The sequence below is a fragment of the Pristiophorus japonicus genome, chromosome 19, assembly GCF_044704955.1.
Source record: "Pristiophorus japonicus isolate sPriJap1 chromosome 19, sPriJap1.hap1, whole genome shotgun sequence".
In the NCBI taxonomy this organism is placed as follows: Eukaryota; Metazoa; Chordata; class Chondrichthyes; family Pristiophoridae; genus Pristiophorus; species Pristiophorus japonicus.
This window is the reverse complement of record NC_091995.1, coordinates 61,263,231-61,407,409: the sequence shown is the minus strand read 5'-3', so window position 1 is coordinate 61,407,409 and position 144,179 is coordinate 61,263,231. Positions and strand designations below refer to the sequence as shown.

Here is a 144,179-nt window from a genome sequence, read left to right as displayed (position 1 = left end):
CCCCAGTAAGAACTCGCTGGAATGTCAGCAGGCTGGATGGCTGAGTGAATCTCTTCCCACACTCAGAGCAGGTGAACGGCCTCTCCCCAGTGTGACTTGGCCGATGTACTTCCAGCTCAGACGGGTAATTGAATCCCTTCCCACAGTCTCCACATTGCCACGGTTTCTCCGTGGTGCGGGTGTCCTTGTGTCTCTCCAGGTTGGTCGATCAGTTGAAACCTGGTCCACATACAGAACACGTGTACGCTTTCTCCCCGCTTTCAATGGTGCGAAGCTTTGTCAGATTGTGTAACTGGTTAAAGTTCTTTCGACAGTCAATGCACTGGAACACTCTCACTCGGGTGTGTGTGTGTCTCGGTGCTTTTCCAGTCACACTGATATTTGAAATCTGTTCCCACAGACAGAACAGACAAACTTTCCCCTTCAACATTCAAAGGCCGATGATATTCAGGGCCTGAGGAATCGAGTGATTCTGTCAGATCTTGACGTGATTTTTGTATTGAGGTTCCCGTCTGCAAATCCTCCCCTCCTGATACTGTGGAAAAGGAGTTTGCAAAAATCATTACTGCAAGTACAGGACAGAAATTCAGAACAAACAATTCTAGATTGTAATGACCATTCTTTCCTCTCTTGTTCCTCCAGAACTGTAAATCCCTGCCACATAAACTCTTCCCCGTCCCTGTCCTGAAATTCAAACACATCGCATGTCTAAAGGCAGGTTTTCCTACGCTCCCAATTATCATCACCAACTCTGGCTGGGCTCAGTTCTACACTCACTGGTTTCCCTCCCACTCCTCTCGAAGTGCTGAGTCTGGCTGGGTTCAATTCCACCATCACTGGTTCCCCTCCCGCTCCTCCCTTGAAGGTGATGACTCTGGCTGTGTTCAGTTCGACACTGAATGGTTCCGCTCCGCTCAATATGCTGACTGGGTCTGGGTTCAGTTCTAAACTCACTGGTCCCTCCCTCTCCTCCCTTGAAGGTACTAATTCTGGCTGGTTTCAGTTCTACATTCACTGGTTCCACTCCCTCTCCTCCGCAGAAAGTGCTGACTCTGGCTGGGTTCAGCTCTACAATCACTGGTTCCCCTCTCCTGAAGGTGCTGAATCTGGCTGCTTCCAGTTCTACAATAGGTTCCATTCTATACTCACTGGTATCCCTCCCTCTTCTGCCCTGAAGGTTCTGACTCTGGCTGGGTTCAGTCCTACACTCACTGGTTGCCTTCCCTCTCCTGTCCTGAAGGAGCTGACTCTGGCTGGCTTCAGTTCTACACTCACTTCTACGGTGAAAAGTGATTGATATTGTTTCTGAGACTCATTGGTAAAATGTGACGGTTTTAAGTTGCTTGGTTAAGGCGACTAAACACTTTATGTGTCACTTTCTGGTACTATGGTCATACCTGCCACTCACTCTCTGGTACTTTATGTCAGTCTGAGATTGACGGGTGTGTATAGGAAATACCTGCCACTCACTCTCTGGTCATTTTGGGAATTGTTGTTGACTATAGGATAGATAGTGTACCTGTCACTCTCTGTTACTGTGTGGCAGTATTTGATTGTCAGTTGAATGCAGAATATAGATATTTAACTCCCACTCTCTAATACAGTGTGACCAATTGAATTGATAGTTTATTTCTGGAAAAATAATTTACCCGTCACTCTCTGATAAATGTGTTAATGTGGGATTGAGGGAGAATATAGGGACGAGACAATATTGGTACTGTGCATCAGTAGTGGATTGAGAGAGAATAGAGGAAAGAAACTGCCACTCTCACTCTTTGGTACTGTGTTTCATTGTAAGATTGACTGCAGAATATGAGATAGACACTGTACCTCCCATTTATGATATTGCTATCAGTATGGATACATTTGTTAACATCGGATAGATATTGCATCTCTCAATCTCTGATACAGTGAGGCAGAGTTGGATTGTCAGTTGTGTTTTTGTTATAGATACTGTCGCTGTTATTCTCTCATTCGATGTAACAGATTCTTATGATAGGTGAGTGTTGGCTACATACTGCGTCTCTCTCTTTCTCTGACAATATGTGACAGGTGAGTGGAGGATAGATATGGCCTCTCTCATTCTCTGACACTATTTGACAGGTGAGTGGAGGATAGATACGGCCTCTCTCATTCTCTGACATTATGTGACAGGTGAGTGTTGGATAGATACTGCCTCTCTCATTCTCTGACGCTATGTGACAGATTCTGATTGACAGGTGGGTATAGGATGGACATTGCCACTTTTAATCTCGGTGCAGTGTCTGTGTGGGACTGACCGGTGATTATAGGATAGATACTGGCACTTTCACTCTCTGATCCATTGACAGGTAAATAAAGAATTAATATTATGGGTGTCTGGTATGGGATTGTGGAATTTACTCTGTATTTGTCCAGCTCTGGTATGTGAATGAGAGTTGTACTCTGTATTTCAGTTTCTGATACGAGAGTGTGGGTTTTATCCGATACCTGTCAATTTCTGGTAAATGCCTGTGGGTTTCATTCTATATCTTTCCATTCCTGGTGTGTGAGTGTTTGTTCTGTGCTGTACGTGTCCATCTCTGCTATGTGAATGTGAGCTCTACTCCATACCCGTCATTCTCCAGTATGTTAGTATTGTTTTACTCTGTACCACCAATTCCTGATAGAGTATTTGTTTTATTTTCTGTCAATTCTTATTATGGGGGTGAGTGTTTATGCTGAATCTGTCGGTCTCAATTATGTGAGTCTGAGTTTTACTCTGTATCTCTCCGTTTCTGTTATGGGAGTCTGGGTTTTATACTGAACATGTCAAGTTCTGATATGTGAGTGTGTGCCTTCCTCTATACCTGGCAGTTCCTGCTTGATTATAAGTGGGCTTTCCGTTGTACCTATCAGTTTCTGGTATGGAAGCGAGTTCTTTACTGTGTACCTGTCAATTACGGGTAAGTGAGTATGGGCATTTCACTCTATGTCCTGCTACCCTGCTCAGGCCTGAAGCGGGAATTAAACAGAAAGTTTGATTTGATTTCAAATTTCAATCGAAAAAGAGAGAAAATATCCGCGATCGGCTGAGAGAGCGCGACCAGTGCAGCAATGAAACGGATTTAAATCGAAATTGCTGCCTTCAATTCGGATGGAACTTTCTTGACAGCAAAAATCCCGGTCTTGGTGACAGAAAGAGGCCAGGTTGGGATTCTGGGGAGGGCCCGAGTTGAATTGGAATCGGAGAGTTAACGAGGAGAGAGAAACACAGAGAGGCTGGAGGGGCGGGGAGCTGACAGCAGGATGTCTCCGCCCCTCCCCTCGCTGCCTTAAAGGTGCTCTGTGTCGCTGCCTCTCATTTCTGACCCAGCTCTGACTGTCAGCGTGATTTTGCAAAGGCTCCTCCTGCCGCCGCCGCTCAAACCAAGGCTCCCAGCAAGACGAAGAATGCGGCTGCTTGCTCCAAGCCGCCGGTCCCAAGTTGGGCGAACAATTCCTCAAGATTGTGGCCGATGGCCGCGATCGCAAGGGGATGTCGCTGTACCTGATAAAGAAGGCTCTGGCGGCCAAAGGATTCGGTGTGCAGAAGCGTGAGTCCAAGCTTAGGTTCAGTATCAACAAGAATGTGACAAATGGCTCCCTGAAGCAGATCAACGGCACAGGGGCCTCGGGCTCCTTCAAGGTCTAAGATGGAAACCCCGGGGAAAGTGGGAAGTAAGATGAAGACATTTCCAAGAAATCTCAAGCCAAGAAAGCAGCAGCCAATAAACCAACCAAGGAAGCAGCAGGATATTTGCAATGGGGTTCTGCAGGGCTCAATACTGGGGTCCCTTGCTTTTTGTGCTATATATCAACGATTTAGATTTGAATATAGGGAGTATGATTAAGAAGTTTGCAGACGACACTAAATTGCCTATGTGGTTGATAATTTAGAGGAAAGTCATGGACTGTAGGAGGATATCAATCTACTGGTCAGATGGGCAGAGCAGTGGCAAATGAAATTAAATTCAGAGAAGTGTGAGGTGATGCACTTTGGGAGGTCTAATAAGGAAAGGGTATATACATTAAGCAGTAGGCCACTTAATAGTGTAGATGAACAAATGGACCTTGGAGTGCTTGTTCACAGAACCGTGAAAGTAGCAGGCCAGGTGGAAAAGCTGGTTAAGAAGTCATACGGAATGTTTGCATTTATTCGCCCAGGCATAGAATATAAGAGCAGGGAGGTTATGCTTAAATTGTATAATACTTTGGTTAGGCCACAGCTGGAGTACTGTGTGCAGTTTTGGTCACCGTATTGTAGGAAGGATGTGATTGCACGAGACAGGGTGCAGAGGAGATTTACGACGATGCAGCCTGGATTGGAGAATCTTAGATTTGAGGACAGGTTCGATAAGTTGGGTTTGTTCTCATTTGAACAGAGGAGGTTGAGAGCAGACCTCATTGAGGTGTACAAAATATTTAGGGGCCTGGAGATAGTGGATAGTGAGTGTATATTCCCATTGATGGAGGGGTCTATTACGAGGGGGCATAGTTTTAAGGTGGTTGGTGGAAGGTTTTGAGGGGTTTTGAGGGAGGGCTTCTTTACCCAAAGGGTTGTAGGGATCAGGTACTCTCTGCCTGGAAGAGTGGTGGATGATGAAACCCACACCACGTTTTCGAGATGGTTGGATGTGCAATTAAAGTGCCGTAACCTGCAAGGTTACAGACCTAGAGCTTGTAATTGGGATTAGAATGGATGACCGTTTGTTGGACGGTGCAGATATAATGGTAAGTACTGCAGGGTATAGAATACGGCAAGGGCGATCTCCTGGACTCGTTTCAATCACCTGGATGGGTCGAAGAGGAAATTTCCCACATTTTTTCTCCCTAAATTGGCCTGGGTTTGTATCTGGTATTTGCCTCTCCCAGGAAGTCACATGGCTCTGGTTGGGGTGGAGTATAGAATGTTTCAGTATAAGGTGTGTTGCAGTTGTGTGAGGCGGACTGGTTGAGCTGGGTGCTCTTTGACTTTCCGTCATTGTTCATAGGTTTATATGTAACCTTTAAGGCTGCTGACCAAGGGCCTTGTGGCTCTTTATCGGCCGGCACGGTCACAATGGGCCGAAATGGACTCCTTCTGCGCTGTAAATTTCTATGTTTTTATGTTTTAGTCAAAAATCCAGCAGCCAAGAAACCGAGCACCAAGAAGATGCCAACGGCAAAAAAAGTCAGCAAAAGTGCCAGCTGGGAAAAAGGAGGCGGCGAAGCCACCCAAGAGCTGCAAGAAAGCCACAGGCGCAAAGGCGGCCAAAAAGGTGGGGAAACCGAGGGCCAAGGCCACGCCCAAATCACCAAAGACCAAGAAAGCAGCGGCCAAAAATTAAATAAAAAGGGCAACTTGTAAACCTCTGAACCCAAAGGGTCTTCTCAGAGCCTCCCACGGCTTACAGAAAAGAGCTGATCCCGGAATCAAATGCTCCCTGTCACGGGGCTCGACTCAGACTCCAGACAGAAATCATTGGAAATGATCCCAGGATCCCTGGTGACAGAATGAAATTGGCTGCACCCAACCCTCCCCCAATGTCTGCACCCACCCCTCCCCCAGTGTCTGCACCCACCCTCTCACAGTGTCTGCACCCACCCCTCCCCCAGTGTCTGCACTCACCCCTTCCCCAGTGTCTGCACCTCCCCCTCCCCCAATGTCTGCACCCACCCCTCCCCCAGTGTCTGCACCCACCTCTCCCCTAGTGTATGCACCACCACTCTCCCAGTGTCTGCACCCACCCCTCCCCCTGTGTCAGCATCCAACCCTCCCTCTGTGTCTGCACCCACCCCTCCCCCAGTGTCTGCACCCACCCCTCCCTCGGTGTCCGCACCCACCCTCCCTCAGTGTCTGCAATAAAACACACAGAGATTGGGATTTCCGTCCCAGGCCTCACTCGAACTAGGGTTTGTGTTCGGCTCCAGTCTCAGTTGCTGCCCATTGTCATTTCACAGATTCAGGGGCACAGTCTCTGTGAGACGTTGGTACTGGCAGCGATACCCCACCTCACAACTCAAACCACAAACACCAGATTCTCCAGCCAGCACGGGCGCACACTATTGGGCCAGCCCAGGTTCGCTCTATTGCCTCAGCCCTGGCTCACCCTATCAGGCCAGCCTGAGGTCATCCTATTGGGCCAGAGCGCGCTCACCCATTCGGGCCAGCACAGCCCCCTACAAACGGCTTGGCACAAAAGGCCCTGTAACCAGCAGAGAAAATCAGCATCTCATTGATTTTATTCCCACTTTGCGCACAGCGGATGCACATCTGAATCCAACCATGTAAGCTGGAAATGTTGAACATCCTTTGCCTTTGAATATGGAAGGAGAAATATTTGTCTGTTCTGTCTGTGGGGAAATATTTTAAACATCAATGTGACTGGAAAAGCACTGACACACGCATCCGATTCAGTGTGTTCCAGTGCACTGCCTGTGGAAAGAGTTTCAACCAGTTACACAGCCTGAAAAAACATTGCACCATTCACAGCGGGGAAAAACTACACGTGTTCTATGTGTGGATGAAACTTCAACTGATTGTCCAAACTGGAGAGACACAAGGACATCCGCACCATGGAGAAACCGTGGGAATGTACGGACTATGGGAAGGGATTCAGTTCCCCGTCTGATCTAGTAATTCTTCGTTGCAGTCACACTGGGTAGAGGCCGTTCACCTGCTCTCTCCATGGGCAGGGTTTCACTCATTCATCTGATCTGCTGAAACTCCAGCGAGTTCACACTGGGAAAGTGTAGGAAGAGATTCACTCAGTCATCTGAATTGTTAGTTCACAAGTGATTGCAAGGGTTGGGTTCTACTGTTATTACTGCTGTTAATCACATCCTGACTGAATCGTAGTCATTCTGTCAGTTGGGATTTGTTTCTGATGATGTTAATAACCCCGAAAACTGGGCTGGAGTTTAATATTTTGCTATTTCAAATAACACAGTGTGTCGATATTTGATGTCTCCATGATAAGAGGAGACTAATTGATGTCCTGTTACCGACAACTCCATTCTGCACTTATTCTCCTTTCTAACTCTAGATTGTTTCAGTTCTCAGGCCTTTGGTTACTCTCAGGGACATGTCCCAGGTCCCATACCTTCCAGAATGCCTCTCTTTGCCTTGGTGTCCAGGGTAGGGATAGCTAACATGCCCGGGATCACTAAACACAAAACCCAGTCTTGTAATCACTTTCAGCGACAGGACTTAGCGCGTGCCGACAGCATCTCTCACCTTCGATGTGTGAATAGAATATCATACCTGCAAAACTGCTTTCAATTTACATTTGAATCCACTCAGTAAATGTATTTTTAAAATTATGTATAAGTAAACCTATCACGTCAAATAATTTGCAAAGGTTTACAGTCAACAAGGTGAACAATTAAAAACATGATGGCCCAATAACCCAGCTCTATATTCACAGGAGAATGTCTGTTATCTAAGACCTCGAATGTCAGTTGGTGAGATGAGAGACTGAATCTGTTTCCACACTCAGCTGCTAAATGGCTTCTCCCTGATGTGTTTCCACCGGACGCACATCTGCATCCATTCCCACTGTCCCTACATTTACAGTGTTGAGTCAGCTGGACGCACGAGTCTCACAGGCTAGACGATTGGTTGAAGCTGTATCCACACACAGAACATATGTCCTGTTTCTCCCCGTTGTGATTGGTGTTTTTCCAAAGAATGATTATAAGGTGATCCTGATGAATCCCATGAATCTCTCAAATCTTGACGTGATATTTGGTTTGATTTTCCCAACTGCAGATCCTCCCCTTCTAATACCCAGCAAGGAGGAAGAGGCGAGTGTCCGGGGTTGGAGGCCTATAAAAAGGCCGCGATTTCAGCAGTCTGGCAGTGTCAGGAAGGGGCGAGAGTCTGGGGTCAGACGCCTATAAAAAGGCCGCGAGTTCAGGAGTCGGGCAGCGTCGAGGAGGAGACGAGAGTCCGGGGTCGGAGGCCGATAAAAAGGCCGCGAGATCAGAAGTCGGGCAGCGTCGAGAAGGAGGCAAGAGTCCGGGGTCGGGGGCCTATAAAAAGGCCGTGAGTTCAGGAGTCTGGCAGCGTCGAGGAACATGCGAGAGTCCGGGGATGGAGGGATATAAAAATGCCGCGAGTTCATGAGTCGGTCAGCGTCGAGGAAGAGGCGAGAGTCGGGGGTCAGAGGTCTATGAAAAGGCCGCGAGTTCAGGAGTCGGGCAGTATCGAGGAGGAGGCGAGTGTCCGGTGTCAGACGGCTATAAAAATGCCGCGAGTTCAGGAGTCGGGCAGCGTCGACGAGGAGGCCAGTGTCCGGGGATGGAGGGCTATAAAAATGCCATGAGTTCAGGAGTCGGGGAATGTCGAGGAGGAGGAGAGAGTCCGGGGTTGGAGGGCTATATCAAGGCCGCGAGGTCAGGAGTCGGGCAGTGTCGAGGAGGAGGCGAGAGTCCGGGGTTGGAGGGCTATATAAAGGCCGCAAGGTCAGGAATCGGGCAGTGTCGAGGAGGAGGCGAGAGTCCGGGGATGGAGGGCTATATAAAGGCCGCGAGGTCAGGAGTCGGGCAGTGTCGAGGAGGCGTGGCTTGTGCAGATGCAGGGAGAAAGCAATAAAGAAGTAGAAAAAAGCGAAAGATGACGTCACAGCCAAAGGGGTAAGTAATTGGCTGGTGATTGGTAAGTAGCTTTTCTTTTTCTTTTCCTTTATCAGTAAGTAACCTTTTAACATTGTTGTTGCCAAATTAAGTTTAACTAGGGGTTAAGTCATGGCAGGAGAGCTCGGACACGTGTTATGCTACTCCTGTACAATGTGTGAAGTCAGGGACGCTTCCGGTGTCCCTGACGACGACGTGTGCAGGATGTGTATCCGCCTGCAGATCCTGACAGACCGCATTGCGGCGCTGGAGCTGCGGGTGGATGAACTCTGGAGCATGCACGATGCTGAGAATGACATGAATACCACGTTTAGCGAGTTGGTCTCACTGCAGGTAAAGGGTACACTGCCAGATAGTAAATGGGTGTCCAACAGGAAGAGCAGTGCAATGAAGATAGTGCAGGGGTCCACTGCGATCATCCCCCTGCAAAACAGATACACCCATTTGGGTACTGTTGAGGGGGATGACTCATCAGCGGAGGGCAGCAGCAGCCAAGTTCATAGCACCATGGGTGGCACTGCTGCACAGGAGGGCAGGAAAAAGAGTGGGAGAGCTATAATGATACGGGATTCGATTGTAAGGGGAATAGATAGGCGTTTCTGGGGCCAAAACCGAGACTCCAGGATGTTATGCTGCCTCCCTGGTGCAAGCGTCAAGAATGTCTCAGAGCGGGTGCAGGACATTCTGAAAAGGGAGGGTGAACAGCCTGTTGTTGTGGTGCACATAGGTACCAACGATATAGGTAACAAACGGGATGAGGGCCTATGACACGAATTTTAGGAGCTAGGAGGTAAATTAAAAGGTATGACCTCAAAATTAGTAATCTCAGGATTGCTACCAGTGCCACGTGCTAGTCAGAGTAGGAATCGCAGGATAGCTCAGATGAATACGTGGCTTGAAGAGTGTTGCAGAAGTGAGGGATTCAAATTCCTGGGGCATTGGAAACGGTTCTGGGGGATGTGAGAGCAGTACAAACCATACGGTCTGCACCTGGGCAGGACCGGAACCAATGTCATGGGGGGGGTGTTTGGGAGGATTTAAACTAATATGGCAGGGGGATGGGAACCTATGCAGGAAGGCAGAGGGAAATAAAAAGGAGAAAGAGGCAAAAGATAGAAAGGAGAATAGTAAAAGTGAAGGGCAGAGTATCCCAAGACAAAGAACAAAAAGTGCCACATTACAGCAAAATTATAAAGGGACAAGGTGTATTCAAAAGACAAGCCTGAAGGCTCTGTGCCTCAATGCGAGAAATATTCGGAATAAGATGGATGAATTAACTGCGCAGAAATCAATTAATGGATACAATGTAATTGGCGTCATGGAGACATGGCTCCAGCGTAACCAAGGCTGGGAACTCAACATCCAGGTGTATTCAACATTTAGGAAGGATAGACAGAGAGGAAAAGGAGGCGGGGTGGCGTTGCTGATTAAAGAGGAAATTAATGCAATAGTAAGGAAGGACATTGGCTTGATGATGTGGAATCGGTATGAGTGGAGCTACGGAATTCCAAACGGCAGAAAACGCTGGCGCGAGTTGCGTACAGGCCACCAAACAGTAGTAGTGAGGTTTGGGACAGCATCAAACAAGAAATAAGGGATGTGTATAATAAAGATACAGCAGTTATCATGGGCGCCTTTAATTTACATCTAGATTGGGCTAACCGAACTGGTAGCAATGCAGTAGAGGAGGATTTCCTGGAGTGTATTAGGGATGGTTTTCTTGACCGAGGAACCGACTTAAGAACTGGTCATCCTAGACTGGGTAATGTGTAATGAGAAGGGACGAATTAGCAATCTTGTTGTGCGAGGCCCCTTGGGGAAGAGTGACCATAATATGGTAGAATTCTTTATTAAATTTTAGAGTGACACAGTTAATTCAGAAACTAGGGTCCTAAACTTAAGGAAAGCTAACTTCGACGGCATGAGGTGTGAATTGGCTAGAATAGACTGGCAAACAATACTTAAAAGTTTGCCGGTGGATAGGCAATGGCAAACATGTATAGATCACATGGATGAACTTCAACAGTTGTATATCCCTGTCTGGAGTAAAAATAAAACAGGGAAGGTGCCTCAACCGTGGCTAACAAGGGAAATTAAGGATAGTGTTACATCCAAGGAAGAGGCATATAAATTGGCCAGAAAAAGCAGCAAACCTGAGGACTGGAAGAAATTTAGCATTCGGCAGAGGAGGACAAAGGGTTTAATTACGAGGGGGGAAAGAGAGTACGAGAGGAAGCTTGCCAGGAACATAAAAACTGACTGCAAAAGCTTCTATAGATATGTGAAGAGAAAAAGATTAATGAAGACAAACGTAGGTCCCTTGCAGTTGGACTCAGGTGAATTAATAATTGGGAACAAAGAAATGGCACACCAATAGAACAAATAGTTTGTTTCTGTCTTCACGAAGGAAAACACAAATGACCTTCCGGATGTACTAGGGGACCGAGGGTCTATGAGAAGGAGGAACTGAAGGATATCCTTATTAGGCAGGAAATTGTGTTGGGGAAATTGATGGAATTGAAGGCCGATAAATCCCCGGGGCCTGATTGTCTGCGTCCCAGAGTATTTAAGCAGGTGGCCCTTGAAATAGTGGATGCATTGGTGATCATTTTCCAACAGTCTATTGACTCTGGATCAGATCCTATGGACTGAAGGGTAGCTAATGTAACACCACTTTTTAAAAAAGGAGGGAGAGAGAACGGATAATTATAGACTGTTGAGCCTGACATCAATAGTGGGGAAAATGTTGGAATCAATTATTAAGGATGAAATAGCAGCGCATTTTGGAAAACGGTGACAGGATCGGTCCAAGTCAGCATCAGTTTATGAAAGGTAGGTCATGCTTGACCAATCTTCTGGAATTTTATGAGGATGTAACTAGTAGAGTGGATGTGGTGTATTTAGACTTTCAAAAGGCCTTTGACAAGGTTCCACATAAGAGATTGGTGTGTAAGATCAAGGCACATGGTATTGGGGGTACTGCCATAGATAGAGAATTGGTTGGCAGGCAGGAGGCAGTGAGTCGAGATAAACGGGTCCTTTTCCCAATGGGAGGCAGTGACTAGTGGAGTGCCGCAGGGCTCAGTGCTGCGACCCCAGCTCTTTACAATATACATCAATGATTTAGATGAAGGAATTGAGTGTAATATCTCCAAGTTTGCAAATTACATTAAACTTGGTGGCGGTGTGAGCTGTGAGGAGGATGCTAAGAGGCTGCAGGGTTATTCGGACATGTCAGGTGAGTGGGCAAACGCATGGCAGATGCAGTATAATGTGGATAAATGTGACGGAATTCTGCATTAGGATGGAGAATGAAACAGTTAATTCAGAGACCATGGTCCAGAAATTAAAGAAGGTTAACTTTGAAGGTATGAGGCGTGAATTGGCTAGGATAGATTGGCGAATGATACTGAAGGGGTTCACTGTGGATGGGCAATGGCAGACATTTAGAGACCGCATGGATGAACTACAACAATTGTACATTCCTGTCTGGCGTAAAAATAAAAAAGGGAAGGTGACTCAACCGTGGCTATCAAGGGAAATCAGGGATAGTATTAAAGCCAAGGAAGTGGCATACAAATTGGCCAAAAATAGCAGCGAACCCGAGGACTGGGAGTAATTTAGAACTCAGCAGAGGAGGACAAAGGGTTTGATTAGGGCAGGGAAAATGGAGTACGAGAAGAGGCTTGCAGGGAACATTAAGACGGATTGCAAAAGTTTCTATAGATATGTAAAGAGAAAAAGGTTAGTAAAGACAAACGTAGGTCCCCTGCAGTCAGAATCAGGGGAAGTCATAACGGGGAACAAAGAAATGGCGGACCAATTGAACAAGTACTTTGGTTCGGTATTCACTGAGGAGGACACAAACAACCTTCCGGATATAAAAGGGGTCGGAGGGTCTAGTAAGGAGGAGGAACTGAGGGAAATCCTTATTATTCGGGAAATTGTGTTGGGGAACCTGATGGGATTGAAGGCCGATAAATCCCCAGGGCCTGATGGACTGCATCCCAGAGTACTTAAGGAAGTGGCCTTGTAAATAGTGGATGCATTGACAGTCATTTTCCAACATTCCATTGACTCTGGATCAGTTCCTATGGAGTGCAGGGTAGCCAATGTAACCCCACTTTTTAAAAAAGGAGGGAGAGTGAAAACAGGGAATTATAGACCGGTCAGCCTGACATCGGTAGTGGGTAAAATGATGAAATCAATTATTAAGGATATCATAGCAGTGCATTTGGAAAGAGGTGATATGATAGGTCCAACTCAGCATGGATTTGTGAAAGGGAAATCATGCTTGACAAATCTTCTGGAATTTTTTGAGGATGTTTCCAGTCGAGTGGACAAGGGAGAACCAGTTGATGTGGCATATTTGGACTTTCAGAAGGCTTTCGACAAGGTCGCACACAAGAGATTAATGTGCAAAGTTAAAGCACATGGGATTGGGAGTAGTGTGCTGACCTGGATTGAGAACTGGTTGTCAGACAGGAAGCAAAGAGTAGGAGTAAATGGGGACTTTTCAGAATGGCAGGCAATGACTAGTGGGGTACCGCAAGGTTCTGTGCTGGGGCCCCAGCTGTTTACACTGTACATTAATGATTTAGACGAGGGGATTAAATTTAGTATCTCCAAATTTGTGGATGACACTAAGTTGGGTGGCAGTGTGAGCTGCGAGGAGGATGCTATGAGGCTGCAGAGCGACTTGGATAGGTTAGGTGAGTGGGCAAATGCATGGCAGATGAAGTATAATGTGGATAAATGTGAGGTTATCCACTTTGGTGGTAAAAACAAGGAAACAGACTATTATCTGAATGTTGACAGATTAGGAAAAGGGTAGGTGCAAAGAGACCTGGGTGTCATGGTACATCAGTCATTGAAGGTTGGCATGCAGGTACAGCAGGCGGTTAAGAAAGCAAATGGCATGTTGGCCTTCATAGCGAGGGGATTTGAGTACAGGGGCAGGGAGGTGTTGCTGCAGTTGTACAGGGCCTTGGTGAGGCCACACCTGGAGTATTGTGTACATTTTTGGTCTCCTAACCTGAGGAAGGACATTCTTGCTATTGAGGGAGTGCAGCGAAGGTTCACCAGACTGATTCCCGGGATGGCGGGACTGACCTATCAAGAAAGACTGGATCAACTGGGCTTGTATTCACTGGAGTTCAGAAGAATGAGAGGGGACCTCATAGAAACGTTTAAAATTCTGATGGGGTTAGACAGGTTAGATGCAGGAAGAATGTTCCCAATGTTGGGGAAGTCCAGAACCAGGGAAGACAGTCTAAGGATAAGGGGTAAGCCATTTAGGACCGAGATGAGGAGGAATTTCTTCACCCAGAGAGTGGTGAACCTGTGGAATTCTCTACCACAGAAAGTTGTTGAGGCCTGTTCACTGAATATATTCAAAAGGGAGTTAGATGAAGTCCTTACTACTAGGGGGATCAAGGGGTATGGTGAGAAAGCAGGAATGGGGTACTGAAGTTGCCTGTTCAGCCATGAACTCATTGAATGGCGGTGCAGGCTAGAAGAGCCGAATGGCCTACTCCTGCACCTATTTTCTATGTTTCTATGTAAAAGCACGAAGGCAGAATATTAACTAAATGGTGGCAGATTAGGAAAAGGGGAGGTGCAGCTAGACCTGGGTTCATGGTTCATCAGTCATTGAAAGTTGGCATGCGGGTACAGCAGGCATTGAAGAAGGCAAATGGCAAGTTGGCCTTCATAGCTAGGGGATTTGGGTCGAAGAGCAGGGAGGTCTTATTGCAATTATACAGGGCCTTGGTGAGGCCTCACCTGGAATATTGTGTCCAGTTTTGGTCTCCTAATCTGAGGAAGGGCGTTCTTGCTATTGAATGAGTGTAACGAATGTTCACCAGACTGATTCCAGGGATGGCTGGACTGACATATGAAGAGAGACTGGATCAACTGGGCATTTATACACTGGAGATTAGAAGGATGCCACGGGATCTCTTCGAATTTTTAAGATTCTGACGGGACTGGATAGGTTAGCTGCGGGAAGAATGTTCCCGATGTGGGGGAAGTTCAGAACCAGGGGATACAGTCTTAGGATAAGGGGTAGGCCATTTAGGATCGAGATGAGGAGAAACCTCTTCACTTAATAGGAACATAGGAACATAGGAATTAGGAACAGGAGTAGGTCATCTAGCCCGTCGAGCCTGCTCCACCATTCAATAACATCATGGCTGATCTGGTCGTGGACTCAGCTCCACTTACCCGCCTTCTACCCATAACCCTTAATTCCCTTATTGCTTAAAAATCTATCTATCTTTGACATGAAAACATACAATGAGCCAGCCTCAACTGCTTCCTTGGGCAAAGAATTCCACAGATTCACAACCCTCTGGGAGAAGAAATTCTTTATCAACTCGGTTTTAAATTGGCTCCTCCGTATTTTGAGGCTGTGCCCCCTAGTTCTAGTCTCCCCCAACAATGGAAACAACCTCTCTGCCTCTATCTTGTCTATCCCTTTCATGATTTTAAATGTTTCTCTCAGATCACCCCTCATCCTTCTGAACTCCAAGGAGTAAAGACCCAGTCTACTCAATCTTTAATCATAAGGTAACCCCCTCATTTCTCGAATCAGCCTAGTGAATCGTCTCTGTACCCCTTCCAAAGCTAGTATATCCTTCCTTAAGTAAGGTGAACAAAACTGCACGCAGTACTCCAGGTGCGGCCTCACCAATACCCTATACAGTTGCAGAAGGACATCCCTGCTTTTGTACTCCATCCCTCTTGCAATGACACTAGACACCAGGGGAGGGGGTGGGTGCAGACACTCGGGGAGGGGTGGGTCCAGATACTGGATGAGTGTGGGTGCAGCTAATGTCAGCGAGTCACAAGTGATCCTGGGATCATTTTCAATGATTTCTGAACGGAATCTGAGCCCGGCCCCGGGACAGGGATCATTTGATTCCCGGATGAGCTCTTTTCAGAGAGGTGTGGGTAGCTCTCAGAAGAGCCTTTGGGTTCAGATGTTTAGAAGTTGCCCTTTTTATTTACTTTTTCGCCGCTGCTTTCTTCGACTTTGCTGATTTGGGCGTGGCCTTGGCGATTGATTTCTCCACCTTTTTGGCCGCCTTCAACTTTGCGCCTGTGGCCTTCTTGGGGCTCTTGGGCTTCTTTGCCGATGCCTTCTTCCCAGCCGGTGCTTTCGCTGTATTTTTTTGCCGTTGGCGCCTTCTTGGTGCTCGTCTGCTTGGCTGGATATTTTTTGGCTGCTGGTTTCTTCACCTTCCTTCCCACTTTCCCCGGGGTTTCCATCTCAGCGACTTTGAAGGAGCCCGAGGCGCCCGTGGCATTGATCTGCTTCAGGGAACCATTTGTCACATTCCTCTTGATACTGAACCTGATCTGGTACCCGCACTTCTCCACATCGACTCCTTTGACCGCAAGAGCCTTCTTTATCGCAGCCAGGGACATCCCCTTGCGATCACTGCCTTCGGCCACAACCTTGAGAATCTGTTTGCCGAACTTGGGGCCGGCTGGCTTGGAGCAGGAATACACCACCTTCTTCTTGCTGGGAGCCCTGGTTTGAGCGGCGGCGGCAGGAGGAGCCATTTCCACGGCTGCAATTATCAGTCATGTCCACGACTCCATGGAAAATCTCTCTGACAGTCAGAGCTGGGTCAGAAATGAAATGAGAGGTGGCGACACAGAGCAACTTAAAGGCAGCTAGTGGACGGGGCGGAGATATCCTTCTGTCAGCTCCCCGACCCTCTGTGTTTCTGTCTCCTCACTAACTCTCCGATTCCAATGCAACTCCAGCTCTCCCGATTTCCAGACGGGCTTCTTTCTGTCCCCAAGACCGGGATGCTTGCTGTCGAGAAAGGTTCATCCGAATTGAAGGCAGCAATTTCGAATTAAACCCGTTTCATTGCTGCACTGGTCGCGTTCTCTCACCCGATCGCGGATATTTTCCATTTTTTGACTGAAATTTGAAATCAAGTCAAACTTTCTGTTTAATTCCAGCTTCAGGCCTGAGCAGGGCAGCAGGGCGATACTGTGACAGGGAAATCTTAGAATTTTACACAAGAAGGACTCTGAAATCCGGCGATGAGAGCGGACACACAAATACAGTGATATTAGTCTAACACGCCCGCCCCTTTAACACACTCTCGTTCACACAATGTTGAAATCTGCACATTCATACACAAACTGTTCCCAGATTTACAGTTCCCATCACAGGTTTTCCTCTCCGCTCGGCTGTGCTGCCGTTTCTCGGGTCAGTGAAAGTTTCCCAGCTCAGTAAATGTTAAACACTCTGAGGCTGCTGCTCCTCGCAGTATCTGTTCCCAGAATCAGTGGCAGGGGCCAATCACAGCTGTGGCTGGCTTAACCCATCTCTGCTTTAAGTTGTTATATTGATCTAATGCAGAAATATGTTTGACTAATATGAAAATACAAATGATGTGCTCACCGCCTCTGCAGCTTCTCTTTGTCTCTCTCCTCCGAAAATGAGGGACATATAACAGTAACTGGCGTCTGATCCATCCCAAACTCAACACCCAGAGATGGCTATCAGAGAGAGAGAGAGCGACAGAGAGACAGACACAGTATCAGTCTTAAACTCCCAAACTGTGTCTCCATATTACACACAATAGTAATATCACACATTCATCTATAGCACCAGCGGAAAAGACAGAGAGACAGACAAAGTATCAGTCTTACACTTTGTATTAGTGTCACCATATTATGCTCCGTAACCGTGCCACGCCTTCACGTATTGCACCAGAGAGAGAAATAGCGACATTATCAGTCTTACACCTCCAAAATTGTTTCCACATCACGCTAATTAATAGTACCCCGCCTTCACAACCAGTACAAGAGAGAGCGGATAGCAACAGAGAGTCAGAGAGAGGGGAGAGGGCTGAGCGAGAGACAGGAGAGTGCGAGATAGGGCGGTGAGACACAGAAAGACATGTACAGTATCAGTTCCAGACTGACCTGTGAAGTCCCGTTTTATGCTGAAATTCCCATTGGAGAGACAGAAGATGCAGACTCCTCTCTCACTGATATTGTACCAGAGACAGACACATTATTAATCCCACACTCCGGGACAGTGTCAGAGAGTGAGAGAAACAATGGCTCCATTTAACCCTCGCTTGCTTGTTGTAATCTCTGCAATCTTGCAGCTCAGGGCCGCTCGGTATTACTCTCAGTGACCGAGTGTTTTACTCTAATTAAACTGATCTCGGACTGTTCTGTCAGATATCAAATCCTGCACAGTCCCGTAAACACTCCCACTCCCTCGTCCCTCCGATGTTGCTGCAGGATTGCTTTGTGAAGACGAGCTCATGGAAAGAAACAACCTGTACGGAATGATCCTAAATTGAGCATCTCAAAGGAACAAGGCTCCCAGCTTTAATCATTCTCTGTCCTTTCCCCCCAGGACAAGTTCCTTTGCTCAGATTCTGATAAAAGTTAATTGGGAAAAGTACACTTTGATTTTTACAGGCTAAATTAGTGCAGAGAGCCGCGCATGGGCGGATAAGCTCCACCCCCTGTGTCGATTTTCAGTGAGCAGAAGAGCACGTGCGCCCTCCCCTCCCCCAGCCCTGCCTGTGATCGCCATTCACTCAGTGAGCGGAAGAAGATGGTTTAGAACAGCCAGAAATGGAGGCACCGCGGCCCCGGGGTAAGGCAGCAGCGCAGCAGCCTCCTTACAGCAGCGCAGCGCTTTGGGTGCGTGTCCGCAGATGGGCTCAGAGACCGGCATTGAGTCGGGGGGAAATTCAGGGGGAGTTGGGGGCTGTGTGTCAGGGGCAGAGTGGACCAAGAATCAGTCTCAGTGCGTGGTGTGAGTGGGGGAAGGGAGAGGCCATTCTCGGGCTGTGTGTGGGCAGCTTTTGTCCAGGGTAGGGGAGACATAATGGGCAGAATCTGCTATTTAGAATCTGCTGCTTTCTCTCCAAAACCAGTAGTGAACGTTCTTGGTTTAGTTCCGTCGGGGGCTGTGTGCATGACGCAGAGTGGAGCAGGAACTAGTTCCGGGACATGGAGTGAGTGGGGGAAGGGAGAGGACATTCTCGGGCTGCGTGTGGACAGTGTAAGATAACAGAGAAAGTAAATCACCTCGCTCTTTCAAATCATTGCTGCCTTCTTTCCCCAAATCAGCGTTGTATGTTCCTGATTCAGTTCCAATCTCACCGTGTCTATTGTTCTTGGACATTGAGCAGTGGAAACACCGCCTGACAGTGAGGATGTGGGAATTTTACAAAGTGCATCTATTGCAGGCACCAGGAGAGGAGTGTGGGAGAAGATATTTTTATGACTGGTTATATTGTTTCGACGTGTTGACTGCTGGTGGTCGAGAGATACATTGTCGTTCCCTCAGATACATCATATTCTCCCCCGCATCCATACCTTAGAACTAATAATGTTCTCGTTTTATTATTCTCCGAGCAACTTCTTCAACCTACCAGAACAAATGTTATCTTTCCTCCTCCACGCAGAACACAAGGAACCGTGCAGGCAGCTCCTTCTCACAAACAGTAAGTAGATTATCACACAGAGCGCAGAGACAGAGAACTGGCCTCAATCCTATTATCACAGGCAGCAGAAGTTGTCAGTTCCACAGTTATCTGATGTGGCAGAGTTACATTGTGAATCTTACAGCCACATGGAGCAGTAGAATCAGATGCTGTTTCACCATTGAAACACATCACACTGACGGGTACATTAAACACCCACACTCACTTGACAGAAACTGGCAGGTAGAGAATAAAACACACAATCATCTATCAGAAAAGATGTCAAATAGATAGTATAAACCAAACTTGCATTTCAGAAACTGACGGGTACAGAGCAAAAGCTATATTCATGTTTCAGAATCTGACGGATCCAGTATTTAACTCCCAGAACATACCAGAAGATGACAGGTGCAGAATAAAACCCACATTCCCGTACCACAGACTGACAGATACAGTATACAACTGTATTCACACCCACATATGTGAAAGTACCAGAATAAAATTTCCACTTGCATACCAGAGAGTGATAGGTGAAGTGTAAATCCCATGTGCACATATCGGAAAACTGAAAGGCATTAAGTAAAATTGTTACTTGCATCGCAGAAACTGATGGGGGCAGAGTAAAACCCACATGCACACATCACAATAATGACAAGGAGAAGGCAAAATCTTCACTCACATATCAGAAAAATATAGGTAAAAAGTAAAATTGATACTCACATTCACATACCAGAGACTGGCAGATGTAGAGTAATTTCACACTCACATAGCAGGAACTGACAGATACTGTCTAAAACACACAATCAAGTAGCAGTATCAAATAGGTACAGTTTGAACCCAGACACACATACCAGAAACTGAGATGCACTGATTAAACCTCAACACACCAAAACAGATAGCAAGAGTTTCTATAGTTTTATAAAAAGGAAAAGAATAGCTCAAGTAAATGTTGGTCTCTTAGAGGATGGGACTGGGGAATTAGTAATGGGGAACAGGGAGATGGCAGAAACTCTGAACAAATATTTTGTATCAGTCTTTACCGTAGAGGACACTAACGATATTCCAACAGTGGATGGCCAAGGGGCTATAGCGGGGGAGGAACTTAACACAAACGCAATCACTAAGGAGGTGGCACTCAGTAAGATAATGGGACGAAAGGCAGATAAATCCCCTGGACCTAATGGCTTACATTCTCGGTTCTTAAAAGAAGTAATGGTGGGGATTGTGGATGCATTGGTTGTAATTTACCAAAATTCCCTGGATTCTGAGGAGGTCACAGCAGATTGAAAAACTGAAAATGTGATGCCCCTATTTAAAAAATGAGGGAGACAAAAAGCAGGAAACCATAGACCAGTTTGCCTAACATATGTGTTTGAGAAAACATTGGAGTCCATTATTAAAAAAGCAGCAGCAGGATATTTGGAAAAGCAAAATTCGGTCAGCATCGATTTATGAAGGGGAAGTCACGTTTGAACAATTTGCTGGAATTATTTGAGGATGTTACGATAGGGTGGATAAAGGGAAACCAGTGGATGTGGTGTATTTGGACGTCCAGAAGATATTTGACAAGGTGCCACATAAAAGGTTACGGCATAAGATAAAAGTTGACAGGGTTGGGGGTAATATTTTGGAAAGGGTAAATGATTGGCTAACTAACAGAAAACAGAGAGTCTGGATAAATGGTTAATTCTCTGGTTGGTAATCAGTAATGAGTGGGGTGCCACAGGAGTGCTGGGACCCCAAATATTTATAATCTATATTAACGACTTGGAAGACGGGACTGAGTGTAACATAACCAAGTTTGCTAATGTTACAAAGATGGGAGGAAAAGCAATCTGTGAGGAGCACACAAAAACTCTGCAAAAGGACATAGACAGGCTAAGTGAGTGGGCAAAAATTTGGCAGATGGAGTATAATGTTGGAAAGTGTGAGTCATGCTCTTTTATTTTTTCTGCCAAAGAACAAGTTATTATTTAACTGGAGAAAGATTGCAAAGTGCTGCAGTACAGCAGGAAGTGGGGGAACTTGTGCATGAAACACAAAAGGATAGTATGCAGGTACAGAAATTGACCAGGAAGGCCAATGGAATCGTGTTCTTTATTTCAAAGGGGATAGAGTATAAAAGCAGGCAAGACTTGCTGCAGCTACACAGGGTATTGGTGAGGCCACACCTGGAATACTGCGTTCAGTTTTGGTTTCTATATTTATGAAAGGATATACTTTATTTGGAAGCAGTTCAGAGAAGGTTCACTCAGCTGATTCCAGAGATGAGGGTGTTGACTTATGAGGAAAGGTTGAGTAGGTTGAGCCTCTACTCATTGGGATTCAGAAGAATGAGAGGTGATCTTATCGAAACGTATAGGATTATGAGGGTACTTGAAAAGGTGGATGCAGAGAGGATGTTTCCACTGATGGGAGAGATTAGAACTCGAGGGCATGATCTTAGAATAAGGGGCGAGTTCAGGGGGAGTCTGGAGCTGTGTGCAAGAGGCAGCATGGAGCAGGAACCAGTCTCTGTGTATGGTGTGAGTGGGGGAAGGGAGAGGGTATTCTCAGTCTGTGTGTAGACAGCGTGTGTCCAGGTAAGGGAGACAGAATAGGCAGGATCTGCTATTTACAATCATTGCTGCTTTCTCTCTCCAAACCAGTACTGAACGTTCATGTTTTAGTTCAGTCGGGGGCTGTATGCAAGAGGCAGAGTGGATCAGGAACTAGTTCCGGAACATGGAGTGCATGGGGGAAGGGACAAGCCAATCTCGGGCTGTGTGTGGACAGTGTCAGGTAACAGAGAAAGTAAACCAGTTCGTTCTTTCAAATCATTGCTGCTTTCTTTCCCCAAATCAGCAGTGAATGTTCCTGATTCAGTTCCAATCTCACCGTGTCTGTTGTTCTTGGACAGTGAACAGTGGAAACACAGCCTGACAGTGAGGATGTGAGGAGTTTCACAAAGTTCATCTATCGCAGGCATCAGAAAAGGAGTGTGGGAGAAGATATTTTACATACCAGTTATATTGTGTCGGTGAGCTGAGTTCTCCAGAGCCGTGTTGCTGGTATTGAGAGATACATTGTCTTTCCCTCAGATACATCACAGTCTCCCCCGCATCCATATCTTAAAACTAATAATGTTCTCGTATTATTATTCTCAGAGCAAAATTCTTTAACTAGCCAGAACAAATGTAAGCTTTCCTCCTCCACCCGGAACACAAGGAAAGTACTGGCAGCTCCTTCTCAAACACAGTCAGTAGATTATCACTGGCAGAGCGCAGAGACACAGAACTGGACTCAATCCTATTTTCACAGGCAGCAGAAGCTGTTAGTCCCACAGTGATCCGAAGTGGCAGAGTTACTTTTGAATCTTACAGCCACATTGAGCAGTAGAATGAGATACTGTTTCACTATTGAAACAGATCACACATTAAACACCCACACTCACTTGCCAGAAACTGGCAGGTAGAGATTAAATCACACAATCATCTATCAGAAAAAATGTCAAACATTTCGTATAAACCACACTCGCATATCAGAAGCTGACAGATTCAGTATTTACCCCACGCAACATGCCAGAAGATGACAGGTGCAGAATAAAACCCACATTCCTGTACCATAGATAGACAGATACAGTATACAACACACACACACATATATGAAAGTAGCAGTAACAGAATAAAAATTGCACTTGCATACCAGTGAGTGACAGATAAAGTGTAAATCTCACGTGCACATATCGAAAAACTGAAAGGCGGTAAGTAAAATTGTTACTTGCATCGCAGAAACTGATTGGGTATTTCTCTGCCCCGCACATCAGAAAAATCACACGTAGAAAGCAAAATCTTCACTCACATATCAGAAATAGAGGAAAAAGTAAAATTGATTCTCACGTTCACATACGAGAGACTGGCAGATACAGAGTAAATTCCACACTCACATAGCAGGAACTGACAGGTACTGTCTAAAATATACAAACAAGTAGCAGGAACCAATAGGCACAGATTAAACCCAGACTAACACAGCAGAAACTGAGAAGCACAGATTAAATCTCAACACACATACCAAAACCTGACAGTTGCAGAAAAATATACACAGTTGCATATCAGGGTTTGAGCGATACAGTATAAAACCCACACTCATATCAGAGGCTGAGCAATACAGTATAAAACCCACACTCATATATCAGAGACTGAGATACAGTTAAAACCCACACTCACACATCAGAGGCTGACATGTTAAAATCCATATTCCCATAACATAAATTGACATACAGTGAAATGTCAATACTCACTTACCAGTAATTGACACGTACAGGGTAAAGACCTCTCTTCCATACCAGAAACTGACAGGTACAAAGGAAAGCCGACTCTCAATTGAGCAGAAACTGGCAGGTATAGAGTAAGGCCCACAATCACATATCAGAACTTGAAAGATACAGAATAAAACCTAGACTCCCATAACAGAAATGGAGATACAGAGAAAGGCCCACACTCACATAGCAGAGACAGATAGATGCAGAGTGAAACTCCGACTCATTTACCAGAGACCGACAGATTCAACATAAATACTCACCTCCATAACAAAAATTGACAAAATAATACTAACATACGTACGATGTAGTATATCTGCACTTTAGCAAAACTTTTGATAAGGTCCCGCATGGTAGACTGGTCATGAAGGTTAAAGCTCTTGGGATCCAGGACAAAGTGGCAAGTTGGATCCAACATTGGCTTGGGGTAGGAAGCAAAGGGTAATGATTGATGGATGTTTTTGTGAATGGAAGGATGTTTTCAGTGAGGTTCCGCAGGGCTCAGTACTGGGTATCTTGCTTTTTGTGGTATATATAAATGATTTAGATCTAAATACAGGGAGTATGATTAAGAAGTTTGCAGACGACACTAAAATTGGCTGTGTGGTTGATAATGAAGAGGAAAGTCATGGGCTGCAGGAGGATATCAATCTATTGGTCAGGTCGGCAGAGCAGTGGCAAATGGAATTTAATTCAGAGAAGTGTGAGGTGATGCACTTTGGAAGGGCTAATAAGCAAAGGATATACACATAAAGCAGTAGGCCACTTAATAGTGTAGTTGAACAAAGGGTCCACCGAATTCTTTTTGGGAGAAAATTAAAACATTATATCATTAAATCATGTACCCCCGATCTGGGGGGCGCACCAAACATTTCCAAGGCCCTTTTTTTGTGTTTTTTTTGGTTTTTGTAAAGTTTTTTTTGGGGGCACTAAAATCTTACTTTTTTTTCTCCAAGTGCCCCCCAAAAAAGTGGAGGGGGACACTAAAAACACGGGCAATTAAAACAAATTAAACTTGAAAACATAAAATCAACTTAAAATTTGGTTGCCGGGGGTGACGATGCACTCCAGTCCTCCGTTGCCCACCTCTCGCGGAAGGCCGCGAGCATACCGGTGGACACCGCATGCTCCAACTCCAAGGACACCCTGGCGCAGATGTACGCGCGGAAGAGAGGCAGGCAGTCAGGCTGAATGACCCCCTCGACCGCCCGCTGCCTGGACCGGCTGATGGCACCCTTGGCCATGACAAGGAGCAGTCCTACGAGGAGGCCCTCGGACCTACCCGCTCCCCTCCGCACAGGGTGCCCAAAGATCAGGAGTGTGGGACTGAAGTGCAGCCAGAATTTCAGGAGCAGCCCCTTTAAATAATAAAACAGGGGCTGCAACCTCGTGCGTTCGGTAAAAACATGGAGAACGGACTCTTCCAGACCACAGAAATTGCAGGCGGCCTGGGAGCCCGTGAACCGGCTTAAAAATTTATTGCACGGGACTTCTCCATGCACCACCCTCCAGGCCAAGTCCCTGATAAATACTGGGAGGACTCCCGCGTAGAATGCCCTCCATCGGGGACCCCCACCTCGTCCGGACGGCAAGATGGTACGCCACGGCGTGTCCGGATGGCAGGCGAGGATGGCAAAGTTGAGAGTGTGCAGGAGCAGCCCGTACAGGAAACCACTCCGCGCGGAACTGAAAGGCATGGAGGGGATTTCCTCGAGGCGGCTCAAGTTGTGAGGCGCTGGCTCCCGAGGGAGTTTCAGGGTTTGGCGTCGATGAGGAATTCCATCCAGACGGGGGTCAGTTCCGACGGGATCTCCCCACGTGCTTGAGCCTCCTCGATGCACCTAATGGAGTCAGGGCCCAGAGCTGTTTTTAGCGACTCGATGGCATCGGCAGCGCGGCGGACGTTAGCGGAATTTAAGCACCGCGCCAGCGTGTCTGGCGCCATCCAGGCCGCACCTCCGCCATCGAGCAGGTCCATGACCCTGGTCACCTCACCAGCCACAGCCCTCTCGTCCGACCACCACCTAAAACCTCGGTCATGGAGGTACGGATTCCCGAGCAGCGGCTCCTGCAGGACAGCCGACACTCCAGCCGGTGGAGAGCTGCGCTTGGTGGAGACTTTGTTCCAGACCCTGGTGAGTTCCTTGTAAAAGACAGGCAGCTCCTGGAAGGCGGTACTGACGCCCCCCAAGCTCACAAACAGGAGCTACGTGTCGTAGTTGAGCCCGTGCTGCTGGCGGAAGAAGTACATTGCCAGAGCACGCCACCTAGGAGTGGGCTCGACGTAAAGGCATCTCTGCAGGGTCTGAAGACGGAAAGTCGCGAGCTGGGTGCTGACGCACACCAACGACTGACCGCCCTCCCCAAGCGGGAGACTCAAGACCGCGGCAGAGACCCAGTGCTTCCTGTTATTCCACAAGAAGTCCACCAGCTTCTTCTATATCTTGGTGACAAACGCAGGGGGAGGGGTCAAAGTGACCAGCCGGTACCACAACATGGCGGCCATCAGCTGGTTTATGACTAGCGCTCGACCACTGTAGGACAGCACTCGGAGCAGTCCTGTCTAGCGCCCTAGACGAACGGCGACCTTGCCTTCCAGCTCTTGCCAGTTCGCTGGTCAGGCTTCCTCGTCGGGGCTAAGGTAGACTCCCAGATAGAGGAGATGGGTCGTGCTCCAGGCAAAAGGCCTGAGCTCCTCCGGCAGGGAGTCCACTCGCCACTGACCCACCAGGAGTCAGGAACATTTCTCCCAGTTGATCCTGGCAGGGGATGCAGCCGAGTAAATCTCTTGGCACTCACGTATGCTCCGCAGGTCAGCGGGATCCTCTACCGCAACGAGCACGTCATCGGCGTAAGCCGAGAGGACGACCTCCACGCCCGGCCCTTGCAGAGCTAATCTCGTCAACCTCGTCTGCAGGAGGTGCAGGAAAGGCTCCAAGTAGATGGCATATAACTGGCCGGACATGGAGCATCCCTGGCGCACCACTCTCCCAAAGCGAAGGGGCGCCATCAAGGACCCGTTAACCTTTATCAGACACTCCGCGGCGGCGTATAAAGTAGAATCCGGGCGACGAAATGCGTCCTGAACCCGAAAGCGCGCAGAGTTCCGAACAGATAGTCGTGGTCCACCCTGTCGAATGCCTTCTCTTGGTCGAGAGATAGGAAGGCGACCGACAGACCAGCCTCCTGGGAATGATGGATGAGGTCCCGGACCAGATGGATATTATCGTGGATTGTCCGGCCCGGGACCGTGTAGGACTGGTCGGGGTGGATCATGTGCTCCAGCACGGCGCCAAGGTGAGCAGACATCACCCTGGCGAAGATTTTGTGGTCCTTGCTGAGGAGTGAGACCGGGCGGCAGTTCTTAAGGAGGCGGAGATCGCCCTTCTTAGGCAGCAGGACGATGACTGCCCTGCGCCAAGAGAGGGGCATCTCCCCGGTCGCCAGACTTTACCCCAGGACCCGTGCGTAGTCGCCCCCCAGGACGTCCCAGAATGCCCTGTGGAACTCCACGCTCAGCCCGTCCAGCCCCGGGGCTTTTCCCCTCGAGTGCCGGTCAAGGGCACCGGTCAGCTCCATCAGGCTTAGCGGAGCTTCCAGAATTTCGGCGCCCTCCGGGCCGACCTTCGGCAGATCCGCCCACAAAACTCTACGCGCTTCCTCGCTGGACGGCTCCGGAGAGAACAGAGCCCCGTAATATTCACGTGCACTGTTGTTGACGCCATCCGGATCCGAGACGAGAGAGTCGTCGTCGGCCAGCAGCGTCAAGAGCTGCTTACGGACACTCTGTCTTGTTTCCAGCGAGTAGAAGAAGGGGGAGCCGCGGTCCAGATCCCGCAGGAACCGGATCCGCGACCTCACGAACGCGCCTCGGGACCCAACAAGCTGCAGGTCCTTCAGCGCGGCCTTCTTCGCTTCGTACACCATCCGCAGGTCTGGGTCCTCGACGACTTGACCGAGATGGGACTTCAGGTCGAGCACCTCTTTTTCTAGGCGCCTGACCCGGCTGCCCGCCTCTTGGTTGACCCCATCGCGTACTCTTGACAGAAGACACGGACGTGAGCCTTGCCCACGTCCCACTATAGCCTCAAGGAGGGGAAGCCCCACTGCTTCCTTCTCCAGTCGGCCCAGAAATGACGGAACGAGTCCTGGAACCGCACGTCCTCCAGCAGCTGGTTGTTAAAATGCCAGTACGCGGACCCCGTCCTCGCGTGGAGTGAAGCAAGCTCCGCCCACACCAGGTGGTGGTCTGAACAGGGCACCGGCTGCATGGAGGCCGCCGGGACGCAGGAAACGTACGCCCGAGTCACGTAAAGGTGGTCGACTGTGGACCATCCTACTCCAGGCCTCACCCAAGTAAAGGCGCTGGAGTCGGGATGGAGATTTCGCCAGACGTCCACCAAGTCGAAGGACCCGACCAGGTCCCTCAACTTCTCCATCGCCGTCATGCCCTGCGGGGCACCGGAGCGGTCCCTCGCCTCGAGGGTGCAGTTAAAGTCCCCCCCGAGGACAATGCAGTCGCCGACCTCAACGGAGCCAAGAAGAGCGGAAACTTCTTTGAAGAAGCGCGTTTGCTGCGGACCGGGCCGAGAGGCGTACACTTTCACGAGATGGAGCGGCACGTCCCCCAGGCAAACCATGACGTGCAGCAAGCGGCCTGGCACGGGTTCCTCGACCCCCATGATCTCCGGCTGAAAATGCGGGGCCAACAAGATGGCCACCCCACAAGAAGTGGTAGTGAGGTGGCTCATGCGGACCTCTCCTTGCCATTCCAGGAGCCACGTGGCTTCATCTCCCGGAACGGTGTGGGTTTCTTGCAGGAAGCACACCACATATTTCCCCTCCCGCAGGAGCAAAAAAATGTTAAATCTACGGTGTGCCTCTCTGCCGCCGTTGATGTTGAGGCTGGCTATGGTTATCTTCATGACAAAAGCATAGTGCAAACTCTACTTAACCTATTGTGGGGGGGGAGTGGAGTCGTTTGTTGAGCTCCACTCCTTCAGCAGCCCAGCGAGGAACCTTTTGAGCCGGCGCAGCTCAAGGCCTTGCGCCTTTGATAAGGGCCCGCCCACGGCCATGGTTTTAGCGGATGGACGCGACGAGCAGCCCCGGCTCGGACCATCTTTCCAGGGCCAGATGGGCTCGGTTACGGCGACCCTGGCTCTGGACCAAAAAGTCCCGGAGTTCCTATGCAGGAATGAGGGGGGACTCAGCGGCGGGCACGAGGAGATCCACCGCCTCACTGGCGATGGACTCGAGATCTTCTCCCTCGTCCCCCACCGTGTCGCCATCCCCCTCTGGGATGTCGCCGCCAGCAGCCGGCCCGTCGACCGCATGAGGTACGGCAAACGGCCCGGCCGCTCCATCCAGCCCTGGCTCTGCCCCGATCCCACCCCCAGGATCGTCAGGAAAGGAATCCCCACTGGGCTCTTTTAAAAGCGGTGCTGGGTCAGGAAGCGACAGCGGAAGGAGTTCCTCCTCCACCCCAGGAGCCGGGGAAGGCGGAGAACCTGGTCAAAGAAATGTTCCAGGTCCTCTAAGTACCCCAGCTCCAAAGTAGGGGGCGAGGGTTGTTGTTCTTTCCTCTCCCCGCTGCCACTCCCCGTCCAGCGTGTGGATGCTCTGTAAAATTATTAACCTTTTCAGTTTCTGCCGGGTCGAGCGACTCGCGGGGGAAGTTGGTTAATAACTGGGCGTGCTCAGGTTCGGCCTTTTCGGCCCCGCCCGCCTCAGTCTCCGGGACGCTCGACCCGGCGGCTACTCATTCCTCCGCTGGCCACACGCCCCCCACGACAGCCAGATCTTCCACGCCATCCCCGGGAGGCAGAGGCCGGGCAGCCTAGACTTCCTCACCCTCCCCGGGGACAGATTCTTCCTGCCTACGGCACAGTTTGGGGGCGCTCGTGGGGGATGCGGGACACGCGGTGGGCACCGACTCCTCCGCGGAGGGATGCTGTTCCCCCTCCACCTCATTGGAGCGGCGCCTCCTTTTGTTCCTGGGGAGGCACGGAGGCAGGAAGACCTCCATGTCTGCCGAGGCCTCCTGCTCCACTTCCCCCTTTTTCTTATCTTGCCCGTGCCCGAACCCCTCTGTGGTATTGGTCAAGGGCTCGGGCATGGACTCAGGGCACCCCGCGCTCGCCGGTGACGGGGTTGGGCTGAGCGCGGTAAACAAATTGTCTGGCGCACTGAGCGGACCCGCCTCAAGATGTTTCACCTTCTTCCCCGCCTTCCTTCCGATCGGACGCTCTCCCTCCCCTCCGCCGGAGGACGTGAAAACAAAGGCCCCCGACGATGCCCGCGCACCTACAGCTCCCGGCACGCGGATGCAACTCGGGAGTGGGCTGGCGGCGGCACCAGCCTTGGCCGCCTTCGGTGGTTTGGCGGCCTTGGAGGTGGGGCAATTCTTGTAAACGTGCCCCACCCCCCTGCAAGCATGGCACCGCACGCCGTCCGACGGCCAAAAGACTCGGTAGGCAGTCCCCTCGTGCACCACATTAAAACTTCCCTCCTTCGGCTCCTCCCGCGCCTGCCGGACAAACAGCTGGCGGTGGAAGGAGAAGATATGGCGCAGGCTGCTCTCCCTGAGGCCGAGCGGTATGGGATTGATCCCCGACCTCACCTTCCCCAGTTGGTGTAGGTGAGGGAGGAGGAGCCCAGCAGGAACAAAGGGCGGGACGTTAGAAATGATGACCCTCTGCGCGGTGGCCTCGAGAGGGTCCACCAGCAGGAACGTCTTGTCCTCTGTGAGACCCTTTTCGAGGGCCAGGGACACCGCCCGCTCCGACCCCAGGAAGAATACAGCCTACCCAGACATTTTGGAGGCCGCGACAATGGCCGAGGGGACGACTACCCCAGCCATCGCCCGCACGCACTCCTCGATGCTCATTGTGGGGTGAGTGTTGCTCTTGATCCCGTGTTTTTTTGTTATGAGTCGAAATGGTGGCAGGGCAGCAGGAGGCGCAGGAGGCGCCATGGATGTGGACGCCACCAGTGCGTACGTCTTAGCTGGCCCTGCCACCAGCGTGGATGGGGTCGCCATCACGGGGTCCCTTTAAGGGCTACACCCACCGCAAATTCACAGGCCTTAATGGTCTTTAATTGGCCTCGTTGGTGTTTTGAGCAGAGGGAGCTCTTAATGGGGCACACCTCTCCCCTAGTTGACAACTGGGGAGGGGCCTTGCTCCCTATGCTCAGTTGTCTTAATTGTTTTTACAATTAGGATAAAAGGGCTCTCAGAGAGAGAGGGGAGAGACAGAGTGAGAGAGAAAGGGAGAGGTCGGTGGGAAAGAGGGAAGCAGCGAGGGCAGGTCTCCCCTCATAGCGATGGGTGGGTGTTTCTTGGGGTGCACTCCCCAGATGGCAAAAAGACACAGTCTTTGTAGATGTTCTTCGGGTGGGGGGAAAAGATATCTTCACCTGGGGTAGCTGGAGCAACCCAGGCACACACTCCCAAGGATGTTAAATAGGGTGATTTGTAATATTTCAGCCAGGTCGCTCCAGCTATCCCAGGCTAGGCAATGGGGGAGGGGTGCTTCAGTGGTGTGTGGGGCCTAGCTGTAAGCAAGACCCCCACACACACTTCCACACACACACACACACCCCGCAATGTTCCGGCCCTCGAGATGGTCTTCTTTCCTCCCCCCACCGATACAACAAAGTCTTTCGGGGAATGAACCAAAACACACCCACCTGTCGAAGATTGTAGAAATGGCTCTCCCTCCTTCCACACTGGATGGTGTTTTTTCAGGTTGTTGTTCCTTTCCCCCTCCCTCGAATTCTCTGTAGTAGTAATAATTATACATTTTTCTGCTCTCCTCCTCTCCCTCTGGACGTTGAATTGTAGGAAGCCAGCCCTCTCCTCCTCTTCCTGGGATGTTTCACAGGGCTCACTCTAGGCCTTCCAGGCAGGAGCAAAGCAGGGAGTTCCTTCTCTCACAGCAGCACAGCTCCAACTGAATATGCCACGCCTCAAAAGCTCCACCATTGGTCCACAGAACGCTTTTGGGAGGAACCAAAACATTAAATCATTAAATCGTGTCCCCCCTATCTGGGGGGGCACAACAAACATTTACAAGGCCCTTTTTTGTGTTTTTTTTTGTGTTTTTGCTTTTTTTAAAGTTTTTTGGGGCACTAAAATAATATATTTTTCCTCCAAGTGCCCCCTATAAAAAGGGAGGGGGGACACTAAAAACACAGGCAATTAAAAAAAATTAAACTTTAAAATATAAAATCAAATTAAAATTTGGTTGCCGGGCGTGATGATGCACTGCAGTCCCTCCGGTGCCCACCTCGCGCGGAAGGCCATGAGCGTACTGGTGGAAACAGCCTGCTCCATCTCCAAGGAACACCCTGGCGCAGATATATTCGCGGAAGAGCGGCAGACAGTCAGGTTGAACGACCCCCTCGACCGCCCGCTGCCTGGATCGCTGATGGCACTCTTGGCCGTGCCCAGGAGCAGTCCTACGAGGAGGCACTCGGACCTACCCGCTCCCCTCCGCACAGGGTGCCCAAAGATCAGGAGTGTGGGACTGAAGTGCAGCCAGAATTTCAGGAGCAGTCCCTTTAAATAATAAAACAGGAGTTGCAACCTCGTTCATTCAATAAAAACATGGAACACGAACTCTTCCAGACTGCAGAAATTGCCGGTGACCTGGGAGCCCGTGAACCGGCTTAAAAATTTATTGCACAGCACTGCTCCGTGCACCACCCTCCAGGCCAAGTCCCCGATAACAACTGGGAGGACTCCCGCGTAGAGTGCCCTCCATTGGGGATGAGCGCCTCCTCCAGATGGCAAGTTGGTACGCCATGGCGTGTCCGCATGGCAGGCGAGGATGGTAAAGTTGAGAGTGTGCAGGAGCAGCCCCTACAGGAAACCCCTCCGCGCGGAACTGAAAGGCATGGAGGGGATTTCCTCGAGGCGGCTCAAGTTGTGAGTTGCTGGCTCCCGAGGGAGGTTCCGGGGTTTGGCGCCGATGAGGAATTCCGTTCAGATGGGAGTCAGTTCGGACGGGATTTCCCCACGTGCTTGAGCTTCCTGGATGCACCTAACGGAGTCGGGGCCAAGAGCTGTTCTTAGCAACTCGATGGCATCGGCCTCGCGGCGGACGTTGGCAGAATTTAGGCGGCGCACCAGTGTGTCTGTCGCCATCCAGCCTGCTCATCCGCCATCTCACCAGCCACAGCCCTCTCCTCCGACCACCACCTAAAACCTCGGTCATGGAGGTACGGATTCCCGAGCAGCGGCTCATGCAGGACAGCCGCCACTCCAGCCGGTGGAGAGCTGCGCTTGATGGAAACTTTGTTCCAGATCCTGGTGAGTTCCTTGTAAAAGACAGGCAGCTCCTGGAATGCGGTCCTGATGCCCCCCAAGCTCACAAACTGGAGCTGTCTGTCATAGTTGAGGCCATGATTCTGGTGGAAGAAGTACTTCACCAGAGCACGCCACCTAGGAGGGGGCTCGATGTAAAGGTATCTCTGCAGGGTCTGAAGACGGAAAGTCGCGAGCTGGGTGCTGACGCACAAGAATGACTGACCGCGCTCCCCAAGCAGGAGACTCCACGGCAGAGACACAGTGCTTCCTGTTGTTCCAGAAGAAGTCCACCAGCTTCTTCTGTCTCTTGGTGAAAAACGCAGGGGGAGGGGTCAAAGTGACCAGCCGGTACCACAACATGGCGGCCGCCAGCTGGTTTATGACTGGCGCTCGAACCCTGTAGGACAGCATTCGGAGGAGTCCTGTCCAGATCCCTAGTCGAGCGGCGACCTTGGCCTCCAGCTCTTGCCAGTTCGCCGGCCAGGCTTCCTCGTCGGGGCTAAGGTAGACTCCCAGATAGAGGAGATGGGTCGTGCTCCAGGCAAAAGGCCTGAGCTCCTCCGGTAGGTAGTCCACCGGCCACTGACCCACCAGGAGTCCGTAACATTTCTCCCAGTTGATCCTGGCGGAGGATGCGGCTGAGTAAATCTCCTGGCAGTCACGCATTCTCCGCAGGTCAGCGGGATCCTCTACCGTGAGGAGCATGTCATCGGCGTAATCAGAGAGGACGACCTCCACACCCGGCCCTTGCAGAGCCAGTCCCGTCAACCTCGTCCGCAGGAGGCGCAGGAATGGCTCCTCGTTGATGGCATATAACTGGCCGGACATGGGTCATCCCTGGCGCACCCCTCTCCCAAAATGAAGGGGTGCCGTCAAGGACCCGTTAACCTTTATCAGACACTCCGCAGCGGTGTACAAAAATCGGATCCGGGCGACGAAATGCGTCCCGAACCCGAAAGCGCGCAGATTTCCGAACAGATAGTCGTGATCCACCCTGTCAAACGCCTTCTCTTGGTCAAGAGATAGGAAGGCGACCGACAGACCAGCCTCCTGGGAATGATGGATGAGGTCCCGGACCATTTGGATGTTATCGTGGATTATCCGTCCCGGGACCGTGTAGGACTGTTCGGGGTGGATCATGTGGTCCAGCACGGCGCCAAGGCGAGCAGATATCGACCAGGCGAAGATTTTGTAGTCCATGCTGAGGAGGGAGACAAGGCGCCAGTTCTCAAGGAGGCAGAGATCGCCCTTCTTAGGCAGCAGGATGATAACTGCCCTGCGCCAAGAGAGGGGCATCTCCGCGGTCGCCAGACTTTCCTCCAGGACCCACGCGTAGTCGCCCCCCAGGATGTCCCAGAATGCCCTGTGGAACTCCACGGTCAGCCCGTCCAGCCCCGGGGCAGTTCCCCTCGAGAGCGGGGCGAGGGCGCCGGTCAGCTCTGCCAGACTTAGCGCAGCTTCCAGATTTTCGGCTCCATCCGGGCCGACCTTCGGCAGGTCCTCCCACAAAACTCTACGCGCTTCCTCGCTGGACGGCTCCGGAGAGAACAGAGCCCCGTAATATTCACGCGCCTTGTTGTTGACGCCCTCCGGATCCGAGATGAGAGAGCCGTCGTCAGCCAGCAGCTTCAAGAACTGGTTACGGACACTCTGTCTTTTTTCCAGCGAGTAGAAGAAGGGGAGCCGCGGTCCAGATGCCACAGGAACCGGATCCACGACCTGACGAACGCGCCTCGGGATGCGACGAGCTGCAGATCCTTCAGCGTGGCCTTCTTCGCTTCGTACACCGTCCGCAGGGCCGGGTCCTCGATGACTTGACTGAGACGGGACTCCATTTCGAGCACCTCTTTTTCTAGGCGCCCGACCCTGGCCGCCCGCCACTTGGTCGACCCCCTCGCGTACTCTTGACAGAAGACGCGGACGTGAGCCTTGCCCACGTCCCACCATAGCCTCAAGGAGATGAAGGCCCAATGCTTCCTTCTCCAGTCGGCCCAGCAACGACGGAACGAGTCCTGGAACCGCAGGTCCTTCAGCAGCTGGCTGTTAAAATGCCAGTACGCGGACCCCGCCCTCGCGCAGAGCGAAGCGAGCTCCGCCCACACCAGGGGGTGGTCCGAACACGGCACCGGTCGCATGGAGGCCGCCGGGACGCAGGAAATGTATGCCCGAGACACGTAAAGGTGGTCGACTCTGGACCATCCTACTCTAGGCCTCACCCAAGTAAAGGCGCTGGAGTCGGGATGGAGATTTTGCCAGACGTCCACCAAGTCGAAGGACCCGACCAGGTCCCTCAACTTCTCCATCACCGTCATGCTCTGTGGGGCACCGGAGCGGTCGCTCGCCTCGAGGGTGCAGTTAAAATCCCCCCCGAGGACAATGCAGTCGCCGACGTCGACGGAGCCAAGAAGAGCGGAAACCTCTTCGAATAAGCGCGTTTGTTGCGGTCCGGGCTGAGGGGCGTACACGTTCACGAGATGGAGCGGCACATCCCCCAGGCGAATCGTGACGTGCAGCCAGCAGCCTTGCACGGGCTCCTCGACCCCCAAGATCTCCGGCTGAAAATGTGGGGCCAGCAAGATGGCCACCCCACAAGAAGTGGTAGTGAGGTGGCTCATGCGGACCTCTCCTTGCCATTCCAGGAGCCACGTGGCTTCGTCTCCCGGAACGGTGTGGGTTTTTTGCAGGAAGCACACCACATATTTCCCCTCCCTCAGCAGCGAAAAATTGTTTAACCTACGGTTTGCCTCTCTGCCGCCGTTGATGTTGAGGCTGGCTATGGTTATCTTCATGATAAAAGCATCGTGCAACCTCTACCTAACCTATTGTGGGGGGTGGGAGTGGAGACGTTTGTTGACCTCCACTCCTTCAGCAGCCCAGCGAGGAACCCTTTGAGCCGGCGCAGCTCAAGGCCTTGCGCCTTTGATAAGGGCCCGCCCGCGGCCATGGTTTTAGCGGCGGCGCGGACGGACGCGACGAGCAGCCCTGGCTCGGACCATCTTTCCACGGCCAGATGGGCTCGGTTGCGGCGACCATGGCTCTGGACCAAAAAGTCCCGGAGTTCCTTTGCAGGAATGAGCGGGGACTCAGCGGCAGGCATTAGGAGATCCAGCGCCTCACTGGCGATGGACTCGAATTTATCTCCCTCGTGCCCCACCGAGTCCCCGTCCCCCTCCGGGAGGTCGCCGCCAGCAGCCGGCCCGTCGAACGCACGAGGTACGGCAAACGGCCCGGCCGCTGCATCCGACCCTGGCTCTGCCCCGATCCCACCCCCAGGATCATCGGCAGAGGAGTCCCCACTGGGCTCTTTTAAAAGTGGTGCTGGGTCAGGAAGCGACAGCGGAAGTGGTTCCTCCTCCCCCCCAGGAACCGGGGAACATGGAGAGACCTGGCCAAAGTAATGTACTAGATCCTCCAAGTACCCCAGCTCCAAAGTAAGGGGCGAGGGTTGTTGTTCTTCCCCCTCCCCGCCGCCACCCCCCGGCCCAGCATGCAGATGTTCTGTAAAATTATCATTTTCAGTTTCTGCTGAGTCGAGAAAATCCTGGGGGAAGTTGGATATTGGCTGGGTGGGCTCAGGTTTGGCCTTTTCGGCCCCGCCCGCCTCAGTCCCCGGGACGCTCGACCCGGTGGCTGCGCATTCCTCCGCTGGCACCACGCCCCCCACGAAAGGCAGATCTTCCACGCCATCCCCGGGAGGCAGAGGCTGGGCAGCCTCGACAGTCTCACCATCCACGGGGACAGACTCCTCTCGACTACAGCGCAGCTTGGGGGCGCTGGTGTGGGACGCGGGACACGAGGCGGGCACCGACTCCTCCGCGGAGGGATGTTGTTCCCCCTCCGCCTCATTGGAGCGGCGCCTCCTTTTGTGCCTGGTGGGGCGCGGAGACAGAGTGACCTCCATGTCTGCTGAGGCCTCCCGCTCCACTCCCCCCTTTTCCTTATCTTGCCCACGCCCGCGCCCCTATGTGATATTGGTCAGGGCACCCTGCGCTCGCCGGTGACGGGGTTGGGCAGAGCGCAGTGATCAGACTGTTTGGTGCACTGAGGGGACCCGCCTCAAGATGTTTCGCCTTCCTCCGCGCCTTCTTTTCGATCGGACGTTCTCACTCCCCCCCCGCCGGAGGCCGTGAAAACAAAGGCCCCCAACGATGCCCGCGCACCGACAGCTCCCAGCACGCGGAAGCAAATAGGGGGAGGGGTGGCGGCAGCGCCAGCCTTGGCCGCCTTCGGTGGTTTGGCGGCCTTGGAGGCGGGGCAGTTCTTGCGAACATGCTCCACCTCCCTGCAGGCATGGAACCGCACGCCGTCCGACGTCCAAAAGACACGGTAGGCTGTCCCCTCTTGCACCACATTAAAATTGCCCTCCGTCGTCTCCTCCTGCGCCAGCCGGACAAAGAGCTGGCGGCGGAAGGAGAACACATGGCGCAGGCTGTTCTCTCTGATTCCGAGCAGTATGGGGTTGATCCCCGACCTCACCTCCCCCAGTTGGTGTAGGTGAGGAAGGAGGAGCTCAGCGGGAACAAAGGGCGTAATGTTTGAAATGATGACCATCTGCGCGGTGGTCTCGAGAGGGTCAACTGGCAGGAACATCCTGCCCACTGTGAGCCACTTTTCGAGGGCCAGGGACACCGCCCGCTCCGACCCCAGGAAGAATACAGCCTTCCCAGACATCTTGGAGGCTGCAACAATGCCAAGGGACCGACTACCCCAGCCATCACCCGCACGCACTCCTCAATGCTCATTGTGGGGTGAGTATAGCTCTTGACCCCGTGTTTTTTTGTTATCTGTCTGAATGGTGGCAGGGCAGCAGGAGGTGCAGGAGGCGCCGTGGATGTGGATGCCACCTGCGCATATGCCCTAGCTGGCCCTGGCACCGGCGTGGATGGGGTCGCCATCATGCGGTCCCTTTAAGGGCTACACCCACCCCAAAGTCACAGGCCTTAATGGTATTTAATTGGCCTCGTTGGTTTTTTGAGCAGAGGGAGCTCTTAATGGGGCACACCTCTCCCCTAGTTAACCAATGGGGAGGGGCCTTGCTCCCTCTGCTCAGTTGTCTTAATTGTTTTTAAAATTAGGAGGAAAGGGCTCTCAGAGAGAGAATGAAAAAAATCGGGGTGTGGGAAAGAGGGAAGCTGCGAGGGCAGGTCTCCCCTCACAGCGATGGGTGCGTGCTTCTTGGGGTGCACTCCCCAGATGGCAAAAAACACAGTCTTTGTAGAATGGTCTTCGGGTGGGGGGAGAAGATGTCTTCACCTTGAGTAGCTGGAGTCACCCAGGAACACAATCCCAACGATGTTTAATAGTGTAATTAGTACTACTTCAGCCAGGTAGCTCCAGCTATCCCAGGCTAGGCAATGGGGGAGGGGTGCTTCAGTGGTGTGTGGGGCCTAGCTGTAAGCAAGACAACCACACACACTTCCACACACACACACCCACCGCGATGTTCCGGCCCTCAAAAGGGCTTCTTTCCTCCCCCCACCGATACAACAAAGTCTTTCGGGGAATGCACCAAAACACACCCACCTGTCGAAGATTGTCGAAATGGCTCTCCCTCCTTCCACACTGGATGGTGTTTTCTCAGGATGTTCTTTTCCCCCTCTCTCCAACTCTCTGTAGTAGCAATAAATGATAAAATTTCTGCGCTCCTCCTCTCCCTCTGGACGTTGAATGTGTAGTAAGCCAGCCCTCTAATCCTCTTCCCGGCTGTTCTCAGGGTTCACTCCAGGCTTTCGAGACAGGAGCTTCAGCAGGGAGTTCCTTCGCTATCAGCAGCACAGCTCCAACTGAATAGGCCACGCCTCCAAAGCTCCACTATTGGTCCACAGAACTCTTTTTTGGGAGAACATTAAAACATAAAATCATTAAATCGTGTCCCCCCGATCTGGGGGGCGCACCAAACATTTCCAAGGCCCTTGTTTTGGTTTTTTTTGTTTTATTGTGTTTTGTTTAAAGTTTTTTTTTGGACACTAAAATCATATATTTTTCCTCCAAGTGCCCCCTATAAAAGGGGAGGGGGACATTAAAAACACCGGCAATTAAAACAATTTAAACTTTGAAACATAAAATCAAATTAAAATTTGGTTGTCGGGCGTGATGATGCATTCCAGTCTCTCCGGTGCCCACCTTTTACGGAAGGCCGCGAGCGTACCGGTGGACACCACGTGCTCCATCTCCAAGGACACCCTGGCGCGGATGTACGAGAAGAAAAGAGGCAGGCAGTCACGTTGAACGATCCCTTCGACCGCCCGCTGCCTGGACCGGCTGATGGCACCTTTGGCCATGCCCAGGAGCAGTCCTACGAGGAGGCCCTCGGACCTACACGCTCCCCTCCGCACAGGGTGCCCAAAGATCAGGAGTGTGGGACTGAAGTGCAGCCAGAATTTCAGGAGCAGCCCCTTTAAATAATAAAACAGGGGCTGCAACGTCGTGCATTCAATAAAAACATGGAACATGGACTCTTCGAGACCGCAGAAATTGCAGGCGGCCTGGGAGTCCGTGAACCGGCTTAAAAATTTTTGCAGGGCACTGCTCCGTGCACCACCCTCCAGGCCAAGTCCCCACTAAATATTGGGAGGACTCCCGCATAGAGTGCCCTCCATCGGGGATCCCGCCTCCTCTGGACGGCAAGATGGTACGCCATTGCGTGTCCAGATGGCAGGTGAGGATGACAAATTTGAGAGTGTGCAGGAGCAGACGTACAGGAAACCCCTCCGCGCGGAACTGAAAGGCACGGAGGGGATTTCCTCGAGGCGGCTCAAGTTGTGAGGCGCCGGCTCCCGAGGGAGGTTCCGGGGTTTGGCATCAGTGAGGAATTCCGTCCGGACCGGGGTCAGTTCGGACAGGATCTCCCCACGTGCTTGAGCCTCCTCGATGCACCTAACGGAGTCAGGGCCCAGAGCTGTTTTTAGCGACTCGATGGCATCGGCTGCGCGGCGGACGTTGGCGGAATTTATGCGCCGCGCCAGCGTGTCTGGCGCCATCCAGCCCGCTCCTCCGCCATCGAGTAGGTCCCTGACCCTGGTCACCTCACCAGCCACAGCCCTCTCGTCCGACTGCCACCTAAAACCTCGGTCGTGGAGGTACGGATTCCCGAGCAGCGGCTCCTGCAGGACAGCCGCCACTCCAGCCGGTGGAGAGCTGCGCTTGGTGGAGACTTTGTTCCAGACCCTGGTGAGTTCCTTGTAAAAGACAAGCAGCTCCTGGAAGGCGGTCCTGACGCCCCCCAAGCTCACAAACAGGAGCTGTGTGTCGTAGTTGAGGCCGTGCTGCTGGCGGAAGAAGTACGTCGCCAGAGCACACCACCAAGGAGGGGGCTCGACATAAAGGTATCTCTGCAGGGTCTGAAGAAGGAAAGTCGCGAGCTGGGTGCTGATGCACACCAACGACTGACCGCCCTCCTCAAGCGGGAGACTCAAGACCGCGGCAGAGACCCAGTGCTTCCTGTTGTTCCAGAAGAAGTCCACCAGCTTCTTCTGTATCTTGGTGACAAACGCAGGGGGAGGGGTCAAAGTGACCAGCCGGTACCACAACATGGCGGCCACCAGCTGGTTTATGACTAGCGCTCGACCCCTGTAGGACAGCACTCGAAGCAGTCCTGTCCAGCGCCCTAGGCGAGCGGTGACCTTGGCCTCCAGCTCTTGCCAGTTCGCCGGCCAGGCTTCCTCGTCTGGGCTAAGGTAGACTTCCAGATAGAGGAGATGGGTCATGCTCCAGGCAAAAGGCCTGAGCTCCTTCGGCAGGGAGTCACCCGCCACTGACCCACCAGGAGTCTGGAACATTTCTCCCAGTTGATCCTGGCAGATGATGCGGCCGAGTAAATCTCCTGATACTCAGGCATCCTCCGCAGGTCAGCGGGATCCTCTACTGCGAGGAGCACATCATCGGAGTAAGCCGAGAGGACGACCTCCACGCCCGGCCCTGGCAGAGCCAGTCCCGTCAACCTCGTCCGCAGGAGGCGCAGGAAAGGCTCCACCCAGATGTCATATAACTGGCCGGACATGGGGCATCCCTGGCGCACCCCTCTCCCAAAGCGACGGGGCGCCGTCAAGGACCAGTTAACCTTTATCAGACACTCTGCGGCGGCGTACAAAAGTCGGATCCGGGTGACGAAATGCGTCCCAAACCCGAAAGCGCGCAGAGTTCTGAACTGGTAGTCATGATCCACCCTGTCGAACACCTTCTCTTGGTCAAGAGATAGGAAGGCGACTGACAGACCAGCCTCCTGGGAATGATAAATGAGGTCCTGGACCAGATGGATATTATCGTGGATTGTCCGGCCCGGGATCGTGTAGGACTGGTCGGTGTGGATCATGTGGTCCAGCACGGCGCCAAGGACGAGCAGACATCGCCCTGGCGAAGATTTTGTAGTCCGTGCTGAGGAGGGAGACTGGGCGCCAATTCTTAAGGAGGCGGAGATCGCCCTTCTTAGGCAGCAGGACGATGACTGCCCTTCGCCAAGAGAGGGGCATCTCCCCGGTCGCCAGACTTTCCCCCAGGACCCGCGCGTAGTCGCCCCCCAGGACATCCCAGAACGCCCTGTGGAACTCCACGGTCAGCCCGTCCAGCCCCGGGGCTTTTCCCCTCGAGAGCCGGACGAGGGCGCTGGTCAGCTTCGCCAGGCTTAGCGGAGTTTCCAGATTTTCGGCGCCCTCCGGGCTGACCTTCAGCAGGTCCTCCCACAAAACTCTACGCGCTTCCTCGCTGGACGGTTCCGGAGAGAATAGAGCCCTGTAATATTCACGGGCCCTGTTGTTGACGCCCTCCGGATCCGAGACGAGAGAGCCGTCGTCGGCCAGCAGCGTCAAGAGCTGCTTACGGACACTCTGTCTTTTTTCCAGCGAGTAGAAGAAGGGGGAGCCGCGGTCCAGATCCCGCAGGAACCAGATCCGCGACCTCACGAACGTGTCTCGGGACCCGATGAGCTGCAGGTCCTTCAGCGCGGCCTTCTTCGCTTCGTACACCATCCGTAGGGCCGGGTCCTCGACGACTTGACCGAGATGGGACTCCAGTTCGAGGAACTCTTTTTCTAGGCGCCCGACACTGGCCGCCCGCATCTTGGTCGACCCCCTCGCATACTCTTGACAGAAGATGCGGACGTGTGCCTTGCCCATGTCCCACCATCGTCTCAAGGAGGGGAAGACCCCCTGCTTCCTACTCCAGTCGGCCCAGAAACGACGGAATGTGTCCTGGAACCGCACGTCCTCCAGCAGCTGGTTGTTAAAATGCCAGTACGCGGACCCCGTCCTCGCGCGGAGCGAAGCGAGCTCTGCCCATACCAGGTGGTGGTCCGAACACGGCACCGGTCGCATGGAGGCCGCCGGGATGCAGGAAACGTACGCTGAGACACGTAAAGGTGGTCGACTCTGGACCATCCTATTCCAGGCCTCACCCAAATAAAGGCGCTGGAGTGGGATGGAGATTTCGCCAGACGTCCACCAAGTTGAAGGATCCGACGAGCTCCCTCAACTTCTCCATCGCCGTCATGCTCTGCGGGGCACCAGAGCGGTCCCTCGCCTCGAGGGTGCAGTTAAAATTCCCCCCGAGGACAATGCAGTCGCCGACGTCGACGGAGCCAAGAAGAGCGGACACCTCTTCGAGGAAGCGCGTTTGCTTCGGTCCGGGCTGAGGGCGTACTCGTTCACGAGATGGAGCGGCACGTCCCCCAGGCGAAACGTGACGTGCAGCAAGTGGCCTGGCACGGGCTCCTCGACCCCCAAAATCTCCGGCTGAAAATGCGGGGCCAAGAAAATGGCCACCCCACAAAAAGTGGTAGTGAGGTGGCTCATGCGGACCTCTCCTTGCCATTCCAGGAGCCACATGGCTTCGTCTTCCAGAACGGTGTGTGTTTCTTGCAGGAAGCACACCGCATATTTCCCCTCCCGCAGGAGCGAAAAATTGTTAAATCTACGGTGTGCCTCTCTGCTGCCGTTGATGTTGAGGCTGGCTATGGTTATCTTCATGACAAAAGCATAGTGCAACCTCTACCAAACCTATTGTGGGGGGGGGAGTGGAGTCATTTGTTGACCTCCACTCCTTCAGCAGCCCAGCGAGGAACTTTTTGAGCCGGCGCAGCTCAAGGCATTGCGCCTTTGATAAGTGCCCACCCGCGGCCATCGTTTTCGCGGCGATGCGGACGGAAGCGATGAGCAGCCCCGGCTCGGACCATCTTTCCCGGGCCAGATGGGTTCGGTTGCGGCGACCCTGGCTCTGGACCAAAAAGTCCCGGAGTTCCTCTACGGGAATGAGGGGGAACTCAGCGGCAGGCACGAGGAGATCTACCGCCTCACTGGCGATGGACTCGAGATCTTCACCCGCATCCTCCACCGAGTCCTCGTCCCCCTCCGGGAGGTCGCCGCTAGCAGCCGGCCCGTCATCCACACGAGGTATGGCAAATGGCCCGGCCACTCCATCCGGCCCTGTCTCTGCCCCGATCCCACCCCCAGGATCTTCGGCAGAGGAGTCCCCACTGGGCTCTTTTAAAAGTGGTGCTGGGTCAGGAGGTGACAGCGGAAGGGGATCCTCCTCCACCCCAGGAACCGGGGAACACGGAGAGACCTGGCCAAAGTAATGTTCCACGTCGTCCAAGTACCTCAGCTCCAAAGTTGGGGGCGATGAGTGTTGTTCTTCCCCCTCCCCGCCGCCACCCCCGGCCCAGCGTGTACTGAATCGTTAAAATTATTCATAATTTCCTTTTCTTCCGCGCCGAGCTACACCCGCGGGAATTTGGTTAATAGCTAGGCGGGCTCAGGTTCGGCCTTTTCGGCCCCGCCCGCCTCAGTCCCCGGGACGCTCGACCCGGCGGCAATGCATTCCTCCGCTGGCCCCACGCCCCCCACGACAGGCAGATCCTCCATGCCATCCCCGGGAGGCAGAGGCTGGGCAGCCTCGACTGTCTCACCCTCCCCGGGGACAGATACCTCCTGCCTACGGCGCAGTTTGGGGGCGCTGGTGGGGGACGCGGGACATGCGGTGGGCACCGACTCCTCCACGGAGGGATGTTGTTCCCCATCCGCCTCATTGGAGCGGTGCCTCCTTTTGTTCCTGGGGGGGGCGCGGAGGCAGGGAGACCTCCATGTTTGTCGAGGTCTCCTGCTCCGCCCCCCTCTTTTTCTTATCTTGCCCGCGCCCGAGCCCCTCTGCGGTATTGGTCAAGGGCTCGGGCACGGGCTCAGGGCACCCCACGCTCGCCGGTGTCAGGGTTGGGCTGAGCGCGGTGGTCAAACTTTCTGGCGCACTGAGGGGACCCGCCTCGAGATGTTTCGTTTTCCTCCGCGCCTTCCTTCCGATCGGATGCTATCCCTCCCCCCCGCCAGAGGCCGTGAAAACAAAGGCCCCCGACGATGCCCGCGCACCTACGGCTCCCGGCACGCGGACGCTACTAGGGGGAGGGGTGGCGGCGGCGCCAGCCTTGGCCGCCCTCGGTCGTTTGGCGGCATTGGAGGCGGGGCAGTTCTTGCGAACGCGCCCCACCTCCCTACAGGCATGGCACCGCACGCCGTCTGACGTCCAGAAGATGCGGTAGGCAGTCCCCTCGTGCACCACATTAAAATTGCCCTCCGTCGTCTCCTCCCGCGCCAGCCGGACAAAGAGCTGGCGGCAGAAGGAGAACACATGGCGCAGGCTGCTCTCCCTGAGGCTGAGCGGTATGGAGTTGATCCCTGACCTTACCTCCCCTAGTTGGTGTAGGTGAGGGTGGAGGAGCTCAGCGGGAACAAAGGGCGGAACGTTTGAAATGATGACCCTCTGCGCGGTGGCCTCGAGAGGATCCGCCGGCAGGAACGTCCCGCCTACAGTGAGCCCTTTTTCGAGGGCCAGGGACACCGCCCGCTCAGACCCCAGGAAGAACACAGCCTTCCCAGACATCTTGGAGGCCGCGACAATGGCCGAGGGGCAGACTTCCCTAGCCATCGCCCGCACGCACTCCTCAATGCTCATTGTGGGGTGAGTGTCGCACTTGACCCCGTGTTTTTTTGTTATCAATCTGAATGGTGGCAGGGCAGCAGGAGGCGCAGGAGGCGCCGTAGATGTGGTCGCCGTCTGCGCATATGTCCTAGTTGGCCCTGCCACCAGCGTGGATGGGGCCGCCATCACGGGGTCCCTTTAAGGGCTACACCCACCCCAAAGTCACAGGCCTTTAATTGGCCTCGTTGGTTTTTTTGAGCAGAGGGAGCTCTTAATGGGGCACAACTCTCCCCTAGTTAACGAATGGGGAGGGGCCTTGCTCCCTCTGCTCAGTTGACTTAATTGTTTTACAATTAGGAGGAAAGGGCTCTCAGAGAGAGAGGGGAGAGACAGAGTGAGAGAGAAAGAGAGAGGTTGGTGGGAAGGAGGGAAGCTGCGAGGGCAGTTCTCCCCTCACAGCGATGGGTGGGTGTTTCTTGGGGTGCACTCCCCAGATGGCAAAAAACACAGTCTTTGTAGATGGTCTTCGGGTGGGGGGAGAAGATGTCTTCACCTGGGGTAGCTGGAGCCACCCAGGCACACACTCCCAGCGATGTTTAATAGGGTGATTAGTACTTCTTCAGCCAGGTAGCTCCAGCTATCCCAGGCTAGGAAATGGGGGAGGGGTGCTTTCGTGGTGTGTGGGTCCTAGCTGTAAGCAAGACCCCCACACACACTTCCACACACACACCCCTCGCGATATTGCGGCCATCAAGTTATCTTCTTTCCTCCCCCCACCGATACAACAAAGTCTTTCGGGGAATGCACCAAAACACACCCACCTGTCGAAGATTGTAGAAATGGTTCTCCCTCCTTCCACGCTGGATGGTGTTTTCTCAGGATGCTCTTTTCCCCCTCTCTCCAACTCTCTGTAGTTGTAATAAGTGATACATTTTCTGCTCTCCTCCTCTCCCTCTGGACGTTGAACTGTAGTAAGCCAGCCCCTTCCTCCTATTCCTGGGCTGGTCTCAGGGCTCACACTCGGCCTTCCAGACAGCAGCTTCAGCAGGGAGTCCCTTCTCTCTCAGCAGCACAGCTCCAACTGAATAGGCCACGCTTCCAAAGCTCCACCATTGGTCCACAGATTCCTGAAAGTAGCAGGCCAGGTGGATAAGTTGGTTAAGAATGCATACAGAAGACTTGGCTTTATTGGTCGAGGCATCGAACATAAGAGCAGGGAGGTTATGTTTAAATTGTATTATACTTTAGTTAGGCCACAGCTGGAGTACTGCGTGCAGTTCTTGTCGCCATATTATAGGAAGGACGTGGTTGCACTAGAGAGGGTGCAGAGGAGATCGACTAGGATGCTGCCTGGAATGAAGAATCTTAGTTATGAGGACAGATTGGTTTGTTCTCATTGGAACAGAGGAGGTTGAGAGGAGACCTGATTGAGATGTACAAAATATTGAGGGGCCTCGATATAGTGGATTGTAAGCGTCTATTTCCATTGGTGCAGCGGTCTATTATAAGGGGGCATAGCTTTCAGGTGGTTCGTGGAAAGTTTAGAGAGAATTTAAGGGGGGGCTTCTTCACACAGAGGATTGTGGGGAGCTGGAACTTGCTGTCTGGAAGAGTGGTGGATGCAAAAACCCTCACCACTTTTAAAAGATGGCTGGATGGGTATTTAAAGTGCTTTAACCTGTAGAGTTACAGACCTAGAGCTGGTAATTGGGATTAGACTGAATGACTCTTTGTTGGGCAGTGCAGATATAATGGTAAGTACTGCAAGGAATCGAATACGACCAGGGTCATCTCTTGGAATCGTTTCGATCGCCTGGATGGGTCGAGAGGAATTTTCGCAGATTTTTTCTCCCTAAATTGGCTTGTGTTTTTATCTAGTGTTTGCTTCTCCCAGGAGATCACATGGCTTCGGTTGGTGTGTAGAATGTTTCAGTATAAGGGGTATCACAGTTGTGAGACTCGGACTGGTTGGGCTGGGTGCTCTTTGCCTTTCCGTCATTATTCATAATTTTATGTAACCATTTGGGCTGCTTTCCAAGGGCCGTGCGGCTCTTTGTCGGTCGGCGTGAACATGATGGGCCGAAATGGCCTCGTTCTGCGCTGTAAATTTCTATGTTTCTATATTGGAGAATGACGGGTATGGAGCAGAGCTCACATTCACATAAGAGATGGACAGATACAGCACAAAACACACATTCACACTTCAGGAATGGAAAGAAACAGAATGAAACCCACAGGAAATTACCAGAAATTGGCAGCTACATGATAAAACCCACGGTCTCATATCAGAAACTGACATAAAGTGTAAAACCCTCATACCCATACCAGCGATGGACAGATACAGAGTAAAATCCACACTCCCATACCACACACCCATAATGTAAGAACATAAGAAAAAGGAGCAGGAGTATGCCATATGGCCCCTCGAGCCTGCTCCGCCATTTCATCATAGGCAGCCCCTCGGAATCGAGGAAGACTTATTTTCACTCCTGATGTGAGTTCTTTGGTAGCTGAACATTCCAATACCGGAGCCACAGAATCTGTCAGAGGTGGGACAGACATTCGCCGAGGGAAGGGGTGGGCGGGACTGGTTTGCTGCACGCTCCTTCCACTGACTGCGCTTGATCACTTCATTCTCTCGGCGTTGAGATTCGAAGAACTCCTGGATGCACTATCGCCACCGAGGGCAGCCTTCGGCCAGGCACTCCCAGGTGTCAGTGGCAATGTTGCTCGATACCAGGGAGGCTTTGAGGGTGTGCTTGTAACGTTTCCACTACTCACCTTTGGCTCGTTTGCCATGAAGGAGCTCCGCATAGAGCATTTGCTTGGGGAGTCTTGTGTCTGGCATGCGAACTATGTGGCCTGCCCAGTGAACCTGATTGATGGTCAGTGCTTCAATTCTGGGGATGTTAGCCTGGACGAGGACACTGATGTTGGTAGGCCTGTCCTCCCAGGGGATTTGCAGGATCTTGCGGAGACATCTCCATTTAATACAATCATGGCTGATCCGATCATGGACTCAGGTCCACTTCCCTGCCCGCTCCCCGTAACCCCTTATTCCCTTATCGGTTCATAAACTGTCTATCTGTGTCTTAAATTTATTCAATGTCCCCGCTTCCACAGCTCTCTGAGGAAGCAAATTCCACAGATTTACAACCATGTGAGAAGAAATTCCTCCTCATCTCCGTTTTAAATGGGCGACATCTTAATCAAAGATTATGCCCCCTAGTTCTAGTCTCTCCTATCAGTGGAAACATCCTCTCTCTATCCATCTTGTCAAACCCCCTTATAATCTTCTACGGTTTGATAAATCACCTCTCTTTCTTCTGAATTCCAATGTGTAGAGACCCAACCTTCTCAACCTTTTCTCATAAGTCAACCCCCTCATCTCCCGAATCAACCTAGAGAACCTTCTCTGAACTGCCTCCAAAGCAAGTATCTCCTTGTGTAAATATGGAAACCAAAACTGCATGCAGAATTCCAGGTGTAGCCTCCCCAATAACCTGTATAACTGTAGCAAGACTTCCCTGGTTTTATCTCCTTTGCAATAAAGGCCAAGATTCCATTGGCCTTCCTGATCACTTGCTCTACCTGCATACTAACCTTTTGTCTTTCATGCATAAGTACCCGCAGGTCCCGCTGTAATGCAGCACTTTGCAATCTTTCTTCATTTAAATAGTAACTTGCTCTTTGGTTTTATGTGCCAAAGTGCATTACCTCACACTTTCTAACATTATACTCCATCTGCCAAATTTTTGCCCACTCACTTAGCGTATCTGTGTCCTTTTGCAGATTCTATGTGTCCTCCTCACACATTGCTTTTCCTCCCATCTTTGTAACATCAGCAAACTTAGCTACATTACACTCGGTCCCTTCTTCCAAATCGTTAACATAGATTGCAAATAGTTGGTGTCCCAGCATCAATCCCTGCGGTAGAGTCAGCATGGATTTATGAAGTGCAAGTCATATTTGACAAATTTGCTGGAATTATGTGACGATGTAATGTACAGGGTGGGTAAAGTAGATGTGGTGTATTTGGACATCCCGAAGGCATTTGACACTAATTACTGATTGCCAAACCGTGAATGAACCATTTATCTGGAATTTTAGTTCTGTTAGTTAGCCAATCCTCAATCCATGCGAATATATTACCCCCAACTCCGTGAACTTTTACCCTGTGCAGTAACCTTTTATGTGGCACCTTGTCAAATGCCTATAAAAGGCTCAGCCGTCCGGGGAGCGTCGAGAGAGGCAGCGGCGTATAAAAGGCTCAGCAGTCCGGGGAGCGTCGAGAGAGGCGGGAGTCGAGAGAGGCAGCGGCCTATAAAAGGCTCAGCAGTCCGGGGAGCGTCGAGAGAGGCGGGAGTCGAGAGAGGCGGGAGTCGAGAGAGGCGTACTTGTGCAGCTCCAGCTGAGAGAAGTCAAAAAAGAAGTAGAAAGAAATCAAAAGGTGACGTCACAGCCAACGTGGTAAGTGATTGGCTGCGGATTGGTGAGTAGTTTTTATTTTTCTTTATTAGTCAGTAACTTTTAACATTGTTGTCGGCAATTTAAGTGTATCTAAGGGTTAAGTCATGGCAGGACAGCTCGGTCACGTGATATGCTCCTCCTGTACCATGTGGGAACACGGGGACAACACCAGTGTCCCTGACGACTACATGTGCGGGAAGTGTGTCCACCTCCGGCTCCTGACGGTCCGCGTTGCGGAGTTGGAGCTGAGGGTGGATTCAGTCTGGAGCATCCACGACGCTGAGAATGACGTGAGTATCACGTGTAGCGAGTTGGTCTTACTGCAGGAGAAGGGTCCACAGCCAGCGAGGGAATGGAAGACCAGCAGGAAGAGTAGTGCAAGGAAGGTAGTGCAGGGGTCCCCTGTGGTCATCCCACTGCAAAACAGATACACTGCTTTGAGTGCTGTTGAGGGGGATGACTCATCAGGAGAGGGCAGCAGCAGCCAAGTTCATGGCACCGTGGCTGGCTCTGTTGCACAGGAGGGCAGGAAAAAGAGTGGGCGAGCGATAGTGATAGGGGATTCAATTGTAAGGGGAATAGATAGGCGTTTCTGCGGCCGCAACCGAGACTCCAGGATGGTATTTTGCCTCCCTGGTGCAAGGGTCAAGGATGTCTCGGAGCGGGTGCAGGACATTCTAAAAAGGGAGGGAGAACAGCCAGTTGTCGTGGTGCACGTTGGTACTAATGACATAGGTAAAAAAAGGGATGAGTTCCTACGAAATGAATTTAAGGAGCTAGGAGCTAAATTAAAAAGTAGGACCTCAAAAGTAGTAATCTCGGGATTGCTACCAGTGCCACGTGCTAGTCAGAGTAGGAATCGCAGGATAGCTCAGATGAATAAGTGGCTTGAGCAATGGTGCAGCAGGGAGGGATTCAAATTCCTGGGGCATTGGAACCAGTTCTGGGGGAGGTGGGACCAGTACAATCCGGACGGTCTGCACCTGGGCAGAATCGGAACCAATGTCCTCGGGGGAGTGTTTGCTAGTGCTGTTGGGGAGGAGTTAAACTAATATGGCAGGGGGATGGGAACCAACGCAGGGAGATAGAGGGAAACAAAAAAGAGGCAAAAAGAAAAGACAGAAAGGAGATGATGAAAAGTGGAGGGCAGTGAAACCCAAGGCAAAGAACAAAAAGGGCCATTGTACAGCAAAATTCTAAAAAGACAGAGGGTGTTAAAAAAACAAGCCTAAAGGCTTTGTGTCTTAATGCAAGGAGTATCCGCAATAAGGTGGATGAATTAACTGTGCAAATAGATGTTAACAAATATGATGTGATTGGGATTACGGAGACGTGGCTCCAGGATGATCAGGGCTGGGAACTCAACATCCAGGGGTATTCAACATTCAGGAAGGATAGAATAAAAGGAAAAGGAGGTGGGGTAGCATTGCTGGTTAAGGAGGAGATTAAGGCAATAGTTAGGAAGGACATTAGCTTGGATGATGTGGAATCTATATGGGTAGAGCTGCAGAACACCAAAGGGCAAAAAACGTTAGTTGGAGTTATGTACAGACCTCCAAACAGTAGTAGTGATGTTGGGGAGGGCATCAAACATGAAATTAGGGGTGCGTGCAATAAAGGTGCAGCAGTTATAATGGGTGACTTTAATATGCACATAGATTGGGCTAACCAAACTGGAAGCAATACGGTGGAGGAGGATTTCCTGGAGTACATAAGGGATGGTTTTTTAGACCAATATGTCGAGGAACCAACTAGGGGGGAGACCATCTTAGACTGGGTGTTATGTAATGAGAGAGGATTAATTAGCAATCTCGTTGTGCGAGGCCCCTTGGGGAAGAGTGACCATAATATGGTGGAATTCTGCATTGGGATGGAGAATGAAACAGTTAATTCAGAGACCATGGTCCAGAACTTAAAGAAGGCTAAATTTGAAGGTATGAGGCGTGAATTGGCTGGGATGGATTGGCGAATGATACTTAAGGGGTTGACTGTGGAGGGGCAATGGCAGACATTAAGAGACCGCATGGATGAACTACAACAATTGTACATTCCTGTCTGGCATAAAAATAAAAAAGGGAAGGTGGCTCAACCGTGGCTATCAAGGGAAATCAGGGATAGTATTAAAGCCAAGGAAGTGGCATACAAATTGGCCAGAAATAGCAGCTAACCTGGGGACTGGGAGAAATTTAGAACTCAGCAGAGGAGGACAAAGGGTTTGATTAGGGCAGGGAAAATGAAGTATGAGAAGAAGCTTGCAGGGAACATTAAGACGGATTGCAAAAGTTTCTATAGATATGTAAAGAGAAAAAGGTTAGTAAAGACAAACGTAGGTCCCCTGCAGTCAGAATCAGGGGAAGTCATAACGGGGAACAAAGAAATGGCGGAGCAATTGAACAAGTACTTTAGTTCGGTATTCACGAAGGAGGACACGAACAACCTTCCGGTTATAAAAGGGGTCGGGGGGTCTAGTAAGGAGGAGGAACTGAGCGAAATCCTTATTAGCCGGGAAATTGTGTTGGGGAAATTGATGGGATTGAAGGCCGATAAATCCCCAGGGCCTGATGGACTGCATCCCAGAGTACTTAAGGAGGTGGCCTTGGAAATAGTGGATGCGTTGACAGTCATTTTCCAACATTCCATTGACCTGGATCAGTTCCTATGGAGTGGAGGGTAGCCAATGTAACCCCACTTTTTAAAAAAGGAGGGAGAGAGAAAACAGAGAATTATAGACCGGTCAGCCTGACATCGGTAGTGGGTAAAATGATGGAATCAATTATTAAGGATATCATAGCAGTGCATTTGGAAAGAGGTGACATGATAGGTCCAAGTCAGCATGGATTTGTGAAAGGGAAATCATGCTTGACAAATCTTCTGGAATTTTTTGAGGATGTTTCCAGTCGAGTGGATAAGGGAGAACCAGTTGATGTGGTATATTTGGACTTTCAGAAGGCGTTCGACAAGGTCCCACACAAGAGATTGATGTGCAAAGTTAGAGCACATGGGATTGGGTGTAGTGTACTGACATGGATTGAGAACTGGTTGTCAGACAGGAAGCAAAGAGTAGGAGTAAATGGGTACTTTTCAGAATGGCAGGCAGTGACTAGTGGGGTACCGCAAGGTTCTGTGCTGGGGCCCCAGTTGTTTACACTGTACATTAATGATTTAGATGAGGGGATTAAATGTAGCATCTCCAAATTTGCGGATGACACTAAGTTGGGTGGCAGTGTGAGCTGCGAGAAGGATGCTGTGAGGCTGCAGAGCGACTTGGATAGGTTAGGTGAGTGGGCAAATGCATGGTAGATGAAGTATAATGTGGATAAATGTGAGGTTTTCCACTTTGGTGGTAAAAACAGAGAGACAGACTATTATCTGAATGGTGACAGATTAGAAAAAGGGGAGGTGCAAAGAGACCTGGGTGTCATGGTACATCAGTCATTGAAGGTTGGCATGCAGGTGCAGCAGGCGGTTAAGAAAGCAAATGGCATGTTGGCCTTCATAACAAGGGGATTTGAGTACAGGGACAGGGAGGTGTTGCTACAGTTGTACAGGGCATTGGTGAGGCCACACCTGGAGTATTGTGTACAGTTTTGGTCTCCTAACCTGAGGAAGGACATTCTTGCTGTTGAGGGAGTGCAGCGAAGGTTCACCAGACTGATTCCCGGGATGGCGGGACTGACCTATCAAGAAAGACTGGATCCACTGGGCTTGTATTCACTGGAGTTCAGAAGAATGAGAGGGGACCTCATAGAAACATTTAAAATTCTGACGGGGTTAGACAGGTTAGATGCAGGAAGAATGTGCCCAATGTTGGGGAAGTCCAGAACCAGAGGTCACAGTCTAAGGATAAGGGGTAAGCCATTTAGGACCGAGATGCGGAGGAACTTCTTCACCCAGAGAGTGGTGAACCTGTGGAATTCTCTGCCACAGAAGGTTGTTGAGGCCAATTCACTAAATATGTTCAAAAAGGAGTTAGATGAGGTCCTTACTACTAGGGGGATCAAGGGGTACGGCGAGAAAGCAGGAATGGGGTACTGAAGTTGAATGTTCAGCCATGAACTCATTGAATGGCGGTGCAGGCTAGAAGGGCCGAATGGCCTACTCCTGCACCTATTTTGTTTGTTTCTATGTTTCTATAAATCCATGCTGACTCTGCCTGACCAAATTATGCTTTTCCAAATGTTCTGCTACTGCATCTTTAGTAATGGACCACCACAATTTCCCAACCACACAAGTTAGGCTGAATGGTGTATAGTTTCCTGCTTTTTGTCTGCCTCCTTTTTCACCGAGTGAGGCTCTCGGTCTACGAGTCAGATCCGCCAGGCAAGCCCGCCCCCCACCCTGGGCAACACCGCGTGCGGCTCTCGGGGCCATGGGCAATGCGGCATGCGGCTCTCGGGGCCCCGGGCAATGCGGCGTGAATCACTTGGGGCCCCGGGCAGGGCGGGGTGCGGCTCAAGGGGCCTCGGGCGAGACAGTGTGCGGCTCTCGGGGCCCCGGGCGGGGCGGCGTGCGACTCTCGGGGCCCCGGGCGGGGCGGCGTGCGGCACTCGGGGCACCGGGCGGCACGGCGTGTGGCTCTTGGGGTGGCGGGCAGCCCCCTTGCCCTGGGTAACACCCAGTGCGGCTCTCAGGCCCCGAGTCAGTTTCCAGTCCCAGCAACAGCAAACCAGGGAGGCAGCACGTCCCCCACACCAGGAAAACAACAACTTGCAGTTATACAGCAGGCCCACCAATTCCCAGCCGCTCTGTATCAGGGTGGCCTCTGGTTGTGCAAGTCGCTCCCTGACCTGTGTGGGTCTGTTTGTTGCATCAGTTTGAGCTGGAATGGAGAGCGTGGAGAAGCTGCTGGCTTTCACCCGCAGTACTTCGGGGCCCAGTGGGACCAAAAATGTCTCATGTGGGACTGTCAAGGGAGGTGGGTTCCCTTCCCTGAAGGACAGTACTGACCCAGATGTGATTTTACGACAATCCGGCAGCTTTCCTGATCACTTTTTGCTAGTGCTGGCCCCACAAATGACCAGATTCATTCAGCTCGATTTCACAACCTGCCTTTGTGTTTTTGTGGGTTCTCTCTCTCGCTCCCTTTTCCTGTTTGAAATTCACTTTACAGGTTGCTAAAGGGGAGGATTTGTAGAGTGGAAGCTCAAACCAAACATCCGACAGAATCACTCGATCCATTCGAACTGGACTATCATCAGCTTTTGATCATGGAAGCAGAAGCTACCGTTCACGGTGGGGAGAAACGGTAAACGTGCTCTCTGTGTGGACAATGCTTCAGCCAATCATGCAAACTGGAGAGACACAAGCGCAGTGACATTGCGGAGAAACCATTTAAATGTGGGGACTGTGGGAAATGATTCAACTACCTGTTCCAGCTGAAAACACATCGACGAATTCACACCGGGGAGAGGCCGTTCATCTGCTCCGACTGTGAGAAGGGATTCACTCGGTTATCCCACCTGCTGATACACCAGCGAGTTCACACTGGGGTGAGGCCTTTCACCTGCTCAGACTGTGCAAAGGGATTCACGACATCATCCTACCTGCGGACACATCAGCGAGTTCACACTGGGGAGAAGCCGTTCACCTGCTCAGTGTGTAGGATGGGATTCATTCAGTCATCTGACCTGCTGGCACACCAGCGAGTTCACACCAGGGAGAGGTTGTTCACCTGCTCTGAGTGTGGGAAGGGATTCACTCGGTCATCCCACCTATAGACATATCAGCGAGTTCACACTGGGGAGAGACCTTTTAAATATTCTGACTGCGAGAAGAGTTTTAAAAGCAAACAGTACCTGCTGAGACAGCAGCGAGTTCACAAGTGACTGCAGGGCTTGGATTCTGCTGTTAATCACATCCCGGACTGAATCATGTTAATTCTGACAGTTGGGGTTTATAACTCCTGTAGCACTGGTGTTAATAACTCCTGCAACTGGACTGGAGTTTAATATTTGGGATACAGACACATAAATTAGTGTTGATTTCAACACATTGCTGTGGATTTTTGTCTTTCCCACCTGAGTGTTTAGCATCACCTGGCTGGAGCTAAGAAAGGACAATCTGGGGGGAGGAGCTTACGGGGGGAACATAACTTCAGCCTGGACACAGTCCTTCAGGGCCACACTGAGAGGGGCAAACAGCACTTTATTATTTCTCATCTCTCTTCACTGACAGCAAAGTTGCCATGCGGGTTAATCCTGACATGTGTACGGTCTAGATGATACCCACACAAGGGTGATTAAAGAGATGGGATGGGCGCTCTGTCACCCCCTTGTCCCTATCTCCAACAGTTCAGTAGAGTCATGGGTTGTTCCCTGAGATTAGAAGGCAGCACATGTAGTTCCCATTTTCCAAATTGGGGACAAATCTGAACTAGGGAATAAAGGCCCATCAACGTGACCTCGATCACCAGGAAGATGCTCGAACAGATCCTGAGAGATGCTGTTTTCATGGGGAAAGTGAAGGGGCCATTACAGGTACTGAATATGGCTTCCTCAAAACAAGGTCACGTCTTACAAACTAGCTTTAGTTCGTGCAGAAGTTGTTAAATTGGTGGACGGAGGGAATCCGGTTGATATGGTCTACCTCCGGGGTGTCAAACTCATTTTCTATGGTGGGCCTGATCCGATATCCTTGCACTTGGCGTGGGCCACATTCAGCAAAAGCAATTAAAATCGGAATAAATGAAGATAAACTATATCAGAATTTACATTTCGATTTTATTTACTGGTGCTGCTCCCGATTCCTCCCACCTCTTAGCTTGAGCATTGGTGAACTAACCCTGCTCAAACCATAACCACAAGGATATCAGTGCATTGTTCTGCCTGTGACCACATGGCTGTGTCACTGTCACACACAGGTAGTGTTTCCTTGTTTCACATCTCCATACAAATACCATCTCTTTACACATACCTTTTCTACACAATTGCAGCAGGCATGAGCTAGGACCTGAAGCTTATTAAAAGATACATATTTCAATACATCAAAGTTTACACTGGGAGAAATGTTCAGTTAGAACTTAAGAAATAGGAGCAGGAGTAGGACATTTGGAGCTTCGAGCCGGCTTTGCCATTTAATATGATCAACGCTGATCTGATCATGGGCTCAGCTCCACTTCCCTGCCTGCTCCCCATAACCCTTTGCTCTCTTATCGCTCAAAAATCTGTCTATCTCCGCCTTAATTATATTCAAAGACCCAGCCTCCACAGCTCTCTGAGGCAGAGGATGCGATAGATTTACAACCCTCAGAGAAGAAATTCCTCCTCTCAATTTCAAATGGCCGGCCACTTATTCTAAGTCTATGTCCCTAGTTTTAGTTTCCCCTGAATTGAAATATCCTTCCTGCATCCACCTTGTCAAGCTCCCTCATTATCTTATAAGTTTTGATAAGATCACCTCGCATTCTTCTGAGTTCCAATGTGTATAGGCCAAACCTACTCAACTTGTCTGCATAAGTCAACCCCCTCATCTCTGGAATCAATGTGGTGAACATTCTCTGAACAGCCTCCAATGCAAGTATACCCTTCTATAAATATGGAGACCAAAATATGGAGTCCATTAAAGGCAAAATGCCGAGCAAACCAGCAGCACACTGGCAACTTAACAGTGTCTCATCGGCCTACAGGCTTTTCTTAAAATCGATTTGCTGAGAGGATAAAAACTTAAACCAGGTTTGCAGGCGTGATGCTCTGTTCACATATTTAAGGTAGAAGAGATGCTGTGGGGTACATGCTATGTCCAGTTACTGAAAGTGATTAACAGACTGGGTTTCGTGTTTAGTGATCCCGGACGTGTTACCATTACCAGCAAAATCGAAGCCCATGGAATAACGGGGACAGTGGCACCATGGATATGAAAGTGGCTAAGTGACACACAGAGAATTGGTCAACGGTTGTTTTTCAGACTGGAGGAAGTGGTGTTCCCCAGGGGTCGGTACTGCGACTACTACTTTTGTTGACCTATATTAATGACTTGCACTTGGGTGTACAGGGCACAATGTCCAAATTTGCAAATGAAACAAAAAGGGGCAGGCCGTTTCGGACTGAGATGAGGAGAAACCTCTTCACTCAGAGAGTTCCTAACCTGTGGAATTCCCTGCCGCAGAGAGTTGTTGATAGCAGTTCATTGTATATATTCGAGAGGGAGTTAGATATGGCCCTTACAGTTAAGGGGATCAAGGGGTATAGAGAGAAAGCAGGAAAGGTGTACTAAAGGAATGAGCAGCCATGATCTTATCGAGCAGGCTCGAAGGGCTGAATGACCTACTCCTGCAACTATTTTCTATGTTTCTCTGGAAGGATGGTAAACACTGAGGAGGATAGTGATAGACTTCAGAAAGATATACAGAATGGTGGAATGGGCAGACATGTGGCAGATTAAATTTTACGTGGAAAAGTTCAAAAGTGATACATTTTGTTCAGAAGAAAGAGGAGAGGCAATATAAACTAAATGGTACAATTTTAAATGGGTGCGTGAACAGAGAGACCAAGGAAAATATGTGCACCAATGGCTGAAGGTGGCATGGCAGGTTGAGAAAGCAGTTACAAAGGCTTCGGGGGTCCTAGGCTTCATGAATCGAGGTATAGAGTACAGAAGTGTGGATATTATGATGAACAGCATAAAATACTAGTTCGGCCCTTAACTGGAGTATTGTGTCCAGTTCTGGGCACCGCATTTTAGTAAGTATGTGAAGGCCGTCGGGATGGTGCAGAAACGATTGACGAGAATGATTCCAGGGATGAGGGACTTCAATTATGTCGATAGTCTGGAGAAGCTGGGATTGTTCTCCTCAGAGCAGAGGAGATTTGACAGAGGTGTTCAAAATCATGAGGGGTCTGGACAGTGTATTTAGAGTGGGATTAGCTGAAGCTCTTGCAGAGAGCCGGCATGGGCTCGTCGGACCAAATGTCCTCTTTCCGTGCTGTAACCCTCTCTGATTCTAAGATGATGCAAAACCGGTTGGCCAGGATGCTTCATCTCCTGGGCACTGGGACCCAGTTGGCAACAGAGACCATGAAGATCCGCCCACTCTCTGTTCCAGAATCAAGATGGCCACACATGCGTCCTGATCCCGCCCTGTGCAAGATGGTAGCCAGTATCTGCGCTCACCCGGGCCAGACACCATGGGACATGTGGGCTCTAATTCGGGGCCAAAGATTTATTCTGTATCTAAGCTGTGCTTTAGCTGCTGTGGGATTGTTTGATGAGATAGTGTAGAGGGAGCTTTACTTTGAATCTAATCAGTGCTGTACCTGCTCTGGTAGTATTCGAAGGGACAGCGCAGAAGAAGCATTTTACTACATATGAAAAATGATGGACAGGCAAAGACCATCTGGTCCAGCAAGCCTGTCCCACACAATTGCGATATGTCACAGCATATACACTCCACTCCACACGAAAGCATGTGATCTCCTGGGAGAATTAAAAAAATAGATTTTGAAAAAAACTGAGGCCAATTTGGGTAAATAAAATATGAGAAATTCCTCTCCGAGTCATCTAAGAGATTGAAACTAGTCCAGGAGATCACCATGGTCATTAAATTCCCTGCAGTACCTACCTTCTGTAAGAGGGTACCTTCTGATCTCTGCTGCAGCCAGAAACAAATCCAGCTTTTGCTTGAAGGAATTCAGTGAGTCTGCATCCACCACATGAGAGGGAGCTTGTTCCAGAGATCTACTATTCTCTGGGAAAAGACCCACTCCTGACATCTAACCTAGATCTAGCCTTGTACAACTTAAATTTGTGCCCCCTGGTCTATTTAACTGAAATAAATGGTCAGCAGGACAACTCTCTATTCCGTTCATTGTCGAATAAACCTCAATCATATCTCCCGAAGTTTACGCTGCTCTAAGGTAAAGAGTCACAACTCTTTTCACTTATCTTGATAAATAAGATGATTTAGTCTTGAAATGAGTCTTGTGGACCTCTTCTACACCCTTTCCAGAGCCTCAATATCACCCACCATGTGAGACCACCAAAACTGGACACAGTGTTCCAAGTGCGGCCTGACTAAGGTGTAGTACTCGGAAAAAACAGTACACCTCGTCTTACACTCAATTGTCCTATGGATACACCCCAACACCCTATTTGCTCCAGCTGTCGTTGCATGGCACTGCTAATGTACCTTTAAGGGCGTATACACTACAACGCCTAAATCTCTTTTTATCTCTACTATCTTTAATGTCTTTCCCTGGAGAGTGTATGAACGTTGAGCATTTGCCCTGCCGACATGCATAACACTGAACTTATCTAAGTTATACGTAATTCTCCAGTCATGAGGCCAGTCTCCCAAAACTTTATGATCTGCTTGAATCAGACGAGCCTCTTCTAGCACTTACACAGATCTTGCTATAATTTCCAAATTGTGCCCGCAACCCCAAATTCCAGATCATTAATAAAAATAGTGAAAAGTAAAGTTCCAACACTGATCCCTGCGGGACACCACTGGTGACCGGTCTCCAAACAGATCCAAATCCATCAAAAGCTGCTCTTTACCTGCATCCTGCCAGCCAGGTCTGTATCCAGGTCAATATATTATCACGAATACCAGAGGCTCCGATCTTATAGATAAGCCTCTTGTGCAGTACCTTGTCCAAAGGATTTTGGAAATCTAAGTAGATAATGTCTGCTTGGCTTCCCTCATCAACCAACTTTGTAACTTCTTCAAAAAATACAATTAGAGTTGTGAGACATGAACTTTTTTTATGAAGCCATGTTGGGTGTGCCGGATTTGTACCTCTCTATCCAAGTGTTCATATATTGCATCCCTTATGATTCTTTCAAACATCTTACCTATTACTGATGTTAAACTGATGGGCCTCTCGTAACCTGGGTCTGCCATGTCACCTTTTTTAAATTTAGCCTCCTTCCTATCTGCAGGAACCATTCCAGAGTACAGTGAGTTGTTAAACATAAAGGCCAGGGGCTCACACAGCACATGTCCCATCTCCAGGAGGACCCTCACACAGCACATGTCCCATCTCCCGGAGGACCCTGGGGTGGATATCATCTGGCTCGGCTGCTCTATCTATTTATAAGTTCTTAATGTTTACTGAAACAATGTGCTTATCTATGTTAATGTTCCTGATCAAACTAGTATGAATAAATTCCAATATTTTAGCATTAATATTTCCGCCATACTCAGTGAGCCCTGTATAACCTTTCCCCAAACAACCTTCAGTGGCCCAATACAGTCTTTGATAGTTCTCTGACTCTTCACATAACTGAAAAAGCTTTTCCCATTACTGCCAGTTGTCTACAATCCTTTTTTTCCGAGAGCCTTTTTGCTGATTGAATATCAGCCTTCGTTTTTTTAATTGTTCTTTGTATTCAACCCTATTTATTTGATAAATTATGTAATTTATGGAAACATTTCTGATTACTTTTTCTGACCATATTTCCTTCTTTTGATTTTGACTACGTTTGTTTACCACATTTGTAATCTTGTTCTTGAAAACTTTCCATTTATATTCAACATCGGTCACATCAACACCGAGGAGGGTTGGCCAATTTACGTGTTGCAAGTCTTCTGCCATTTTGGAGAAGTTTGCCCTGAAATGCGGTCCAAGTTACAGGTTCTCAGTCCCTTTGGTTCTCCCGGCCAATTCGGACGGTATAATGTGATCAGTGTTGCCCAGATGTTCCCCACACGGAGGCCTGATCCGAGGTCAGGCTCACTACTAAACATCAGATCAAATCTATGGTTTTCCCAGTTACTTCATTAACATGTTGTGTCAGAAAACAGTGCTGTATATTGTCAATAAATCTTTCAGCTGCACTTCCCCCAGCAACAGGTAAAGCTCCGTGGCCCTGAATGTCAGGGCAATGACAATGAACTTCCCTCAGGTCCGTTCTCTCTCTCTCCCCATACATAAGCTGCCTGAGCGGCTGACTGTCCCCAGCACCTTCTCTCTTTTTTGTCTCACATTGCAGCATTCCAGCTGCTGAGCTCAGGGGCTCTGTGGGCGGGGCCCTGACATCACACACGTTGGGCGGGGCCATGTACGGCGTGCTGCCGGGCTCGCGGCGTGACATTTCAACTGTCGCAGATTCAAATCAGGAGCCACGTGACCCCCCGCGCGCTTCTGCAGTCCGCGGGAGGGACTCTGTGGCGGGGAGGAACTGCGATTGATGCAAGCCGCTGTCACTCTCCTGCATGCAGTCAATAGGACGGGAGGACTCAGCCAGGGTCATTAATTGATGCAGCGAACGCACGGTGTGACCGCGGTGCGTAAGCTCGGTGCCGCCCCGCCAACTCCGAGTCCTCGGATGCAGCACAGTTTGCTGCAAACAACGGTTGGACAGTGTGGGTAAACCGCGGGAACTGTGGCGGAGTGCTCGGCGGGCGGCCGGGCTCAGTATCCGGGTTAATGTCCGAGCGCTTCTCCTCCCTTTGGGGCTCTCTCGGCTCACCAACACGGCGACACTTCCCGGTCTGAGACCCCGCACTTACCCCAGGCAGTGCCCGGGGGGCAATTGTTGTCCTCCCATAGGTCGTATCCCGGAGGGCGGGCTCTGCGTGTTGTGTCCTGCGTGCTGTGTGTGAATGACGGGCAGGCACAGGAAGGTTGCCTGGGTTACAGGGGCGGGGCCGGTGTGTGAATGACGGGCAGACACAGGATGGTTGCCCGTCTTACAGGGGCGGGCCTGGTGTGTGAGTGACGCGCAGGCACAGGATGGTTGCCCGGGTGACAGGGGCGGGGCTGGTGTGTGAGTGAAGGGTAGACACAGGATGGTTGCCCGGGTTACAGGGGCGGGGCTGGTGTGTGAGTGACGGGCAGGCACAGGATGGTTGCCCGGGTTATTGGGGCGGTGCTCCGACCTCACACACGGTGGGCGGACCCTCTCCAGATGTGGCGGATACTCAGACAGGAATTGAGAGCGATCTTCACTGGGGCTCTCTCTGTGTCCGGAGAGACAACAGACAGTGGGAGGGAGAAACCCCTTGTTAATCAGTGTCATTAAAGCTGGGCAACGCTCCAGGAATGTTGCTGAGTTGTCTGAGCTGAATATATTGTCTGTCAGCTCTCCCTCTGCCTGAGGTGTCACTGAGAGAAAGCAAAACACGAGGGAAAGAAAGACAGGTGGAGACTGGGCGGCTGTGTCCTGGATGGGCTTCAGCCAAGAATATAAAGGAATGGCCAGTGATTACAGATAGCGGAGAAAGTCCCCAATATGTGAGCTACTCCTGGAAAATGTGCGGCCGGTATATGAGGAGTCTCTAACTACTCACTAAAGAATTATTTTTATTTCAATGTTTTCTTTCCACCAATAACTACAGGGTAGGTTAATGTCACACTCTACTTCACACCGTCAATATTGTTCTCATTTTCTGCCATAATTAGATATCCCAGTGAATGAAGGAGTGATTGAGAAAGGTCCAGAGCTTGAAGTAAACAGGGATTGTAGACTGAGGAACAACAGCAGGTGAACCAGCCCAGGATTGTGAGAGCACCAAACAGGGAGATCTCTTCTGATTCACAGAGCTTCCATACATCGAGAAGGGAAAAAGGGAATAGAGAGTACCATTGACTCAGATACACACTGGTCCTGCGGGACTGGGGAGAAAGGTCAGAGAGAGCCCCATTGACCCAGATACACACTGGTCCTGGGAGACTGGAGAGAAATGTCAGAGGGAGCTCCATTGATTCAGATTCACACTGGTCCTGGGGGACTGGGGAGAAAGCTCAGAGAGAGTCCCATTGATTCATGTTCAAACTGGTCCTGGTGTTGATTTCTGGATTCTTTTACCTCAATCTGGTTCAGCAAAATTACTGAAAGGAATACCGTTTATGCTTTAAACAAAGCAAGCTTTTAATTAAAAAGCAAATCCCGATCGGGGACCTAATCAGACTGAAGGAATGCAACTCTGATAGAACGCACCCACTTCCTACGGACAAAGTGACGTTACATTGTAAAGGGACGACGGTTATACATTTTCAGCAAAAGATAACAAGATAGGGCTAGAGTGACAACCTAGTACAGCCTATCCCTTTTGATCCATCTTTCCCTTTGTCCACTCGTAAGCCGACCTAAGTATGGTCTGATTTTAAACAAAGACCTTCTGTTAATGTTTCAGGTTAATAACATGATTTAATAAGACCTTGAGATTTTTCTGCAAGCTGTGTATTTTGTTTCAATATGTGTTAGTGTTGTAACATTTTGCAGTCGCGAGTCTGAGATGTCATGGCTATTCCACCATGAATTCTTTGTTAGCTTATACTGTCCCTATACAATTCCCACGTTCTCAACTTCTCGACTTTATACATTTTTAAACATTCACATTCCCCGCTTTTATCATTCCATGATAACATTTAGGATCATTCTAGGAGTATCGCATTCATTCGTTCACACTCTATTTCCTGAATCATATTGTCGTTAGTGTCTAGTAGTTCTTTAGTTCGTTGGATCATAACTCGGGAGCCCTTGACCACAAGAGGGTTTGCTAACCTTGCCATCATTACTTTACAACAAAGGTTAATGCAACCAACAATCAAACCAGCTAGATCCTTCTGCTGGTGTGGATAACTTCTTCACCTCCCTTCTTATGAGATCAGCGAGATTGGTTATGTTTTCTGAACTATCAGGAATGTAAGTGCAACATTCAGATCCTATCAGGGCACACGTTCTCCCTTTCTCAGCGAACAGGTAATTGAGGGCCATTCGGTTTTGTAATGCTACGGTCCTTATTGCTACCATTTCAGCTGTGATGCCCTCCAGAGCTTCAGCAGTATGGTTAGCTATCTGTTCCAATATCGTCTCTAAGTTCTGTACTTCGTCCATGAGACATCTTATCCCGATTGGGAACACCAGGACCCCAAAGAACTTGTCGGCGGGGGTGATGGCTCGCTTATATCGGCTGGAAGCATGTGCTTCCGCCATGGTACGGACTTGCCGCACAAATGGCACCACATATCCCATATAGCAGAACCCTGTCCATCGCCTAGGCAACCAAGGGTTCGGATCGTGAGAGTGGATGGTGACTCGTGTACCTGTGCTGAGGTTGAGACTGTGTGGGCAATTGCTGTACCCTACGATATGTCCCTTGTTACTGGTGTAATTTCGGGTTAGACATATGTCCCCGGTTGGCCTCCCAATCCCTGAGGTATTGGTCAGGGCTATGAATGGGGGTTCCTTTTCATGGTTGTAGGTTGGTTGTTACCATCCCTGGAATGTCTGACTAATGGTATCTCCAGCACTCTCCCACTTGGTGACCTCCCCGTGGTCGTTCATGTGGTAACGGTGTGATACTCCTCCTGAACTCTATGATCCCTCTTTTGACCCGCCTTTCCTCTCTCGTATTTGTATTGGCCCCCCCTCCTCTCGTGATAGTTTGGCTCTGAATCCATCTGACAGTCTCAGTTAGGGTCAGTGGAACGGGGCGCAAAGGAATTCCCCCTTTGGAATGTATAGAGAAATGTATAGGGAATGTGAACACACCCAGCATCTAGAAAAGTTCCCATTTTGCGCATAAACATAAGACATGTACAAAAAGGTGTTTTCATGGAGCTCTCGTCTCTGTCTCCCCTCCCATGCGCCGAAACTGTCATATATGAACACTATTATACAAACTGTGGCATACAGACAGTTTCATCTTATGGCTCAGGATTCAGATAAATAGTCCAATTATTTTGCTGATTAAAAGAGTTCGGTTCTCCCGTTCTCTTCTTAGGTCACCGTCGGTGTAGCTGGCTGTCTATCACTACGGGTAAAAGTTCAAACTGGTCCACGTTCCAATTAGGATGCCAACGGCCTTGTTCAGCTATGGAGAAGAGGAAGTCTGGAACAGAAACAGGAATTAGAATAAGGTTCGTTAGAGGGTGGTGAGCTTGCAGTGGTGCAGGTGAACCCAGGCACCCCTCCCCTCAACCTTGGCTGCAGTGGGGGTAGTGAGTAACACCTGAAAAGGCCCCTCCCATTGTGGCTCGAATCACTTCCGAATCCATAGTTCCCTGGTGCCACGAGGGACAATTCGGGTAAAACTGGGAGGTCGAGGTGAGCATCTTGAACCTGGTTGTGAGCTAGTCGCAGAGCCTGAGTCAGAGAAGGAACATTGGTGGTCATCGGTCGAGCTGAGATACCATATCTAGGAACAATTTCCCTCATTAACAGCTTAATAACAGTTTGAGCCTTATTGTCCAGGGTAGGGTAGGCTTCAATCCATCTGCTAAACACATCTATTACTAACACATATTTGTAACACTGAACTTTTTGCAACTCAATGTAGTCCAACTGAAATGTCTCAAAGGGACCTTCGGGTAAGGGCGTTTTACCCCAATCACAGGGGACTCCCTTCCCTGGATTATGTTGCTGGCAAACCAGGCAACGACTACTGATGTTCTGGGCGAGCGCCTGGAGTCTAGGGTGCCACCAAGTAGCCAAAAGTGTATCACTCGTGGTTCTTGCTCCACAATGAGTAGCAAAATGCATACAGTCAATAACCCATAGAGCCAACTCGTCAGACATGCAAGTCTGTTCCGCGGGAGTGGTCCAGAGTTTAGAAACATTGTCTTAAGTACATCCATAATATTTCCACAACAGTTTATCTTTTTCAGGAGCGTCCTCCTGTGCTTTTATAACATCTTGGATGGTTGGCATTGGTTTTTCCGAGGCTAACTTATCCTTCGCAGGATTTTTTAGTCTGACTCATCATTTTGGGCACTACCATCTGTTGGTCACGAGAGGCCTGTTTAGCCTCTTTGTCAGCACAGTGGTTCCCTATATCAACCGGGGATTTTCCGGTGGTGTGGGCGGTACATTTAACAACAGCAATGTGCTTGGGGAGCATGAGGGCTTGCAACAAATCAGATCATGGGCCACCCCAAAGGCATACCTAGAGTCGATATAGATATTCACTGAGGTCTTTGGCCAAGATATAGGCTCGGGTGAGGGCCAATAGTTCAGCTTGTTGGGCAGAATAGGCGGTTTCAGAAGCGGCAGATTCCAAGACCTGATTCTCCTGGTTTACTATGGCGTATCCTGAGATTCGTGTACCTTCTGGATTAATAGAAGAACTTCCGTCAACATATATAATACAGTCTGGATCTTCAATTGGTACATCAACAAAATCTTCCCTGACTGATGTGGCCTCTTAAATTAAAGATAAACAATCATGACTGGGTTCTTCCTCATCTTGGGGTGGCTCAGTAAGAAAACAGGCCGGATTAATTGCAGTACAGTGCCGAAAGGTCAGTTTAGGATTGCCTGTGATTTCAGTGGGTTCTGTCGGATCGAGGGCCAGTCCACATTGCCCTGCACTGGGATCTCAATCGGATCAATGGGAGTATAATCCACTTAGGAGGGGTCCTCTGCCCACATATGAGGATCCACATAGTCAGGTGTGCCAGAGCCAGTATGATGCTGCAGAGTCGTTAAGACCTTCTCGGGGTCCCCGTGAAATTGGACTGTTCGGCCATGTTTTACAATTTGCACATCCCGGCGGGTAGGATCAGCCTCGTCTATAGCCTGGTGCACCATAACTTCCAAATATTTAGCGTGGTGGGGAGGTAATACTTCGAGTAATATGTGGTGCCACCGTTGGGGGCTGTCCATTTCCACAAAATCTGCCTTCCCTTCCGGTCCAGTCACTCTAGCCCTTAATAGAATTTCCTTCACTTCCCCTTCGTGATCCTGATAAAAGTTCTGCAGGTTCTGATTCTTTCCACTGGGATCGTATGCTAGGGTCACGTGATAAGGTGCCTGCGGCAGGTCCAGAGACCACCACTGAGGGGTTCTAGTGGTATAATACTGCTGCTTAAGGGTTCCCTGTTTTACAATAATCCCATCATCTCCACACTCCAAATGCAACTGGAATTTGCAGAGGAGGTCTCTAGCCATCAAGTTACAGTCCAGATTGGTTGTGATAACAAATCGATGTTCCACCGATTTTACCTGGTAACCCATTTTAACTGGTTCTGACACCGGGAATGTAGAGACTTGTCCCAGGAATCCTGACAGTCGCTGTGTTTCAGTGAAGGCGGGGAGTTTAAGCTTTGATTGTACAGAAGACATGAAGGCTCCCGTATCTATCAAGAAGGGTTGCCACTCATTCCGAATTTTTAACAATCGGTTCGTCATCCGGGGAGGGTCCCTGCACAATCAAGCTGCATAGTCAATACGAATCGGGGGACGGTTGGCCAGAGGGGTTGTTCTGGGAGAAGTTAGTGTACGATCCCCGTCCTCTCCCCCCTTGCCCCCCTCCTCTTCCTCCTCTTCCTTTTTCGTGCTGACGGGAGGGACAATTTCTATTCCAATATCCTTCTTGCCCACAAATAAAGCATCAATCTCGTCTTTCCCAGCCGCGACCTCTTCCCATACCAGTAGGGCGGTCCGTAATTAGCAGGGCCTGGGCCATTTGGGTGTTTGATATAACCGTATCCCCGTTTATCCACCCAACCCTGCACGCAATACTGCGGTTCCATCTGGTATCCCCTTGGGTCAGGTTTTGGTCCTTCCACCCGAGGCGGCTCCATACTGATGGGCTTCTGAAGGGTCGTGGTGAAAGCATTAAAGATAGCGTTTAGGCGATCCTGGACATCGTTAGGGTGAGCAACCATTAATGCATCATGAGTAGCACGTCCTCGGTGAGTTAGAAATCGGGCATGCTCGGTTGGGCTCAGGGTTTGTTTTACTAGGGCCCACAGGCCCCTTGATTCTGCATTATATCCATGCATGTCGAGGTCACTCCGTGAAATCGGAGGTCAGGGTTAAGTTGGGTTTGTGGATCACTTTCAGCTTATTTATCTTAGCCTTTTAACTCTTCAATTTGTTTTGTTTGAGTATCTATTTCTTTATTGTATCAGGCAAGTATTATTACATAAGCTAGTTCTGTTTTTATTTTTATTCTGACTATCGCACCATTCCTCTGTTAGGTGGTCTTTTTTCTATTAAGAAATCCAAATTGATAATGTTCAGTATGAAACGGCTTTCAATGGAAAGGGTTAACTCCTTTACAGGTTTGTAAGATGACCTGATGTCATTACGTGACTTCACGAAAATATTTTTTTTCAGATGGTTACATCAGGAAAGGCAGCATTTTTTTTAATTGATTTAAAACGAGACCACACATTTGTTTACTGAAATTCAATTTCCTCATCAGCCTCGGTCAACGCACAGCCAACAATTTTAACTAAGTAGTCTATTGGTACATTTCTCAGAGGTCCCAGTGGAACTCTGAGTACGTTTCTCGTGCGTGCACTCTTTCTTTAAGACGTCTACGGTTTTTAATATGTCCTCCTTCTGTCAATGAAAGCTCTAATTTAATGGAGTTTTTCTGCCAACTGGACAGGAGTGATTTTTTTTTAGACTGTAGTGGAATTTTACTCATAATTTAAAATCTCAGTACATTTTTTTTTCTTTCAGCACCTATTTAGTACGTTACTTTTTTTTGTCTTTTCCATAACTAGAGAGAAGTCTGGCACTTAGGCTGTGGACTGCTTTTCGTTATCACAATTGTTCCAGCCTCAAGGTTGTGTTATTTAATATAATATTTTTTTTGAATCCTTTTGAATCCATCTCAGTTGTTTTGCTGTGCCTTCTCTGAAAGTTTTCTTTCGACAAGTAAGTGAGCATGTTAAATCCTTTTTTTAACCACCGGGACCATGTAATTTTTTCTTTTTTTTTTACTCAACAAACCTATCCTTTTTGCATTTCCTGGCTCCGTAACTTATCATCTGAATATACGTAATTCAATAAGGTTCACACTCTTAAACTTCCCACATACAGGACAACACTACGAAGGGTTAAAAAAACTTTCATTCTGTTTGAAAAAGTGGGTGGAGCTAAAACAAACCACAACTCCCCGGCTTTTTTTTACACAGTAAAAATCACACAAGCATGTCTCACTTAAAACAAACGTTCACAAGAGTCTCTTTTCTTTCCTATTAATTTTTGGATCCATGATTGATCATCTATCTCTATCTAGCTCGAACTATCCCTCCATTCCGTGTCGCCGCACGGATCTACTTGGGCCTCGAACCCACACATTCTAACCTATCATTCCAAGTCACCGCTTGGTTTGCATCACTGCGCAAGACTTACCTATTCTAACCTATCTTTCCAAGTCGCCACTTGGTTTGCGTCACCACGCAATACTTACCTATTCTAACCTATCTTTCCAAGTCGCCGCTTGGTTTGCGTCACCACGCAATACTTACCTATTCTAACCTATCTTTCCAAGTCACCGCTTGGTTTGCGTCACCGCGCAATTTCCCTATCTCTAACCCTATTCTAAGTTTGAAAGGTATTCACCAGATTGTCCTGGATCTCGTTCAGACACTACCTGAGAACCAGCGAGTGGCTAAACTTTCCTCAGACTTTTGAAACCGGGGGAAACTGGAGCAGTATTGAAATCATACTCACTCCAGTGGCCACTTTCCCCTCGTCTCGTCCAAGGCTATTCTTGCTCTTAATTCGGAAGTTTTCAACAGTCGTCCGTTGAGATCCCACCTCTGACACCAAATGTTGATTTTTGGATTCTTTTACCTCAATCTGGTTCAGCAAAATTACTGAAACTAATACCATTTGTGCTTTAAACAAAGCAAGCTTTTATTTAAAAAGCAAATCCCGATCGGGGACCTTATCAGACAGAAGGAATGCAACTCTGATAGAACGCACCCACTTCCTATGGACAAAGTGACGTTACATTGTAAAGGGACGACGGTTGTACATTTTCGGCAAAAGATAACAAGATAGGGCTAGAGTGACATCCTAGTCCAGTCTATCCCTTTTGATCCCTCTTTCCCTTTGTCAACTCATAAGCCGACCTAAGTATGGTCTGATTTTAAACAAAGACCTTCTGTTAATGTTTCAGGTTAATAACATGATTTAATAAGACCTTGCGATTTTTCTGCAAGCTGTGGGTCTTGTTTCAATATGTGTTAATGTTGTAACATTTCGCAGTCTCGAGTCTGAGATGTCATGGCTATTCCACCATGAATTCTTTGTTAGCTTATACTGTCGCTATACAATTCCCACGTTCTCAACTTCTCGACTTTATAATTTTTACACTGGGAGACTGGCGAGAAACGTCAGAGAGAGTCCCATTGAGTCAAATACGCACTGGTCCTGGGGAGTGGGGAGAAAGCTGAGAGAGAGTCCCAATCTACATCACTTTATCAATATTTACCTCAGTTTCTGTCTCTCATAATTAGATCCCGGGTAAATGATGGAGTGATAGAGAAAGGTCTACAGCAGGAAGTAAACATGCCTTACAGATTGAGGAACAACAGTACATGACCCATCTGTTGTGAAACCCTTATCCATGCCTTTGTTGCCTCGAGAGTTGACTATTCCTGGAATACTGCGTGCGGTTTTGGTTTCCATATTTAAGAATGCAGATCCTTGTTTTGGAGGCAGTTCAGAGAAGGTTCATTCGGTGGAGGAGGGGTTGACTTATGAGGAAAGGTTGAGTAGGTTGGGCCTCTACTCATTGGAATTCAGAAGAATGAGAGGTGATCATATCGAAACGTATAAGATGACGAGGGGGCTTGACAAGGTGGATGTAGAGAGGCTGTTTCCACTGATGGGGGAGACTAGAACTAGAGGGCATGATCTTAGAATAAGGGGCTGCCCATTTAGAACAGTGATGAGAAATTTCTTCTCTCAGAGGGTTGTAAATCTGGAATTCATTGTCTCAGAGAGCTGTGGAAGCTGAGACATTGAATAAATTTAAGACCGAAATATAGTTTCTAAAACGATAAGGCCTTATGGGGAGTGGGCAGGGAAGTGGAGCTGAGTCCATGATCAGATCAGCCATGATCTTATTAAATGCGGAGCAGGCACGAGGGGTTGTATGGCCTACTTCTGTTCCTATTTCTTATGTTCTTATTCCAACTTTCTCCTGGCCGTTCTCCATAAAGTTGCACTCATCCAAAACCCTGGTGCCCCTTTAATAACTCGTCTCAAATTAATGCCAGAGAATAACGTCAAATATTGTTTGGAGAAATTGCTGATCCGAGACTGAATCACTTTTGCATTATCAGAGTGGGGAAAGAAAAGGACACGGCCAGATAAAGTGGGTGAGCGTGTGTCTGCACATGCACAAGTGGAGAATTATGATTGTAAACAGCAGCTAAATCTATCAATTATATATTTATGGTGCTTTGAGATTGTAAGACATCAAATGAAAATGAAACAAAGCAATGTTATATATCCCCGACTTTGAAGGTACACAGTTTATATCATTCTACATTAGTGTTATTATCAGTGGAACAGTGGGAAATGTCCTCACCTCCTGCAGTGCTGATTGGTCAGGTGCTGACACCATGAGAGATATGGTCAATATATTCAAATAGAGCAGCAACCAGGTCACATCTCCTTGAACACACGGACAATGTCACTGCCCATAGAGACCAGAGGAATTACACCCAGCTATATATTGTGTATGTGGATAGATATATTTATAAAATTCCATAATTTAATATCACAACTCAACAAATCAAAAATATTAAACAAGATCTGTGAATAAAAATAATACAATACTGCCAGACTGTTTAAAACCGAGTGAAGGATCATTGAATCCATCAATGATCACCCGCTCCACATTTCCCTGCAGAATATTCCCTACCTCAGGAATAAGGCTGGTTTGGGCCTGCACTGTGAGTAAATCTCACCAATGGATGCTCCCATTGCGGGGTCTCGGCCGACGGGAGCCTCTCTGGAACTGGGTTGTGGAGATCAGCGGGACTCACTGGATGTCATTGGGCAGTTGTATGTATCACACCTGATGTGGAGAGTTGATCGTAACACTCGGGAAATGCTCGATCCCAGAGCTAACCGCTGTTGTACTGATGAGTGAGGAGAGACTGATATCATGTTTAACAAGGCAACGTCCTCCTTCTCATTTTAATATTTCCGTCTAACCCCCCTATTAATATATTTATTACAGAGCATCAGAAACTGGGAACGCCTGTCACCACCCTGGCTGAAGGTCCAAACAGGGGAGAAGATCTGACATCTTCAACAAGAATAAGAAAGGACACAGGTAGGTTATCATTCATTTCCATATCATTTCTGTCCTGACAAATTCCGTGCAAGAACCTGAGCTTACACAGGAAGAGGGAACAGGACAGGGACTGATTAGAAAAAGGGAAGTGAGTAACCATCCAGAGGGGCACTACACTCACAGGCAAAGTTCTCTCTAATTTATTTCTGTATTGAAAGGGTCACGAACTCCTTTGAGCGCAACCTTTTCATCCATGAGGCAATTTTACAACAACAGCAAAAAACGAACACTTAAAAGCATATATAGACCAATGCCATTTCGACCCCACTGTCTCAAATCATGAGACAGACAAGGTTCTATATGTGTTTAACATAACTTCCTGGCTTTTTAATTCTATTTCTCTTGAAATGAGCCCGAGTGCTTTATTGGCATTGTTATGCCTTTATAACCTGTGCTGCTACTTTTAATGATATGTGAATCTGTACCCCGAGATCACTTTGCATCTCTACTCCATTTAGATTCTTATTTTCCAAGTAGGTAGCCTCGTTATTCATCCGACCAAAATTTACCACCTCACACTTATATTGAATACATTTATCATGTATCTGCCCATTCTGCAAGGTTTTTATGGTCGAATTGATTAAGAGCTTTGGATTTGTGATGTGCAAACTTATTTGAAAAGAATACTTGTCAGAAATGAGTGATACAAAGGAACTGCATAACAATGCATTAACATAGAAATATAGAAAATAGATGCAGGAGTAGGCCATTCGGCCCTTCGAGCCTGCACCGCCAATCAATGAGTTCATGGCTGAACATGCAACTTCAGTTCCCCATTCCTGCTTTCTCGCCATACACCTTGATCCTCCTAGTAGTAAGGAATACATCTAATTCCTTTTTGAATTTATTTAGTGAATTGGCCTCAACAACTTTCTGTGGCAGAGAATTCCACAGGTTCACCACTCTGGGTGAAGAAGTTTCTCCTCATCTCGGTCATAAATGGCTTACCCTTATCCTTAGACTATGAACCCTGGTTCTGGACTTCCCCAACATTGGGAACATTCTTCCTGCATTTAACCTGTCTAAACCCGTCAGAAATTTAAACGTTTCTATGAGATCCCCTCTCATTCTTCTGAACTCCAATGAATACAAGCCCAGTTGATCTACTCTGCTTGATATGTCAGTCCGGCCATCCCGGGAATCAGTCTGGTGAACCTTCGCTCAATAGCAAGAATGTTCTTCCTCAAGTTAGGAGACCAAAACTGTACACAATACTCCAGGTGTAGCCTCACCAAGGCCCTGTACAACTGTAATAACTCTTCCCTGCTCCTGTACTCAAATCCCCTCACTATGAAGGCCAACATGCCATTTGTTTCTTAACCACCTGCTGCACCTGCATGCCAACATTCAATGACTGATGTACCATGACACTCAAGACTCGTTGCACATCCCCTTTTCCTAATCTGTCACCAATCAGATAATAACCTGTCTCTCTGTTTTTACAACCAATCCTCACATTCATCCACATTATAATTCATCTGCCATGCATTTGCCCACTCACCAACCTATTCAAGTCATTCTGCGGCCTCATAGCATCCTCCTCGCAGCTCACACTGCCACCCAAATTAGTGTCATCTGCAAATTTGGAGATACTACATTTAATCCCCTCATCTAAATCAGTAATTACAATGTAAACAGCTGGGGCCCCAGCACAGAACCTTACGGTACCCCAGTAGTCACTGCCTGCCATTCTGAAAAGTACCCATTTACTCCTACTCTTTGCTTCCTGTCTGCCAACCAGTTCTCAATCCACGTCAGTGCACTATCCCCAATCCCATGTGCTTTAATCTCTTGTGTGGGACCTTGTGAAAATCCTTCTGAAAGTTCAAATACACCACATCAACGGGTTCTCCCTTGTCCACTCTACTGGAAACATTCTCAAAAAATTCCAGAAGATTTGTCAAGCATGATTTCCCTTTCACAAATCCATGCTGACTTGGACCTATCTTGTCACCTTTTTCCAACTGCACTGCTTGACATCCTTATTAATTGATTCCATAATTTTACCCACTACTGATGTCAGGCTGACCGGTCTATATTTCCCTGTATACTCTCTCTCTCCTTTTTTAAAAAGTGGGGTTACATTGGCTACCGTCCACTCCATAGGAACTGATCCAGAGTCTATGGAATGTTGGAAAATGACTGTCAATGCATCCGCTATTTCCAAGGCCACCTCCTTAAGTACCCTGGGATGCAGACAATCAGGCCCTGGGGATTTATCGGCCCTCAATCCCATCAATTTCCCCAACACAATTTCCCGACTAATAAGGATTTCCCTCAGTTCCTCCTTCTTCCTAGACCCTCTGATCCCTTTTATATCCGGAAGGTTATTTGTGTCCTCCTTAGTGAATATTGAACCAAAGTACTTGTTCAATTGGTCTGCCATTTCTTTGTTCGCAGTTATGACTTCCCCTGATTCTGACTGCAGGGGACCTACGTTTGTCTTTACTAACCTTTTTCTCTTTACATATCTAAAGATGCTTTTACAGTCCATTTTAATGTTCCCTGCAAGCTTCCTCTCGTAGTCTATTTTCCCTGCCCTAATCAAACCCTTTGTCCTCCTCAGGGATGTCACTCAGTTACACAGTTATGCATCGACAAATAATCTAAAATCCGAAAGTGAGCTCAAAGAGGCATATCTATACATGCAATTAATATTAACTTAGAACTACTCAGCGTGTTAGCCCATCTCTCATGTCACTTTAGCAATGGCTGCACAAGCAGGAGGAGCACTGGCACGGGTTTATATGGCAAAGTGGAGGGCAGAGAAACCCAAAGCAAAAATCAAAAAGGGCCACATTACAGCCAAATTCTAAAGGGACAAAGTGTGTTAAAAAGACAAGCCTGAAGGTTCTGTACTTCAATGCAAGGAATAATCATAATAAGTTAGACAAATTAACTGCGCAGGCAGCTATTAACGGATATGATATAAATCGGATTACGGAGACATTGCTCCAGGGTGACCAAGGCTGGAAACTCAACATCCAGGGCTATTCAACATTCAGGAAGGATAGACAGAAAGGAAAATGAGGTGGGGTAGTATTGCTGGTTAAAGTGGAAATTAACTCAATAGTGAGGAAGGACATTAGCTTGGATGATCTGGAATCTGTAAGGGTAGAGCTGCGGAATACCAAAGGGCAGAAAACGCTCGTGGGAGTTGTGTACAGACCACCAAACAGTAGTAGTGAGGTTGGGGACAGCATCAAACAAGCAATTAAGGATGCATGCAATGAAGGTACAGCAGTTATCATGGGGGACTTTAATCTATATATAGATTGGGCGAACCAAACTGGTAGCAATACGGTGGAGGAGGATTTCCTGGAGTGTATTAGTGATGGTTTTCTAGGCCAAAATATCGAGGGACCAACTTGTGGGCTGGCCATTCTAGACTGGATGATGTGTAATGAGAAAGGACTAATTAGCAATCTTGTTGTACGAGGCCTCTTGGTGAAGCGTGACCATAATATGGTAGAATTCCTTATTAAGATGGAGAGTGACACAGTTAATTCAGAGACTACGGACCTGAACTTAAGGAAAGGTAACTTCGATGGTATGAGATGTAAATTGGCTAGAATAGCCTGGCGAATGATACTTAAAGGGTTGACGGTGGATAGGCAAGGTCAAACATTTAAAGATCACATGGATGAACTTCAACAATAGTACAACCTCATCTGGAATAAAAATAAAACGGGGAAGGTAGCTCAACCGTGGCTAACAAGGAAAATTAGGGATAGTGTTAAATCCAAAGGAAGAGACATGTAAATTAGACAGAAAAAACAGCAAACCTGAGGACTGGGAGAAATTTAGAATTCGGCAGTGGAAGTCAAAGGGTTTAATTAGAAGGGGGAAAATAGAGTATGAGAAGAAGCTTGCTGGGAACATAAAAACTGACTGCAAAAGCTTCTGTAGATATGTGAAGAGAAAAAGATTAGTGAAGACAAACGTAGGTCCCATGCAGTCAGAATCAGGTGAAATTATAATGGGGAATAAAGAAATGGCAGACCAGTTGAACAAATACTTTGGAACATCTTCACGAAGGAAGACACAAATAAACTTCCGGAAATACCAGGGGACCGATGGTCTTGCAAGAAGGAGGAACTGAAGGAAATCCTTATTAGTCAGGAAAATGTGTTAGGGAAATTCATGGGATTGAAGGCTGATAAGTCCCCAGGGCCTGATAGTCAGCATCCTAGAGTACTTAAGGTAGTGGCTGTAGAAATAGTGGATGCTTTGGTGATCACTTTCCAACAGTCTATTGACTCTGGATCAGTTCCTATGGACTGGAGGGTAGCTAATGTAACACCACTTTTTTTAAAAGGAGGGAGAGAGAAAACGGGGAATTATAGACTGGTTAGCCTGACATCAGTAGTGGGGAAAATGTTGGAATGAATTATTAAAGATGAAATAGCAGCGCATTTGGAAAATAGTGACAGGATTGGTCCAAGTCAGCATGGATTTATGAAAGAGAAATCATGGTTGGATCTCATAGAAACATATAAAATTCTGACGGGACTGGACAGGTTAGATGCAGGAAAAATGTTCCCAATGTTGGGGAAGTCCACAACCAGTGGTCACAGTCTAAGGATAAGTGGTAAGCCATTTAGGACTGAGATGAGGAGAAACCTCTTCACTCAGAGAGTTGTTAACTGTGGAATTCTTTACCGCAGTGATTTATTGATGCCAGTTCATTTGATATGGAGAGACAGCAGGAAAGGGGTACTGTGCCAAATGATCAGCCATGATCTTATTGAATGGTGGTGCAGGCTCGAAGGGCCGAATGGCCGACTCCTGCACCTATTTTCTATGTTTCTATGTATGTCCACATAAGTGATTAGAATATTAATCACAATGCAACCAGACAACCAACACATATATAGTGCCGTCGTTCTTTTCTTCACAGTATTATAAAGAATTGATCAAAAACGGCTATCCGTATTTCCAATTTCAAATACTTGGAAACATAGAAAATAGGTGCAGGAATAGGCAATTCGGCCCTTCGAGCCTGGAAACTTAAGATAGAATCTATCGTTATACAGCTAAGGAATAGGAAGGGAAACAGCACATTTCTTGGTGGGTTTTGCAGGCTATTGAGCAGTGGCGATGAGATAGAGGGTAGCAGGGGTGCTGCGTTGTGAGCAAACTCCTGGAAACTGTATTTCAAGGTTGAATTAGTCAACTTTGACAGATACAGGGGATGATCAGGGAATGCTGGAATCGATGAGCTGTAGATAAGTCGTGTTTGACAAATGTTTTTAAGAATAGATTGATGGAATGTGACACATGCGGTTTATATGAGTTTTCTGAAAGTGTGTGTTAATGAGGCCATTTGTGTTCACAGATCCAAACTCTACAATCACTGAGCTCTTAACAAAGTGCGACGATCACCAATTGTTCCAGTTGACAAAATTCTACCGAGACAGACAGGAACAAGCGATTGAAGAGGGAGTGGAGGGACTCAGTCTCTGGTTAACGGGCGAGGACCATTTCAGTGGATAAATTAATCATGTAAGTGGAAAGGACACAGAGTGAGTTTTGATTGTTCTAACATGATAGAGCTGACTGAATATCCTAGCATAGGAAGAAAGGAATTGCTCAATGAAAAAAGACCGAGCTGCGTGTAATTTACCATCTAACACTCTGATACTCTCATGCTACAATGATAATGGAGTTGGTGAAAACCCCATAGGTGGAGAGCTTTGACAACCATAGATCCAAAGTCACCTGTTCCTCCCCAGCATGTTGCATTACCACATGTCATATTGCAAATTACTCCTATGCTGCATCCCAAAATGTTATTTCTGAAATAAATCTCTCTCATTTGCCCTTTAAGGAATCAATAGGAATTGCGTCCACCATCTCCATGGAGAGCCTGTTCCCCAGAATGACCACTCCCTCACTGAAATATTGTTTCCACAGATTAGTTTAGAATTTACACTCCTTCAAGCGCTTCTACTCTACTGGGCAAAGTGAAGCAGCAATCGTATCACCTCTCGACCTATCTCTCCAGTGTGATATGACCAATTTACTTAATAGTTCCTCCTAATCCAACCCCTCATCCTCTCAATCATTGTGGTTGCTCTCTTGAACAGCTACGATAACCTTTGTACTGAGGCTACCAGAACAGTACACTGTATTGTAAGTGCAGTCACATCAATTATTTATAAAGTTGCAGGACTGACTCACTATTTCAGCTCAATATTAACCTATTTCTACACCCCAAGGTGTGATTTGTTTTAGTGCAATATCAGATCTTAGACTCGTAGATTGTTACAGAATAGAAACTGGCAAAATAGCAAAGAAATGTATCAAACAGCAAACAATGTGAATCTGAAACGATGCGAAGAGTTGACAATATCCAGAGGATACGGCAGTTTCTGTACAAAGGACGGGGAGAAATTCGGGTATATCTCTTGTGTGGACTGAAAGCAAATGGAAACCATGTTATTGGGACTGGGAAAAAGAGAGACCATGGCAACGTTGAGGGAAGGCAGCGAGCTGAGTGAGCAGGAAACTATTTAATAGCAAATCAGGGAACTTTTCGATTATCACAAATGCTCTGTGTTTAAACAAAAGACATTTAAAACGAAATAGCTCAAATAGTGAAATTGTCTGAAAACCAAACCGAGAAAACAACCCAAACAAAAAAAACTACAGAGAGGGAGAAAAACAGATCGTTCCCCATTGATTCTCTGCAAGTGTTTCTTTCCTTCCTGAGTCACCGAGTCTGAAGCCAACTTCCTGCCCACTGTCCATTACTGTTAATATCCCACCCAGTCTGATCCCAACCTTCTGCTCACGGCCCATTTCTGTTAATATCCCACCCAGTCTGATCCCAACCTCCTGCTCACTGCCCATTATCGTTATTATCCCACCCAGTCTAATCCCAACCTCCTGCTCACTGCCCATTACCGTTAATATTCCACCCCAGTCTAATCCCAACCTCCTGCTCACTGTCCATTATCGTTAATATCACACCCAGTCTAATCCCAACCCCCTGCTCACTGTCCATTACTTTTAAAATCCCACCCAGTCGATTCCCAATCTCCTGCTCACTGTCCATTACTGTTAATATCCCACTCAGTCTAATCCCAACCGCCTGCTCACTGCCCATTAAATTAATATCCCACCCAGTCTAATCCCAACCATCTGGTCACTGCCCATTACTGTTAATATTCCACCCTGTCGAATCCCAACCTCTTGCTCACTGTCCATTACCGTTAATTTCCCACCGTCTAATCCCAACCGTCTGTTCACTGCCCATTACTGTTAATATCCCACCCAGTCTAATCCCAACCTCTTGTGCACTGTCCATCACTGCTAATTTCCCATCCAGTCAAATCCCAACCTCCTGCATTGATTTGTTCATGCCTGACTAACCTTACTGTAATTTATGGGGAAGTGATTAAAGTAGTGGACCGCAGAATATCTATGATGGCATTTATATGGACTTCCAGAAGCCATTATTAAAAAATCAGCAGCAGGGCATTTGGAAAAGCATAATGCAGTCAGGCAGAGTTGGCACGGATTTATGAAAGGGAAGTCATGTTTGACAATCTGCTGGAATTCTTTGAGGATGTAATAAACTGAGTGGATAAAGGGGAACCAGTGGGTGTGTTGTACTTGGACTCCCAGAAGGCATTTGACAAGATGCCACATAAAAGTTTAATGCACAAGATAAAAGTTCACAGAGTTGGTGGTAATATATTAGCATGGATAGAGAATTGGCTAACTAACAGAAACAGGAAGTCGGGATAAATGGTTCATTTTCCGGTTGCCAATCAGTAACTATTGCAGTGCCGCAGGGATCAGTGCTGGGTCCTCAACAATGTATAATTTATATTAACGACTTGGAAGAAGAGACCGAGTGTAACGTAGCCAAGTTTGCTGATGGTGCAAAGTTGCGAGGAAAATCAATGTGTGAGGAAGACACAATAAACCTGCAAAAGGACATAGACAAGCTAAGTGAGTGGGTAAAAATTTGGCAGATGGAGTATAATGTTGGAAAATATAAGGTTTGGCAGAAAAAAATTGAAGAGCAAGTTATTATTTAAATGGAGAAATATTGCAAAGTGCTGCAGCACAACGGGGCCTGGAGGTCCTGGTGCATGAAACACAAAAGTTTAGCATGCAGGTACAGCAAGTGATCAGGAAGGGCAATGCAATGTTGACCTTTATTGCAAAGGGGCTGGAGTATAAAAGCAGGGAAGTCTTGCTACAGTTATACAGGGTGTTGGTGAGGCCACAACTGGAATACTGCGTGCAGTTTTGTTTTCCATATTTAAGAAAGGATATATTTGCTTTGGAGGCAGTTCATAGAAGGTTCACTAAGTTGATTCCGGTGATGAGGGGGTTGACTTGTAAGGAAAGGTTGAGTAGTTTGGGGCCTCTACTCATTGGAATTGAGAAATTTGAGAGGCGATCTTATTGAAACATATAAGATTATAAGGGTGCTTGACAAGGTTGATGCAGTGAGGATGTTTCCGCTGATAGGGGAGACTAGAACTAGAGGGCATCATCTTAGAATAATAGGCTGCCAATTTGAAACTGAGAAGAGGAGAAATTTCATCTCTGAGGGTTGTGGATCTGTGGAATTCGCTGCCTCAGAGAGCTGTGGAAGCTGGGACATTGAATAAATTTAAGACAGAAATAAACAGTTTCTTAACCGATAACGGAATTGGGGATTATGGGGAGCGGTCAGGGAAGTGGACCTGAGTCCATGATCGGATCAGCTATATTCGTATTAAATGGGAGAGCAGGCTCGAGGGGCCGTATGGCCTACTCCTGCTCCTATTTCTTGTGTCCTTATTTTATGAAGTCCAACATAAGAGACTGTTAACTAAGGTAGAAGCCCACGGAATTGAGAATGGTTAGGAAATAGGCTGAGTGGCAGGAGACAGGCAGTAGAGATCATACGTAGTTACTCAAATTGGCAGGATGTGACTAGTGGTGGCCCGAATGGATCTATGTTGGGGCCTCAACTATTCACAGTATTTATTAAAAATTTAGATGATGGCAGAGAAAGTCACATATCCAGATTCCCCGATGACAGAAAGATAGACGGTAGTGTAGATGGAAGTATAAATTTACAAAGGGATCTCTGGGTAAAACTGTGACAAATGGATTTCATTATAGGTCAAAGTGAGGTCAACCACTTCGGGCACAAGAAGAATTAGAACTGGGTACTTTCTAAATGGTAAGCTTAAAAACAGCACATATCCAAACAGACTTGGGTGTCCAGGTACGTAGATCATTAAAATGTCATGAACAGGTACAGAAAATAATCAAAAAGGCTAATGGGATGCTGGCCTTTATATCCAGAGAACTAGAATACAAGGGTGTGGAAGTTAAGTTGCAGCTTTACAAAACCCTGATTAGACTATACCTGGAGTACTGTGAGCAGTTCTGGTCACCACATCTTAGGAAGGAAATATTGGCTTTGGACAGAGTGCAGCGTAGGTTTACCAGAATGATACCTGGACTCCAAGACTTAAATTAAAGGATAGATTAACAAATTATGTTTGTGTTACTTCGAATTGGAAAGGTTAAAGGGTGATCTGATCGAAGTTTAATGTGTTAAAGGGAAGAGATAGGGTGGATAGAGAGAAATTATTTCTGCTGGATTGAGATTCTCGGAAATCTAGGTTGCATAGTTTAAAAATTAGGGTTTTGTATTGCTGCATCATACTTGTATTCTAGTCCTCAGATATAAAGACGAGCATTTCATTCGACTTTTTGATTATTTTCTGTACCTATGCATGGCCTTTCAGGAGTGATATTAGGAAACACCTATACACCTAAAGGGTGTTTGAAGTTTGGAACTCTTTTCTGCAAACGACAATTGATCCTAGATCAATTGTTATTTTTGAATCAAAGATTGATAGCTTTTTGTTAAATAAATATATTAAGGGATATGGGCCAAAGGCGGATTTATGAAGTTAGATCACAGATCAGCCATGGTCTCATTGAATAGCAGAACAGACTCGAAGGACTAAATCGCCTACCGCTGTTCTTGTGTTCCTATGCACCTACCCATTACCGTTAATATCCCACCGAGTCTAATCCCAACCTCCTGCTCACTGCCCATTACCGTTAACTTCCCACCCAGTCTAATCCCAACCTCCTGCTCACTGTCCATTACCGTTAATATCCCACCCAGTCTAATCCCAACCTCCTGCTCATTGTCCATTTCCTTTAATATCCCACCCAGTCTAATCCCAACGTCCTACTCACTGTCCATGACCGTTAATACCCCACCCAGTCTAATACCAAACTTCTGCTCATTAGGTGAGATATTAACGATAAAAGCTAGTTTCCAACAAAAATATGTAATGATCTATTATAATTGATCGACTTACATCTGCAACAGTTTTGGGGAATACATTATGCATCATAACCAGCACATACGGAAATACATTCTTCCCGTCTTGCCCGTAAATCTTGGAATTCACCTGAATGTGTACCCTCTGACCAAACAATGGAAACGATGTGTAAACATTTACTTCATCATAAGATTTCAGAATGTTGAAGTGTTTCATCAAATCGTCTCATAATCTTTTCAACTTTAGTTAAATGAGCCCATAATTCTCAAATTCCCTCCCTGACAGTAACTCCACATCCCTGGTATCATCCTAGTGGATCTACAGGATTGGTTTTCCAGTGTTTTCTATTTCCTTCGTACAATGGAGAGTCCACATCTGCACACAGCTGGGGAAATGACCTGCCCCTGTACTCTGGTTGTGGAACGTCACTGTCCAGGGGGAACATCAACAACTTGAGTTCATTCCGTCTACAATAACTGTTATCTAAAATTAGCAGATGGATTTCTGCTCCATTCTGGTTAACAAGAGAATGACTGAATGATGAAATATTAGCAGTTTTATATTTTTATATTCTTTCACTGTTTAGATTCAGTATTTTTTTACATGCTGCTGTTTCTTTAGTTTGAATTTTCACCAGTTAAATATTGGGAAGATTGAAGCCATCTTGTTCTACCCCCACCACAAACTCCGCCCCCTCACCACTTCATCCCCCTCCCCCGCCACTGTCTAAGGCTGAACCTGACTGTCCACAATCTCAGCGTACAACCTCAAGCTGAACTCCCGAAACCAAATACTCTCTATCATAAGGAGATAAATCTATCTCCTTTCCATTGTTTATCTCCACACCTTCCTCAACCCATCTGCTGCTGAACCCTCCTCCATTAACTCCAGACTTGTCTATTCCAGTCCTCCCCGGGCTGGTCTTCCACGTTGTATACTTGAAATCTTTAGCTATTCCAAGTTCTGATATGTGTACTTGTCCCTCCCCGGGTCACGCTCCAACATCACTCGTGTGTTCACTCACCATATTGATTCTCGGTCCTCGAATGCCTCCAATTTAAAATTCTTCAATCCCTTCATGGCCTTTCCTCTCCCTATCTCTGAAACCTCCTCCAGCTCGACGACCCTCCTGCGTCCCTAGAATTCTCTGTCCCTCTGACGGTGGCCTCTTGTGTATCACACGCCCGCTTCACACTGCTAGCAGTGGACGAGCATTCAATTGCCTCAGGCCCAAATCTCTGGAATTTAGTCGCTCTCACTAAACCCCTCTGTCTCTCCATTTTGCTCTCCCCCTTGAAATTGAGTTGGTTAACCCAACTCACGGTCCGTCCTACTAACATCTCGTCCTTTGTCTTGGGCCCATTGTCTGATTCTGCCTCTGAATCGCCTTGGGACATGTTTCATCATTAAAAGCCCCATATAAAATCAACATTGAGAGTCTAACATTTGCATTTAATGGGGTTACCGTCGTCGAATGCCCCACCATCAACATCCTGAGCATCTCCATTTATCAGAAACTTAACTGGACCAGCCACATAAGAACTGTGGTTACAAGAATACAGCAGTTACTGGTGTATCACCTCCAGATTCCCTAAAGCTTTCCCACCACCTACAAGGCACAGGTCAGGAGTGTGATGGAATAATCTCTGCTTGCCTGAATGGGTGCAGCTCCAACACTCAAAAATCGTGTCACCATCCAGGAAAAATCAGTCCGCTTGATGAGCATCCCATCCATCACCTTAAACATTCACTCCCTCTGCCACCGTGGCTGCAGTGTGTACCGTCTACAAGGTGCCTCTTCGACAGCAGCTCCCAGACCTGCCTAGATGTAGAAGGCAGTAGGCACAAGGGAACGCCATCACCTCCCAATCCCCCTCCATGTCATAAACCATCCTGATTTGGAAATATATCACCGTTCCTTCATCGTCTCTGGTTCAAAATTCTGGAGGCAGGCTATCTTAGATCTGGTACTGTGTAATGAGACAGGATTAATAAATGATCTGATAGTAAAGGATCCTCAAGGAAAGAACGACCATAGCATGGTTGAATTTCAAGTTCAGTTGGAGGGTGAGAAAGTTGGGTCTCAAACCAGTGTCCTGATCTTAAATAAAAGCCATTACAAAGGTATGAAGGCAGGTTGGTTCAAGTGAACTGAGAAAATTGATTACAGGGTAAGACGGTTGATGAGCAGTGGCAGACATGTAAGAAGATATTTCATAACCCTCAACAAAAATGTATCCAATGAGAAGGAAAGACTAAGCGAAGGGAGCACCATCCGTGGCTAACTAAGGAAGTAAAGGATACTATCAAATTAAAAACAATGGCAATGTTGCCAAAATTACTGGGAAGCCAGAGGATTGGGAGATATTTTTAAATCAATAAGAAAGAGAGAGAAGATGGAATATGAGAGTAACTATCAAGGAACATAAAAGCAGATAGTATATAAAAAGGAAGAGGGTAGCTAAAGTAAACATTGATCCCTCAGAGGATGAGACTGGGGAATAAATAATGGGAGACAGGGAAATGGCAGAGACTTTGAACAAATATTTTGTATCGTTCTTCAAGGTAGAAGACACTAAATACATCACAATGATAGATAATCAAGGGGATATAGGTAGGGGAAAGTTAAAATAATCACTATCACTAAAGAAAAAGTACTCAGTAAAACAATGGGATTAAAGTTGGACCTGATGGCCTACATCCTAGGGTTTTAAAAGAAGTGGCTGCATGGTTGCAATCTATCAAAATTTTCTGGAGTCTGGGGTGGTCCCAGCGGATTGGAAAACTGCAAATGTAACACCTCTATTTAAAAAAGGAGGGAAACAGAAAGCAGGAAACCCTTGACCAGTTAGCCGAATATCTGTGGTTGGGAAAATATTGGAGTTCATCATTGAGGAAGCCATAGCAGGACATTTAGACAAACATAATGCAGTCAAGCAGAGTCAGCATGGTTTTATGAAAGAGGAATCAAGTTTGACAAATTCGATGGAGTTCTTTGAGGATGTAATGAGCGGGGTGGATAAGGGGGAACCAGTGGATGTGGTGTATTTGGATTTCCAGAAGGCATTCTATAAGATGGCACATAAAAGGTTACTGCAGAAGATAAAAGTTCATGGGGTTGGGGTAATATATTCGAAAGGATGGAATATTTGGCTAACTAACAGAATACAGAGAGTCGGTATAAATGGGTCATTCGCTGCTTGGAAAACAGTAACTAGTGGGGTGCCGCAGCGATCAGTGCTGGGTCCTCATCTATTGATAATCTATATTAATGACTTGGATGAAGGGACCGAGTGTAATTTATCCAAGTTTGCTGCTGATACAAAGACGGGTGGGAAAGCAAATTGTGAGGAGGATACAACAATCTGCAAAGGGGTACAGACAAGCTAAGTGAGTGGGCAACAAATTGTCAGATGGATACAATGTTGGAAAATGTGAGGTTATTCACTGTGGTAGAAAAAATAGAAAAGGAAATTGCATCTTAAACGGAGAAAAATTGCAAACTGTTGCAGTACAGGGGGACCTGTGGATCCTTTTGCATGAAACACAAAGTTAGAATGCAGGCACAGCAAGTAATCAGGAAGGCTGTTCAGAGAAGGTTCATGAGGTTGATTCTGGAAATGAGGGGATTGACTTATGAAGGTAGGTTGGGCCTCTACTCATTGGAGTTCAGAAGACTGAGAGGTGATCTTATTGAAACATAAAAGATAATGTGGGGGCTGGACAAGGTGGATGCAGAGAGGCTATTTCCACTGATAGGGGAAACTGGAACTAGGGGACATAGTCTCAGAATAAGGGGTTATCCATTTAAAACTGAGATGAGGAAGAATTTCTTCTCTGTGTTGTATATCTATGGAACTCTCTGCCCCAGAGAGATGTGGAGGCTGGGTCATTGAATATATTTAAAGCGGAGATAGACAGATTTTTGAGCGATAAGGGAGTAAAGGGTTATGGGGAGTGGGCAGGGAAGTGGAGCTGAGTCCAAGATCAGATCAGCCATAAACTTATTGAATGGTGGAGCAAGCTCAATGGGCCAAATGGCCTACTCCTGCTTCTATTTCTTATGTGCTTATGTTCTTATGAGTGAGTGTGGAGCTCAGGACCACAAGGGCTGGGGATTGGTGAGTGAGTGTGGGGTTCAGGATCACAAGGGGCTTGTGATTGGTGAGTGAGTGTGGAGCTCAGGACCACAAGAGCTGGGGATTGGTGAGTGTGAAGCTAAAGACCACAAGGGGCTGGGGATTGGTGAGTGAGTGTGGGGCTCAGGACCACAAGGGCTGGGGATTGGTGAATGTGGAGCTCAGGACCACAAGGGGCTGGGGATAGGTGAGTGAGTGTGGAGCTCAGGACCACAAGGGGCTGGGGATTGGTGAGTGAGTGTGGAGCTCAGGACCACAAGGGTCTGGGGAATGAGCTGGGGATTGGATGGGGTTGGACAGGTGTGATTGATGCCCCAGCAGATGTGCAGGAAGGCTTAAAATAAGTAAATGCTATCCAGAATAAATAAATATAATCGATACACTTTATTTTTGTAAATAAAATTTGTCTGTCTGTCTGTAACTCGAGACAAGTGGAGTGGAATAAAATGAATGGAACGATCCCACAGCATATTTTGCTCTGAAAACACACCACATACATTGCCGAATAAAGCCCTGTCCAGAAATAAATGAAATAGATTGATTACTCTGAAAATAATAACAATATAATATATATATGCTTTGTTTTCTCTTTGGTTGTGTCGTGAATTAAATGGCAAATAAGATACCACAGCAGGATATGCTCTGAAACACCCACAAACATTCCCCGTTAATGTCCAGTCCAGGAAAAAATCAAATGACTTCATATATATGTGTAGCTTTGCTTGTTACGAAAGCCTTGAATGAAAGGCCAAGAAAGATCCCACAGCAGTGCAGTCTGGAATGAAATCAGTCTGATCCAATGGGGTATACTCTTTATTTTTACAGACATGATATGCAGCAACAATGCACACGGCAGGTAAGTTGAACACAGACAAGCCCTGCTTACACACCAGCTTTTGCTGTCTCTCTGTGTCTCTCACGCACACACACACACACACACACACACACAGGCCAGCCTGTAAAATAGCCACACAGCACTGTCAGCAGTGAAATAGCGTTGATTTGTCGCACTGCTCCAATGTGCTTGGCAGTTTAAAAACAAAAAGACACTTTTCAGTATCTTACCTTTTCACTTTTCAGCCTACAGAAACAGGCTTTCCATCCTGCATCAAAAGCAAAATACTGCGGATGCTGGAAATCAGAAATATATACATAAAATGCTGGAAATACTCAGCAGGTCAGGCAGCATCTGTGGAGCATGAGAAAGAGAAAGAGAGTTAACGTTTCAGCTCGATGACCTGTCTTCAGATTCTGGCAAGGTTCTGACAAAAGGTCAATGACCTGAAACGTTAAATTTGTTTCTCTCTCTCCCCACAGATGCTGCCTGAGCTGCTGAGTATTTCCAGCATTTTCTGCTCTGCACATTGTCTTGATTCCATGTGTCTCTCTCACTGCTTGTCATGATTTAAGTGGAATAAAAAGAATGTAAAGATCCCATACAGCTTTTACTGTCAGACACTCCACTAGCACATTTTTCAGTTTCTCACTGACTGCCTGACTGTCTTGAAGTGAAACAAAGTGATACACAGCAGCTTTACATGTGGACCAGGCCAGAATGAAATCAATAGGGGTTAATACAACAACAGCTAATAAGACAGCAGACCACATCTCACACAAACACAACATTTTACTCTCTCACATAGAGGGCTGCCAACAGAGGGATAACTCTCATTTTGGAAGTTTAAAACCAAAAATACACTTTTCAGTATCTTATTGTTTCACTTTGTGGCCTACAGAAATAGGCTTTCTATTCTGCACCTTGCCTTTTGATTTCATGGCTCTCTCTCACTGACTGTCCGTCCGTTTGTCACTCACTCACATCTTCGGATTGGAAGTGATCATTCGCCTTAACTTCAGAAATTCAGCCCCTTCTCTGCCCCTTATACTACTATGATCCAGTCTATATTAGGATTGTTTGTTCCCCAATAATACTACTCCACGTCTTGCACCCCTAATTTTGCTGAAAATTTGCTCGTCCATATATCTCCCTCTATTTGACTGTCTATAGAAAACACATCAGGTGATCATCCCCAAGCTAAATATAGGGCCCCTTACATTGTGTTATTCGGAGGGAAAGAATTCCTCCAGCATAGAGTTAAGGCTCAAGCCAGAGTGAGAGACCAGTTTGGAGTGCTTTAGACTTGCCGAGCTCATGTAACCCATCAATGAGGCTGCGACAACTAATTTTGTTCTGAACTTCAAAAAGTACCAGGCCTGTTAACTCAATCACTTCTAATCCCACTTTCCACTCCGGCCCCAGCGCCACTGGATGGTCGCTAGTTTCTCGTTACTGATTTGACGTTCACGGGTTTGAACCTCACGCAGTGGACAGCAGGTGCCTGGAGCGAGCGCCTCAGGTTCGCCAGACCAGTAGACAGAGGTGCTGACGCTACTTAAATTATATCCATTTTCCCTTTGCGGAGAATGGGCCGAGTACACCCGATGGTCCAATACTCCAAATGTAATGAGTCTGAAGCGATCAGAAGGAGCAGAAATCTCAGATCCAAACCAAGGCATTAAGCTCCGATCATTTTGTAAGGAGACAGGAATTGCTGCATTAAGTGGTGCCTTTACCCAAAGAGTCGCTGAAAGAAGCAGCGTAAAAGAAGAACTTAGACCACGAAGGTAGCACCCAAATTTACTCAACTAATCCGGATGTAGCTCTGGAACAAAGGAGGTTTGATTTGCAAGGTGAGCAGTGAGCATGCGTGACAACAGGAGAGGGTGCTCAATGTGGTGACATCATTGGTTTACACGAATCCTGTATCGGTTTATAGCACAGGAGGCCATTCGGTCCATCGTGCCGACCGAAAAGAGCTATCCATTCTAATCCGACTTAGAACATGGAGCAGGAGTAAGCCATACAGCCCCTCGATGCTGCTCCGCCATTTAGTACGTACATGGCTGATCCAATCATGGACTTAATTCCACTTCCTTGCCAGCTCTCCATACATCCTTATTCCCTTATCGTTTATGGAACTGTCTATTTCGGTCTTATATTAATGTCCTAGCTTCCACAGCTCTGAGGCAGCGAATTCCACAGATCCACAACCCTTAAGAAATTTCTCAACTCAGTTTTAAATGGAGGAGGGGGACACTTATTCTAAGTTAATGCCCTCTAGTTCTAGTCTCCCCAATCGGTGAAAACTTCGTCTCTGCATTCATCTTGTCAAACCCACTCAATTCCCAGCTCTTGGTCCGTAGCCTTGTCGGTTCAGCAAGTGCACATCCAAACACATGAATTGAGGTTTTATGCCTCTACCGCCCTCAGGTAGCGAGTTCCAAACCCGCACCACTCTTTGGGTGAAACAACGTTCTCCTAATACTCGTACCAATTACTTTAAATCTATGCATCCTGGTTATTGACCTCTCTGCCAAGGGAAGTAGGTCCTTCCTGTCCATTTAATATAGGCCCCACAGTTATATACAAGTCCAGCTATCCTCCTTCCAAAGAAACCAACCCCAGCCATCTAATCTTTCCTCAGCTAAAATTCTCCAGTCCTGGCAACATCCTCGTAAATCTCATCTGTACCCTCCATTGCAATTTCCTGTAATGCAGTGACCAGAACCAAGATCATAAGCGTTATGTATTTAACCCTTGGCAACCTGCATCACACCACCACCAGAGGGCCGATTTGTTGGAGTCCCAAGGGATCTCATCATCCCTTGTGCGCATTCTGTATAAGCAGGCTTCCCACGCTGTACCTGCACTCTGGACTCCAATTAAAAACGGAGCCAAAATCATTTACACATTGCATACATTACACCATTTTATGAGCAGAACATAATAGGAAGAGTAGGCCATACGGACCCTCGAGCCTGCTGCGCCATTCAATATCATGACTGATCTTATGCAGTGCGCTAGCTGTGGGGGTGGGGGCAGGGGGTGGAGGGGGAAATCTTTTCCCTGGTCCCCATCAGAAACACAACATTGTCAAAAGCAGAGGTTGCCATAAGAGCCTTGCCTTTGTACCGCTGGTCCGATCCTTTGTCAAACTACAGTTAGGTCATAGGGGAAACTGGATACTGAAGGAACAAGCCAGTTCAGGCCGACATGTTGGTTGCAACTTACTTGAGAACTGTGGGAGTTCGAGGCACCATCACCTAGGGGCTGCAGGGGATCGTCACATGACCTCTATCGCCCGATTGTTGGTCTGTAGCAATTCAGCTGAGGGCAATTAATTTAGCAAAGTCATCTTTAGATAATCATCTGCCCGGTGTAAAAAGGAAGCGTTACATGGAGAAAGTGAAAGACGTTTGGTATTAATACAAAATCACGGCAATACCCGGATGGTATTCATGGTTAGTACGGGCTGAGTTTTAACTATGTGGATGAGAGCGTCCACTATTAAGAACGGTATTTATTTTCCGGGCAAATTACGGTGGAATCTGGACAACAAGCAACTGGACGTAGGAGAAATAACTGCCATTATCAACCGGTCCTCAAAGGATACACCAAATTAGACAGATGGTAGAATCCAGGACGATTTGTGGCTCAGGTAAAATTGGCAATTGACCGCAGACCCTCTGCTCCAGGGATGTAATTGGGTACAACTAGGGAATGGAAAGAATGAATGAATGAATCACTGAATGAATGAAAGGATAAATCAATAATCAGTACAGATACTAGAGAAATATCAGCTCTATAATCAGTACAGATACTGTCAGCAATATCAGCTCCATAATCAGTAAAGACATTATCACTAATATCAGATCCAAAATCAGCACAGATATTATCAGTCATATCAGCTCTATAATCAGTACAGATACTATCATTAATATCAGCTCCATAATCAGTACAGATACTGTCAGTAATATCAGCTCTATAATCAGTACAGATACTGTCAGTAATGTCAGCTCCATAATCAGTACAGATACTATCAGCTCTATAATCAGTACAGATACTGTCAATAATGTCAGATCTATAATCAATGCAAACATTATCAGTAATATCAGCTCCTTAATCAGCACAGATACTGTGAGTAATATCAGCTCCATAATCAGTACAGATACTGTCAGTAATATCAGCTCCATAATCAGTACAGATACTGTGAGTAATATCGGCTCTATCTTCAGTACAAATACTGTCAGTAATATCAGCTCTATAAACAGCACAGATACTGTCAGTAATATCAGCTCTAAAATCAATGCAAATATTATCAGTAATATCAGCTCCATAATCAGCACAGATACTGTGAGTAATATCAGCTCCATAATCAGTACAGATGCTGTGAGTAATATCAGCTCTATATTCAGTACAGATACTGTCAGTAATATCAGCTCTAAAATCAGTACAGATACTGTCAGTAATTTCAGCTCTATAATCAGTACAGATACTGTTAGTAATATCAGCTCTATAATCAATGCAAATATTATCAGTAATATCAGCTCCATAATCAGCACAGATACTGTGAGTAATATCAGCTCCATAATCAGTACAGATACTGTGAGTAATATCAGCTCAATATTCAGTACAAATACTGACAGTAATGCCAGCTCTATAATAAGTACAGATACTGTCAATAATGTCAGCTCTATAATCAGTACAGATACTGGCAGTAATATCAGCTCCATAATCAGTACAGATACTGTGAGTAAATCAGCTCTATATTCAGTACAGATACTGTCAGTAATATCAACTCTATAACAAGTACAGATATTGTCAGCTCCATAACCAGCACAGATACTGTCATTAATGTCAGCTCTATAATCAATGCAAATATTATCAGTAATATCAGTTCCATAATCGGCACAGATACTGTCAGTAATATCAGCTCGATAATCAGTACAGATACTCTCAGTAATATACGCTCTATAATCAGTACAAATCCTGTCAGTGATCTCAGCTCTAGATTCAGTACAGATGCTGTCAGTAATATCAGCTCTATAATCAATGCAAATATTACCAGTAAAATCAGCTCCATAATCAGCACGAATACTGTGAGTAATATCAGCTCCATAATCAGTACAGATACTGTCAGTAATACCAGCTCTATAATATGTACAGATACTGACAGTACTGTCAGCTCTATAATCAGTACAGATACTGTCAGTAATATCAGCTCTATATTCAGTACAGATACTGTCAGTAAAGTCAGCTCGAAAATCAGTACAGATACTGTCAGTAATATCAGCTCTATAATCAGTACAGATACTGTCAGTAATATCAGCTCTATAACCAGTACAGATATTGTCAGCTCCATAACCAGCACAGATACTGTCATTAATGTCAGCTCTATAATCAATGCAAATATTATCAGTAATATCAGCTCCATAATTAGCAAAGATACTGTGGGTAATATCAGCTCTATAATCAGTACAGATACTGTCAGTAATGTCAGCTCTATAATCACTCCATATACTGTCAGTAATATCAGCTCTACAATCAGTACAGATACTGTTAGTAATGTCAGCTCGAAAATCAATACAGATACTGTCAGTAATATCAGCTCCATAATCAATGCAAATATTATCAGGAATATCAGCTCCATAATCAACACAGATACTGTGAGTAATATCAGCTCCATAATCAGTACAGATACTGTGAGTAATATCTGCTCTATATTCAGTACAGATACTGACAGTTATGTCAGCTCTATAATCAGTACAGATACTGTGAGTAATATCTGCTCTATATTCAGTACAGATACTGACAGTTATGTCAGCTCTATAATCAGTACAGATACTGTCAGTAATGTCAGCTCTTTAATTAGTACAGATACTGGCAGTAATATCTGCTCCATAATCAGTCCAGATACTGTGAGTAATATCAGCTCAATATTCAGTACAGATACTGTGAGTAATATCAGCTCTATAATCAGTACAGATACTGTCAGTAATATCAGCTCCATAATCAATGCAAATATTAACAGTAATATCAACTCCATAATCAGCACAGATATTGTGAGTAATATCAGCTCCATAATCAGTACAGATACTGTGAGTAATATCAGCTCTATATTCAGTACAGATACTGATAGTAATGTCAGCTCTATATTCATTACAGATACTGTGAGTAATATCAGCTCTATATTCAGTACAGATACTGATAGTAATGTCAGCCCTATATTCAGTACAGATACTGTCAGAATTACCAACTCTATAATCAGTACAGATACTGTCAGTAATGTCAGCTCTATAATCAGTACAGATACTGTCAGTAATATCAGCTCCATAATCAGTACAGATACTGTCAGTAATATCAGCTCTATAATCAGCACAGATATTGTCAGCTCCAGAACCAGCACAGATACTGTCAGTAATATCAGCTCTATAATCAATGCATATATTAGCAGTAATATCAGCTCTATATTCAGTACACATACTGTCAGTAATTTCAGCTCTATAATCAGTACAGATACTGTCAGTAATGTCAGTTCTATAATCAGTACAGATACTGTCAGTAATATCAGGTCTATAATCAGTACAGATACTGTCAGTAATGTCAGCTCTATAATCAGCACAGATATGTCAGTAATATCAGCTCTATAATCAATGCAAATATTAACAGTAATATCAGCTCCAAAATCAGCACAGATACTGTGAGTAATATCAGCTCCATAATCAGTACAGATACTGTGAGTAATATCAGCTCTATATTCAGTGCAGAAATTGACAGTAATGTCAGCTCCATAATCAGTACAGATACTATCAGCTCTATAATCAGTACAGATACTGTCAATAATGTCAGATCTATAATCAATGCAAACATTATCAGTAATATCAGCTCCTTAATCAGCACAGATACTGTGAGTAATATCAGCTCCATAATCAGTACAGATACTGTCAGTAATATCAGCTCCATAATCAGTACAGATACTGTGAGTAATATCGGCTCTATCTTCAGTACAAATACTGTCAGTAATATCAGCTCTATAAACAGCACAGATACTGTCAGTAATATCAGCTCTAAAATCAATGCAAATATTATCAGTAATATCAGCTCCATAATCAGCACAGATACTGTGAGTAATATCAGCTCCATAATCAGTACAGATGCTGTGAGTAATATCAGCTCTATATTCAGTACAGATACTGTCAGTAATATCAGCTCTAAAATCAGTACAGATACTGTCAGTAATTTCAGCTCTATAATCAGTACAGATACTGTTAGTAATATCAGCTCTATAATCAATGCAAATATTATCAGTAATATCAGCTCCATAATCAGCACAGATACTGTGAGTAATATCAGCTCCATAATCAGTACAGATACTGTGAGTAATATCAGCTCAATATTCAGTACAAATACTGACAGTAATGCCAGCTCTATAATAAGTACAGATACTGTCAATAATGTCAGCTCTATAATCAGTACAGATACTGGCAGTAATATCAGCTCCATAATCAGTACAGATACTGTGAGTAAATCAGCTCTATATTCAGTACAGATACTGTCAGTAATATCAACTCTATAACAAGTACAGATATTGTCAGCTCCATAACCAGCACAGATACTGTCATTAATGTCAGCTCTATAATCAATGCAAATATTATCAGTAATATCAGTTCCATAATCGGCACAGATACTGTCAGTAATATCAGCTCGATAATCAGTACAGATACTCTCAGTAATATACGCTCTATAATCAGTACAAATCCTGTCAGTGATCTCAGCTCTAGATTCAGTACAGATGCTGTCAGTAATATCAGCTCTATAATCAATGCAAATATTACCAGTAAAATCAGCTCCATAATCAGCACGAATACTGTGAGTAATATCAGCTCCATAATCAGTACAGATACTGTCAGTAATACCAGCTCTATAATATGTACAGATACTGACAGTACTGTCAGCTCTATAATCAGTACAGATACTGTCAGTAATATCAGCTCTATATTCAGTACAGATACTGTCAGTAAAGTCAGCTCGAAAATCAGTACAGATACTGTCAGTAATATCAGCTCTATAATCAGTACAGATACTGCCAGAAATGTCAGCTCTATAATCAGTACAGATACTGTCAGTAATATCAGCTCTATAATCAATGCAAATATTAGCAGGAATATCAGCTCCATAACCAGCACAGATACTGTGTGTAATATCAGCTCCATAATCAGTACAGATGCTGTGAGTAATATGAGCTCTATATTCAGTACAAATACTGACAGTAATGTCAGCTCTACAATCAGTACAGATACAGTCAGTAATATCAGCTCTATAAACAGTACAGATACTGTCAGTAATTGCAGCTCTTTCATCAGTACAGATACTGTCAGTAATATCAGCTCCATAGTCAGTACAGATACTGTGAGTAATATCAGCTCTATATTCAGCACAGATACTGTCAGTAATATCAGCTCTATAATCAGCACAGTCTTTGGCAGCTCCATAACCAGCACAGATACTGTCAGTAATATCACCTCTATAATCAATGCAAATATTAGCAGTAATATCGGCTCCATAATCAGCACAGATACTGTAATAATATCAGCTCTATATTCAGTACAGATACTGACAGTAATGTCAGCTCTATAATCAGTATAGATACTGTAAATAATATCAGCTCTATATTCAGTACAGATACTGTCAGTAATATCAGCTCTATAATCAGTACAGATACCGTCAGTAATGTCAGCTCGATAATCAGTACAGATACTGTCAGTAATATCAGTTGTAAAAGCAGTACAGATACTGTCAGTAATTTCAGCTCCATAATCAATGCAAATATTATCAGGAATATCAGCTCCATAATCAGCACAGATACTGTGAGTAATATCAGCTCCATAATCAGTGCAGATACTGTGAGTAATATCTGCTCTATATTCAGTACAGATACTGACAGTTCTGTCAGCTCTAGAATCATTACAGATACAGTCAGTAATGTCAGCTCTATAATTAGTAAAGATACTGGCAGTAATATCTGCTCCATAATCAGTCCAGATATTGTGAGCAATATCAGCTCTATATTCAGTACAGATACTGTCAGTAATATCAGCTCTATAATCAGTACTGATACTGTCAGGAATGTCAGCTCTATAATCAGTACAGATACTGTCAGTAATGTCAGCTCTATAATCAGTACAGATACTGTCAGTAATTTCAGCTCTATAATCAATGCAAATATTATCAGTAATATCAGCTCCATAATCAGCATTGATACTGTGAGTAATATCAGCTCCATAATCAGTACAGATACTGTGACGAATATCAGTTCTATATTCAGTACACATACTGTCATTAAAATCAGCTCGAAAATCAGTACATATACTGTCAGTAACGTCAGCTCTATAATCAGTATAGATACTGTCAGTAATATCAGCGCAATAATCATTACAGATACTATGAGTAATATCAGCTCTATATTCAGTACAGATACTGTCAGTAAAGTCAGCTCGAAAATCAGTACAGATACTGTCAGTAACATCAGCTCTATAACCAGTACAGATATTGTCAGCTCAATAACCAGCACAGATACTGTCAGTAATTTCAGCTCCATAATCAATGCAAATATTAGCATGAATATCAGCTCCATAATCAGCACAGATACTGTGAGTAATATCAGCTCTATATTCAGTACAGATACTGACAGTAATGTCAGCTCTACAATCAGTGCAGATACAGTCAGTAATATCAGCTCTATAAACAGTACAGATACTGTCAATAATGTCAGCTCTATAATCAGTGCAGATACTGTCAGTAATATCAGCTCTAAAATCAGTACAGATACTGTCAGTAATATCAGCTCTATAATCAGTACAGATACTGTCAGTAACATCAGCTCTATAACCAGTACAGATATTGTCAGCTCAATAACCAGCACAGATACTGTCAGTAATATCCGCTCCATAATCAATGCATATATTATCAGGAATATCAGCTCCATAATCAGTACAGATACTGTGAGTAATATCAGCTCTATATTCAGTACAGATATTGTCAGCTCCATAACCAGCACAGATACGCTCAGTAATATCAGCTCTATTACCAATGCCAATATTACCAGTAATATCAGCTCCATAATCAGCACAAAAACGGTGAGTAATATCAGCTCCATAATCAGTACAGATACTGTGTGTAATATCAGCTCTATAATCAGTACAGATACTATCATTAATGTCAGTTCTGTAATCAGTACAGGTATTATCAGTAATATCAGCTCTACAATCAGTAAAGACTTTATCACTAATATCAGCTCCAAAATCAGCACACATATTATCAGTAATATCAGTTCCATAATCGGCACAGATACTGTCAGTAATTTCAGCTCGATAATCAGTACAGATACTCTCAGTAATATACGCTCTATAATCAGTACAAATCCTGTCAGTAATCTCAGCTCTAGATTCAGTACAGATGCTGTCAGTAATATCAGCTTTATAATCAGTACAGATACTGTCAGTAATGTCAGCTCTATAATCAGTACAGATATTTTCAGTAATATCAGCTTCATAATCAGTACAGTTACTGTGCGTAATATCAGCTCAAAATTCATTAAAGATACTGTCAGTAATATCAGCTCTATAATCAGCACAGATATTGTCAGCTCCATAACCAGCACAGATATTGTCAGTAATATCAGCACTATAATCAATGCAAATATTACCAGTAATATCAGCTCCATAATCAGTACAGATACTGTGAGTAATATCAGCTCTATATTCAGTACGGATACTGTCAGTCATATCAGCTCTATAATCAGTACAGATACTGTCAGTAATGTCAGCTCTATAATCAGTTCAGGTATTATCAGTAATATCAGCTCTATAATCAGTAAAGACATCATCACTAATATCAGCTGCAAAATCAGCACAGATATTATCAGTAATATCTGCTCCATAATCAGCACAGATACTGTCAGTAATATCAGCTCGATAATCAGTACAGGTACTGTCAGTAATATCAGCTCTAGATTCAGTACAGATGCTGTCAGTAATATCAGCTCTATAATCAGTACAGATATTGTCAGCTCCAGAACCAGCACAGACACTGTCAGTAACATCAGCTCTATAATCAATGCAAATATTATCAGTAATACCAGCTCCATAATCAACACAGATACTGTGAGTAATATCAGCTCCATAATCAGTTCAGAAACTGTGAGTAATATCAGCTCTATAGTCAGTACAGATACTGTCAGTAATATCAGCTCTATATTCAGTACAGATACTGTCAGTAATTTCAGCTCCCTAATCAATGCAAATATTATCATGAATATCAGCTCCATAATCAGCACAGATACTGTGAGTAATGTCAGCTCTACAATCAGTGCAGATACAGTCAGTAATATCAGCTCTATAAACAGTACAGATACTGTCAGTAATGTCAGCTCTATAATCAGTACAGATACTGTCAGTAATGTCAGCTCTATAATCAGTGCAGATACTGTCAGTAATATCAGCTCTAAAATCAGTACAGATACTGTCAGTAATATCAGCTCTAAAATCAGTACAGATACTGTCAGTAATATCCGCTCCATAATCAATGCATATATTATCAGGAATATCAGCTCCATAATCAGTACAGATAATGTGAGTAATATCAGCTCTATATTCAGTACAGATACTGTCAGTCATATCAGCTCTATAATCAGTACAGATACTGTCAGTAATGTCAACTCTATAATCAGTTCAGGTATTATCAGTAATATCAGCTCTATAATCAGTAAAGACATCATCACTAATATCAGCTCCAAAATCAGCACAGATATTATCAGTAATATCTGCTCCATAATCAGCACAGATACTGTCAGTAATATCAGCTCGATAATCAGTACAGGTACTGTCAGTAATATCAGCTCTAGATTCAGTACAGATGCTGTCAGTAATATCAGCTCTATAATCAGTACAGATATTGTCAGCTCCAGAACCAGCACAGAAACTGTCAGTAATATCAGCTCTATAATCAACGCAAATATTATCAGTAATACCAGCTCCATAATCAACACAGATACTGTGAGTAATATCAGCTCCATAATCAGTACAGATACTGTGAGTAATATCAGCTCTATAGTCAGTACAGATACTGTCAGTAATATCAGCTCTATATTCAGTACAGATACTGTCAGTAATTTCAGCTCCCTAATCAATGCAAATATTATCATGAATATCAGCTCCATAATCAGCACAGATACTGCGAGTAATATCAGCTTTATAATCAGTGCAGATACTGTTAGTAATATCAGCTCTAAAATCAGTACAGATACTGTCAGTAATATCCGCTCCATAATCAATGAATATATTATCAGGAATATCAGCTCCATAATCAGTACAGATACTGTGAGTAATATCAGCTCTATATTCAGTACAGATATTGTCAGCTCCATAACCAGCACAGATACGCTCAGTAATATCAGCTCTATTATCAATGCAAATATTACCAGTAATATCAGCTCCATAATCAGCACAAAAACTGTGAGTAATATCAGCTCCATAATCAGTACAGATACTGTGTGTAATATCAGCTCTATATTCAGTACAGATACTGTCAGTCATATCAGCTCTATAATCAGTACAGATACTGTCATTAATGTCAGTTCTGTAATCAGTACAGGTATTATCAGTAATATCAGCTCTATAATCAGTAAAGACTTTATCACTAATATCAGCTCCAAAATCAGCACAAATATTATCAGTAATATCAGTTCCATAATCGGCACAGATACTGTCAGTAATATCTGCTCGATAATCAGTACAGATACTCTCAGTAATATACGCTCTATAATCAGTACAAATCCTGTCAGTAATCTCAGCTCTCGATTCAGTACAGATGCTGTCAGTAATATCAGCTCTATAATCAGTACAGATACTGTCAGTAATGTCAGCTCTATAATCAGTACAGATGTTTTCAGTAATATCAGCTCCATAATCAGTACAGTTAATGTGAGTAATATCAGCTCAAAATTCATTACAGATACTGTCAGTAATATCAGCTCTATAATCAGCACAGATATTGTCAGCTCCATAACCAGCACAGATATTGTCAGTAATATCAGCACTATAATCAATGCAAATATTACCAGTAATATCAGCTCCATAATCAGTACAGATACTGTGAGTAATATCAGCTCTATATTCAGTACAGATACTGTCAGTCATATCAGCTCTATAATCAGTACAGATACTGTCAGTAATGTCAGCTCTATAATCAGTTCAGGTATTATCAGTAATATCAGCTCTATAATCATTAAAGACATCATCACTAATATCAGCTCCAAAATCAGCACAGATATTCTCAGTAATATCTGCTCCATAATCAGCACAGATACTGTCAGTAATATCAGCTCGATAATCAGTACAGGTACTGTCAGTAATATCAGCTCTAGATTCAGTACAGATGCTGTCAGTAATATCAGCTCTATAATCAGTACAGATATTGTCAGCTCCACAACCAGCACAGACACTTTCAGTAATATCAGCTCTATAATCAATGCAAATATTATCAGTAATACCAGCTCCATAATCAACACAGATACTGTGAGTAATATCAGCTCCATAATGAGTACAGATACTGTGAGTAATATCAGCTCTATAGTCAGTACAGATACTGTCAGTAATATCAGCTCTATATTCAGTACAGATACTGTCAGTAATGTCAGCTCTATAATCAGTGCAGATACTGTGATTAATATCAGCTCTATATTCAGCACAGGTACTGTCAGTAATACCAGCTCTATAATCAGTTCAGATACTGACAGTATTGTCAGCTCGATATTCAGTACAGATACTGTCAGTAATATCAGCTCTATAATCAGCACAGATATTGTCAGCTCCATAACCAGCACAGGTACTGTCAGTAATACCAGCTCTATAATCAGTACAGATACTGTCAATAATATCAGCTCCATAATCACTACAGATACTGTGAGTAATATCAGCTCTATATTCAGTACAGATACTGTCAGTAATATCAGCTCTATGATCAGTACAGATATTGTCAGCTCCAAAACCAGCACAGATACTGTCAGTCATATCAGCTCTATAATCAATGCAAATATTATCTGTAATATCAGCTCCATAATCAGTACAGATACTGTGAGTAATATCAGCTCTCTATTCAGTGCAGATACTGTCAGTAATATCAGCTCTATAATCAGTACAGATACTGTCAGTAATGTCAGCTCTATAATCAGTACAGATACTGTGAGTAATATCAGCTCTATATTCAGTCCAGATACTGTCAGTAATATCAGCTCTATAATCAGCACAGATATTGTCAGCTCCATAAGCAGCACAGATAATGTCAGTAATATCAGCTCTATAATCAATGCAAATATTAGCAGTAATATCAGCTCCATAATCAGCACAGATACTGTGAGTAATATCAGCTCCATAATCAGTACAGATACTGTGAGTAATATCAGCTCTATAATCAGTACAGATCCTGTCAGTAATCTCAGCTCTAGATACAGTACAGATGCTGTCAGTAATATCAGCTCTATAATCAGTACAGATACTGTCACTAATGTCAGCTCTATAATCAGTGCAGATACTGGCAGTAATATCAGCTCCATAATCAGTACAGATACTGTGAGTAATATCAGCTCTATATTCAGTACAGATACTGTCAGTAATATCAGCTCTATAATCAGTACAGATATTGACAGCTCCATAACCAGCACAGATACTCAGTAATATCAGCTCTATAATCAATGCAAATATTACCAGTAATATCAGCTCCATTATCAGCACAAATACTGCGAGTAATATCAGCTCCATAATCAGTACAGATACTGTGAGTAATATCAGCTCTATATTCAGTACAGATACTGTCAGTCATATCAGCTCTATAATCAGTACAGATACTGTCATTAATGTCAGTTCTATAATCAGTGCAGGTATTATCAGTAATATCAGCTCTATAATCAGTAAAGACTTTATCACTAATATCAGCTCCAAAATCAGCACAGATATTATCAGTAATATCAGCTCCATAATCAGCACAGATACTGTCAGTAATATCAGCTCGATAATCAGTACAGATACTCTCAGTAATATAAGCTCTATAATCAGTACAGATACTGTGAGTAATATCAGCTCTATATTCAGTACAGATATTGTCAGCTCCATAACCAGCACAGATACTGTCGGTAATATCAGCTCTATAATCAATGCAAATATAACAGTAATATCACTCCATAATCAGCACAAATATTGTCAGTTAATATCAGCTCTATAATCAGCACAGATACTGTCAGTAATATCAGCTCTATATACCTGTTAATTGTCGTGACAACAAGTGGATTCAAACTGCTGTGATAGTGAGTGGTTAATCTCATATTTTTTGATACAGGATCCTGGGCCTGAATCTTGTCTGGACAGTGCGTCAGGTTCCTAGGTGTCTATGGGTTTGCACTGTGTACCAGGATCATGCCAGGTGTGTATGGGTTTTCACCCTATATTGGGATCCTGGCAGATGTGTATGGGGATTCTCAATGTATCAGCATAATTGCCTGCTATGTTTGGGGTTTTCCAATATAACAATTTACACCGTTTTATTGGGGTTCACAGTGTATTAGGATCCTGCTAGTTGAGTCTGGGGTTTCACATTATACACACGCTCCCTCCACCCTTATTAAAAGCAATATTAATTGCACCTTCCGGGATTTTGTTTCTCCCCTTCTCTGCAGAAGTTGCTGGATCTGGCCGGGTTAAATTCCACAGTCTTTACCTTTCCTTCCGTGCCTCACCATCAGCCGCCACACTGAGAGTCAGCAGGATTTGCACTGTGGTAGGCATCACAGTAAAGTCCAATCCTGCCCTCAATTCACATCCATAACTTACCAATTGAGGTCACTTGGTCGCAATCAAGAGCAGGGGAGGTGGTTGATTTTACTCTTAGTTGGCCCAGTGGAACTGAGGCTAATTATAGCCCTGAACTGCTGCCTTGACAGATATCAACTAACAGCACAGATGAAGGATTAAACTTGGGACCCTCCGAATCAGTAGTGCAGAGTGTGCTAAAGTGGAGGGCGGCGGTGGGAGAGGGTTAGAACAGAATATTTAGAAAGAAGTATCACTCCATATTTAAACGAGAACTTCGACATACTGCAAAGGTTTAAATCTTTCAAAATTAAACGAGCAAGTTAAATAGATCATCAAAAAGCAGACATTTTAGAAAGGCTCAAGTCCGTTAAATAGAGAGCTTTACAATCACTGCACAGTAGAGAAGACAGCGTCTGTTAATGGGAGAGCAGCTAGTGAAGTCCATCAACACTCCAAGATAAACTGGACTGTCCCTTTAACCATAAATAAGAAGAGAACATGGAGTTACTGCCCCATTCCCCCAGACAGTGGAAGGGCCGAGCGAACACGCGCTGATTGAGGGGTCGGGGCCTGGGAAACACCCTCTGTGTGGGGGCTGGACCTGGGAAACCCGCGCTGTGTGGGGGCGGGGCCTGGGAGACCCGCGCGGTGTTGGGGGCGGGGCCTGCGACACCCGCGCTGTGTGGGGGCGGGGCCTGGGAAACCCGCGTTGTGTTGGGGGCGGGGCCTCCGACACCCGCGCTGTGTGGGGGCGGGGCCTGCGAAACCCGCACTGTGTGGGGGCAGGCCCTGGGAAACGCGCTCTGTGTGGGGGCGGTGCCGAGGGAACGTGCTGCTTGTGGGGGCGGGGTCTGTAAAACCCGCTTTGAGTGATTTACTTTATTTGAAGGGTAAAGATTATAGAGTAAACATGCAGATTGCGCGAGGAAGGATGGGCTCCTCTTTTCCCCTATTGCCGTTTTCTTTCTCACTGTGGAGGCCCATAGATGGTGCTTACAAGGTGTGAGCAGCAGAGAGTGTTGGCTGCTTGTTGTTTAACGCTAATAATCTCTGAGGCAGCCAGTCGTGGAAGTATACAGATCAGGACTACAGGAAGTCCAACCCGACAAGTGTATTCCTGACCAGAACTGCCAGTGATTCAGTCTCAGGCCCATTCTGATTTTTGTGTCCGTTCTGCTAGGACTCATCCTTCTTATATTCAATACATATTAATGGACGATATGAGAGCAATGTTTAACTTGATGCAAGATGGGATGGGGTGAATAGAAACGAGCTGTTTCCAGTGGTTGATGGGTCAGGACAAGGAGCCACGGATACAGGATTAAATGTCAGAGATTGAGAACATTGATCAGGAGAAACTTCTTCACACAGAGTTGTGAGGCTGTGGAATTCACTTCCAGGGTCAGTGGTAGGGGCACAGGTTCTGTGGTTACAAAGGATCCTCGTGTTTTCATCCAAGACAGGCCTCAGCCCAGTCATTTGGTCGAAATGTTGATGCAATGATTCAAGCTCAGAAGTAGCAGGAATCGTGAGCACCAATAGCAGGAAGTAAAATCTAAATGTAAGTAAGTACCGATATAGTCTATCTTCATCTATTTATTTTTGATAACTTTTGTTGAACGTGGCCCACACCAAGTCTGAGGATATCGGGTCAGTCCCACCACAGAAAATACCCCTGAGGTTGTTGGAACATTAGGGAAGTCCAAGTGGAGATTTAAGTGAGGTGTTTAACATCACAAAGGGTTTAGATGGAGTAAATAGCGAGACACGTTTTCCAATGGCTGAAGGGTCGATAACCAGAGAACACAGATTTAAGGTGATTGGCAAAAGAATCAGAGGTGACATGAGGAAAAATTTTTTAGTCTTGAGTGGTTAGAATTTGTAATGCACTGCCTGTTATGTTGGCGGATACAGATTTAATAGTAGCCTTCAAAAGGGACTTGGAGAAGAATTTGCAGGGATATGGGGAAAGGGAGGGAGGTGGGACTAAACGGATTGCTCGTCGAAACAGCTGGTACATACTCGATGGACAGAATAGTCTCCTTCTGTGCGGTACTATTCGATGAGTGTATGACAATTTCTTTCTATTTTAATATTGCTGATGTTATTGTCGATATCACATCCCACAGCTGGAATCTAAGCATCGTGCACAGGAGTGTAGACTGATCTGAAAATCATCTTTAACAGTCTACTGACCCCTGACTTACCAGGAAAACTTTTTGCAGTCACTAATACAATTGTGCAGCATCAGCTTTAGCAAATATTTCTTAGCTTCTCTAATGGCTGCTTTCGTCTCCCTCAGTTGTGGGTGAAGTTTGTCTCTATTCTTCTGTTAACTGGAATGCATCTTGATGGCGCGCTTGCTGTGAGAGTCTTGTCTCGGGCATGCGGACAATGTGGCCCGCCCAACGTAGCTGGTCAAGTGTTGTCCGTGCTTCGATACTGGGGATGTTGGCCTGATCCAGGTGGGCAGAGGAAACGTTTCAAGAACACCCTCAAAGCCTCCTTGATAAAATGCAACATCCCCACCGACAGCTGGACGTCCCTGGCCAAAGACCACCCTAAGTGAAGGAACAGAATCCGGGAGCGTGCTGAGCACCTTGATTCTCGTCATGCCGAAAACAAGTGCAGGCAGCAGAAGGAGCGTGTGGCAAACCAGACTCCCCACCCACGCTTTCCTTTAACCATTGTCTGTCCCACCTGTAACAGAGACGGTAATTCCTGTATTGGATTGAGAACTCACTTTTAGAGTGGATGCAAGTCTTCCTCGATTTCGAGGGACTGCCCATGATGATGATGCATCTTGTTCTAAGCTGGGTTCAATGTAAAACAGTTCTGGGAGTCGGGGATCGTTCACCCCTAGACGTACACTGACGGCTTCTTTATTTAGTGCCTATTTTCACCATTTGACCAAAATTACCCCCGCCCCCATCTTGGCCACCTCTTTAGCGCCTAAAGTATTCAGCACAAATAGCACCGCCCTCCCTCTGCAGTAGTGTGTTCAGTTCTGGGCATCACACCTTCAGAACGATATATTGGCCTTAGTGTACCTGAAAGATAAATGAAAGATGAGGGGGTTGACTTATGAGGAAAAGTTGAGTAGATTGGGCCCTCGACTCAATGGAATTCAGAAAAAGGAGAGGTGATCTGATCGAAACATATAGGATTATGAGGGGGCTTGACAAGGTGGATGCAGAGAGGACGTTTCCACTGATGAAGGAGACGAGAACTAGAGGGCATGATCTTAGAATAAGGGGCCGCCCCATTTAAAATTGAGATGGGGGAAAATTTCTTCTCAGGGTTGTGGATCTGTGGAATTTGCTGCCTCAGGAGATGTGGAAATTGGGACATTGAATAGATTTAAGACAGAAATGGACAGTTTCTTAAAAGATCAGGGAATAAGGGCTTATGGAGAGCGGGCAGGGAAGTGGAGCTGAGTCCATGATCGGATCAGCCATGATCGTATTAATTGGCTGAGCAGGCTCGAGGGCCATATGGCCGACTCCTGCTCCTATTTCTTATGGTCTTATGAAATCCAAGGGTTAAATTTCGAAGAGAGATTACACAATAATGTTTTCATTCCCTGTGATTTAGAAGATTAAGGAGTGATTTGATCGACGTTTTCAAGATAGAAAAGCAAACAGATAGTTTCTCTTTATCGACTCTGTTTCTGCTGGTTGGGAATTTTAAAACGAGAGGTCATAGGCTACGAATTAGAGCTAGTCCTTTTAAGACGGAGGTTAGGAAATATTTATACACGCAAAGTATGGTAGAAGTTTCAAGCGCCCTTCCAGAAACGGCAGCTGTTGCTGGGGTCATTTGATCATTTTATATCTGAGGTGGATAGATTTTTGTTAACCAAAGGTATTAAGGGATATGGGTCAAATGCGGGTATATTGAGTTAGATCACAGATCAGCCACGATCTGATTGAATGGCGCGACCGACTCGTGGAGCTAACTGGCCCGATCGTGTTCCTATGTTCCCTCCATCATAGAGTCAGAAATGGGCCAGTTCACTAAAGATTATAGTATTCAGCTCCATGCATAACTCCTCGGATAATGAAATAGTCCATAATAACCATCAACAAGAGAGTTTCAACACCTACCCTTCACATTCAATGGTATTATCTTCACGGAATCCCACCTCATTAACATTTTGCGTGTCGCCATTGATAAGAAAGCCAACTGACCAGACACGTAAACGGCGTGGCTACGAGAGCTTAGTATACCTCGCATAAGGCACCAGGCAAGAATGTGATGGAACAGTCGTCTGGAAGGATGCTGCTGCATGATTCAAGAAGTTGTACACCACGTAATTCAAAGCAGTATGAATATAATGGTGAATGGGCCAAGAAACACGATCAAAGTAGCAAACTGAAAGGTTGAGTGAAATAAGGAAGTTGTTGACAAACACTGATCAACCGATTGGATGGAATGTTTGCCAGAGTAGTGGGATCAATATTCCCCGTAATGTTGGGTTATTCAGATCTGGGCCGGAAACTGTCCCCACTACTGACCCTGTTCCCAATACCGACCCGAACAATCACCCTGCCCCAACCCTACAACGCTTTTAAATTATATAATTAAACCAAGTTCCCCCTTGTTAAAGGGGCACATCAACTACAACCTGCAAACTAACCAAATGAACCAAAAATGTTTAATCAAAAGTTGGTTGCCGGGGGTAATGATGCTCTCCAGTCCCTCCTGTGCACACCTCTCGTGGAAGCACGCGAGTGTACCAGTGGACACGATGCGCCCCATGTCCAGGCATACCCTGGTGTAAAGGTAACCGCAGAAGAGGCAGGCAGTCGGGCTGTACAAACCACTCGACCACCTGCTGCCTGGACCAGTTAATGGCCACCTTGGCTAGGCCCAGGAGCAGTCCTACGAGGAGGCCTTCCGAACTGCGCACTCCACTGCACACAGGATGCTCAAAGATCAGGAGCGTGGGACTGAAGTGCTGCAATATATCCAACAGCAGCCCCTTTAACTAATGGAAGAGTGGCTGCAACTATATTAGTTAAACATAAACCAAGTACCCCCTTTTGGCAAGGGCACCAGAACCAACAAATGTCAAACTAAACTTTTACAGTAATTTTCATCAAATTAAAATCTGTTTACCAGCGGTGATGAACTCCAGTCCCTCCGGCGCCCACCTCTCGTGGAAGACCATGAGCGTACCGATGGACAACATATGCTCCATTTCCAGGGACACCCTGGCTCGGATGTAACCACAGAAGAAAGGCAGGCAGTCGGGCTGAACGACCGCCTGTGCCGGTGAATGGCCACCTTGGCTATGCCCAGGAGTAGTCTCACGAGAAGGCCTTGCAACCTGCCCACTCCCCTCCGCACAGGAAGCCCAAAGATCTGGAGCGTGGGATTGAAGTGCCACCAGAAATCTAGGGTCAGTGGCCACTCGGGCCGACCAATGAGAAATTGATTAAAAGTGAGATTTGATTGGTCAATTCACGGTTAGATTCCCAGTATAGGAGCTGCGGTCATTAGCAGCTGAATGGCACTCTTCCTGAAGGTCTCCGGAGTTGAGAAAGAGCAACATTTTAGTGAACGGATGATTATTTTTTCTGTCCCTGAGCTCAGTTTATCGTTTCCTTCTGTCTCTAGTTGGGAAACACAATGTTTCGCGTTGAATCGGGAGCACTTCCTGTGCTAATGCTGTCGATCTAATCTTTTATTTATGTGCTGCAAGTAACCGTATTGTTGGGTTTTGCAGGTCTGGGGCGGGCTCCTGGGTTGCAGGTAACCGTAATGTTGGGTTTTCCAGGTCTGGGCCGGGCTCCTGGACTGGGCTGCAGGTAACCATATTGTTGGATTTTCTTCGGCAGGCTCCAGGTCTCGGCTACTTGTTTCCTTCTGATTTGGGGCAAGCCGCTTTTGCCAGCTATTCGGATGAGTGTAGCGCCGTCATTTCAGAGCTCACTTCATTTAGTCTCCTTCCCTCTATTTACTGACATATTACCGGATCCTCCAGATACGTTCAGGTAAACCTCCGAACTGAGCTGATAGTGATTCCTTTTGCTGCACATTGGATCTTACATTTGGCGTAAAACTGGCAGATATGGCGAGTGGTGCCAAAATAACTGTGCCTTGTAAACCTTGGAACTGTGGCATACCAAAGGCCGTCGTGAGTCGAATGGGAAGATCTGAGTCCGGTAAGTTACCTTTCTTTATACTTGGTCTCTAAAATCCAGCTGTTCGGAGTTCCATGGTTTAGTGGCCGAGTCTGGAGCAGGTTCACTCGGTGTCCGGGATGTTTTACTGTCTCCTCACTATTCTAAAGATCTTCTTTCTACTGGCCGTAAGGATTTTAAAGAGTAACTTGCATCTGTTATGATCTGGAGGTCTCAAAGCGACTTATAGCCAATAGACGAACTTGCAAAGGGTACTCCTGTTGTGATGTGAGCCTAGAGATTAATCTCGTCCCAGTTCTAATGGGCTGCCACACATTGAGCTGTTTGCAATCTTATTCTGAGCTTTTAGAAATGAACTGTGGGGCCCAAGATCTGGGGATCCTGCCTGCTGGCACTGTCCGAATTGTCCGAGCTCATTCTCCGCTGAAGGATTAGGTTCGTCGAGTTGGTGCTCGAACTGGTTTCAACATGGATTTGAGGGAGGGATTGTTCACTCCATCAATGTAATCTAGTATCCAGTTATAAAGCAGGCCCCCGTGTGACTGGTTGCTAGATTATCCCAGGGATCCGGGCTAGTGAGCAGAAATAGGACAATATTGCAGGTTAATGCGTGGCTAGAGACGTGGCGTTGGAGGGAGGGACTCCGATTCCTGTGAAATTGTGGCAGGAGGGACTTGTTCAATATGGAAAGGCTACACCAGAATAGAGCTGGGACCAATATCCTTGCGACAGGTTAACTAATACTGTAGGGGTCGGTATAAGCTAATTCGCGTGTGCATAAAGATGTAGTATGAAAGAATGGAACTGTGCTGGACTTTGACTCGTTGGAAATACAAATGCAACAAATGCAAAGGTCGGGTTTGGCGTTCGTTTAAATGTAAGAACGGAGTGTAGTGAGCTGCAGGCACAAATAACGAGACCTGGCTCAAATGGCAGCGTTGCATGCTTCATATTCCTGACTACAAGATGGGGAGGGAAAAAATCCGAGACGTAGCATTTATGACTGAGGAAAATATTATTCGAAATGTCCTTGAGGGATCAAAGACATAATGTATTTGGTTGTAGTTGTTGAAAAACGATCTATTGTGCTATTTGGTAAATTTGATGGGTCATTTAATAGTAGAGATACATGGGCAGATTTTTTCGAACTAGATACGCATGAACGATAGTGATGCCTTTTATTGAATGCGGCAGAGAAGGGAGGGATTTCTGGTGAGCTCGAGCATTTTCTAGATCAGCATGTTTATTTCACGAGGAAGGTGGCATTGCTGGATCGAGTCCTGGGGAATGGAATGGGTTAACTGGACGTCCCAGTTGGAGAGCATCTCTAATATTTGGCGTAGTATTGTAACGTTTAGCCTAGATTACATAGAGGACAAGGAGCAATCTAGACAGGAGGGCTATTTAGCGAATTGAGGGATCTGGCTTGGGTAAATTGGAATCAGGACTTGCAGTCAAGAGTGTAACTGAGCAATGCGCGGACCAGAAGAGATAGTTTGGGTTCTCTGACCACATTCCTATAAGGGAGGGCATCCCCAGCTACTTGGTGAACTGAGTTATATTTAGGATGACTCAAAGAGGTTATGCCATGTCGGCTTGAATAAACAAGGGAGGATCAGGATGAATATAAAGTAGAAGGGTCAAAACACAGTATGACAATGGATTAGTGGGTAACATAACAGAAATCCAAAGGCAAACTCAACAAGAATTTTCAGAAGCCGATATGCTAGTTGGGGATTTATTGGTGGAGGCAGAAGGTGTAGCTGAAGTAGAAAACTAGGTTAGCAGTTTGGGAAAACGATAGTAAACAAAGAGATTGCCATGATACTGTAAGTGATTTAAAAATAAGGACACTAAAGGGGTAAGTCCAGATTTTAAGGTCCAGATGGGCTGCAGCCTCGGTTACTGAGAAGTAAGGGTCAAAATTGCGGAGGTGTTGCCCCCGACTTTCCAATCCTTAGATACAGGGGTGGTGCCAAAGGACTGAATAGCAAATGTGACACCATTTTGAAAGAGGAAATGGCTAAACCCAGAAATTGGAGCTAGTTAGTTTAACATTGGTCATGGGGCACATTTTTGGTAACCATAATCTTGGAGAGAAAAAAACATTCACTTTGGTCAATGGACCCAGCACGCATTTGTTGAGACCAAATCATATTTTGTTAACGTGATTGGTTGTTTTGTGGTCAAAGGGTGGATGAGGCTTGTGCAGTTGCTGGTGTATATGGCCATTAAAAAGGCGTTTGATAAATATCACATTGGCTTCAATTTTGCCAACAAACCTAATGGGATTAAAAGTACAGAGCAACATGGATACAAATGGGATCGAACACTCAGTTGTGGCGAATAGCTGTTTTTTGGACGAGAGCTACGCAGAGTTCTCAAGGTTATACTATGATTACTGGGGCTTGATGCACAATTTCGAAATTTGCAGATGACTCAGAACTTCGAAGTGTAATAGACTTCAGGCCGACTCGTAGAATGGGCCGACACATCGCAGATTAAATTCAACGCATAAATTGATGCATTTTGGTAGATGAAATTGAGGTGATGAATTTTCTTTCCAAAATACATATTTAATGGTACAATTTTAAAGGGAGTACAGGAAGAGACCTGTGGGTGCTTGTGCACAAATCATTGAAGGTGGCAGGGGAGCTTAATAAAGCATATGGGATCGTGGGCGCGTTATAAATAGCAGCATGGAGCACATTCCAGGAAGTTACACGACTTCTGCCTCAGGTGCAGACTTGTCTCCACCTCTGGTCACAGGTTAAGGACTTGAAGGTTTTGGAGAGGGTACAGACTAGGTTTTTTTTTTAGGCATTGTTTCAGGAATGCGGGTTCCATTTGAGCTGAGACTGGAGAAGCTAGTTCTCCCTGGAGCAGAGAAAGCCAAGAGGCTACTTGATTGAGATGTTCAAAGTTATGAAGGGTTTAGAAATGATCTGTTTCCAATGGCTGAAGGGCCACGCGGGCACAGATTTAATGTGATTTGCAAAGAAACCAGAGGTGACTTAACTTTTTTTTTAGCAGCGACTAGCTAGGATTTGGAATGCACTGTCTGATAGCGAGGAAGAGGCAGATTGAATAAGGAATAGGATCAAGACTGGAAGGATAAAATATTGCAAGGATATGGAGTGGGACGAACTGGGTTGATCTACAAAAGAGCACACGCAGTCTCAAATACTACTCTGGGTATCGTGGCAGTTGGTTTTGCCCTGGTGGCACCTCCCGCACTTCCCTTGCTGCAAATGGAACAGTCCACTCCAAAGCAGTTTGTAGACTCGCCTTGTTAATTATACCCAGTTACAACCCCGGAGCCGGGGACTGCGGTCAATTGACCATAACTTTCGCCAGAAATCGGCCTGGATTCTACCATCTGCTCTCCAATTTGGTGTAGCCTTTGAGGAAAGGTTGGTCATGGCAGTAATTCTTCCCGCCTCCAGTTGCTTCTCTAGACTCTTCAGTTTTCCCGGAAAATAAATCTCTAGTTCATCGTGGATGATCTCATCTTCATAGTTAACGCTCAGTCCGTACTAACCATGAATACCATTCGGCTATTGCCATGATTTTGGATTAATACCAATGTTTTCACTTGCTCCGTGTAATGCTTCCTTATTGCACCAGGCAGATGATCATCTAAAGATGACTTTGATAAATTAATTGCTCTCTCCCAGCAGGATTGCTACAGACCAACAATCGAGCTATAGAGGTCATGTGGCGGTTCCCTGGAAGCCCAAGGTGACGGTGTCTCGAACTTCCACATTTCTCATGTAAGTTGCAACAAACACGTCGGTCTGAACTGGGCTTGTTCATATAAACATAGAAACATAGAAACTAGGTGCAGGAGTAGGCCATTCGGTCCTTCGAGCCTGCACCGCCATTCAATGAGTTCATGGCTGAAAATGCAACCTCAGTACCCAATTCCTGATTTCTCGCCATACCCCTTGATCCCCTAGTAGTAAGGACTATATCTAACTCCTTTTTGAATATATTTAGTGAATTGGCCTCAACAACTTTCTGTGGTAGAGAATTCCACAGGTTCACCACTCTCTGGGTGAAGAAGTTTCTCCTCATCTCAGTCCTAAATTGCTTACCCCTTATCCTTGGACTGTGACCACTGTTTCTGAACTTCCCCAACATTGGGAACATTCTTCCTGCATCTAACCTGTCTAAACCCGTCAGCATTTTAAACTTTTCTGAGATCCCCTCTCATTCTTCTGAACTCCAATGAATACAAGCCCAGTTGATCCAATCTATCTTGATATGTGAGTCCCGCCATCCCGGGAATCAGTCTGGTGAACATTCGCTGCACTCCCTCAATGGCAAGAATGTCCTTCCTCAAGTTAGGAGACCAAAACTGCACGCAATACTCCAGGTGTGGCCTCACCAATGCCCTGTACAACTGTAGCAACACCTCCCTGCCCCTGTACTCGAATCACCTCGCTATGAAGGCCAACATGCCATTTGCTTTCTTAACCACCTGCTGTACCTGCACGCCAACCCAGGTCTAGTTGCACCTCCCCATTTCCCAATCTGTTATCATTCAGATAATAGTCTGTCTCTCTGTTTTTACCACCAAAGTGGATAACCTCACATTTATCCACATTATACTTCATCTGCCATGCATTTGCCCACTCACCGAACCTATCCAAGTCACTCTGCAGCCTCATAGCATCCTCCTCGCAGCTCACACTGCCACCCAACTTAGTGTCATCTGCAAATTTGGAGATACTAAATTTAATCCCCTCGTCCAAATCATTAATGTACAATGTAAACAGCTGGGGCCCCAGCACAGAACCTTGCGGTACCCCACTAGTCACTGCCTGCCATTCTGAAAAGGACCCATTTACTCCTACTCTTTGCTTCCTGCCTGACAACCAGTTCTCAATCCATGTCAGCACACTAACCCCAATCCCATGTGCTTTAGCTTTGCACATTAATCTCTTGTGTGGGACCTTGTCGAAAGCCTTCTGAAAGTCCAAATATACCACATCAACTGGTTCTCCCTTGTCCACTCTACTGGAAACATCCTCAAAAAATTCCAGATTTGTCAAGCATGAGTTCCCTTTCACAAATCCATGCTGACTTTGACCTATCATGTCACCTCTTTCCAAATGTGCTGCTATGACATCCTTAATAATTGACTCCATCATTTTACCCACTACTGATGTCAGGCTGACCGGTCGATAATTCGCTGTTTTTTCTCACCTCCTTTTTTAAAAAGTGGGGTTACATTGGCTACCCTCCACTCGATAGGAACTGATCCAGAGTCTATGGAATGTTGGAAAATGACTGTCAATGCATCCGCTATTACTTCAGTATCCAGATTCCCCTATGACTTAACTCTAGCTTAAAGAATCGGACCAGCAGTCCAATGGCAAGGCTCTTATTGCAACGTCTGCTTTTGACAATGCCGTAGTTTTGATGGGGACCAGGGAGAAAATCTCCCCACCTCAACCCCCACCCATACAGCGAGCGCACTGCATACAGTTCTGGTCATCGCATAACAGAAAAATCGCGTTTGCACTAGATAGGTTACACAGGAGATTTCCGATGATGTTGCCAGGACTGGATAATTTTAGCTGAGTAAAGATTGGATGGCTGAGGTTTTTTCTTTGGAACGAGGGAAGCTGGAGGTGTACGTTACTGACGGGCCTATATACAATGGAAAGGAAGGATCTATTTCCCTTGGCAGAGGATTCCATAACCAGGGGGTATAGATTTAAAGTAATTGGAACGAGGATTAGGATAACTTTGTTTCACCAAGTGGGTGATGGGGGTATCTGGAACTCGCTGCCTGAAAGGGTGGTAGAGGCAGAAACCCTCAACACTTGTACTTGGATGTGCACTTGCTGAACCGACAAGGCTACAGGCCAAGAGCTGGGATGTGGGTTAGGTTGCATAGCTTTTTTTGGCCGGCACTGAAACGATGGGCCAAAACCTGATATAATTCTGATTTACACGAATCCAGTCACGCCACATTCAGCATCCATCTGCTGTTGTCACCCGTGCTAGCTGCTCCTCTCGCACATCAAACCTCCTTTGTTCCAGAGCTACATCCGGATTTGTGTATAATATTCGAGGTCTGTGTAAATTCTTTTCACGCTGCTTCTTCTAGCGACTCCATGGGTAAAGGCACAACTAACAGCAATAATTGATGTCTAAATTACAAAACGGCCGGAGCTTCATGCCTTGGTCTGCACCTGAGATTCCTGCCCCTTCCGATCGCTTCAGGCTCACTATACTTGGAGTGTTGATGATTGGATGTACTCGAAATCCATTTTCTCTTTGGGGAATAGGTAATGGTTTAAGTTGCGTCAGTACCTCCGACTGATGCTGCTGGTCTGGCGAATCTGAGGTGCTCGCTCCTGGTACTTGCTGCCCACTGCGTGAGGCTCAATCCCATGAAGGTCAAATAAGTAAAAAGAAACTAGCGACCTTCCGGTGACGCTGGGGGCGGGGAGGTGAGGAAGTGGGACGAGTAGAAGTGATTGAGATAACAGACCCGGTGCTTTTGAAGTTCAGAACTAAACTAGCTGTCATAGCCTCACTAATGGGTAACATGAGCTCGGCAAATCTACAGCACTCTGAGCTGGTCTCACTCAGTCTGATGGCGTGAGCCTTCACTCTATGCTGGAGGAATTATTTCCCTCCCAATAATACAACGTAAGTGGCCCTATATTTAGCTTCGGAATGATCACCCGATGCGTATTCTATGGACAATCAAATAGTGGGAAATATATGGGCCAGCACAATTGGAGGTACAAATGTAGAGTAGTAATATTGGGGAAGGACATACAATCATAATGAGTGAATTATAGTAATATAAAGGGCAGAGAAGAGGATACATTTCTGATGTGTTTTCAGGATAATCGGTTCCATCCGATGAGGCTGGATCTGTTTCTGGGGAAACGAGGTGGGTCAAATGGGTGAACATTTACGGAACAGCGATCATAGTATCATATGCTCAAATTAGCTATGGAAAAGGACTGAACAATCTCGTGTAAAAATGTTTAACTGGGGAAGACTGATTTCAGTGAGACGAGAACTGATCAATTGGAATCAAAAGATTAGCAGGCAAAGAACAATGGGCTGCATTAAAGAGGAAATAGTTCAGGTACATTTGAAGTACATTCCACAAGGTTTGCGGGGATGCGGGAGGAAAGAGGGAGGTAGGACAACTAAATTCGGAGCTCCCTGGATGACAAAATAGAATGATGAATCAGAACACATGACGGATGTTAAGTTGCAAATATATGATCATCTGGCTATATACAAAGCTCATATTTGAGGGTGAGAATAAAATGGCAGCCAACGTAAGTTAATCCAAAAGTCATTAAGCATCCAAATAGTAACTGGGTAGTGAGGAGGATGTTGAAAATTAGGGACCAAAGAGACATGTGCATGGAGGCAGAAGGTATGGCCAGGTACTAAATTAATACTTTGTATCTGTCTTCACCAAGGAAGAGGATGCTGTCATAGACCTAGTGAAAGAGGATAGTGGTGAGACTTGATATGATTGAAAAAATGAGGTATTGGGAAGGCTGACAGAGTATTGGAGAATTGAAAATGTTAAGCCAGTGTTGAAAACCAAACGGATACAAGCCATTCAGTTTAACCTTGGTAATAGGGAAGCTTCTAGAAACAGTAATCGTAGACAATTAACTGGGGTGGATTAATTAAGGAAAGCCAGCACAGACTTAACGGCAAATCGTGTTTAACCAACTTGATCAAGTTTTTGATGCAACAGGGTTCATGAGGATAATGCGGTTAATGTACATGGATTTCCAAAAGATGTTTGACAAAGTGCCAAATAATAGACATGCCAGCAAAGTTGAAGCCCATTGAATAAAACGGGCAGTGGCAGTCTGGATACAGAGTTGCTAAGTGACAGGAAACAGCAGAGTTGAATGGTGGGTTAGACTGGAGGAAGGTATACAGTGGTGTTCCCCAGGGGTTGGTCCACGTTCCACTGCTTTTCTTGATGTATATCAATGACTTGGACTTCAGTTACAGGGCACTATTTCAAAATTCAGGCGGCACAAAACTTGGAAGTAAAGTGATGTGTGGAGGATAGTGATCGACTTCAAGAAGACATGGACAGGCTGGTGAAGTGGGAAGACACGCGGCAGATGAAATTTAACTCACGTGAAATGAAGTATTTTGGTAGGAATAATGAGTGAAGCACATGTAAAGTAAATTGTACAATCCTACATGGGGTGCATGCAGAGACGTGTGCATAAATCGCTGAATGTAGCAGGGCAGGTTGAAAAAGCAGTTAAAAGGCTTGCCGGATCCTGGACTTCATAGAGGTATGAGGACAAGTGAAAATTATAATTAATCTGTTCACTGGTTCGGCCCCAACTGGAGCATTGTCAAATTCTGGAAACCACACTTGAGGAAAGATGTGAAGACCTTTTTTAAAGGTATAGAAAAGATTTACGAGAATGATTCCAGGGATGAGGGACTTCAGTTACATCGATAGTCTGGAGAAGCTGGGGTGGTTCTCTTTTTTGAATAGAAAAGATTTGCTAAGTGTTCAATCATGAGGGGTCTGGACAGAGTGGATAGAGAAACTGTTCCCATTGGCAGATGGGGCGAGAACCAGAGGATACATTCAAGGTGATTGGCAAAAGAACCAAAAGATGATGTAAAACATTTTTATGCAGCGAGTGGTTAAGAACCAGAATTGCACTGCCTGAAAGGATGGTGGAGAAAAACTCTTCTTGTGCAAAGGGGAGATGGCCAAGTATCTGAAGGAAACATATTGCAGGGCTATGGGGAAAGGGCTGGGGAGTGGGATTGTGAATGTAGGTGGAAGAATCATGAAAGGGTTAATAAAATGGTTCTACGAATCAATAAGAAAATAAGAAAAGACAGAATTAGTTTCCCGTGAGAAAGTAGTGGACAAAGTAGCTTGTGTGACCATCACTGATAAACAAGGGTTGATGGCCATGACTTGATAAGGTGCACATTTGCTTCATGTGATTAAGCTGGGCTATTCCGCTCGTAAAAGTATAAAGTGCTCTAAAGATAAACAGGCTATCAATTCCTGAAGCCCTAGTAACACACTGTGATTGATGAAGCGGGCCATACCTCCTCTAGTTGTTAAGAATAAAAAGGATGCGTCTGTAAGGATAGGCAGACCTTTTGACTGCCTGCCTTGGAATCCGTAGACTCTGTGCTGGCAGTTTGGTAACAGGTCCGAAGCTGCTTCAATAAAGACGTAAAGATTAAGGGTATCTGGCTCGATTGTTGTCGAATGCAGCTGACCTCCCGAAATAGGACTTAACATTTGGTGTCAGAAGTGGGATCCCAAAAACTCTCCATTGGAAGTGGCTGAATCATTGATATCCTACAGATGGGACGCGGCAGAGGAAATGGGCCCCAAAGTGAGTATATTTAGCTAAATTGCCACTTTGTTTTCCTCCTGTCTAAGTTCTGGTCGCGGATCTTTCACCACTGTTCAATTAATTGTTGACGGGATCGCCCGTGGTCAGTTGTCAGATTACCCCAGGAAAAAATAGATTTGGAATTGTCCACGATGGTGGTCCGTTAAAGTTACGAAGGAATAGATTTGGAATTGTCCACAATGGTGGTCTGTTAAAATGACGAAGGTGTAGGTTGATCTGGAAATTGTCTACCATAAGAAGTCCGTCAAACGTTAAAAGAGAAAAGGAATAAAGAGAATAGGAATAAAGAGAAAAGGAATAGAGAGAAAAGGAATAACTGATTTGAAATTGTCTCACTTAATGAGTCCGTCAAAACGTTGAATAACTGATTTGAAATTGTCTCACTTAATGAGTCCATCAAAACGTTGAATACCTAGGTTAAGATAAGTTTTATCGTGGGTAATAAACACCCAGATAAAAACGAGCAACTCAGACAATTGTCGGGAGGTTTGAATCAGAAATTAGGTTCAGACATATGGCCATTAGGGGGTTCAAGTGATTTAGAAACAATTAAACGCGCCCAAGAATTAATTTGGAAAAAGGAAATCAGGAAAAAGAGTAAGAATTGATTGAAATCTGGCGCAAACATTGTCAGGATGAAAAAGATAAGAATATTCTGGCGAGTTGGTAGGAGAATGCTCTCAAGGCAGGAATTAACCGATGCGGGAATCCCTAAGTCATTAGAAATTTAAAGAAAGGAATGTGCACAGGAAAAGAGAAATAGAACAAACAAGGAATCTTTAACTGAACTACGTAGTTCAATGGCTGGTCTTGGCATGCAAGGGGCTGACGAGGACAATAAATGGGATAATTAGAATATGACTCCAGGGGCTCCCCCGCCTCGTCCGAGGGCACAACCCGATGTTAATGCCTTGGCTGACGCGGCTGTGGCAGTAAATGTGCCGGTGCAAAATTTACAGACGAACGGAGTTCTACCACCCCCTTACCCCGGTCCTAATGTCCCAACACCGGGCGCCACTGCTGCTGCAACACTCATTTATCCCAGTTTAGAAAATGTGTCTAATATAGAACGACAGTCTTGGGGAACTAAGTCTGATGATGAGGTTTTCTGTCGATCCGTTGCAGAGGGGATTAGAAGCCAGGTTCAAAGACGGCGTCAATTTGAACAGGAAATAAGGAAATTACAACGGCTTGAAAGAAATTAACGACGTAGTGGTAAAGGGAAAAAGGGGAAATTAACCCCTACGGATGAGGATGATGTGATAATGTCAGGGTCAGACACTGGGACAGATTCAGAGTCGGGATGGGTTGGTGATGTTGAAGGGGACAATGACGGGGAGACACCAAGAACCCTGAAGAAATGTGCGCCGAAACAGCTGCCCGTCAGAACTGTCCCTAACCCTCGCGCGTTGGCACCAGCAGCGCCTGTTGTGGATGGGGGCCCGAATGTGCCACCACCTGCTATGATACAATTGTGGTTACCTTGGAAACCTCATGAACTTATGTCCATATTAACCAGTGCCCCGAATAAAAATACCTGTCCTCAACGGTTCATTGAATTTTTGTCACGAACCATTAGAGTCTATCAAGCAGACTCAAGGGACCATTGGTCTCTGGTACAACAGGTACTTACTGGTTCTGAATGGACCAGATTTCAGGAAGCCTTAGGACATCAAACTCACGAAGCCTTAGAAGCAGCACCCGCGAATAACGAGGACAGAGAGACGATGATTCTGGATGCTGTACACGTAGTTCTGCGAAAACCTGTCGATATTACCAAAGTCTTGGACATGAAACCAAAGAAGGGCGAGACAGCCGAGGAATTTTTAGAGAGATTTAAGGAAGTATATGGAACCCAGTCAGGAGACCAGGCGTTTTCTAGGGGACAACCCTCTCCTCAGTTTTGTTCTATGTTAATGAACTGCCTTCCTGGAACAGTTGCTACTGCAATAAGGACCAATAATCTTGACTGGTGTGACGCCACAACTCAGGAAATGTCTCGAGCAGTCAAAGCTTTTTGGAAGGACGGTCCGACAGTTGAGCTAAAAGATTCACTGCTGACTAAAGTAAAGACAGAATATGTTGTTAAGCCGGATCATGACTGTCTGCACTCAGTCCTCGAGGACACGAGCCCTCGCTCCGACCTTTCAGATACCCCTCTGTTAAACCCTGACCTCGTTATGTTCACTCATGGCAGTTCCTCCATCGACAAGGAAGGAACCCGCATTTCCGGTTATGCTGTTGTCAGTCAAGAAGGAACGACTCTCGAGTCTGGAGCCTTCCAGGTCCCCCTTTCCGCTCAGCAAACAGAACTTTTTGCCCTCACCCGTGCGTGTATTTTAGGAGAGGATCTCCGAGTCAATATCTACACTGACTCCCATTATGCCTTTGGGGTTGTCCACGACTTCGGCCAGCTCTGGAAAAACCGAGGATTCCTAACTTCAACCGGTACGCCAATCTCGAACCAAGTGCTTGTGTCTGACCTATTACTTGCTCTTCTGCTCCCTCGACAAATCGCTGTTATTAAATGTTCCGCTCATACTGCCGGTTTCTCTCCAATCGACATCGGAAACCGCCTTGCTGCCGAGGCGGCTAAGTGTGCTGCATGGAGTCAGCAGATTGTTGTGCCCCGAATGATGAGGCAGACGTCCAGCTCTAAACCGAGCTTGTCGGCCCCTGAAAAGCCAATGCCAACCATCAAAGAGGTACTTCGCCTACAGGAGGGCGCTCCTGCTGTACAAAAACAACTTTGGAACGATCTTGATTGTAAATATGATACTGCCTCCGGGTTGTGGATCACACCTGCTGATCAAACTTGTATGTCCGATGAATTGGCCCTTTGGGTAATTGAATGTGTTCATTACACCACACATTGTGGAGCAAAAGCCACTAGTGGCCTGCTCCTCCAGACATGGTGGCATCCTAGCCTCCAAATGTTTGCGCAGAATATTATTTCTCATTGCCTTACCTGCCAACGCCATAATCCTGGAAGGGGGGCACCATGTTAATTACGTAAAAAACCCTTGCCAGCCGGACCCTTCGAGACTTTGCAGATGGACTATATAGAATTGCCATGCTGTCAGTGTTATAAATATGTGTTGGTTATTGTTGATGTTTTTAGTAAATGGATTGAAACTTATCCTACTACGGATAATAGAGCCTATACTGTTGTTAAGATATTGCTGAAGGAAGTTATCCCTCGCTTCGGGGTTCCCAGTCGTCTTAGCTCAGATAATGGACCCCATTTCATTGCAGCTGTAAACAAGGAATTGTGCCAACAGTTAGGGATACTTCAGCAACTCTATTGTGCCTATCGCCCCCAGGCAGCGGGTCTGGACGAGCGAACCAACCAGACTCTTAAAACCAAGTTAGCTAAACTGACCTCTCAAACAGGGTCGACTTGGTTAAAATTGTTACCTGTAGCTCTTTTTCAGATTCGCTCCACCCCCGCAGGGACGACGCGTCTCACCCCGGCCGAGATCGTGTACGGCAGACTCTTCGCACCCCTTGGGACCACTATTCTCCAGTTGCCGTTTACTTTCATCACATGACTGAGAAGATGACTACCTATGTGTTAGCCCTAACTAAGCCATTGCGAGCCTCTCATTCACAGGTTCGCGCCGCTTATGATGACCGTCCCTCTTCTCACGGATCATCCCCTATCGAGCCCGGATCCTTCGTCCTCATCAAAAATTGGACGCGACATCATCTCCAGCCCCGATGGGATGGTCCATTTCAGGTCTTACTCACCAGCCCACCGCTGTAAAGGTGGAAGGTAGATTTGCGTGGGTGCACATGCATCATTGCAAATTGATTACCGGCGGTAATCAAAAGGCGGGAGTGGAGATAGACGTGGACTAATAATTGAAGTGTGGTCTAATAATTGAAGTGCCATAATACGTTCATTCCCGTCGTTCCGTAACCGTTTTAGCCGTAATTTTAAGCCATAATTTTAATTAATCTAATTATCATATGATTGCTTGTCCTGCTTTTAGGTATTTAGGCATAACATGAGGCCTTGGTGGCCACGATAGTAATATGACGGTTTGTAAGCCCCTTTGTCTTTCAGGATTGAAAGAATGCACGGAACTCTGCTGCTAGGAGTCGTGATCCTGCTGATAACAGTAACAAAAACAGGGGGACGACTACTCAGCTGCCCTACCGATGGCTCACGAGAGCAAATTCTCCGCCTCTGTACGGGAGATATAGTACAATGTGGGACCAGGACACCAGACGATCTCGAATCATGGACCATGACTAAAATAAAATCCCGTACGGGTATACTCTCACAAGTTGATCGACAGGTGACTCTACAGGGCAAAGACCGATGGAATTTGCCATGCCGGTTCAGGGAATGTGAAATGGACTTTGTTTGCCCTGAGGACTTTGTTTGACCTGATCAACCTGAAGATGACTTAGTTGATTCAAAGGACCAATCCCTGGAATCAGTAACAGGGCAAAGGAGGAAAATGAACGTGCAAGGGCAACTGGGGAAAGATCATAATATATTTCTGAGGACTCATAAGATCTTATTCGCGCCAGAGTCGGTTGTATGCTACCCTGTTATGTCGGTTACTGAATTGTTTACCCCAACCCCGGTTATGGATCCCAGTCTTTACATACGAGGATACAATGATACCCCGCCCGCCGAAAACATTACCTTCACATATTCCGATGGCTGAGGCACCACAGCCACCTGCCTAAACACCACAAGGTCTGGGAAGGATGGGTACCCACAGTGTTGGAATGGTACAGGATTCGGGTGCCCAAAAGTGGACGTGCCCGTTAACCAGATTTGTCTCACAAAGCAGTCCAATTATTCCTGTCTTCACGACTCAAACACGGGCATCACCTCTTGCCAGAGTGTGGATGCCTGTGTAGAAGTAAGACAAGGGACCCAAATGACCTGCAGTGCCCTATACCACAGCCAAACTTTTGCTTTATGCCACTACGACCTGTCGCGATCGGGCAAGCGCATATCACACAGGTTAGGCGCCGGAAGCCTGAAGTTATTGATGTAACCGATCAGCTCCGCGATCATTTGCAGGATTATGACGAGCCAGATCAGGTCCCTATCCCACATCTAACCGCAGTATTACGAGAATTGAGGCTCAGAGTGGGTCAATCTGTAAAGCTCTACCACCAACTGCAAACTAAAATCAAAGTACTGGAAGAAGATATCGATGTAGACTTACAAAGTCAGAGTTGGTGGAGAAAGGTCTGGGATTGGGGAATAAGTGTGAACACCCATCCTTGGATTCGTATAATTTCACACATACTGGTCGGGAAAAAATTGATCTTAGCAATAACATGGGGCATTATTTGATCTAAGCAACTGGGACTCCTGAAACCGCGTGACTGGCCAGCACGTTGAGGCAGGGAGTACCGGGCCGTGCACACAATTGAGAGTAAACATATAAATGAGAAGTTATCATGGAATGATAACAGGAGGGAATGTGAATGTAGGTGGAAGAATCATGAAAGGGTTAATAAAATGGTTCTACGAATCAATAAGAAAATAAGAAAAGACAGAATTAGTTTCCTGTGAGAAAGTAGTGGACAAAGTAGCTTGTGTGACCATCACTGATAAACAAGGGTTGATGGCCATGACTTGATGAGGTGCACATTTGCTTCGTGTGATTAAGCTGGGCTATTCCGCTCGTAAAAGTATAAAGTGCTCTAAAGATAAACGGGCTATCAATTCCTGAAGCCCTAGTAACACACTGTGATTGATGAAGCGGGCCATACCTCCTCTAGTTTGTAAGAATAAAAAGGATGCGTCTGTAAGGATAGGCAGACCTTTTGTCTGCCTGCCTCAGAATCTGTAGACTCTGTGCTGGCAGTTTGGTAACAGGTCCGAAGCTGCTTCAATAAAGACGTAAAGATTAAAGGTATCTGACTCGATTGTTGTCGAATGCAGCTGACCACCCGAAATAGGACTTAACAGGATTAGCTGATTTGCCATGGGCTCGAATGGCCACCTTCCACGCTGTAACCATTCTATGATTCTGTGATACGAGCTGGGAACTGATTCACATTACCTGAAGTGATGCACCCTAATAGTTCAGGTCCTGGTACCTGTGCAAATTCCTGGGGTTGGGGTGCTTTTCTTAATCCGCCACTTTTGTAGGGGGAAGGAGTGGCAAGAAAGGATCCGCTGAGACTCTTTACGAGCAGGGGTTGTTATCCCCGGTGTCTGGGGATTAATATTTAGCAGATCAACGTTTATCCTCAATCAATGTAACAAACAGATTATCTGGTCACTAACACATCGCTGTTTGTGGGAGCTTGCTGTGCGAAAATTGGTTGCCGCGTTTCCCACATTACAACTGTAACCAGACTTCGAAAGTACTTAATTGTAAAGCGCTTTGGACATCCGGTGGTCGTGAGGAGCTATAAAGTTTTCATTCGCACTGGGAGGTTGACTTGTGTTGAAGTACTGGCAGTCTAACTCTTGTTGTTTTATGGACTGGATGAACAAACTGCCATCTCTGCTTGCCTTTGCTCCCCAGGACGCGCAAGGAATACTGGAAGCCAATAAGCTTCGAGGAACAGGAATGACCACAATCGTTCGATTGTAAAAGGAGATTGGAGAACACAGCTCAACGAAGCAATGATGCATTTCGCTATTGCTGGAGCAGGTAAACAGGCTGACTGCACTTGTCCACTCTGGAATAAATTCCACGTGTTAGTTTGTGATATCTCCTCGTAATTTAACAGTTTGCGTCCAGTTTTCAATCTGGTAAAATTGGCCAGGCCAATATATCAAGGTGTAGTGCCCAGAACTATGCACACTACTCCCGATATGGTCTAACCAGGGATTTGTGCACCCGCAGCATAACTTCTCCTCTCTCCCCCCCCGGCCCCTATATTCTCTCGCTCTCTCGCTCTCAAGTACTTTATAGAAGAGGTGAGCGTTTCTGCCTCGACCACCTTTTCAGGCCGGGAGTTCCAGACCCCCAGCACCCTCTGGAGGAACACATTCCCATCGTATCTTCTCTAAATCTCCTACCAATTACTTTAAATCTATGGCCCCTGCATGTTGGGCCCTCGACGGGAATTCGATCCTTCCTATCCACTCTATCGAGGCCCCTCATAATGTTATACAACAGTCTTTGCATAAATGATCCGTCACAACCGCTTGAACGGGGTGGGGCACTGAGGTGATCCGAGGAAATATTTCAAAAACGAATGAAGGTCTTTGAAAGACTAGATTAGAAATATGGTGGTTTGTGGAGAATCCAAAACCATCATAATATATGATGGTCAATAATTAACCAATAAAGATTGCGAAACTACTTGGTGGATAGAATGTGGAACTGGATACGATGGGGAGCATTTGAGGAAAGTAACATAGATGCAATTAACATGGGTGAAAGGAATATAAGATTCTATGTGTTGGGTTCGGTGAATTGGGTGGAAGGACGCACTTGTGTAGCATCGAGCATCAGGGCTGTGCGGCCCCTTTCTGTGCTGTGGAATACATGTAATAATCATGGGCATTCGTTAATGTTTCACGAACTAGACTCTGGGAATAAATGACAGTGCATGGACTCGAAGGCAACCTGTTGCCAGTGGTAAAACATTGGTTAGTGGACAGCGATACTGTCCATCTACTGCAATTGGCAGGATATGATTTGTAGTCCTCCTAGGGATCTGTACTGGGGCCTCAGCTTTTCACTTTCAATGACTTAGATGAAGCAATAGAAATTTACACTGCAGAAGGAGGCCATTTCACGCCCATAGTGTCCGCACCGGCCGACACACAGCCATATATCCAAGTTTGCTCATGCCAGCAAGTTGGCTGGCACAGTAAGTAATGTATATGGGAGCAATTAAGTTTCAAAAGGCCGTTAAATTAAGGCTGCAAAACTGCCAAGATGGCGTTGAATGTGGGAAGTGTGAGAGTATCTACTTTAAATCCCGAGAACGTTGGATCACTATTTCTGTGTTTGGTTAGAAGCTAGGAACTGAAGCTGTAGATAAAGGGGGACCCATGAGCAGATATCATTAAACCAGTGGGAAGTACAAAAGACAAATTTTAAGTGATGGCCGAGAATGGAAGTTACTGATTGTTCAGAGCTCTGCTTGGACCTCCTCTGGAGCACTGGCTTAATTTCTGGGCAATGTACATCAGATGGATTGTAACCCTGGAGGAGGTGCTAGGCATTGTATGTATTGATATTGACCCTGGGATTGAGAAGAGAGTAGGATGGGAGCTTGAGATTCTGCACTAATGCTACTCTCATTCCAGACACGCAATCCGAGGATGCATGGTGCCTAAACCTTTCAAGCTGTCTTGCCCCAAGAAAAGGGAGTGCGAGGGCACGGCTGTTGTGCAGTTTATCTCAATGGCTGAGTGCATTGATGCGCTTCGCGCACAACCGAGAGGCCACAGGCGGGCCAGGCACAAGGAGACATCAGGTACCACAGTCAACGCTTCTCTCGACCCTGGAGGCCCGCTCTCCGCCCCCACACCACGGCACTTCTCTGGCTCTCTGCCCATAGTTTTATGTTCATTAAAAAATGAAATCCGAGCCAATTTAAGCATTGATTGACCCCCTCCCCTAATCTATATATCCTTTTTTTCCCCAAACACTGGCCTGTTGGATAATTTCTGGACACGCCCAGTTCACGCACTGCCCGACCTCAATAACTGAGTGCCTGAGCTGGCATGTGAATCTGAGCGCTGGGACCAGAGCCCGCGGCAGGGCTGTGACCACTGAGAATTGATTTGAGGCTCACATCTCAGTGATCTTAGAGGCGGGCGCAGTCTCCGGCAATTCTGGGCTGAATTTGAATCTGACACCGAGGCAAACGTCCAGCGTCTGAGCTGTGGGATGTTTCAAACTAATGGCTCCCAGCTCTGGGCACCGAGATGGAGGAAACTTCCGTTTCCCAGCAGGATCCTTGGGATTGGAGTCTTGTTGCTAACGGACTATTGTGGTGGTGGTGGGGTGAACAACAAGTCCGGACTGTTCCTCATTGTTCGTCTGCCTGATTGGGCTGCACCCACAAATGAATGTAGAAATTGCAGCTTATATCCTCGCGGTGTGGAGGGCACACGATGTAAACTGGACTGAAATAACTAGAGAGCGCAGTTTACGATCAAAGCCTGGATTTATCAGTTCTCCCAGTGGCTGAGATACAGCCATTGAGACATGAACGGGAAGATCCCAGGTCTTGCTAACTGATTCGGTACTGTCGGCAGGTGGCCGGGTGGTGTGTCCGGGACACATTATTAGCGGGGTGGGGGGGAGGGAGAAAAAGTGTAACTGGAAACATACCACTGTCTTCAGACTGAAATCCGCCTTTGTCTTTCCCCTTCAACTTCACCGGTGAACAGGCTCGCTGGTGATTGTGGAAACCGGGATCGGTGAAAAGTGCACAGCCGGAAATTCCTGATCCGTATACATTTGTCGTTGCTCAGTTCGGTCTATTCCAATGTCCTCTCTGAAATGTTTGTTGCATGTGTCAGTTTTTCCTCGGCTGCCGGGGCTCCAGTCGGTGTGAAGCTCCAACTTTCGTTACCTGAATGATTCCGGTCCGCTTTATTGTCTCCAACCCCCAACCAGGCCGCGGAACTGTTCCCTCGGGCGGAGCTTTGAAAACGGACCAGCGCCCGAGAGGTAACAGATTATGCCTGAAGTTTAATTCTCTGATGCTGGGCCAAGCTGGGTCTCAGCATGTCAGTGTGATGCTTCACTCATTCTTCTTCCGGGCAGTAAGTGGCCTAGGGTGGCAAAATGTGGTAATCGAATTAATTATTTTTGTTTAACGCTTTTTGATATACTTAATAAAGATCGTTCCTGTAAGGTTCTGGTCTCCGGTGCTTGAGCTTATTTCGGGTGAAGTGAGTAATTCGTTGTCCGAGGAATAGCGCATGAGCCTGCGCAGGAGTCGGCTGAACTCGGGCTTGGATCGTGCTGCAATTGGTGGTGCAGCAAGAGATTTCGGCAACGTGCACTCCTGATAGAATGTGAATATTTCTGCCCCCCGCCCCCTCCATTCACGCCTCTCTTCCTTTCCTCATGCTTTGGACCCCTTAGGCCGCTCCACCTGAGCTTGCCCCACTGACCAATGGAAGCACAGCCGCTTCAGCAGTTTAATGTGCTGACTCAACTCCCCAGTCCCAGCACGGTCAGTGTTCCATATTGAGTGATCAGACTGGACCGCTCGAGCTGGTGGCAACTTCCTTTAACCCTCAGTAACTGAGGCGTTGTTATCTCCGTGCTTGTCCCCTCCTTATCTCCATCTACATATTGTACCTCGGTGACATCATCCAAAAGACAATGGGCTGGATTTAACCGGTCCTATGACGGCCTAGGCACAGCGCACGTTGTCGCAAGTGCCTTTCTGCGATTTCAGCATTTGGATGAGGGAAAAAAAGCAACAGAATTTGCGATATGTCCAGTTTCTCCATGACTGATCGCTGTAAATTTCCTTTCGCTGGTGCAGGATTGGGCTATTTGCCCAACTACTGCCCAGCAAACACTTGTACTTGGTAAAAGCAGTAAGGTCATTTACCAGCAGAATGATTTATATAAATATTTGAAATGGCTTTAAAAAATCGCTTAAATTTAAAAGTTCTGGTCAATTGATCCTGGTTTAAAAATGCCTAGATTTATTTTTCAATTTTATTCTAAGTTTTTTAATTTTTAAACTATTATTACTATTACAGTCTGAAGTTTTTTTTGGTGATTTCCAATATTCTTGTACGGATTAAAGAATCTCCTTTCTCATTGGTTGTCTTGACATATTTTAACAGATTTCTGGACGTCATTTTTCTCATTCTGGTGTTTCTGGAATTAATTCTTGTATTTAAGGAAAGCTCATTCCGTGTTTCTGGGGCTCCAAATTGCGCTATTTACGCAGCACCTAATTGTGCTTTTTAGGTGGCTACCATTTCCACGATATATATATATAGCTCAGAATTATTTTGCTTGTGGTTCGCTCTCTAAATCCTCCTACTGCATGAACAGCTTATTTACCTGTGTCTTTCTCCAACTCTCCTTTCTAAACCTAATTCCTCTTTAGCTGCAGCTAATTTCGCTGTACCAAGCGAATTCCCCTGTTCCTGGAGCTCCTAGTTCTCCATGTTGCTGGAGCTCCCAGTTGTACTTATTACGTGTCTTAGTGCAACGATCTATATATAGCTGAATTGTCCCCAATATCTGACGCCTGACCCTATTTTCTCTCGCTACTTACTGATCTCACTCCATGACCTCTGAGCCCAGGTCTCCAAACTCGGCGGAATTATAAGAATGCTGAAGAAAGAGGGGAATTAGGAGATCCAGAAATGGGGCAATATGGATCTCTAAAATCAAGGTCAGGAAATGGGTATTAGGAGAGTTGACCCAAACCAGTGCAGTTACCAGCGAGCTCCAACTGCAGGAAAATTATTTGCTCTGTTAACAAGGGATTTTGAGCTCCTAAAATCGCCAAACTGGAGCTTCAGAAACAGGAAAATTGAAAGTGCCATAAAGAGAGAGACACTAGCAGCTCCATAAACAGGGAGCATTTGCTCAAGGAATCTCTCGAATTCGCAATGTTCTGCAAGGGGCCCGAGTTCGGCGACATAGTTCGCCACTTCTTGGCCTTCAGACCATTGACATCTGTAAAATCGATACCTTGCCATCAGAACGCTTTCCTTCGAATTTAATGCTCCCAGACCAGCGCACATAGTTCTTCATACGATTTAGTTGTTGGTTTCATCGGAGCTAGAAGATTCTTCATGAGGTCATAGGATGTTGCCCCACAGAGGGTGAGGAGGATCGCCCTTCATTTAGCAGCGTTCTCATTCCCTTCCAGCTTGTTGGCCATGAAGTTTGGCTCGATTCACTCCAGGAAGGCCTCCCAATCATCACCTTCTGAGAATTTTTCCAGGGTACTAGCAGTTCTCTGCATTTTCGCTTGATTGTTCGTTATCTCGTCGCCAGTTGTTAAACTCATAATAAAGTAATGTAACTGAGTACTGTAGACATGAGTAAGTGGGACCTTAGCTCCTTTATTCAAAATCCAGAGTGTTGGTGCAGCGTGGGAGGCCTGCTTATCGACATTGCTCCCAAGGAATGCTAGGAGCCCTTGAGACTCCAACAGGCATGGCCTCTGGTGGCGGTTTAATACAGGTTACTAAGGTTGTATACATAACAAGGTGTGCCTGTTGCAGGCAAATTAGGAGAGCACACTTTTTAAATTTCTATTCGGAGCTCCAAATATCGGGAAATTATCAGCCACATATAAAGAACAATTAGCTGCTACATAAACATCTGAATTTTGATCTCCAAAAACAGGGGAATTCGAAGCTCCATAAAAAAGGGAATTCGCTTCAGAAACAGGGGAGCTTGTAACTCCAGGGAGGGTGGAATTAGTTCCAGAAACAGGGGTATCGTCTCCATAAACAGGCGTCTTAGCGCGAGAAATGCAGAATTGCTCCAGAGAAATAGGAATTAGGACGTCCACAAACCGCGATAGTAGGAGCTCCAGAAACGAGAATTACCTCCAGCATCAGGGGAAGTAGGATCAGCAGAAAAAGCGACAGTATCAGCTCCAGGAATGCGTGAATTAGCTCCGGAACATGTGAATTCACTCCAGGGACAGGGGAATTTGAAGCTCCCGGTAAAAGGGAGATTGAAGCTCCACGAACAGTGGAATTCGGTCAAGGACAAGGGAACTAGCTGCAGAAATTGCGGAATTGTGGGATACAGAAACAGGGCAACTAGCTCCAGGAACATGAATCTACATAAAAGCATAGAAAATAGGTGCAGCAGTAGGCCATTCGACTCTTCAAGCCTGCAGCACCATTCAGTAAGATCATGGCTGATCATTCACCTCACTACCCCTTTCCTGCTTTTCATCCATACCCCTTATTCCCTTTATCGGTGAGGGCCATATCTAACTCCCTCGTGAATATATCTAACGAATTGGCCTCAACAACTTTCTATGGTAGAGAATTCTACAGGGTAATAACTCTCTGAAGTTTCTCCTCATCTCGGTCCTAAATGGCTCCTTATCCTTAGACTGTGACTTCTGGTTCTGGACTTCCCCAGTATCGGGAACATTCTTCTTGCCTCTAACCTGTCCACTCCCATCAGAATTTTATGTTACTAGGGGATCCCCTCTTATTCTTCTAAACTCCAGTGAATACAGGCGCAGTCGATCCAGTCCCTCCTCATATGTCAGTCGGGTGAACCTTCGCTGCACTCTCTCAATAGCAAGAAGGTCCTTCCTCAGATTGGGAGACCAAAACTGAGCACAATATTCGAGGTGAGGCCTCACCAAGGCCCTGTACAACTGAAGTAAGACCTCCCTGCTCCTATACTCAAATCCCCTAGCTATGAAGGCCATTTGCCTTTTTTACCGCCTGCTGTACGAGCATGCCAACTTTCAATGACTGATGTACCATGACACCCAGGTCTCGTTGCACCTCCCCTTTATCTGCATTCCTGTTTTTGCCATCGAAGTGGATATTCTCCCATTTATCCACATTATACTGCATCTGCCATGCATTTGCCCACTCACCTAACCTGTCCGTCAACCTGCAGCCTCTTGGCATCCTCCTCACAGCTCACACCGCCACCCAGCACTAGTATCATCTGCAAACTTGGAGATATTACACTCAATTCCTTCATCTAAATCATTGATGTATATTGTAAATAGCTGGGGTCCCAGCACTGAACCCTGCGGCACCACACTTATTACTGTCTGCCATTCTGAAAAGGACCCGTTTATCCACTTCAATACCTTACCCCCAATACATGTGCTTTAATTTTGCACACTAAACTCTTGTGTGGGACCTTGGTAAAAGCCTTTCTGAAAGTGCTGATTCTCCCTTGTCCACTGTACTAGTTGCGTCCTCCAAAACTTCGAGAAGATTTGTCAAGCTTCATTTCCCTTTCATAAATCCATGCTGATTTGCGCCGATCCTGTCACTGCTTTCCAAATGCACTGCTATTTAATCTTTAATATTTGATTCCAACATTTTCCCCACTGCCGATGTCAGGCTAACTGGTCTATAATTTCCCGTTTTCTCTCTCCCTGATTTTTTAAAATGTGGTGTGACATTAGCTACCCTCTGGTCCATAGGAACTGATCCAGAGTCGATAGACTTTTGGACAATGATCACTAATGCATCCACTATTTCTAGGGTCACTTCCTTAGTCTGCATCCCAGAGTACTTATCAGGCCCTGGGGATTTATGGCCTTCAATCTCATCAATTTCGCTAACACAATATTCTGACTAATAAGGATTTCCTTCATTTCCTCCTTCTCGCTAGATGCTCGGTCCCCTAGTATTTATGGAAGGTTATTTTGTCTTCCTCCTTGAAGACAGAAGCAAAGTATGTATTTGTTCAATTGGTATGCTATTTCTTTGTTCTCCATGATAAATTCACCTGATTCTGACTGCAAGGGGCCTTCGTTTATCTTCACTAATCTTTTTCTCTTCACAAATTTATAGAAGCTTTTGCAGTCAGTTTTTATATTCCCAGCAAGCTTCCTCATATTCAATTTTCCCCCTCCGAATTAAACCCTTTGCCCTCTGCTGAATTCTAAATTTCTCCCAGTACTCAGGTTTGCTCCTTTTTCTGGCCAATTTATGTGCCTCTTCCTTGGATTTAACACTATCCCTAATTTACCTTGTTAGCCATGGTTGAGCCACAATCCCCGTTTTATTTTTACTCTAGACAGGGATGTACAACTGATGAAGTTTATCCATGTGATCTTTAAATATCTGCCATTGCCTATCTACCGTTAACCCTTTATGTACCATTCGCCAGTCTATTCTAGCCAATTCATGTCTCATACCCTCAAAGTTACCTTTCCGTAACTTCAGGGCCCTAGTCTCAGAAATAACTATCTCTCCATCTTAATGAAGAATTCTACCATATTATGGTCACGCTTTCCCAAGGGGCCTCGCACAACAAGATTGCTAATTAGTCCTTTCTCATTACACATCACCAAGTCTAGGATGGCCAGTCCTTCAGTTGGTTCCTTGACAAATTGGTCTAGAAAACCGTCCCTAATACGCTCCAGGAAATCTTTTTCCACGTATTGCTACCAGATTGGCTAGCTCAATCTATCTGTACATTAAAGTCGCCCATGATAACTGCTGTACCTTTTATTGCAAGCATCCCTAATAGCTTGTTTGAAGTCTCCAACCTCACTATTACTATTTGGCGGTCTGTATACAACGTCCACTAGCGTTTTCTGCCCTTTGGTATTCCGCAGCTCTACCCATACAGATTCCACATCCTCCAAGCTAATGTCCTTCCTTAGTATTGCGTTAATTCCCTCTTTAACCAGCAACACTACCTCATCTCCTTTTCCTTTCTGTCTATCCTTCCTGAATGTTGAATACGCCGGATGTTGAGTTCCCAGCCTTGGTCACCGTGGAACCATGTCCCCCTAATCATATTCATTAATAGCTGCCTGCGCAGTTAGTTTGTCTACCTTATTACGAATGCTCCTCGCATTGAGGCACAGAGCCTTCAAGCTTGTATATTTAACACACTTTATCCCTTTAGAATGTTGCTGTAATGTGGCCGTTTTAAATTTTTGTCTTGTGTTTCTTGCTCTCTACTTTTACTTTTCTTCTATCTATCTTTTGCTTCTGCCCCCATTTGACTTCCGTCTATCGCCCTGCATAGGTTGCCAGTCTCTGCCATGTTAATTTAAAACCTCCCCAACAGCACGAACAAATACTCCCCCTAGGACATTGGTTCTGGTCCTGTCCAGGTGAAGGCCGTCCGGTTTGTACTGGGACCACCTCCCCCAGAACCAGCTCCAATGTCCCAGGACTTTGAATCCCTCCCTCCTGTACCACTCCTCAAGCTATGTATTCATCTTCGCAATCAGGCTCTCTCTACTCTGACTAGTACGTGGCATTGGCAGCCATCCTGAGATTACTACCTTTGAGCTCTTGCCATTTAATTTAACTCCTAGCTCCCTAAATTGAGCTTGTAGGACCTCATCCCGTTTTTTACCTATATCGTTGGTTCCTATATGCACCAAGACAACTGGCTGTTCACGCTCCCCCTCCAGAATGTCCTGCAGCCGCTCCGGGACATCCTTGACCAGTCTTCAACATACCACCCTGGAGTCTCTGTTGCGACCGCAGAAACGCCTATCTATTCCCCTTACAATAGAATTCCGGACCACTACAGCTTCACATTCTTTTTCTTGCCCACCTGTGCATCAAAGCCAACCACGGTGCCATGAACTTTGTTGCTGCTGCCTTCTCGTGATGATCCATCTTTCCCCAACAATATTCAAAATGGATAATTTGTATTGGAGGGAGTTGACCGCAGGGGTCTCCTGCACTGCCTTTCCATTCCTGTTCTGCTTGATGATCATGCATTTCCTATCTGCCTTTGTAACCTTTACCTGCGGTGTGACCAACTAATTAAACGTGCAATTCTCGAAATCCTCAGCACCGTGGATGCTCCAGAGTGAATCCATCCACAGCTCAAATGCCGCAATGCGGTCTCCAGATACAGTCGATATAACTCCAGAAACAGGGCAATTTCCTCCTGAAACAGGATATTAACTAGAAATAGTGGATATAGCGCTAGAGACAGGGAAATTGGCAGCAGAAACATCGGGATTGGAATCTCAGGAGACAAACATAGAAACATAGAAACATAGAAAATAGGTGCAGGAGTAGGCCATTCGGCCCTTCTCGCCTGCACCAACATTCAATGAGTTCATGGCTGAACATTCAACTTCAGTACCCCATTCCTGCTTTCTCGCCATACCCCTTGATCCCCCTAGTAGTAAGGACCTCATCTAACTCCTTTTTGAATATATTTAGTGAATTTGCCTCAACAACATTTTGTGGTAGAGAATTCCACAGGTTCACCACTCTCTGGGTGAAGAAGTTCCTCCGCATCTCGGTCCTAAATGGCTTACCCCTTATCCTTAGACTGTGACCTCTGGTTCTGGACTTCCCCAACATTGGGAACATTCTTCCTGCATCTAACCTGTCCAAACCCGTCAGAATTTTAAATGTTTCTATGAGGTCCCCTCTCATTCTTCTGAACTCCAGTGAATACAAGCCCAGTTGACCCAGTCTTTCTTGATAGGTCAGTCCCGCCATCCCGGGAATCAGTCTGGTGAACATTCGCTGCACTCCCTCAATAGCAAGAATGTCCTTCCTCAGGTTAGGAGACCAAAACTGTACACAATACTCCAGGTGTGGCCTCACCAATGCCCTGTACAACTGTAGCAACACCTCCCTGCCCCTGTACTCAAATCCGCTTGCTATGAAGGCCAACATGCCATTTGCTTTCTTAACTGCCTGCTGCACCTGCATGCCAAACTTCAATGACTGATGTACCATGACACCCAGGTCTCTTTGCACCTCCCCTTTTCCTAATCTGTCACCATTCAGATAATAGTCTGTCCCTCTGTTTTTACCAACAAAGTGGATAACCTCACATTTATCCACATTATACTTCATCTGCCATGCATTTGCCCACTCACCTAACCTATCCAAGTCGCTCTGCAGCCTCACAGCATCCTCCTCGCAGCTCACACTGCCACCCAACTTAGTGTCATCCGCAAATGTGGAGATACTACATTTAATCCCCTCATCTAAATCATTAATGTACAGTGTAAACAGCTGGGGCCCCAGCACAGAACCTTGCGGTACCCCACTAGTCACTGCCTGCCATTCTGAAAAGTACCCATTTACTCCTACTCTTTGCTTCCTGTCTGACAACCAGTTCTCAATCCATGTCAGTACACTACCCCCAATCCCATGTGCTCTAACTTTGCACATCAATCTCTTGTGTGGGACTTTGTCAAACGCCTTTTGAAAGTCCAAATATACCACATCAAATGGTTCTCCCTTGCCCACTCTACTGGAAACATCCTCAAAAAATTACAGAAGATTTGTCAAGCATGATTTCCCTTTCACAAATCCATGCTGACTTGGACCTATCATGTCACCTCTTTCCAAATGCACTGCTATGACATCCTTAATAATTGATTCCATCATTTTACCCACTACCGATGTCAGGCTGACCGGTCTATAATTCACTGTTTTCTCTCTCCCTCATTTTTTAAAAAGTGGGGTTACATTGGCTACCCTCCACTCTATAGGAACTGATCCAGAGTCAATGGAATGTTGGAAAATGACTGTCAATGCATCCACTATTTCCAAGGCCAACTCCTCAAGTACTCTGGGATGCAGTCCATCAGGCCATGGGGATTTATCGGCCTTCAATCCCATCAATTTCCCCAACACAATTTCCCGGCTAATAAGGATTTCCCTCAGTTCCTCCTCCTTACTAGACCCCCCGACCCCTTTTATAATCGGAAGGTTGTTTGTGTCCTCCTTCGTGAATACCGAACCAAAGTACTTGTTCAATTGGTCCGCCATTTCTTTGTTCCCCGTTATGACTTCCCCTGATTCTGACTGCAGGGGACCTACGTTTGTCTTTACTAACCTTTTTCTCTTTACATATCTATCGAAACTTTTGCAATCCGTCTTAATGTTCCCTGCAAGCTTCTTCTCATACTCCGTTTTCCCTGCCCTAATCAAACCCTTTGTCCTCCTCTGCTGAGTTCAAAATTTCTCCCAGTCCCCAGGTTCGCTGCTATTTCTGGCCAATTTGTATGCCACTTCCTTAGCTTTAATATTATCCCTGATTTCCCTTGATAGCCACGGTTGAGCCACCTTCCCTTTTTTATTTTTATGCCAGACAGGAATGTACAATTGTTGTAGTTCATCCATGCGGTCTCTAAATGTCTGCCATTGCCCATCCACAGTCAACCCCTTAAGTATCATTCGCCAATCCATCCCAGCCAATTCACGCCTCATACCTTCAAAGTTAGCCTTCTTTAAGTTCTGGACCATGGTCTCTGAATTAACTGTTTCATTCTCCATCCCAATGCAGAATTCCACCATATTATGGTCGCTCTTCCCCAAGGGGCCTCGCACAATGAGATTGCTAATTAATCCTCTCCCATTACATAACACCCAGTCAAAGATGGCCTCCCCCCAGTTGGTTCCTCGACATATTGGTCTAAAAAACCATCCCTTATGCACTCCAGGAAATCCTCCTCCACCGTATTGCTTCCAGTTTGGTTAGCCCAAACTATGTGCATATTAAAGTCACCCATTATAACTGCTGCACCTTTATTGCACGCACCCCTAATTTCCTGTTTGATGCCCTCCCCAACATCACTACTACTGTTTGGAGGTCTGTACACAACTCGCACTAACGTTTTTTGCCCTTTGGTGTTCTGCAGCTCTACCCATATAGATTCCACATCATCCAAGCTAATGTCCTTCCTAACTATTGCCTTAATCTCCTCCTTAACCAGCAATGCTACCCTGCCTCCTTTTCCTTTTATTCTATCCTTCCTGAATGTTGAATACCCCTGGATGTTGAGTTCCCAGCCCTGATCATCCTGGAGCCACGTCTCCGTAATCGCAATCACATCATATTTGTTAACATCTATTTGCACAGTTAATTCATCCATCTTATTGCGGATACTCCTTGCATTAAGACACAAAGCCTTTAGGCTTGTTTTTTTAACACCCTCTGTCCTTTTAGAATTTTGCTGTACAATGGCCCTTTTTGTTCTTTGCCTTGTGTTTCTCTGCCCTCCACTTTTCCTCATCTCCTTTCTGTCTTTTGCTTTTGCCTCCTTTTTGTTCCGCTCTATCTCCCTGCATCGGTTCCCATCCCCCTGCCATATTAGTTTAACTCCTCCCCAACAGCACTAGCAAACACTCCCCCGAGGACATTGGTTCCGATTCTGCCCAGGTGCAGACCGTCCGGATTGTACTGGTCCCACCTCCCCCAGAACCGGTTCCAATGCCCCAGGAATTTGAATCCCTCCCTGCTGCACCATTGCTCAAGCCACGTATTCATCTGAGCTATCCTGCGATTCCTACTCTGACTAGCACGTGGCACTGGTAGCAATCCGGAGATTACTACTTTTGAGGTCCTACTTTTTAATTTAGCTCCTAGCTCCTTAAATTCATTTCGTAGGAACTCATCCCTTTTTTTACCTATGTCATTGGTACCAACGTGCACCACGACAACTGGCTGTTCTCCCTCCCTTTTTAGAATGTCCTGCACCCGCTCCGAGACATCCTTGACCCTTGCACCAGGGAGGCAACATACCATCCTGGAGTCTCGGTTGCGGCCGCAGAAACGCTTATCTATTCCCCTTACAATTGAATCCCCTATCACTATCGCTCGCCCACTCTTTTTCCTGCCCTCCTGTGCAACAGAGCCAGCCACGGTGCCATGAACTTGGCTGCTGCTGCCCTCTCCTGATGAGTCATCCCCCTCAACAGCACTCAAAGCAGTGTATCTGTTTTGCAGTGGGATGACCACAGGGGACCCCTGCACTACCTTCCTTGCACTACTCTTCCTGCTGGTCTTCCATTCCCTCGCTGGCTGTGGATCCTTTTTCTGCGGTAAGATCAACTCGCTCCACGTGCTACTCACGTCATTCTCAGCATCGTGGATGCTCCAGACTGAATCCACCCTCAGCTCCAACTCCGCAACGCGGACTGTCAGGAGCCGGAGGTGGATACACTTCCCGCACATGTAGTCGTCAGGGACACTGGTGTTGTCCCCGTGTTCCCACATGGTACAGTAAAAGCAAAATACTGCGGATGCTGGATTCTTGAATAATAACAAAATGCTGGAAATCTCAGCAGGTCAGGCAGCATCTGTACTGAGGAAGCCGATTTAGCGTTTCGCATCGATGACACTTTGTCAGAACTGGAAAGTGTTGGAAAAGAACAGATTCCTGAATTAAACACTAATACAAAAGCAAAATATTGTAGATGCTGGAATCTGGAATGCAAACAGAAAATGCTGTACATTTCAGCAGGTCAGGCAGCATCTGTGGAGAGGAATTAACTAATACAAAAGCAAAATACTGGGGATGCTGGAATCTGGAACAAAAAGAGAAAATAATGAACTGCCCCTCCCCCTATCAGTGCTTGTTAAGAATCTGATCTTTTCCCACACTCTCCAATTCTGACGAAGTGTCATCAACCAGAAACGTTAACATTGCTTCCTCTCTACGGATGCTTCAGATGGGTCAGACAATTGGCTAGTAATACTGGGGTTAGGAGTCAGACTATTGGGGTATTAATATTGGGGTTAGCGGTCAGACCATTGGGTATTAATACTGGGGTTAGCGGTCAGTCTATTGGGTATTAATAATGGGGTTAAGTGTCAGACTATTGGGAATTAATACTGGGGTTATAGGTCAGACTATTGGGTATTACTACTGGGATTATAGGTCAGACAATTGGGTATTAATTATGGGGTTACGGATCAGACTTTTGGCATATTAATACTGGGGATCGTGGTCAGACTATTGGGTAATAAAACTGGGGTGAGAGGTCAGGCTATTGGGTAATAATACTGGGGTTAGGGGTCAGATTATTCCGTATTAATACTGGGGTTAGGCGTCAGACTGTTGTGTATTAAAACTGGGGTTAGGGGTCAGACTATTCGCATTAATACTGGGGTTAGGGGTCAGTCTATTGGTATTAATACTGTGGTTAAGTGTCAGACTTCTGTGCTATTACTACTGGGTTTCGGGTTCAGACTATTTGGTCGTACAACTGGGGTGAGAGGTCAGACTATTGGGTAATAATACTGGGGTGAGGTTTCAGACTATTGGTATTAATACTGGGGTTAGGGGATCAGACTATTGGGGTATTAATACTGGGGTTAGGTGTCAGACTATTAGAGTATTAATGATGGGGTTAGGGGTCAGACTATTGGTATTAATACTGGGGTTAGGGGTCAGACTTATGGCATATCAATACTGGGGTTAGTGGTTAGACTATTGGGTAATAAAACTGGGGTGAGAGGTCAGGCTATTGGGTATTAATACTGAGGTTAGCGTTCAGACTATTGTTAATAATACTGGGTTTCGGGGTCAGACTGTTTGTATTAATTCTGGGTTAAGCGGTCAGACTCTTGGGGTATTGATACTGGGTTTATGGTTCAGACTATTGCGGTATTAATACTGGGGTGAGGAGTCAGATTATTGGTATTAATACTGGGGTTAGTGGTCAGATTATTGGGGTATTAATACCAGGGTTAGAGGTCAGGCTATTGGGTATTAATACTGAGGTTAGGGGTCAGACTATTGGTATTAATACTGGGGTAATGGGTCAGACTATTGGGTATTAATACTGGGGTTAGGGGTCAGATTATTGCATATTAATACTAGGGTTAGGCGTCAGACTTTTGAGTATTAAAACTGGGGTTAGGGGTCAGGCTATTCGTATTAGTACTGGAGTTAGGGGTTAGTCTATTGGTATTAATACTACGGTTAAGAGTCAGACTTCTGGGGTATTAATACTTGTGTTCGGGTTCAGATTATTGGGTCGTAAAACTGCGGTGAGAGGTCAGACTATTGGGTAATAATACTGGGGTTTTGTGTCAGACTATTGGTATTAATACTGGGGTTATGGGATCAGACTATTGGGGTATTAATACTGGGGTTAGGTGTCACACTATTAGGGTATTAATAATGCGGTTAGGGGTCAGACTATTGGTATTAATACTGGGGTTAGGGGTCAGAATTTTGGCGTATTAGTACTGGGGTTATTGGTCAGACTATTGGGTAGTAAAACTGGGTGGAGAGGTCAGACTATTGGGTATTAATACTGAGGTTAGCGGTCAGACTATTGTTAATAATACTGGGGCGAGGGGTCAGACTATTTATATTAATTCTGGTTTAAGCGGTCAGACTCTTGGGGTATTATTACTGGGATTATGGGTCAGACTATTGCGGTATTAATGCTGGGGTGAGGTGTCAGATTATTGGTATTGATACTGGGGTTAGTGGTCAGACTATTGTGGTATTAATACTGGGGTTAGAGGTCAGGCTATTGGGTATTAATACTGAGGTTAGGTGTCAGACTATTGGTATTAATACTGGGGATGGGGTCAGACTATTGGGTTATTACTACTGGGGTTCGTGATCAGGCTATTGGTTATTAATACTGGGGATAGGGGTCAGAATATTGGTATTAATACTGGGGTTAGGGTTCAGACTATTGAGGTATTAATACTGGGGTTAGAGTTCAGACTATTGAGTACTAATAGTGGGTTTAGTGGTCAGACTAGTGTGTATTAATACTGGGGTGAGAGTGCTGACTATTGTGTATTAATACTGGGGTTAGACGTCAGACTATTGGATATTAATACTGGGGTTAGAGGTCAGACTATTGGTTTTAAAACTGGGGTTAGAGGTCGGAATTCTGGAATATTAATACTGGGGTTAGGGGATCAGAATTTTGAGGTATTAATACTGGGGTTAGGGGTCAGATTATTGGGTACTAATACTGGGGTTAGAGATCAGATTATTGGGTATTAATACTGGAGTTACGGTTCAGACTATTGGTATCAATAAGGGGTTAGGGGTCAGAATATTGGTATTAGTACTGGGGTTATGGGGTCAGACTATTGGGTATTAATAATGGGGTATGAGGTCACACTATTGGGTATTAACACTGGGTGTTAGAGGTCAGACTATTGGGTATTAGTACTAGGGTTAGAGATCAGACTATTGGATATTAATACTGGGGTTAGGCGTCAGACTATTGGGTATTAATACTGGGGTTAGGGGTCAGATTATTGCGTATTAATACTGGGGTTAGGCGTCAGACTGTTGTGTATTAAAACTGGGGTTAGGGGTCAGACTATTCGCATTAACACTGGGGTTAGATGTCAGTCTATTGGTATTAATACTGTGGTTAAGTGTCAGACTTCTGTGCTATTAATACTGGGGTTCGGGTTCAGACATTTTAGTCGTACAACTGGGGTGAGAGGTCAGACTATTGGGTAATAATACTGGGGTTAGGTGTCAGACTATTGGTATTAATACTGGGGTTAGGGGATCAGACTATTGGGGTATTAATACTGGGGTTAGGTGTCAGACTATTAGAGTATTAATACTGGGGTTAGGGGTCAGACTTTTGGCATTTAATACTGGGGTTAGTGGTCAGACTATTGGGTAATAAAACTGGGGTGAGATGTCAGGCTATTGGGTATTAATACTGAGGTTAGCGTTCAGACTATTGTTAATAATACTGGGGTTCGGGGTCAGACTATTTGTATTAATTCTGGGTTAAGCGGTCAGACACTTGGGGTATTGATACTGGGTTTATTGGTCAGACTATTGCGGTATTAATACTGGGGTGAGGAGTCAGATTATTGGTATTAATACTGGTGTTAGTGGTCAGATTATTGGGGTATTAATACTAGGTTTAGAGGTCAGGCTATTGGGTATTAATACTGAGGTTAGGGGTCCGACTATTGGTATTTATACTGGGTTTAGGGGTCAGACTATTGGGTATTAATACTGGGGTTAGGGGTCAGATTATTGCGTCTTAATACTAGGGTTAGTCGTCAGACTTTTGAGTATTAAAACTGGGGTTAGGGATCAGGCTATTCATATTAATACTGGGGTTATGGGTCAGTCTATTGGTATTAATACTGCGGTTAAGAGTCAGACTTCTCGGGCATTAATACTTGTGTTCGGGTTCAGACTATTGGGTCGTAAAACTGGGGTGAGAGGTCAGACTATTGGGTAATAATACTGGGGTTTTGTATCAGATTATTGGTATTAATACTCGGGTTATATAATCAGACTATTGGGGTATTAATACTGGGGTTAGGTGTCACACTATTAGGGTATTAATAATGCGGTTAGGGGTCAGACTATTGGTATTAATACTGGGGTTAGGAGTCAGAATTTTGGCGTATTAATACTGGGGTTATTGGTCAGGCTATTGGGTAGTAAAACTGGGTGGAGAGGTCAGGCTATTGGGTATTAATACTGAGGTTAGCGGTCAGACTATTGTTAATAATACTGGGGCTAGGGATCAGACTATTTGTATTAATTATGGGTTAAGCGGTCAGACTCTTGGGGTATTAATACTGGGATTATGGGTCAGACTATTTCGGTATTAATACTGGGGTGAGGTGTCAGATTATTGTTATTAATACTGAGGTTAGTGGTCGGACTATTGGGGTATTAATACTGGGGTTAGAGGTCAGGCTATTGGGTATTAATACTGAGGTTAGGGGTCAGACTATTGGTATTAATACTGGGGATGGGGTCAGACTATTGGGTTATTACTACTGGGGTTAGTGATCAGGCTATTGGTTATTAATTCTGGGGATAGGGATCAGACTATTGGTATTTATACTGGGGTTAGGGTACAGACTATTCAGGTATTGATACTGGGGTTAGAGTTCAGACTATTGAGTACTAATAGTGGGTTTAGTGGTCAGACTATTGTGTATTAATACTGGGGAGAGAGTTCTGACTTTTGTGTATTAATACTGGGGTTAGACGTCAGACTATTGGG

The 144,179-nt window shown here is 46.4% G+C and overlaps 2 protein-coding genes and 1 long non-coding RNA gene across 4 annotated transcripts; 2 read left to right on the top strand and 1 right to left on the bottom strand.

Annotated features, from left to right (window-relative positions):
* Positions 1-3,496: 3,496 nt before the first annotated feature.
* On the top strand, positions 3,497-5,327 carry LOC139230245 (histone H1.01-like). The gene is made up of 2 exons (XM_070862077.1): positions 3,497-3,646; positions 5,115-5,327. The coding sequence occupies exons 1-2, from the start codon at positions 3,497-3,499 to the stop codon at positions 5,325-5,327; spliced, it is 363 nt and encodes a 120-aa protein (XP_070718178.1).
* A 10,276-nt stretch (positions 5,328-15,603) lies between these two features.
* Positions 15,604-16,185, bottom strand: LOC139230244 (histone H1-like). Its single transcript, XM_070862076.1, has one exon. The coding sequence runs from the start codon at positions 16,183-16,185 to the stop codon at positions 15,604-15,606; it is 582 nt and encodes a 193-aa protein (XP_070718177.1).
* A 55,784-nt stretch (positions 16,186-71,969) lies between these two features.
* LOC139229907 (uncharacterized) lies at positions 71,970-128,580 on the top strand. 2 transcript variants are annotated; one of them, XR_011587854.1, is made up of 6 exons: positions 71,970-72,059; positions 77,419-77,585; positions 113,069-113,164; positions 125,320-125,448; positions 127,062-127,231; positions 128,154-128,580. It is a non-coding gene; the product is annotated as an uncharacterized lncRNA (long non-coding RNA). The 2 variants fall into 2 exon arrangements; XR_011587855.1 differs by lacking the exons at positions 71,970-72,059; positions 77,419-77,585 and adding an exon at positions 104,130-104,803 and having other exon boundaries at positions 113,072-113,164.
* The last annotated feature ends 15,599 nt before the right edge of the window (positions 128,581-144,179 follow it).

Bases quoted from the DNA above. Each gene is read 5' to 3' on its own strand.
- LOC139230245 (XM_070862077.1), top strand. From the start codon at position 3,497: ATGTCGCTGTACCTGATAAAGAAGGCTCTGGCGGCCAAAGGATTCGGT. The intron at 3,647-5,114 runs GTCTAAGATGGA...TTTATGTTTTAG, and splicing joins GGGCCTCGGGCTCCTTCAAG to TCAAAAATCCAGCAGCCAAG.
- LOC139230244 (XM_070862076.1), bottom strand. From the start codon at position 16,185: ATGGCTCCTCCTGCCGCCGCCGCTCAAACCAGGGCTCCCAGCAAGAAG.